Source organism: Onychostoma macrolepis, chromosome 02 (genome assembly GCF_012432095.1).
Source record: "Onychostoma macrolepis isolate SWU-2019 chromosome 02, ASM1243209v1, whole genome shotgun sequence".
NCBI classification, from domain to species: Eukaryota; Metazoa; Chordata; class Actinopteri; order Cypriniformes; family Cyprinidae; genus Onychostoma; species Onychostoma macrolepis.
In genome coordinates, this window is record NC_081156.1 from 10,248,225 (window position 1) to 10,389,065 (window position 140,841).

Genomic DNA, 140,841 nt, shown 5'->3' on the forward strand with positions numbered 1-140,841 from the left:
GATGAGTTAATATTGTGCCCCCCCAAGTAAAGTCATGACATTATGATACATTAACAAGTCATGAGTTCATGTTAGTTAGTCTATGAGTTGTTAATGATTTATTAATAATGTGTACAGTCAAGTAAAGTCCAGCGTGGTCTCATGATAATTCATATGTATTTTACGTAAAATGTGGTTCTATAAAACATACATTTACTTACGTTTTTACAGGCACTAAAACGTACAATACTAACGTATTTTCAGTATCTAAATGTACAAATACTTACATATTGACAAAAATGAATCCTTATGAATACTGAAATCGCGGAATTAATTTTATTATTAGTTGTCATATCAATTACCTTGTTTTCAATTGCATCATTAAATTGTTTACTCGTTTACTTAATATGAAATGATAACATTTCGTTTTATTGTGTGATTTCTGCTGCCGGCTCGTTTCCAATAATAGGCCTACAAGTTAAACAAGACTTAACTTTAAACCTTAAAATAAATAACATTTGAAATCGTTTAACCTTTACTTGTCATGAAATGTTTACTTTGTTTGCCATGGGCCACAAAAGGTGTAATCTCCGACATGCTGTGACTGACAATAGAACTATAAAAAAAACCACCAAAACCGCAACATAATTACGAAATGAAACTATTTTATTCATGCGCTGTAATCCAGATCTTCAGAATCCACAGGACTGCGAGGAACAGACCCAAATCCAAGCCTTTATTCGACGATCTTCATCTCCATCCCAAGCAGCGAGTCCAGCGACCGTAAACAGCAAAGCCCGCGCTGACTGATGCGTTCGTTACAAATTCAAATGTTACAGCTTCAAACGACAGGTTTTACGGCAGGATAATCGAACGCTCATTGGCTCTCGCCTGCCTTCCCTGCCTCCCTTCATTTGAAAGCCATGTTTCTAGCATCTGTAAAACTGCGTTTTTCCATCTCAAAAACATATCTAAATTGCGACCTATGCTCTCAACGTCAAATGCAGAAATGCTAATTCATGCGTTTATGACCTCAAGGTTAGACTATTGTAAATAAATGATTGTAATTGCATTCATCTGTCTGTCATGTTTTTCTTCTACTGTACAGAAATAGCTATGTTTAGGTGTAGATGTAAAAAGTGAAAGTGAAGTGACATACGGCCAAGTATGGTGACCCATACTCAGAATTTGTGCTCTGCATTTAACCCATCCAATGTGCACACACACAGCAGTGAACACACACACACCGTGAACACACACCCGGAGCAGTGGGCAGCCCGGGGAGCAGTTAGGGGTTCGGTGCCTTGCTCAAGGGCACCTCAGTCATGGTATTGAGGGTGGAGAGAGCGCTGGACATTCACTCCCCCCACCTACAATTCCTGCCAGCCCGAGACTCGAACTCGCAACCTTTGGATTATGAGTCCGACTCTCTAACCATTAGGCCACAATTTCCCCATAGGAGTGGGATTAGCGATTATAAAAACTTTTTTAATGCTATATTGTTACTAAAATGGTTATTTTCTTGCATGTTTATAAAATGGGTAGGTTTAGGTTTGGAGGTAGGTTAAGAGGTCTAAATGTCTAAATCACTTATTGATAAAATGATAAAAAATGCATTGATAAGAATATCTTAATGATATAAAAGATACATAATTATTTTAAGTTTTGTCATGACATGGGGGCACAATATTACTAACTCATCATTAACTTAACATTAATTCATGACTTGTTAATGTATCATAATGTCATGACTTTACTTGGGGGGGCACAATATCATTAACTCATCATTAATTACTTATAAATTAACATGAATTCATGAGTTGTCAATGTATCATGTCATGACTTGTCTTGGAGGGGCACATCTTTAAAAAGTTATCAATTACACGTTTTATACATATTCAGCTCATCTAAATCAGATATTTGGTGTTTTTTGGTGGTTTGTAAGAAAGTGGAAGAGCAGAGGTCCTGTGGCTGCATTTGGATGGAGAAGGAACTGAACGGTAGGAGGAAGGTTAACATTTTGAAGGGGCAATAGTGGCCCAAAAGAAGAGCAAGAACACAAGACAAACGTCTGATTTCAGTGCATTATTATGATATAAAGACAGTAAACCAATCCATAACATAACCATCATCATCTATGTTAACACTGATTTTAATTTGGAAAATTGCATCTGCTTAATGAATACGTTATTGTAGGAGGGCAGCAGTGAAATCACTCCAAACAGGATGAGATGAAGTTGTTTTTGATTATGAATGCATCATTGTGCGTTGGATGAGTTAGGTTAAACGTAAATATTGCAAGAAATCCACTGTCATTCGCTGATGTTTGTGACATAGCTGCAGGTGGAGAATTTATAAACAATTTTGCAGTGTGCCATTTTCATGAATCTTTCTTCTGAATCTAGAGCATGTTTGATTTAGTTTACCCCAAAGTGTTAATTAATACATTAACTAACATGCAGGAACTAACATGTAATTAAGGTGGTGTTATTCATGCGGTAATTCATATGACTCATGTCGTAGTTAAGTTAGTTCTTCATTAGTTCTTGATTAATACATGTCTTAACTCTTCATTAGTTCATAGTCAAGTAATTATTAATTAAGGTATTAGTACATTATAATTCATTTACTGTTATTGTAAAGTGTTACCATGTACACAAATACCTAGTTACTTAATTAAGCCCAGCAAGTGGTTCTCTATTTTTGTTTTGTTTGTGAATGCATACCTTGACTCTAGGGGTCAAACAAATAAAAATCAAGTCAGAAATCTTGGGGTGTTTCTGGAGACAGACCTTAGTTTTAGTAGTCATGTCAAAGCAGTAACTAAATCAGCATACTATCATCTCAAAAACATTGCAAGAATTAGATGTTTTGTGTCCAGTCAAGACTTGTTCATGCCTTTATCACCAGCAGGGTGGATTATTGTAATGGTCTCCTCACCGGCCTTCCCAAGAAGACCATTACTACGGATCACGTGATTGGGACAGGAAAAATGTCAGCGGGAGTGGGCGGGACCAGGAATAGTAATGATACCCAACTTTATACACAAATATACCTTTTATATAAATAAACTATAAACTGTATATTTTAATTCTGAACTCAATTCTAGTTGCCCTGTCTCTTTATGCTCTCCTGTTTGCTTTGGTGTGGCTGGTCAAGTGAATGAGGTACACAGTCCGTGACGGACAGATTGTTAACGTCTGGTCTATGTGATAATACACTCAGGCAGGACATCCAAATGCTCACCTATCATTCATTGGCCTCAAATATGGCTTTTCATCTGAAAGATGTATGTAGTAGCAACTTTACATGGCCATTTAATATGATGTTAACCTAGAGAAATAGCGCTATTGAAGTGTTTGTGTGGAGAGTGGAAGCTGAACAGCGCGCTCGCTGCAGGACAGGCACCGGTGCGCTCACTTGCTCTTAAAATACTCCGTAATTTTTGGTCATACAGATAAAAGTAGCCGAATACATATTTCGAATCTGTAAAGACTCTACATTTATTTGTGTACACTCATAATAACAACGAAAAGTTGCACTTCTGTAAAGTAATTAAAGCAAACAGGATGCACTTTCTGCCATAAGTGAGGGCTGCCCGTGCAGGGCCAGTGCTAAAGGGACATCGTTTTGCCAAAGAGCAAAGTCTCAGAGGCCCTGCGCTGGTAGCCTGGGGCCTTATTATGCAGTTTTTAAGGCTGTTGTCCTGCTTCTTCGTAACTTGTGTTCTTTGAGTGTTTGTGTGAGACTGACACCTAGTAGACGTTTCATCATCAGGATTCCCCATTCCTAGTCCAGGAGAGTCACTTTCCCACAGAGTTAAGTTTGATCTCTAATTAAACACACCTATATCAACTAATCAAGGTCTTTGTGTTTACTTTAATAAAAGTCAGGCGTGTCGAAACCAAACTCAGGAATGAGGAACCTGTTTTACAGACTCGCAGACACACCTGTTTTACACACGTCACTCAATCACAGAACCAGAAAACACTGAGTTCAGGGAAAGAGAGACTGAAGTGTAGCTGAGCTGTTGTGTGTTTGTGTCTCTGTATTAGTGCAGTAAAATGGCAGAAGCCAGATTTTCTCAGGATGAGTTCTTGTGTCCGGTGTGTCTGGATCTCCTGAAGGATCCAGTGGCCATTCCCTGTGGACACAGTTACTGTGAGAGCTGTATTACAGACTGCTGGGATCAGGAGGATGAGAAGAGAGTCTACAGCTGCCCTCAGTGCAGACAGACCTTCAGGCCAAGACCTGTTTTAGGTAAAAACACCATCTTGGCTGAAATGGTGGAGAAACTGAAGAAAACTAATCTTCAAAGTGCGGTTCCTGCTGGAGCTGGAGATGTTCATTGTGACGTCTGTACTGGAAGAAAACACAAAGCTGTCAAGTCCTGTCTGGTGTGTCTGAACTCTTACTGTCAGAATCACCTCGAACAACATGAGAGTTTGTTTAAAGGAAAGAGACACAATCTGACTGAAGCCACTGGACGACTGCAGGAGATGATCTGCCAGAAACATGAGAAGCTCCTCGAGGTTTTCTGTCGCACTGATCAGAAATGTATATGTATGCTGTGTACGATGGATGAACATAAAAACCACGACACTGTATCAGCTGCAGCACAGAGGACAGAGAAACAGGTATTTAACACTAGACACTGATGAAATATTGCTGACACTCGTTTCATATGTGTTTATATCAGCACCATATTAACAGCTGACAGCATTCACACTGCACACGACAGCAGAAATGAACAGCAGCTGCAAGAAGAGTTTCACTGTTGAAAATACACCGTAAACCTTTAACAACACAATATTTCGTAAAATAGACATTGATTAACAAACAAAATAATGGAATGAAATATTCACCTGTTCTTTGACAAAATATATAATTCTATCAGTCAAAGTACAAGTTAACTCCAATGATAGACGACTCTCCATTTCAGTAAATCACATTCGACATTACGTCGACACTGACGTTAGGGGTCTCACTTGGAAGTCCCAATCACCTCTGAGCCTTACAAGAAAAGGCCAATGAAAATTAGCGAGTGGAATTCGCATGCCAAGCCACTCCCCATACATATGGGTATGCTGTATAAGATGGCGGCATGCATCCACTCATTAAGTTTTTAGCTTTTGCTTCGTGAGGGCTTCTCAAGAAAAAAGCAGCCACTTGGAGGAACCGTCCATGCCTCCCGACAAAGCTCTGTAAGCTGTCGTCAGCCCTGGCTACATCAGGCTAAGGCACTCAAAAAGCTGCATGAGGGTAGTTCTGACCTGGGGTTATTGCAGGAACTGTGCACGGAGCCTGAGTTTGCTCTTTGAGCAACGAAGGTCACGGGGCGGTCCCTCTGGCAGGTGATGTCCACCATGGTGGTCCAGGAGCACCATCTCTGGCTGAACCTCGACGCCTCCATCTCCCAGGCCGGCCTCTTAGCCAACACTGTCGAGGATTACGCCCAGCTGTTCTTGGCAGTCCAGAAGCAGACGGAGCCCATAAAACACATCTTGCTCATCATAAAACGGGACACTCTGATCACCAAGTCGCCAGTCTTCGTTTGCCTGTCACCGAGGGCGCCCCCTCTGCAGCTTCAACACCTGCTCTGCCACATCTGGAATTGAAGGAGGAAACCCCTCAGCAAGGGTGTTGAGCTTCCCGCAAGAAGGGCTTAACAGGGCGCCATGAAGTCTTCCCGGAAGACTACGAAGCGTCCCTGAGACAGGATACCCGGAGATGGAAGGGATTGCTCTTCGGGGGCCATCGGCATCTGGGCCCCCATCCCGTTGCTTCCTCATAGTCAGTCTCAGCACAGGATTTCGCCACACAAGAGGATGCAGGACGCTTTGCTTCCTCATGCTCCACTTGCTATTTCTCCACGTGATCGGGAGGATGAGGTGCCAGGGTTAAGTGCCTCACCGCAGGTATGTCCGGTAATCGTTCAGTTGATACCGCTTGCTTGGAGGTTGGGAGCTTATTTAGCTCTGCCCAACCCATCTCGCTGTGTCTTCTGGACAATCTGACTCGGCTTTGCTATTCAATTCGCCAGGCGCCCTCCCAGGTTCAGGGCCATCCTCTTAACATCTGTTCCAGACAAGGATGTCTTCCTGCGTTTTTACGCATTTTTACAAAACTCTCCCCTTGATTCGGTCAACATGACAGCACGTCTCATAAAACATTCCTCTGGTGAGGATACATGTGCTTATTTCTCTAGTAAGTTCTGCGTTGGTGAACCCTGGAGTCCTCCAGTGCCCTGCAGCCTTAGACTTGGTGGAGAAGTCTTGTAGCTGCGTCTGGTTTGGAGTTATACCATCAAGTCACCCCTTGGACGGACTTGGCACTTTGGTACCTCAGATATCTTATATTTCCACAGTATTATCAGTTTATTACCGTGTCTCCCTTAGACAGCTCACTTCTGTTATTCCTGTCATATTTGTTATCAAGTTCTCTCTCATATTAGTCAATGTGCCTCCAACGGTTGCTGGAAGCAGAGTATTTGAGAATGCGGAAATTTTCTTTTGGCTTCCCTGCTAGGCCTGCTTTATCTGGATTATATGACATTGAGAAGGTTACGGATTTAGATGCATCTGTTCTGACATGCTTGCTTGTCAGCACCTGCATTTTCAGTTTACGTAACGCAATTCGGGTTGTGGTGCTTTCCATAGGGAGCCCTAACGTCAGTGTCGAAGTATCGTCAAACGTGACTGACTGAAAGGGAGCGTCTTGGTTACATATGTAACCCTAGTTCCATGAAGGAGGGAACGGACATGTTACGTCCCTCATGCCACAACCTTGAACTGTGCTGAATGCCACTTTATGCTGCTCCTCAGCATAAATCTGAATGAGTGGATGCATGCCTCCATCTTATATACCCGTATCTACGTGGAGTGGCTTGGCATGCAAATTCCACTCACCAATTGTCATTGGCCTTTTCTTGTAATGCTCAGAGGTGTTTGGTGCTCCCAAGTGAGACCCCTAACGTCAGTGTCGACATAAAGTCTCCGTTCCCTCCTTCAGGGAACGAGGGTTACATATGCAACTGAGACGTTCTGTTCAGTAAATCTGATTCCAAATAATTTCAGTCAGTCATTTATAGCTTCACTTTGGGGATGGTTCACACTGTCTACATGAAACAATCAAATATAACAATGGATGTTTTGTCTTTGATTGAAATGGTGTGGATAAATGACATTGAAGCTAACCAGAGGGAAGAAAAATCTCAAATATTTCTCAGAGACAGAAATTAGGTTAATTTAAGACTTTTGCTTGAGTCTCCTCAAACTTGTCTCCTGCTGGCCAAATGGCCAAATGCCCTAATAATTATATTGTTGTGTCCCTCCCCCAAATTTTATAGCGATATGCTAATGTTTCATGTTGACGTAAACATGAAACGGCTTGGGATTCGTTTTAAAAATGACTCGTTTCAATGATTCAGAGTCGACTCTTTCTTTTGAGAGACAGTAACTTTATACACGGTGCTCTTTCAGATTTAAAACTTTGCAGGATGTTTTCATTCACTTAGAGCTGTTACACACTGCATGAAAGATCATCTTCAGAAATCCATAATAAGTATATAACTATAACTACAATAATATATAACTATATATTACAAAATACACAGAATAATATATTATGTAAATATATTACAACATTTTGAATAATTTCAAATTTAATGATTTAGCAGACACTTTTATCCAAAGTGCCTTACTGAGGAGAATAATAGAAGCAATCAAACCAACAAGAGAGCAACAGTATACAAGTGCTGTGACAAGTCTCATTTAGTCTAGCAGAGTACATATAGCAAGATTTTTTTATTAAATAAAGTAGAAACAATGAATAGAATAGAATAGAATAGGTAAGTCCTAGTATTGATTGGTCAGGTGCTGACCAAAAACATGTGTCTTTAGACGTTTTTTTGAAAATAGCTAAAGAGTTGAATAAAGCTGCTGGAACTGAGATAAACAGGTCATTATCCACCAGCTGGGAACAGTCCAGGAGAAGGTCTTATCAGAGTGATTTTGTGCCTCTTTGGGATCACGGCACCATGAGACGTTGTTCACGTGCAGAACGCAGGCTTCTGGAGGGCGCATAGGTCTGAACTAGCGAGTTTAGGTCTATTGGTGCAGCGCCTGTGGTTGTCTTGTAGGCAAGCATCAGTACCTTGAATGTGATGCGAGCGACTATTGGCAGCCAGTGCAAGCTGATGAAGAGAGGTGTGACATGGGCTTTCTTCAGCTCACTGAAGACCACTTACGCTGAATAATACAAGCAATTGCTGCTTTTCATACAATATATTTACTTATATATCACAATGTATTTAATGTTATATTCAATAATTCATTTTATAATGTATAGATGTACATATGATAAGATATGCTACTTTATATAAATATTGTTACGGGGCTGGCGAGACGTGAGACGTGTGGATCCATATGCAAGCTTTTATTGAAGAGAGACGTGGTCATAACAGGCAGGGTCAAACAATGGCAGACAGGTATATCAGAGGTCATGCAAAGAGTAATCCAAAACGGGCGTGGGTCATACGACAGCGAACAGTATCAAAAGGGGCTAGACAAGAGAGGTAATCCAAACGTAAGCAAGAGTCCAGGCAGGGGAAAATACAATCCGAAACAGGCAAGACGAGGCAAGACTAGGGAACTAACAGGGCTCTGTAGGGCAGCGATAATGCATACAATACAATTGACTTGGCTTGACTCATGAAGATCAGCTTTGACTTGGCTTGATTCGTGACGATCAACGGTGGCTTGACTTAGCTCATGAAGATCAGCTTTGACTTGGCTTGATTCGTGACGATCAACGGTGACTTGACTTAGCTCATGAAGATCAGCGGTGACTTGAAGATCAGCTGTGACTTGGCTTGACTCGTGAAGATCAGCGGTGACTTGGCTTGATTCGTGAAGATCAGCGGTGACTTGGCTTGATTCGTGGAGATCAGTGGTGACTTGACTGGGTTCACGATGATCAACTGTGACTTCATTCAGCTCGTGAAGATCAGCTGTGACTGGACTGGACTCTGCTGTGACATAGACCGAGGCAGGGAACACAGGAAGTTCATAATTAGTAGCTGTGACAGGACAGAACGAGAGTTCATTGACGGCCTCCATAGCCGTGACAGGACAGGATGAGAGTTTGCTGATGGCCTCCATAGCCGTGACAGGGCAGAACAAGAGTTCATTGACGGCCTCTATAGCCGTGACAGGACAGAACGAGAGTTCATTGATGGCCCCCATAGCCGTGACAGGACAGGATGAGAGTTTGCTGACGGCCTCCATAGCCGTGACAGGACAGGGCGAGAGTTCACAGACGGATACCGCTGACACCTCTGAAGGTTCTGCAGCAGTTGCCGCCACCTCTGGAGGTTCTACAGCAGTAAACTCAGGACACAGGGAGAGTTTAGTAGCGGTCTCTGCGACCGCAACACAACAGGTTGAGAGTACATTACTGGGCGCCACCACCATACAAGGGGCTGAGGTAAGCCCTGCTGCATCTGAAGGTTCTGCAGCGTGTGCCACCACCTCTGGAGAAGCTGTGGCAGCTGCCGCCACCTCAGACAGTTCTGCGGTGGTGTACGCAGCCCAAACACAACATAAAGCGATTCCCATCAGGGGAAGCGTTTCGGACAGGGGAATAGGAACAGGAACAGGAGTGTTACAGTGAGCTGGTTTAGGGACACCAGTCGTGCGTGCAGACACCAGCGGTACATCCCTCACACTAGACATCAAACTGGGATAATGGGCGACTGACCTTGATGATCTGGGTGTGTCAGCAGAGATATGACGTGACTCTGGCAGGTCAGCGGAGACGTGACGTGACTCTGGAGGGTCAGCGGAGACGTGACGTGACTCTGGACGGTCAGCGGAGACGTGCTGTGACTCTGGACGAACAGCCGTGACGTGCTGTGACTCTAGACGAACAGCGTAGACGTGACTTGACTTTGGGAGATCAGCTGAGACGTGAAGTGACTCTGGACGAACAGCTGTGATGTGCTGTGACTCTGGACGAACGGCCGTGACGTGCTGTGACTCTGGACGAACGGCGTAGATGTGACTTGACTCTGGACGAACGGCCGTGACGTGCTGTGACTCTGGGAGATCAGCGTAGACGTGCTGTGACTCTGGGAGATCTGCGTAGACGTGAAGTGACTCTGGGAGATCAGCGTAGACGTGAAGTGACTCTGGGAGATCAGCTGAGATGTGAAGTGACTCTGGGAAATGAGCTGAGACGGAGCAAGACTGTGACTTGACTTGGTTCTTTAAGATCAACTGTGACTTGACTTGACTCTCTGACATCACCTGTGACTTGACTTGGTTCTTTAAGATCAGTGGTGACTTGAAGATCAGCTGTGACTTGGCTTGATTCGTGAAGATCAGCGGTGACTTGGCTTGATTCGTGGAGATCAGTGGTGACTTGACTGGGTTCACGATGATCAACTGTGACTTCATTCAGCTCGTGAAGATCAGCTGTGACTGGACTGTACTCTGCTGTGACATAACGGGGCGCTGTTGTGTCCGCCATTTTGTGAGCGTCTAGTGCGGCCGTCATGTCACGAATGAGTGCGGCGTTGCGTTCCTCTTTCGCGACACCCACAGTAAACAAAGAGCCAACAGACAGTAAAGCAAAGTCCATAAAATCACTTAAAGATGAACGGGGACCCTCACGAATTAGTCGCGATCTGAGCGGCTGGTTAATGCCCTCGCAAAAGATGTCTATGAGTACACAGTCCGGCAGATCAGAAAAATAGGCTAGATCTAAATACTCCTGTATATAATCCTCGAGCGATCGCACTCCATGCTCGAGGGTTAATAACAGTCTTGCAGTGTCCATACCTGGCCAATATCCACATGAAAAGCCGCTGGATCCTTGTGCGGCCGAGTATTCTGTTACAGGGCTGACGAGACGTGAGACGTGTGGATCCATATGCAAGCTTTTATTGAAGAGAGACGTGGTCATAACAGGCAGGGTCAAACAATGGCAGACAGGTATATCAGAGGTCATGCAAAGAGTAATCCAAAACGGGCGTGGGTCATACGACAGCGAACAGTATCAAAAGGGGCTAGACAAGAGAGGTAATCCAAACGTAAGCAAGAGTCCAGGCAGGGGAAAATACAATCCGAAACAGGCAAGACGAGGCAAGACTAGGGAACTAACAGGGCTCTATAGGGCAGCGATAATGCATACAATACTTGGCAGTGATGGGAGGAAAGTCCAGGGTTAAAATAAGGCATGTGATCAGTGCAATGTGTGATCTGTGACAGCCGTGTGTGATCAGTGCCATGAGCTGTGTGCGCGTGTCGTCAGTGCAATGAATGATGGGAATTGTAGTCTGGTGAAATGCAACGGTAGTGTAGTGCAGTGCAAGACTCCATGTGATGAGCGGGTGACCTCTGGTGGGGAGTGAACAGAAGTGCATGGACAGGATTCGTGATATATATATTAAACACATATTTACTCATGCAGTATATACACACATGTTTCTAATGTTTAACAATCATTCACAATATGTGTTTCATATTTTTAATATTGCTAGTTTACAATAGCATAAGGACACCTGCTCATACTAAAGCACTTAGTGCCAGTAGTTTTCTGTGAGATTCACTATCATGTGTTTGTCCTGCAGAAGCAGCTGAAGGAGACGCAGAAGACGTTCCAGCAGAGAATCCAGCAGAGAGAGAAAGATCTCCAGCAGCTGAGAGAGGCTGTGGAGTCTCAGAAGGTGAGTCTGGAGAAGAAGAGAAGTTTGTCTCAGTCTCAGTTCAGACTCACTGAAGCCTGAATCACTGTGTGTCCTAACAGCGCTCTGCACAGACAGCAGTGGAGGACAGTGAGAGGATCTTTACTGAGCTCATCCGCTCCATTGAGAGAAGCCGCTCTGAGCTGATACGGCTGATCAGAGATCAGGAAAAGCAAGCAGTGAGTCGAGCTGAAGGACGACTGGAGCGACTGGAGCAGGAGATCAATGATCTGAGGAGGAGAGACGCTGAGCTGGAGCAGCTTTCACACACACAGGATCACATCCAGTTCCTGCAGGTAACACACATCTAGAAGAACAGGGTCATAGTGGACTTGAGAAGATCCTGCTGTGACACCAGACTCACAGAGAAACATTTCATGAGTGTCTTATTATATAATCATCAGTCAGACTCTCATCTGATCGTCTTCTGAAAGAAAGAAATTAATGGCTTTCGGCTCAAATGGGTCTCATATCAGAACTGTTCTTTCACTTGTATAAGCGGTGTCCCCGTGTGAAGCTGATGAGTTTGATTTGTGTTTTCTGTAGAGTTTTCAGTCTCTCTCAGCTCCTCCTGAATCTACAGACGTAAATGATGATCTCTTCAGTTCTCTCGTCTCTTTTGGTGATCTGAGAGAATATGTCCATCAGCTGAGAGACAAACTGGAGGATTTCTGCAAAGAGGAGCTCAAGAAGATCTCAGACAGAGGTAAAGTCCTGTAGATTCATCTGCTCTCAGAAACCAGTCCATCATCATCTCATATCATGGAGAACATCGTATTAGAAATGTGTTAGGAATGGATGCAGGATGATGAGAATCACACTGTTCATGTCTGTTGATTTCCACAGTCACATTCACCAACATTGTTCCCAGGACCAGGAACCACTTCCTACAATGTAAGTCAGTAAGAGAACCAGCAGAAAACCTCACTGAGTGTGTTCATGTTCTTCTGTAGAAGCTGAAAGAAGAGTTTTATAATTGATGATGTAAATGATGATTAGCACAGATATCTGGTGATCTGTACTGAGACACTGATGATACACTGAACATGAAGAGTTCAGATACACGAAAAGATCAAACAGATTCATAATTCCTGATTCTGATGTGTTTTATCTCCATCAGATTCCCATCAGTTCACTCTGGATCTGAACACAGCATATAAATACCTCCATCTGTCTGAGAGAAACAGAGTGATTACTAACACTAACACAGATCAGTCATATCCTGATCATCCAGACAGATTTGATTATTATCGTCAGGTGTTGTGTAGAGAGAGTGTGCGTGGACGCCGTTACTGGGAGCTGGAGTGGAGTGGAGATGGTGGTGTGTTTATATCAGTGTCATATAAGAGCATCAGCAGGAAGGGACGGGGTGATGAGTGTTTGTTTGGATATAATGATCAGTCCTGGAGCTTGATCTGCTCTTCCTCCAGATACTCATTCTATCACAATAACATACAGACTGATCTCTCTGTGAAGCCCATCATCAGTAGAATAGGAGTGTTTGTGGATCACAGAGCAGGAACTCTGTCCTTCTACAGCGTCTCTGACACAATGATCCTCATCCTCACAGTCCAGACCACATTCACTCAACCGCTCTTTCCTGGGTTTGCTTTTGGTTCTGGATCATCAGTGAAACTGTGTTGATGAATCAGAATAGACTGACGATAGATTCTACCCATAATTCTTTGAGCTGCATGATAAATCAGTAACAGTGAGATGTTATTGAGTCTCTTCTTTTCTCTTTGTGACATTAATACTGCAGCTGAACTTCTGTCAGTGAAATAACATGAATCAGAACTAAGTTTGTTGAGACCAGAAAGCTTTAAACCTACATGTGAATTTATAGTAAAATATTCACATTTTTTTTAGGCCACCATTATTTTAGAATGTCTCGTCTTATTGTTTCTATGGAGTTGCGTCATGCTTGTCACATGACACACCGCTGTAGCACTGTATGACAGATGTATCGCTGTTATTTAGTTTTTCCCTTTTTTATTATGTGTGCACTATATTATGAAACATCTGATATTCTGATTCTCAAATATACGGTGCTATATTGCCAAAAGTATTGGAACTGAACTTCTAATGAACAGGTTTGACTGCTTTAGTAATTTCCATGAGTACAAATATTAATGTTAAGATCAATCTGAAGATCTGTGCTGAGTTTGGTGAATGTAGAGTTAAAGCTCTAGGAGGAGAGTCAGAAAATGTAGTCTCAGAAGAAGAATAGGTAACACTTTATTTCGATAGTCCACTTTAGAAATTCTACTAACAGTAAATAACGTTGCAACTACAAGTCAACTAGCAGTCATTAGAGTATTAGTAGACTGTCTGTTTAATATCTTCTAACACTTTATTTTGATGGGTCCACAACATACAACATACTGACTATGAGAATCTTTAATATGTCAACTTATTCTACTAACCCTAAACCTACCCTACTGAGAGTTAGTAGACATGTAGTTACAAATGAATGAGAATTAGTTACAGAGTTACTTATAGTTAGTAGAATGTCTAAAGTGGACTATCGAAATAAAGTGTATCCGAAGAATAACCATAAGTTTAAACAGAATTTCAGTGAGTTGGTTAATGCAGATTCACAGACACACATATGCTGTTTACTCTGTTTGTGTGGAGAAATAAGACCTTTGTGACGTCTCTGTGAAATAAGACCTTTGTTCACACTCATTGTTTAATCAGATCTTTCAGACCACAAAAGAAAAAAAAAAAAGAAAATAAAAATAAAATGGTTTGTTAAAACAAATCTGAATTTTTGTTCTGGTTTTGGTTTAATATTAATTTAGTGTCTTCAATGTGCATGTATTAATATGATATGCATTAAACATTAAGACAATCAGAATAAATGAGTTTAAATCATATTGTGTTGTGATTAATCATGTTACCTTTGTCAAACATTTCTGTTTTCAAAGGGCAATAAATACTTGAAAATTAAATCTTCGTGTCATAATTCAGGAAGGATCTCATTCTTCAGGCGGTTTTTCAGTGTCTGTCTGTGTGTTAATGAAGATGTATGGCACACTTTAATCTATTCTTACAGTTTAAGTTACAGATGCATGACTGGATCTGTATTCTTAAAGATGTTTGTCTCATCACTCACTGTTCACTTCAGGCTTTTGACTTCAAACCAATTCAACTTGCTAAGAGTATATTTTACTAGAGAACGAGAGAAACCTTTCTATAACGATGTGACTTTTTGTTGTTGTTTTGTCATCAGTGGCGGCGCTAGGGTGAGGCTATAGCCCCGTCAGAAACTTGCTTAGCCCCGGCACAGGCCCTCCAAGGATTTCCAAATGATTTTCCTGTTTTTTAACTCTCGCTGTCACTCTCATTAACATTGAAAAATAAACAATAAAAAACCTTTAAAAAAAGGCCTATAAACAATTGATATCATGGGGGAGGGGTCAAGCAACACAAGCAAGCAACGCGCAAACTTTGAGCAAGAAGATCACTATAGAAAAAGTGAAAGTACAAAAAGTGAGAAGAAACATTAAACAGGTTGTTTTTGAAAATTGGTGCATGAAATAAAGCTGCTCTGAATTTTCATTGATGACTGCAGTGTTAATAATAATTATTATAGGTCTATAATTCATTATAAATTAATAGACCTGTTTAAAAAAAAAAAAAAAAAAAACCTTTTTAAAAACATTTGAGTTGGGGGGGTTTGGGGGTAGTGTCAGAGAGTCACAGTCACCGTCAGCAACAGCAACAGCAATCACAAGATCACAGTCACCTGAGTTCTAATCACCTGCACCTGCTCACCCTCATCAGCACTCCCATAAAGCACTCACGATCTCTGACATTCATCGTCCGGTCTACGGTTCACCAGCAGAACAGTAACCTGACTCTCCGCATACATACCTGTGTTTAAACTTACCTGTTGTCTTGCAGACTCTCTTCCCAGACACTCCTACGATTCCCTGCGACGGATTCCCAAGCTTCCTGGTTCCCGTTCTGCGATCACCCTGCAAACAGAGGATTCAGTCACTCCCCGCAAAAGCCCCATTGGACTATCTTATTCACCAAGTTACTCACCTCAGACTCACGTCATATTCCATCTCCAGTTCCAGTCAATAAATATCATTGTCTTTCACTTACCCTTGGTTCACGTCTCTGTTTGTGACAGAAGACCGGACCAACACCGTCACCAGCATGGATCCCCAGCCTTCATCACCCTCGGAGATCCTGTAGGAGCTTGTCAACACTCTTCGGGCTTCACTTCATCCACCACCACCTCCCCAATCTGCCTCTGCCAGTCCCATGGCACTGCTGGCTGCCTATGCGGGTGATTTGGCTGAGTGTGGCGGCTTCCTACCTCAGGTGGCGCTGTACCTCGAGATGCAACCGCAAAAATTTCCCACCGAGCGCTCCAAGGTAGCCTTCTTAATTACCCTTCTCTCCGGTCGAGCATTGATATGGGCTAGAGCCATATGGGACGCCAATACTGCCATAATTAACTCATATGAAGCGTTTACTCGTCATTTCAAGGAGGTGTTTGGATCCTCTACCGGAGCACTCTCGGTGTCGGATCAACTACTGCGCCTGCGTCAGGGTACTTCCTCTACTCAGGAGTACACGCTGCAGTTCCGCACTCTGGCGGCTTCTAGTGGGTGGAACGAGACTGCACTCATCAGCGCTTACCGACAAGGGTTGGAATCCACTATTCGTAAGCAGATGGCGATGTACGATGGTTCTCTGGGGTTAGAAGGTTTTATGCAACGAGCCAACCGATTCTCCCAACGCCTATCAGCCTGCAACACTCCCGAAGCTGCTCACCAGCCGGTCTCACCCGCCACCACTCCTCCAGTACCAGAACCCATGCAAGTAGACACAGCCCGTCTCACCAGTCAAGAACGTGTACGCCGATTAACATCAGGCCTGTGTCTCTACTGTGCTTCCGCCGATCACTTCATGAAGTCCTGCCCCATCAGACCCCCACGTCCTGCGGTGTGTACACTTCAAGTAGAATAGCTCGGGAGCTCCGAGTCGAAACCATCAATGGAAAGCCGCTAGGATGTGGGCATTTGAGGTTTGAAGCTCCTCCAATGAGGCTCAAGATCGGAAATCTACATGAGGAGGAGATCAGATTTCTGGTACTGGAGGATTCAACAGTGGATATCATCCTGGGACGCCCCTGGCTTATACTCCACTCTCCAGAAATCAGATGGGAGTCGAGTGAGAATTCGCTGGAGCGAATGGTGTCAACAACACTGTCTCAAGGAAATTCCACGACCTCTTCTCAAGTCATCCGATGTTCGGGTCGCCTTGTATTGATCATCGTGTCCTGAATTCTCAAACAGTCAAGCTCCCCTATCCACTTCCCGTGGTCCCGGCCGCTTTTGAGGAACTCCGTGGGGCCTGCATCTTCTCTAAACTGGACCTGCGCAGCGCATATAATCTCGTTCGGATCCGGGAAGGTGACGAGTGGAAGACTGCCTTCATTTCTCCCTCCGGTCACTACGATTATCTTGTGATGCCGTATGGCCTTGCTAACGCCCCATCAGTATTCCAAGAATTCATGAACGAGGTGTTCTGGGAGTTTCTGAATCATTTTGTTATTGTCTACATCGATGACATCCTGATATACTCCCGGAACCTGGCCGACCATCGCCTTCATGTTGCGCAGGTCCTCCAGAAACTCAGGCAACATCATCTGTACCTCAAGCTAGAGAAATGCGAGTTCCATCGCCCCACGGTACAGTTCCTCGGTTACATCATCGGTGAGGAGGGAATCCAGATGGACCAGGGGAAGGTAACAGCAGTTTCCGAATGGCCAACCCCTCAACGGTGAAGGAACTCCAAAGATTCCTTGGATTTGCCAATTTCTATCGCCGATTCATTAAGAACTTCAGTCTGCTCACAGCCCCACTCACCACCACCCTCATTTCACATTGAACCTCCAAATTAATGTAACAACATATATATAGTATATTTTAAATATGTTTTTAATGGCATCTTTTTACTAAGTAGCCTATTATTAATGAAGTATTGATACCAATTCTGCTACTGGTGTCTCTATTAAATGCATTTTCCCTTAATTTTACCTATTAATTATAGCCATTCAACATTACAGTATAACCGAAAGCCATAATTTTTACATTTAATAAGCTCTGAAATATTAAGTGATTTTAAAACAATCTTCACATAAACTATAAATTGTATATGTATAAACTATACAGATTAATCTTTATTAATCAGCGACTAGAGCAGTCCAGTGATTTCTTTTTTTTCTTTTGTTCTTTGAGTTACATCAATGTGTCACGAATCCGGTCTATGAACTTCCGTTCACCCTCCACCAGAGGTCACTCGCTCACCACATTGACTCTCACAACACCCATCACACTGGACTCCATTTCCCATCATTCATTGCACTGATTGCACACACGGCTGATTGCACTAATCACACGCACACCTGATCCTACACACACACTGATTACATGCCTTTTATAAACCCTGGACTTTCTTTCCCTCACTGCCGAGTATTGTATGCAATTATCCCTCTCCTAGCGATAGCTACTCTACGGAGCCCTTGTTAGTTATCCTAGTCTTGCCTTGCCTGTGTTCCTGTGTTCGTTTTCTAGCCCGTATTTCCTGGATTAACCCTTTCCGTGCCATTCCGTGTTTCTGTTCAGTTCCTGTATTGTCCTGCGTTTTTCACTCCCCTAGTGTTAGCTGCTTTATGGAACGTTTGTTGTTTTCTAGTCTGTGTTCCCAGTATTTACCCCTGTCTCACTGTTCGGACTCTGTTTGTTCCCTTGCCTGGATTATAGCCCGTGTACCTGGATTATCTCTCTACCTTGCCCTATTGGATACTGTTCGCCCATTGTCGACCTTCGCTTGCCCTAGGATTACTCTTTGTCTTGTCCCTGCCATACCTGTTTGCCATTGTTTCGACCCTGCCTGTATATACAGTATGACCATGCCTGTAAATAAAAGCTTGCACTTGGATCCGCACGTCTCACGTCTCGTCAACCACGTTACACAATGACAGACTTCAGCAGGTTTCACTTTAAAAGCAGCGCTGTCTCTTTAAAACCTGATGCACACGACGCAGATCTGACACATATCCTATTTTCTCCAAACTCTTTACCATCATTTAAGACTTTATTATTCATTTAATACTACGTTTACGATGTAACTCGCCAAAACCGCGTATTTTGACATAATTGTGTGTGTTTTCGTCTGGTGCACCGTCTAAGCAGCTCGGTGTATGTGTTCAGCTGAACGAGCAACCTTTCAAACGTCACTGCACCGTTTAGGCAGCGTAAGCCCAGGTATGTGTCGCCACATTCTCGGGTTATGAAGAATGAAGAAGGGAAAAGGTAATCTTCCGAAATGAAGCAGCAATATCTTCTCAGGTAAATGTTATTAGAACCGTGTCTAGGGACAAGCTGGCCATCACACTGCTCTGACCTTATCAGTCCGTTTGTATCCTATTATTTGATTTGCTTAAGTCAGAAACAGCGAATCCCTTTTAAAACTGTCTGTTGTTTTCACTACATTGCATTGTTATATTTCGGAAAAGTTTTACCGGCCAACTGGTGACTGACACTGTTACATTTACTCACCAACTCCGATTTTTATACGCATTTGGCGCTTGGCGAGTGTTAATTTTAGGCCCTGGTACTGATCCATCCTTGAGTTTTAACTTTTTAACAAAACCTGCCTCATTCAGAAAGCAGTCTGGAGTAAAATGATTTGCGCAGCCAGACATAAACGAATTTAGTGAAAGTGAAATGACGTGTGGCCAGATATGGTGACCCATACTTGGAATTTGTGCTCTGTATTTAACCCATCCAAGTGCACACACACAGTAGTGAGTGTCGGCCCAGATCCGCATGGATTTCACACGGGCCAGATGCGGGCTGGATCTGGGCCAAAACTATGTTGCTGTCTGGGACACCCGGAGCAGTGGGCAGCCATTTATGTTTCGGCGCCCGGGGAGGAGTTGGGGGTTCTGTGCCTTGCTCGAGGGTCTCACCTCAGTCTTGGTATTGAAGGTGGAAGAGAGTGCTGGTATGCACTCCAAAATCAAAATGGCTTGATAATTGAGACTTGTTTAGGTTTTCGGGGATTAAAAAAAGGAGGGTGGTTGTGTCCACACACTGCTAAGATACATTTATATGCAAATAAAGATATTTTGCATCCAATGTCTCCTATAATATTAAAATATTATAATCTTAATTCAAGTGATGAAGGATTTCGAAAGTCTGTCAGTAATCAGTTTTGAGTACTACTGTAAGGTTAACCCTGTCTGCTTTACATATTTGAAAATGATTAACAGTTGAAAACATTAGAAAAGTCATCAAAAAGTAATCAAGTGTAATCAGTTACATTACTTTAATAAAGTAATTGAAATGTTTGCACTACTTATTACATTTTAAGTAGTGTAACTTGTAATCTGTAACCTATTACATTTCCAAAGTAACCTTCCCAACACTCCACATCATCGAGTCACTTGTGCACATCATAAAAAGTTTCTCATTCTTTTGAACAAGTTGCAATTGCTTTGGTACATTCATGCAACTGATTATGTACATTTGTCTGCGGTTTCCTACATTATCAGTTACTATTGTGATGTTTCTCAAGATGTAGCCTATTATATAGTCCTCTGTGCTATAGTCTCACCCCTCAAAACATCTGGTCATTAGTTCATTGTATAAGTCATTAAATGCAAAATGGTTGATCTAGTTGTCATAAACTGTCAAGCATATTTTCTACACATTTCTATTGTTAAGGAAAATGAGCAATTGTCCTATTGCAAGTTTGCCTTTTTATTTCTTTAATACCTTTTTATTGTAACTACAAGTTATTATATGTATTGGTTTATTAAGAAAGACACCACACATGTTATTGTATCCATTTTATTGAAAGTGGTTTATTAAGAAATACACAACACATGTTATTGTATTAATTTTATTGAAAGTAGTTTATTAAGAAAGACACAACACATGGTATTGTATTAAGCATTTATTAAGAAAGTGTTATAGCATATATCAATAGGAAGATAGTAAGGAAAGAAATATGTATTAGCCAGAGCTTTAAGGAAAGGAATGTTACCGTTGATTGATATGTTGCGGACGCAGCGAAGGAGACATCTTAGAAGAAAGTCCCGGAGAAGAAAGATGAGAAAATGGAGGACTTTATATAGGAGTCTTCTGAGGGAAATTCAGGGAAATTCCAAGACCTCATGACATCAAGACATTGGAATCCACCTGCTGTCTATAAAGGACTGAAGTACGACAAAGCGAATCAGATGCTGGTTCTGCGTGACAGCTCTCCGGTGCCAGTGGCCTTGCCAGAGAGATGCCAAGACGTCCGAGCTTGCAAACCTTAGTTTTTGTTTTTATATTTTATTTGAAATGTATTTAGCCTATATTCAATAAAATTATATTTAATAATAACTAAGAAGCTCGCCTGCCTGAATAGTCTGATTTATAGACTTGAGCAAGAACAGACCACGGAGAAGTCTTCTGAGACCTATTTTGTGAGTATGAAAATTTAAATGCTTATAGGATAGGACAGATTCGACTTTCTTTACCTTAACTGAGAATAAATAAAATAAGGTAGAAGGTGTATGGAATTTAGCACCGCAAAACACTATTAGGCTTTTTTATAAATTTGGCATGAATTGTGCAAGTGAATCTTGACTTTCACTAATGAAGAGAATATAGATCAACCAATGATAAACCAGTTCTCTGAAAGAGCTCAAAGGTGCATCTCATGAATCTTCAATTGGAAAACACATATATACACAGAAGACAACACAAGAGTTACAAATTCTGACAGTGGACTTTCTCATTTTTATTTTTGCCTTTGTGCACATATTTCTTTTATATTTCACAGTGACATTGTAATGTGAAAAATTTGTTTTTTTTTGGTCAGACCACTAGTAAAAGTGTAACTGTGAATCATATCCAGTCTTTTTCAATCAATATCCCACATACAGTAATGTGTACATCTGTACTTTTGAAATGGATATACGGCATACATAAGAAGTGCAGCCTTCTGATTTCAGTACAGTAACTGTCATCCAAACTGTTGTCATAGTTTACAGCAGGTAATACTAACAGAGCGCAGTGTTATATTGACAACATGACTAAGCATTTTGTTTGTGAACAATGACACAAGGACATCAGGCATGTGAGAGGATTTCACCCCCGCTGTCTGACCAGGGTCAGTATAGCCTGTGATGCTGAAGAGGTTCTCTGCCCTGTTCCAGACCAAAGACGGGATGCTGGGGCAGAATAATCATTTTTGTTGTTGTTTGCTGTATTGTACTGTACTATACAGTACATTAAATTGAGGAATAAAACATTTGGGAAGTACCACACTTATTACCGGTTTTTGTAGTATTGTTTTGAATTGATCTCATCAGTGTGTAAGACCGTGTTGTAGTGTGTGTGTTTTAGAGTGTTTGTGTGTCATGTCTAAGAGCAAAGTTTGTTTTTTTCAGCAAGATTGAGTTGTTTTGAGTGGAGAGCTTCATTTTGACCTGAATATAGAAAGTTTGGGGAATTGAGTTAGAAGTTATGGATTCATGTTTAGAGTCGCAAAAAAAGAGGCATAATTTCAGGAAATGTGTTTAAGCAATCAAGAAAAACTGTAAAGCTTATTGCTGAATTTCACTGTATCTGCAGCGCTCTGTTTATGCTGCAGACTGTAACAGTTATTGCAGGATTCCTGTTTCCCAAAAGCAGGTTTTTGTGACAGTGTTATGAATTGATCTCACTAGTGTTCTCTGGTCAGGAAAATAGTCTGTGTATTTGACAGCTTTGTGTGTCGTCTGAGGACAAAGATTAGATTCTGACAAAAGAGAATATGTTTTTGACTAAAATGTTTGACTTTGACCTGAAAGTCTGAAGTTTGCACAAATCGGTGTGTAGTTTTGAGATTGTGTTTATAGTTGTGAGAAAATGGTGAATTGTTTCATGAATTGTGTGTTAGCAATCCAGAAAAACTGTATCCTCACAGCGCATTGTGCGGGGCAATAATTTCATGTAACTTAATAATAAAAGTAATCTAATAATAATAATAATAGGCCTAATAATGAGAAGAATGTAACAGGCCTACATTAATTGTAAATGCTAAATCCTCTTAAGATTGCCAATTTTTGAGGCTTTTGACAATATCTCTGGCTATCGTCGATGATACTTGATACGTGAGCACAGGGAGGTTATCACCCGTAGTGTGTGCCCGTGTGGAAATAGTTTTATGAATTGTCGGCACTATCTATCGTAAATGGTTAGAATTTACCTTGTTTTCCTAACAGTTGGAATTGAGTGACTGACACTTGATGGTCAGACAACTATTACTAGATATGTGTAAAAATAAATAAATTAAAAAAAACGTATAAATAAAAGAAAACAATGAAAAAAGAAAACAATCCCAACTTTCTTTCTATATTCATTCATAAATTATATCACGTTGTAAGTGTCATATTCGGCAGTTGGCATTAGAGGTTATATTACTAATAACAGTGAGAAGTTTAATACCACAGAAAAAAGTTAAATATGCCTTTTTCGAAGCTGCTGTATATAAAACATTGATAGCTAAAGTTAGGCGTTCATTACTTTCTCTCAATTTAATTTGTTTTTAGCACCCCCTCTGAACTGTTAAGCCCCCAAATCCTGGAGCCGCCACTGTTTGTCATTATTGGTAGTTATTTCTTTTGTTGTGATGTAAAAAGCTCATCTTTTTACATGTGTTGATTGTCACTGTTCTTGAGGTTTGTATGGCCTACAGTTTGTTCCACCATTTAAAACTATATCCTGGATTTCTTTGTTTTGTAGGATGATTGTTGTTTTACAAACAGATAGTTCACTTACATATATCACAACATATTATAAGACTAGATGTGCAGGTATAGTGAACAAACTAATTCAATCTGACAAAACAAAGTAGTGTTGCTTTGTAAAAATATTAAGACAATAGTTAAGATAAACATCTGAACGCATGAAGCTGCATCGGATTTTGAACTTTTTTGAAGAATTTATTGTTTCTAATGTAGTGAAAATGTCTGTCGGGTTCCAAAATAAATGATAAGAAAGTATTTTGAAGTAAGTTTTGCATTTCAGGTCCCTCTTCACACATTCAGAAGACTTGAAATACAGCACACATCACATGGACTAGTGCTGTGATTCTCTCATGATCTCTGCTGTGTTTGTCCTTTCTGGAGGACAGCAGTCACTGAACTCTCACTGCATGGAAAGATCCACTCATTTTACATGACACTTCCACAGAAAAACAAAGCATAGGGTTTGGTGAAGTATTGTTTAAAATCTGTTACACACGTGTCGTATGTGAACATTGACCCGTCCGTCAGGACCGCTGTCAGTCGGTCGTGTGTTTGTGTTTGTGCTGAAGCTCTCGAGGGAATCACTAATCTTCAGCTGTTCGGAGGAAACAGCACAAATGATTTAGAGTAAAGCTCAGGTTATTTTTAGCCTGTTTAAGCTCTTCAGTGTGTCAGTGTTTACTGCGGATAGCAAACATTACTGTCAAATAAAGCAGCAGAAACACATCCACATGAACTCATGTGAACTCAAGAACAGCAGCACACCACACGGAGGATCACATTCTCATGATAGCATTTCAGCTGTTCAGCTTTCCCACTCTTAGCGTCGGCTTTGTGTGTTTGTTCAAAGATTTTTCTCATTTATTGGACCTTCTTTATATCAATGTCTTGTGTTTTTATGTTTTGCATTTATAAAATATCTGCAATTAATTACATAATTAAAAACACATGCTATGAATTGGCATAACATACTAGCTTAATAAAGACAAATACCATCTTCAAAAAAAAAAAAAAAATGCATTTTGTTTAATGAAAATGTTTACCAATAAAGCAAGAGTAAACCCAGAGCTGAGGACACAAAACCTCAAACCACACTGTAAAAAAACATTTACGGTAAAAAACCAGCAGCTGTGATTGCCAGAATTCTAACATTTTACGGTTTTACGGTTTTAACTTAAATTTACAGTTAAATACCGTAATTTCATTAACTGATATAATGTTAATATACCAACCTATTGAAGTACTGAAATCTGTTTTGTACCTTTGTATTACACTGTTAACCACCAAATGCAGGTGCTGATGAGAAAGTCATGAACCAAAGCCCATCACAAGCAGCTTTTAAATAATAACATATATAGAATGTGCACGGTGTCATTCACACAAACACTAAACATCATCATGGTGAGACTCATTAAACTGAAATATGCAATAAACATTAATTTAACAACATTAGATGTAACATACAACCCTAATAAACATAACTGATAAGAAAAAACTAAGAAGAAACCTAGTTATTTCAAAGAAAAAACATCAAATTCAAACAAAATTTGAAATGCAATGCAGGGAATTCTAGGAACGTCAATTTACGGTTTTTCCTTGTAAATTGTACATTCTTTTTCACTTCCAAAAGCGGTATTTCACCGTAAAATTGTCTGAAATGTCTATTACAGTTTTTCACCATATATATTAGGGGAACTTACCGTTAACCATTTAACAGGTTTTTACCATTAAAATCACGGTCATTTTTAGTTAACTAAACTAACCAACCAACTAACAAACCAATAAACAAAAAACAAATAAACAAACCAAATGGTAACACTTTACAATAAGGTGTCATTTGTTAACATTAGTTAATGTATTAACTAACATGAACAAACAATAAACAATGCATTTATTACACTATTTATTAATCTTTGTTAATGAAAATACAGTTACTCATTGTTTATTCATGTTAGTTCACAGTGCATTAACTAATGTTAACAAACACAACTTGTGATTTTAATAATGCATTAGTAAATCCTGAAATGAACATTAACTAAGATTAATAAATGTTGTAGAAGTATTGTTCATTCTTAGTTCATGTTTACTAATGTTGTTAACTAATGTTAACTAATGAACCTTATAGTAAAGTGTTACCAACTAAATAAATAAATAAATGAAAATTTTAAAGTAATTATAAATAATTATAAATTATATGGTTCTAACATACACTGTCTAGTGCTACTTGGACACGTCATCAGTGAAGAACCCGAGGTCAACAGGTGTTTCGGGTCTTTAATCAACAGACACCCTCGCCCGGGCGACCCTACCGGGGGTGATCAGTCCCCAGCCTGTGTCCAAGTGGCATGCTACTCCACGGTTCACCCCTCCGGATCCACAGCCATCGTGAGGCTTTTTCGGCAGCCTGAGAGATGTTCTTTATGGCTCGTCTGCACAGCTGACCTTTAACTCCAAGGAGTTTGAGTGTTCGGAGCAACGACTGTCCAGCAAAGCCCCGGCAACCGACCTCCACTGGCTCACTGCGTGCTTTCCAGCCGCCGCTCCTGCACTCCTCCACCAACTCCGCATACTTGGCTCTCTTACGCTCATTTGCCTCCTCCAATCTGTCTTCTCAGGGGACAGTAAGCTCCACTATGACAACCTGCCTGGTCGACTCAGATGTTATCACCATATCTGGGCGGAGTGAAGTGGCCGTGATGTAATTCGGGAACTTGAGCTGCCTTCCCAGGTCCACTTGAAGGTGCCAGTCTCTTGCATTGGCGAGGAGCCCACCTGGGGAGCGTGGCTGCTGTTGTGCCTTCTCCCCAGCTCTGACAAAGGAGATGGTATGCTTGGAGGGATGCTGACTCTTACTGCTCTGAATCGCTGCGGTGATTGTATCTGCCAAAGCCCTGAGGACCTGATCATGGCGCCAGCGGTACCGCCCATCTCCCAAAGCCTTTGGACAGCAGCTGAGGATATGCTCCAGTGTGCCACTCCTTTGGCACAGTTGACATGCTGGTGAGTCTACCAAGCCCCATCGATGTAAGTTGGATGGACTGGGTAGAAGGTCATACACCGAACTGATGAGGAACTTGATGCGCAATGGTTCAGAGCTCCACAAATCTGCCCAGGTGATCTTGCGCTGCTCAACGTTCTCCCACCTTGTCCAGGCGCCTTGCTGTCGCATACCGACCATCTTGGTCAGGCGCTCTTCCTCCACCTCTGCCCGCACCTCATTCTGCACCAACTGACGCTTCTCCCTCCCTCTTGCTTTGTCGTAGCGTGGCTTGGAAAAACTGCCCAGGCTTGCACGTCCCACCGCCACGTTGCCAACCAAGACACCATGCTTCAGCCGCACCTCCGCTCTGCCCACCGCTTTTTGTGCTTGCCACTTCCTTCCCGTCTTAACGCTGATTCCAGCTGAGGAGACTTTGGCATCTGAGGAATCTCGATACATCAAGACCTCCCGGGCACGCGTGACCTTGAACTCCTCGGACAAGCTGCTGATGGGAAGCTGCAGCTTGGTGGACTGACCATAGAGGGCGATATTACTTAGGGACCGTGGGAGCCCTAACCACCTCCTGAGGAACTGGCTGATGGTTCTCTCCAGTGCTTCTACCGTTGTCATGGGTACCTCGTATACGAGAAGGGGCCAAAGAAGCCTCGGCAGGATTCCGTGCTGGTACATCCAGGTTTTATACTTTCCTGGAAGCCCTGACTTGTCGACTGCCGTGAGCCAGCTCGCCACGTCGTTCCTGGTTTGTTGGAGAGCGGCTGAGGCCTTCAGGGAGCTGTCAAAGATCTTCCCCAAGCTCTTGACTGGTCTTTCTGTTACTGATGGAATTTGTGACCCCTCCAGGGTAAAACGAAACCGGTCGACCACTTTGCCTTTCTTTAAGACCAGGGACCTGGATTTGACTGGCTTAAAACTCATCCTTGCCCATAGGATGAGACGTTGGAGCCCCTGAAGAAGCCATCTGCACCCTGGAACTGAAGCTGTTGTCACAGTTAGGTCATCCATAAAGGCTCTTATAGGTGGCTGCCGAGTACCAGATTTAGACATGGGGCCTCTACATTCCACCTCTGCTGATTTGACGATCATGTTCATGGCTAGAGCAAAGAGTGGTACCGAGATTGTGCAGCCGGTAATGATGCCCTTCTCTAGTCGTTGCCAGGCGGATGTTACCGTTCCTGATGAAACTCTCAATCTGAAACTATTGTAGTAGTCCAGAATGAGGTTGCGGATTGCCTCTGGCACATGATGTCTTGCCAAAGCTTCTTTGACCAGCTTGTGGGGAATAGACCCATAGGCATTAGTAAGATCCAGCCAGAGTACAGCAAGGTCTCCTCTGTTCTCCTTTGCCTCCCGGATCAACTGGCTCACCACTCCTGTGTGTACTGGCTCACTGCGTGCTTTCCAGCCGCTCTTGCATTTATAAATTATAATTATAAATTATAATTATAAATTATATGGTTCTAACATACACTGTCTAGTGCTACTTGGACACGTCATCAGTGAAGAACCCGAGGTCAACAGGTGTTTCGGTCTTTAATCAACAGACACCGCCGGGCGACCCTACCGGGGTGATCAGTCCCCAGCCTGTGTCCAAGTGGCATGCTACTCCACGGTTCACCCTCCGGATCCACAGCCATCGTGAGGCTTTTTCGGCAGCCTGAGAGATGTTCTTTATGGCTCGTCTGCACAGCTGACCTTTAACTCCAAGGAGTTTGAGTGTTCGAGCAACGACTGTCCAGCAAAGCCCGGCAACCGACCTCCACTGGCTCACTGCGTGCTTTCCAGCCGCCGCTCCTGCACTCCTCCACCAACTCCGCATACTTGGCTCTCTTACGCTCATTTGCCTCCTCCAATCTGTCTTCCCAGGGGACAGTAAGCTCCACTATGACCACCTGCCTGGTCGACTCAGATGTTATCACCATGTCTGGGCGGAGTGAAGTGGCCGTGATGTAATTCGGGAACTTGAGCTGCCTTCCCAGGTCCACTTGAAGGTGCCAGTCTCTTGCATTGGCGAGAGCCCACCTGGGGAGCGTGGCTGCTGTTGTGCCTTCTCCCAGCTCTGACAAAGGAGATGGTATGCTTGGAGGATGCTGACTCTTACTGCTCTGAATCGCTGCGGTGATTGTATCTGCCAAAGCCCTGAGGACCTGATCATGGCGCCAGCGGTACCGCCCATCTCCCAAAGCCTTTGGACAGCAGCTGAGGATATGCTCCAGTGTGCCACTCCTTTGGCACAGTTGACATGCTGGTGAGTCTACCAAGCCCCATCGATGTAAGTTGGATGGACTGGGTAGAAGGTCATACACCGAACTGATGAGGAACTTGATGCGCAATGGTTCAGAGCTCCACAAATCTGCCCAGGTGATCTTGCGCTGCTCAACGTTCTCCCACCTTGTCCAGGCGCCTTGCTGTCGCATACCGACCATCTTGGTCAGGCGCTCTTCCTCCACCTCTGCCCGCACCTCATTCTGCACCAACTGACGCTTCTCCTCCCTCTTGCTTTGTCATAGCGTGGCTTGGAAAAACTGCCCAGGCCTGCACGTCCCACCGCCACGTTGCCAACCAAGACACCATGCTTCAGCCGCACCTCCGCTCTGTCCACCGCTTTTTGTGCTTGCCACTTCCTTCCCGTCTTAACGCTGATTCCAGCTGAGGAGACTTTGGCATCTGAGGAATCTCGATACATCAAGACCTCCCGGGCACGCGTGACCTTGAACTCCTCGGACAAGCTGCTGATGGGAAGCTGCAGCTTGGTGGACTGACCATAGAGGGCGATATTACTTAGGGACCGTGGGAGCCCTAACCACCTCCTGAGGAACTGGCTGATGGTTCTCTCCAGTGCTTCTACCGTTGTCATGGGTACCTCGTATACGAGAAGGGGCCAAAGAAGCCTCGGCAGGATTCCGTGCTGGTACATCCAGGTTTTATACTTTCCTGGAAGCCCTGACTTGTCGACTGCCGTGAGCCAGCTCGCCACGTCGCCACGTCGTTCCTGGTTTGTTGGAGAGCGGCTGAGGCCTTCAGGGAGCTGTCAAAGATCTTCCCCAAGCTCTTGACTGGTCTTTCTGTTACTGATGGAATTTGTGACCCCTCCAGGGTAAAACGAAACCGGTCAACCACTTTGCCTTTCTTTAAGACCAGGGACCTGGATTTGACTGGCTTAAAACTCATCCTTGCCCATAGGATGAGACGTTGGAGCCCCTGAAGAAGCCATCTGCACCCTGGAACTGAAGCTGTTGTCACAGTTAGGTCATCCATAAAGGCTCTTATAGGTGGCTGCCGAGTACCAGATTTAGACATGGGGCCTCTACATTCCACCTCTGCTGATTTGACGATCATGTTCATGGCTAGAGCAAAGAGTGGTACCGAGATTGTGCAGCCGGTAATGATGCCCTTCTCTAGTCGTTGCCAGGCGGATGTTACCGTTCCTGATGAAACTCTCAATCTGAAACTATTGTAGTAGTCCAGAATGAGGTTGCGGATTGCCTCTGGCACATGATGTCTTGCCAAAGCTTCTTTGACCAGCTTGTGGGGAATAGACCCATAGGCATTAGTAAGATCCAGCCAGAGTACAGCAAGGTCTCCTCTGTTCTCCTTTGCCTCCCGGATCAACTGGCTCACCACTCCTGTGTGTACTGGCTCACTGCGTGCTTTCCAGCCGCCGCTCTTGCATTTATAAATTATAATTATAAATTATAAATAAGATACTGTAAAATAATTTTTTTTAAAAACACACATTTTATTTCAAGTAGTTACCAACGCGACATTTCTCATTTTTATTTAGTTTAACATGATGTTCTAAAATAACTAAAATTGAAATTAAAATTAAAAACTATATATACATTTAAAAATAAGAGGTCTTATCACAGATAGTTCCGGCTGAGAAACAAAAATCACAACAAGAACAACAACAAACAACGACTCCCTGAACATGACTGAAACACACAGGCTTATATACACAGAGAACACAGGATAATTAATTACAGGTGTGTCTAATCACGGTAACCATAGTAACTAACAAGACAAGGAGAGACAGAAAACAAACACAGGAAGGAAGCATGAACCAAAAAGAACACAAAACAAACAAACTAAGAATACATTTCAACATTAAATTCCTTACAAAACACAAGACACAGAACAGGCATCATGAAACAAAAACGTATAAAAATAAGCATCCAGACAGGTTTGAATATACTGTAATGAAAATGAAAGTCCATCAGATTGCACCAAATGACTGTGATCCTCCTGACGTCTTTTTCTTTTACTCCTGTTTTATTATGTATAGACTAATAACTTTGAAATAATCATACAAACATGTGAGATGGTTAGATGTGTTAATAGCGTATATGCAGTCTTGTGTTGATGATGGGTTCATGTATATCTGCCTCCACTGTAAAAATCATCAGGAGCTTAAAGCATCAAAAATACTGAACTGATTTATATGAATGTATTAAAAATAACTTAAAGTCTATCTAATTTAGCATGATCAGGATATATAGCACATATGAGAACTCTAGCAGTGTTTGTGTCTGTGTGCAGCTCAGGGAAGAGCGTCTCTATGATTTACAGCAGAACCTCATCCCACCGACACCTGCTCTCTATCGCTCCTCAAACTCATCTCAGCATCTGGTAGAGGCATCACACCAGCTCTGAAATCACTGACATTCTTATTCATCAAGCTATCTTCATTACATAACATGCTGTAAAACACAGCCTTCAACTACGAATGTTTGTTCCGGGGACTCTTACAGTTTATTTCAGTTGCTAACGAGCATTGTTCAATACTGAAGCCCCTTTTTCAAAACCGTTCACACATTCAACGATACAGAAGTCTGTGTGGACCAAACTGTGAAACATTGTTCATTGCTTTCAGACAAAATGCATGCAATGACCACATTTTTCAAAATCCACAAACACTTTTGTTATTCATACTCCACAACCTGCAAAACACTATACATTTTCAGCACATTTTTCAAATGCTAACAAACTGCTTTCAAAACTGATAGAAGCACATTCAAATCAGAACGATGGCAAAAACAAAAATCTTAGTAGAATATTTATTATGAAATTGATTAATAATTATTCCAAACACAACTAAATGCAATTTCAACTGAAAGGCAAGCCAGATGTCCTATTGTTAGTACTTTCTTCTTCTTCTTCTTCTTTCTTTCTTTCTTTCTTTTTTTGGTTATCTTTTGATAAAAGGATGACTTCGGAATGATTTTGTTTGGAAACATGGATCAAGGAAGACACATCGGTGGGGAAGAAGAGTGTCAGAGAGACGGAGGACTAGAAGCCTCACAGTACTGAACATCCATCCATCTACTCCACACATCTTCCCAGCGCTTGTCCTATGAAGGGTCAGGAGGCTGGACGACCCCCTGGACAGATGGCCAGTCCATCACACACATTCATCTTCACACTCACTACAGTTTCCAGGTCACCTGTCCTGTGTGTCTCTGGATTGTGGGAGAAACCCAGAGGAAACCAGCATCAACACAGAGAGAGAGAACATACACACTCCTGCAGCAGCTGGACTCAATACTGCACACACACCTTGTTACACTAGACTGAAGATGGCTTTTTGTAATTATTACTTCAGAATTAATTTTTATTATTATTATTTTATATGAATATTTTTCTCAACTTTTTATATTTATTTTATGTGGTTTTATTTTTCACAAATAAATCTTGATGGGTTTTGTTTTTGGTATGTGAAGATACAGTAAAGGGGGGGAATGCTGTTTTCTCCTTCATTCTTTGTGCTGTAATACAGTCAGTAAAATGAAACAATGTTATTCTTATCCTATGAAGAAATACTTATGTGACAAATCATTCAAACTTCAAAGATATAAGTTGATAGTTTATGTAATGCTCCCTGTTGTTAGTGTTTTTTACATCAGTGTGTTATGAATGAAATGTTTTCTGAATGAGAATCGTTCACAGTGTTATGATGAAACAAGCTTATTTTGAGACATATATGAAGTGTTTTGTTGGTCTGAGTGAGTTTTGGAGGCGAGATCAACTGTTTGGTCAAGATTCGTGTTTGTAATGCAGACTGTGAACAGTTTTGAAAATGTGGCTTCAGTATTGAACAATGCTTATTAGCAACTGAAAAAACAAACCAACAACAACACAAAAAACTGTAAGAGTTGGTTAGATTGATGATTGATAGAAGAAAACAAAGCAACTAAATCCAAAAAGCAAACAGCTCAAGGTGTATTATACAACCAACAAAAGAAAAGTGACAAAGTGACACCATATATACAGTATACAATATACGCAATTTTGTGTGTGTGCATGTTTGTCTGTAATGTCCAATATACAAATGTGTGAAAGCCTTTATGTGTGTGTGTGTGTGTGCGCGTATGTGTGCGTGCGTGCGTGTGTGTGTGTGTGCGCGTATGCGTGTGTGTGTGCGTGTGTGTGTGTGTGTGTGTGCGTGTGTGTGTGTGTGCGTGCGTGCGTGCGTGTGTGTGTGTGCGCGTATGCGTGTGTGTGCGTGCGTGCGTGTGTGTGCGTGCGTGTGTGCGTGTGTGTGTGTGCGTGTGTGTGTGTGCGTGTGTGTGCGTGTGTGCGTGCGTGCGTGTGTGTGTGTGTGCGTGCGTGTGTGTGCGCGTGCGTGCGTGTGTGTGTGTGTGTGCGTGTGTGTGTGTGTGTGTGTGTGTGTGTGAGATTGGTCACACGCGATATCATCACAAGAGTCTGTGAGCTCGAAGGAACAGCGCTGTCTGTGAATCCTCAAGAATCCTCAAGAAAATCTAATCTATAATATTTTGTATTTTTAAATAATTTTACTTATTCATAATTAAATTTGACTTATGCATTCTTTTTTTTTTTCTTTTTCTTTTTGGAAGGTGCAGTAGAAGGTATTTTGAAGGATGTTTCAAAACATCTCTTATGTTCTGCAGAAAGTCATCCAGGTTTGAAGTGAAATGATGACTGATGATCATTTTTGGCTGATTAACCCTTTAGGATGTCTGGCGTGGTTTATATCTCTGCGATGGACAGAAAGTCACACGTTCACCTTCATCTCAGGCTCATATATGTGAACTCATCAGCTGATCTTTACACACTACAGTTGCATGTTATTTCATTTTTTCCTAAGTGGATAATGATACATTGTCATGAAATGTATGAACCATGTGAAAACACACACACACACGCACACAGAAATCACTGCACTCACACTCACAAATCATAGTTTACAGTTTAAACCTGTGGTTTAGTTTGGCTAAAAGCAAATAACACTCACATAGAAAAAGAAAGAAAGAAAGAAAAGTAACAATTATGTTGTTTAAATAGTGTTTTACTGAATTTACACAAATTATTGTGGGATTATTTATTTAATAATAATAACAATAATGACCTACATTTGTTATGTTTTTTATAATAAATACTTTATATTAATATGTCTTATCTATGGAAAAATAAATATATTAAACCAACATTTTAATTTAATTTAAATAAGATTAAAGTTAAACTAAACCATAAATATGACTTCAGAATTCAGTTCAGCTCTGTTTCATTCAGCTGATATAGTCTGAACCGTTGCTTTCACACCTGTCAGATTTTACTCAAGAAGAATAAGGTGAACATCCAAACTAATGAACGCCACGAAACATCAGACGCGTACTGAACACTGATGAATCTTCTTTTATTATCTTGTGTTTCCTGAATGATGTACAGTGTTAATTACTCCTTATTTATTTATTTATTTATTGTTTGTTAAATTATGGGGCATGCGTCTATACTTCAGATTTTTATGATTTGCAGTATAAGTGAGCACTAATGAAGATCAGCAGAATGAACACACACACACACTCATGCTTTGATTTCGTGTCATGTTTTCTGCATCAGCTGTCCTCAGATACTCAGATCAACATGGTATTGCTCTTGGTGTCTCTGTCCAATGAAAGCCACTGACTGACATGGCAAAAAATGAAAATATAAATAAAATATTTTCTATTTACCTTCAAATACATTGCAAAATGTACTTGAAGGGGCAAAAAAGTGAAAACAAACAAACAAACAAACACTTCCGGTATAAAAATACTTTTCTGTTGGGTTTATATTGCAGATCATTCTGCAGCCTCTGTTTAGCAACAGAAATCATTCATATGCAACAGAGGGAATAAAACAGACTCGTCTGCGTTCATGTCACGTGTTTCACACTGCTGCAGTGACAGCTCTATTTATAGCATCTCTTAAGTGCATCACTTGAACCTGTTGATCTGATTTTTCAGGAGAGACGAGGCAGGTGTAAGAACAGGTAACAATCGCAGTCTGACACAGACACAGTGTGCTCATACACCTGAACACATATCAGTATCATATCAGCGACTGAGCTTCATGAGTGAGCGATGAAGCCTCTGGATCATCAGTGCAGAAATACCTGCTGAAAGCTTCTGCTTGAACACTGGGTTTGTAGACAAATAGTGAGGATTTCAGCACAAAACTGACTTTTGGTTTTAATGAACCCACTGTTGCTGCTGCAGAGCTTCATCTTGTGTGATTTTCACATGACTGCACTATTATTACAACACATGGAAAGAGTCTTAATGCACAATCAGTGCAAACGTTTAACAGGTGTAGTCTCATCATGGTTTAATAACAAAACAGATTATTACATGTTGAGAAATATATAACAGGTAACACTTTATTTTAAAGCTACGTAGTTACACGTTACATGAACTTTAATGACAATAAATGATGCATAATCACAGGCAACTAATCCTAAACCAACCAAAGTCTATTAATCACATGTAGTTCATCAGAATTGCTTTAACAAATGTCACCTTAAAATGAAGTGTAACCTGTGCTGATATAGATGCTATATTATAAATCATCAAATTACCATTTATCTGATCTGAAGTCATGGTGAATTAAACAACATACTGTGACACTAAATTATTAATTTATTTTCACATATTTGTGACCCTGCAGCACAAAAGCAGTCATAAGCAGCACAGCTATATTTGTAGCAATAGCCAACAATACATTATATGGGTCAAAATTATACATTTTTCTTTTATGCCAAAAATCATTAGCATATTAAGTAAAGAGTTGATTTTTTTTTTGTTTTGTTTTGTTTTGGGTTTTTTTTGCATACTCAGATTCCAGATTTTCAAATAGTTGTATCTCCGCCAAATGTTGTCCTATCATAACAAGCTTATTGATTCAGCTTTCAGATGATGCATAAATCTCAATTTCGAAAAATGTACCCTTATGACTGGTTCTGTGGTCCAGGGTTACATTTATTGATTTATTTTTGGTAACACCTTGTTTTACTTGCACTTTAAATGTAATAATAAAAATGTTAAATCTTGATTTATTGTCATTGGGTCAAGGATGGAGACGATGAAACTGAAATCATGTAGGTCATCAATTCTGAATGATCGCTAGTGCAAACATATCCTAATGCATTTCTTTTCCGAATGGCATGCAGTGATTTACATTCTTCACGTGTCAGTTTTGCAGAAGCTCAGCGCGTCAGACGCGCGCTCCTCGGAGATCAGCAGAATTATCGCGGCGCGCAGCGCGCAGGCGTGATCCAGTCTGAGCCGCACGAGCTGGAGGCCAGTCGCTCGTGCAGCTCGTCTCTTCCGTCTCCTGAGCTCCACCTCTCCCGCCGGACATGCCCTCCGGACCCCGGCGACCCTCCGCGCCTCTGCCCGGCGCGTGAATGGCCCTCCCGCCATGGACGAAACGCCGTTCCAGAAAGTCAAGACGCGGCGCAGGAGGAGCCACTGCCCGCCAGGGGTCATCGCCTGCGAGGACGAGTTCGACTGCAAGGAGCTCGAGTCGCTCTTCCACAGCTACAGCCTGAAGCTGGAGCAGACGCGCACGCTGGCGGCGCTGACGGTGCTCGTGCTGCTGGCGTCCAGCCTCAGCCTGCTGGAGCTGCTGCTGTCCGGCTCAAGCCTCACCGTCGCCAAGGGCTCGTACCCGGTGCACTCCGTCGTCTTCGTCTTGCTCTTCATCGTCACCAATGTCAAGTACCTGCGTGCGATCCAGCTGCAGCAGATCGCTCACCTGAGCCTGCTCTTCTGCTTCAGCTTCTCGCTGCTGTGCTGCCCGTTCCCGCACGCGTCCGCGACTCCGGAGCACGGCGTGTGGCAGCTGCTGCTGCTGACGTTCGTGGCGTACGCGCTGCTGCCGGTGCGCACGCTGCTCGCGCTGCTGTTCGGTGTGCTGGTGTCCGTGGCGCACGCTATCGTCACGGCGACGTCGGTGACGGCGAAGACGCAGCGGCTGTGGAGAGCGGTGAGTTCAGCACTGGACGAGCAGTCACACAGAGAGCGAGCAGACTCACACATGTGTCCCTGGAGCACAGAAGCAGTCATAAGCAGCACAGGTATATTTGTAGCAATAGCCAACAATACATTGTATGGGTCAAAATTATACATTTTTATTTTATAAAAAATCATTAGGATATTAAATAAAGACCATGTTCCATGAATATATTTTGTAAATTTCCTACTGTAAATATATCAAAACTTCATTTTTGATTAGTAATATGCATTGCTAAGAACTTCATTTGGACAACTTTAAAGGTGATTTTCTCAATATTTAGATTTTTTTGCACCCTCAGATTCCAGATTTTCAAATAGTTGTATCTCAGACAAATATTGTCTGATCCTAACAAACCATACATCAATGGAAAGATTATTTATTCATTCTCTTATGTATAAATCTGTTTCTAAAAACTGACCCTTATGACTGGTTTTGTGCTCCAGGGTCACATTTACACACACCTAACCCTCATAATTCATTAAAAACTGTGTACTATTTTCAGCACTGGACAGCGATCAGTCACACAGAGAGTGTTCAGACTCATATATAAAGTTGAAGTCAAAAGTTTACATACACCTTGCAGAATCTGCAAAAGGTTAATTATTTTACCAAAATAAGAGGGATCATGCAAAATGCATGTTATTGTTTATTTAGTACTGACCTGAATAAGATATTTCACATAAAAGATGTTTACATATAGTCCACAAGAGAAAATAATAGTTGAATTTATAAAAATGACCACATCTGCTGTTCTTCAGAAAAATCCTTCAGCTCCCACAAATTCTTTGGTTTTCAAGCATTTGTTGTGTATTTGAACCCTTTCCAACAATGTTGATGGTTTTGTGATCCATCTTTTCATTCTGAGGGACTCATATGCAACTATTACAGAAGGTTCAAACGCTCACTGATGCTCCAGAAGGAAAAAACATGTATTAAGAAGGGGGTGGCATGACTGTTCAACAGAATGAAGATGTGTACATTTTTCTTATTTTGCCTAAATATCATGTTGTTTTAATTTAGTACTGTCCTTCAGAAGCTACAGAAGATACTTGCATGTTTCCCAGAAGACAAAATAAGTTAAATTTACCTTGATCTTCAAAAGTTTTCACCCCGGCTCTTAATGCATCGTTTTTTTAACCTAATCCTCACAATGCATTCAAAACTATGTTTGAATTCTTACTTACTATAAAACAGTCATGGCATAATATTTTTCAACTAAAAGCACATACATTTTTATTATTAATTAAAAAACTGAGAAATTCTTTGAAATTTCAGATTACACATGAATCCCCCCCCCCACCACCACCACCACACACACAAAGGCACACACTGGACATTCCATAGACGTAATGGTTTTAATTAACTTTTTTTTTTTTTTTCTCCAAACAACAAAAATATTACTCTGAAAAGTTTTCAAACAAAAGAAATTCATTTTAATTGCATACAATTTCACTTTCAGACAAGGAGTGGTAAGTTTTTCATGCTGCTGTGCTGCAGGCGACATATTCACGTTGATAAACACAATTTAGTCCCAAGTGTGTGTGAGATATGGGGAAAAGGGTAAACATATATATTACAAAAGATTTTTTGACACTAGTATTACTTCATAGATAATTTTACAAACAAGTATTTTTGACACCTAATGGTGCTCCATACATAACCGGGTCAAAATGACCCAAACGTGACACGTGTAACATGTTTTTTAAATGGTTATTTAAAAAAAAAAAAGTGTATTTTGAGTGTTTTAAAGCATTTGCAAAGGTTCATTCACTTACTTAAAACTATGTTTTTTGTTTTTTTAATATAATTTTTTATGTATGTCTTCCAGGTCAAAATGTACTTGAACGCATGATGAGGGTTAAGAGCAGAGATGTGCTGGAATAGTTTCTACCTCATGTCACACACAAAATGACTGTTAACTTGAGCAGATGTTACTGAATTATAATTCAGATTAATCAGTGGAATAATTACTAAAAATAATAAAATAGGTGCCGAAGCTATCTGAACAACAGAAAAAAAGAAAAAAAGAATATCTAAAGAATAGGGCATTACATCATTAATGCTTTCTAGAAACTTTACAAATCATCCAAAACGTATGTTGTTCATTTAGCGTGTTCTCTTTTCTAAAACACATCCATTTGATCCAATGATGAACCTCAGGTTAACAAACACTTAAAAATGCATTTTGAAGTTGTAAATGAAACAAAGATTATCGGAGGACATTTTACAAGAAAATGCTATTTCAGTCTTTATACTGCGATTCAAAAATTGATTCAAAGTAAATCCTACACCAGGATTTTTCAGTGTACCTCACATTGTGAGAAGAGGTTAGGAACAAGATATTTCTGCATCAATCTGTTTAAAACAGGAGGCGAATCACTCCATGCAGTTAATCTGTATGAGTAACATCTTCTCTATTTCACATTAAGCAGAAAATCTAAACCTATATTAATTAATCTCAGAGTATAATAACTACATAATTACCTCATGTTTTGCTGTTTGTTTGTTTGGTCGTAATCAGACGGATTTTAAACAGAAATATGGTTACTATCAATCTCCTTTCAGAAAGGTTAATCTGTAATAATATCTGTTGAGTGTGTTTGATTAGGGTGCAGGGCAGAATGGAACAGGTCAGTTTAACACGAGCATTAAAGTTGAGCCGTAGAGCTGATTCAGCTCAAATACAGTTTATGACAATAAGAATGCAGCTATAGTGATTGTACCCTTTACTATCAAGTACCTCAAGACATCGAGAGATTCTTTGAATTACAAACTGTAGGAAGACACACAGAACACATGCAAGAGGAGTAAGCTTGCTGCATGTTCATATGTCAAATATTAGTTATGGATGATGTTCTGACAGACAGACGGTCGTCACACACTGTCCTGCACCGTCCAGAGTGTGTTTGGGGTCCAGAGACCAGAGACCAGCTGCAGAGCGGCTCTATGTAGGACGCCTCTGAACAGAGACCAGACACACTTCTGAAGCTATTTTAGCTATTTTAGCACAGAAACGAAGAAGACACTCCGTACAGATGATCCGGACAGGAGTCTCAGACTGTGTTAGGTGTGGAGTTAGAGTTAGAGACCAGCATCTATCTATATATATAAAAATATATATGGGTCACGCCAATTTATAAAAAGAAAAAATAGTGTCGCTCTTAAAAAAGTTTGAAAACCACTGATTTATTTCACACTCAGTTTCACTCTGAAACGTTTAAGAGCACAGTTTATGAAAGATAAACAAACATAAACGTAATGTGTGTTAAGTTGTGGTCAGCAAAATGCATTAATTGCACTATTCACGGTAACACTTTAGTTTAGGGACCAACTCTCACTATTAACTAGTTGCTTTTTAGCATGCATATTAACAGCATCTTGGCTGTTTATTAGTATGTATAAAGCATATATATTCCATTCACACAGAACACATTTTGCTTTGAAAAATCTGAAAAAGATGTGAGATGTGAGTGCAACGGTCAGAGATGTTCATCTAGCACAGGGGTGTCAAACTCAGTTCCTGGAGGGCCGCAGCCCTGCAGAGTTTAACACACTCACCATGTAGTTTTCAACTGAGCCTGAAGGATGTGATTAGCTGGATCAGGTGTGTTTAATTAGGGTTGGAGCTAAACTCTGCAGGGCTGTGGCCCTCCAGGAATTGAGTTTGAGACCCCTGATCTAGCACAAGTTTACATAGGAAAAAAATGGAAAAGAATGGATGAACATGTTCCATGTGAAGTCAGAAGACACTTCTCTCTCCTCTAATCACTTCAGTTCTGTTGGTCCATTTGTATGTAAATCAGTGAGTTTTCAGCATGTGAGAAAGAGAGAGACTGTAAGGCTGGCTAAATAAAGGCTCTGCATGTGCGCGTGTCCTCTGACGAATCTAATCCAATAAAGAACAGATATACTCATGTCCCTGAACCCAAACCAGCTCTGTCCTCGCTGAAGAGGACAAACACATGTCAGAAGAGGGACTAGACAAACTACAGCACTCCTACTGTGTTCACATCGAGCTCCGCTGACACTAGCACACAAACTTCATAAAACTGGACTAGTGTCAGAACGGCTGTGATGGAAATGAAAGTCCAGCTGCAATGTAAAAACTCTTTCTAGTGGAAAGTCATGTATGCTGTAAACACAATTAAACTACATCCATCAGTCATATTCTACACTCTAAAAATGCTGGGTTAAAAACAACCCAAGTTGGGTTAAATATAGACAAACCCAGTGACTGGGTTGTTTACCCCAATGTTTAACCCAACCTGCTGGATGGTTTTATTTAACTCGACTTTGTTTTAAAATTACTATATTTCTTGCTTAAAATGAACCCAAAATAGGTTGGAAATTAACATATATTAATATGTTTTATAAATGAACATTTATTACTAAGTTTTAATAAATAATAATTAATTAATAAATATTTATTAACCCCTTAAAGGGTTATTTCACCCAAAAATGGAAATTAGCCCATGTTTTACCTTCAAAGCATCCTAAGTGTATATGACTTTCTTCTTTCAGATGAATCCAATCGGAGTTATATAATTAGTTTTTTTTTCTCCCTTGCTCTTCCAAGCCTTAGAATGGGAGTAGGTGGGTGTTTCTGTTCAACAGTCCAAAAGTAATCAAATAAAGCGCATCCATAATAAAACGTGCCTCACATGGCTCCAGGGGTGAATAAAAGCCTTCTGTAGTGAATCCATGCGTTTTTGTAAGAAAAATATCCATATTTAAAACATTATAAACACTTTTTTCTCACTTCATTAAACATATTAATATAACTTCGAGTGGATTCATCTGAAAGAAAAAAGTTATATACACATAGGATTCTTTGAGGGTAAGTAAAACATGGGCAAATTTAAATTTTTGGGTGAACTAAATTGCTTGTTAAGAAATATTCACTTTTTGATTATTACAAATGCCTCTAGTAGTTAACTGTCTGATTTTTAATTTCCATCCTTTGGGTTAATTTTGAACCAGCCATATACTACTTTTTAATCAATAGTTGAGTTAAATAAACAAACATTTAACCCAACCAATAGCTGGGTTTGTTTTTAACCCAGCATTTTTTAGAGTGTGCTATAGCCGTACAGACAGTAGCGATCAATGGTCATCATTTATATTATCCTGTGAGCATGTATTGTCGTTCAGTATGTGGTTTCAGCTGTAGTGTTTGTGTTTTCCAGCTGGTTGCGAACACGCTGCTCTTCACCGGAGTGAATCTGTCGGGTCTGTTCGTTCGGATCCTGACGGAGAGAGTGCAGCGCAAAGCCTTCCTGCAGGCCCGAAACTGCATCGAGGAGAGACTGCGCATGGAGGACGAGAACGAGAAACAGGTCACGGTCATAAGATATACAATAAACACAATCAAAACCTCACTGTAAAGAAATAGAACTGCACTTTAAAAACACTGTTTCAAAAAAACCCCCAAAAAAAACATGCAACAGTTTGCATCAATCTTTTTGAGTTATAACAACTAATGAAATATTCCAACCAAGTTAGTATAACTTAATTTATAATATATATATATATATATATATATACATTTTTTTTTTTTTTTTTCAGTTCATTACTCATAAGAGCTATGTTGATCTAACCGAGTGATGCCATTGGAACCAATTAATCTGGTTCTGGTAGTTCCGGTAAACTGCCAAACATAGCAGCATTGAATAGCAGGTCATTCACTTCACTAACAATGCATCCATTTCAATATTTATTCTCCTTATCCAGTCCTAATGCAAAGCATGCTTGGAACTTGAAATCCACTGGCCACTTTACAAAGCTATCAAGACAATTTAATTAAGTTACTAACTTATTTATTTAAAAACCAATCAACAAAGTAGTTTAAGTTTGAATTACAGACAATACTAAGTTAATGTAATGATCAACAATATTATTTCAACAGAACTGTTTTCAGCTTATAATGTTTAATTAAATCAGTAAATTAGAATTTGTAAACTTGCAAACATGCAATGATTTAATTTTTGGTAACAGGTCCCATGAATATCATTGTAGAGTGTAAAATATGAATTTAATTTCTTGAGAAAGGTTTGTTTTGATGCTCTTGCTGTCTCATGTGTCTCTGATGATGGTGGGGATGATGATGATTGCACATGTGCAGGAGCGTCTGCTGATGAGTCTGCTGCCCAGAAACGTGGCCATGGAGATGAAGGAGGACTTCCTGAAACCTCCAGAGAGGATCTTCCACAAGATTTACATCCAACGGCACGACAACGTCAGGTAACACCGACTGATACGCTCCATTTCTACTGTCTGTGTAAATGCAATGGTTTTCTGTGAGTAAAGGAAATGCTTCAGCGGCTGTAATGATCACAGATGCTGTCTGAGAGAGAATCTTGATCAGGAGTGATTTTTAATTTCATTCATCAGTACACAGTCAAACAAGTCTAATCAAACGAATCTAATGGAAAATCATGGTTTCCTGTTTAAACCTGTTTTGTTCAGTTTGGCCAAAAAACAACAACAATAACACTCACATAGAAACAAAAAACAGTTTTGTTCACAGCTTCACAGAAATAAACAGGAAAATAACAGAATCAGAAAATAAAAGCAAAATTAGTGTGTTAACACGGGTATTTAATTGTTCCAGTTTAACGGCGTTAAAAATATTGAACACAGTTAACACAGGGACGGGGCTAGTTAGCCACCCCACTCACAACTGCTGCTTCTGTCTCTTTTTTCTTGGCAGTAATTGTGTTTATTTAGACGCAGAACATCTTTATGGCCACATCAAACAGGAGACTTTCAGATGCGAGTCGAACGAGCACGGAAAATGCACAGGTGACGAGGAGCTTCAGTAGAACAACAGTGAACTGCGGTCAGATGAGATGTGGTCAGGACATATGTCAGTAAAAAACAATTGTCCTGTCCTGTCAGCGGTTATATACTGTGCTCGTAGCACGTGCTCTTCAGTCGCACGCACAAATAGCCGTATCATTTCATATTAAAGCGTGGATGAAACTATGAGCATGCGTGTCAGATCTGCGTCACGTTCAGCAGTGGCAGCTCTTAAAGTAATAGCAGCCAAATAACCTAATAACCAGCTGCTGTGATGTCTGTTCATCAAAGAACAAAATAAAAAAGAGGAAATCAATGACTTTTAACTTTAAGGATTCATCAACATTTAATTTAGAATTTAGTGTGTGATAATTTTATTCAATTTCTGTATATTTCCTATTTGCTGAAGGGCACAGGTAGCCAGATATGACATTTATTATAATGGGTTTATGTGAAGATTATTTTAAATTCACTTAAATCAGAAGCTGTTATTTTTTAAAGTCTACTAAATGTTAAAATCGATAGCTCTAAATTATACTGTAACGTTGAATGGCTATGGTCAGTGGTTAAATATTAGGAAAAAAAGAATTTCCTAGAGACATCCATAGTATTGGTAGCAGTGATACTGGCCTTCAGTCAAAAAAAATATACTGAATTTATGTTGTTTCTACATTAATTTGAAGATTGAATGTGAAATCATTGCAATATAAAAGTATATTTAAAAACTTTCATGTTAGGTGGGATTAATCACGATTTATTTCAGAAAAATATTGTAAATATTCAGAAAAAGATTAATTAGTTTTTTTAATTGATTGACAGCACTAAACAGAACAGAAGATGCTTATTTAAAAAGACATCACGATAAACATTAAAGTCTTTCAAAAGTTGCCTTTAATTAGTAAGAGAACTAAAAGAAACAAAATGTTTTACTTTTATCTTAACTGAGAATTCTACTTTAATTTTATAGCTAATGTTGTTCATGGTTAGGTTGTAAAAAAAAAAAAAATATATATATATATATATATATATATCTGGTCTGATGTCTGGTCTGGTGTTTTATACTCATCGGCTCTAGAATGTTTGTAACTGTCCTCTTTGTTTCTCAATGTCTCTTTAGTGTTTTCTAGTTGATTCAGTGAGTTTATTGCCTGTGTTCTTTGGATGATCATGTCTGGTCTTGTTCTGGATAGCATTATTACACTCAGTGCTTGAGTCTTAGACCTAGAGTTGAGTTTGGTCTGGTTTAATCTGCATGTTACTGGATACTATATTTATGAATAACCCTGGATCATAGGAGTATTGAGTAGACATGTAATAGTGAATGTCACTGCAGAACTTATGAGACTAAACCCAGCAGCACTGATGTCAACTCAAACACGAGGTGACACTTTGACCGGTTCACTGGCCTGATATGAGTTTGTTTGGACCTTAGCCAACATGAAATCAGCACAGACTCTATTAACTGGAAGCTGATTGATATATCTTTTCACTGCGCTTAATTCATAATTTAATTTCCTTGGCTTTCTTGCACATCATAATTTTAATTTGGCAGTAAAATAAACATAATTACAAATTTCTGCATGTCAGTAGTGAAGCATCTATTTTTATTTGCTTTATTTAATAATTGAAAAAGCATTCTCATGGTTAAGATATTATTGGGTCATTCTGTGTCAGCTCAACCAGAGGTCCCCGGCTCAAATTTTAGATTTTGCTAATATTTTTTTTCTGAAGAAAGATAGACATGTATAGTGATGACAGCCAAAATATTAAATGTCATGGATGAATATTTACTGAGTAATCCACTATTTTGTAGAGGGGGGTCAAAATGGCAATTTTCACCTGAGATTCAGAGCCAAATTACAGGAGGGTAAAACTGACTTCAGAAAGATGGCAGCATCATAATGTTATTTTTACACACAGATTGGTAGATATGTTAGTAAGATCTGTTGAATTTAGCAATCTTTGTTGCATTATGTGCCAGTGGTGACCATTCAAAAATGGGGTAAAAGCACTTTTCAAGTTTTTTCTCCAAAGCTGGCATGCTTGTAACTCAAGAAGTTTTAAAGATATCTTAATGCCCTTTTAGATGTTGGGTCTTAACAAACTTTACTTTTAGCATTATAATTTCTAAGGCCCCATATGGGTTGGTCCCAGAGATATTGAAATTTCAATATGGCTCCAGGAGTAAATCGATAAAATGTACACTTTTTCAGGGGTCAAAAACAAATCTGTGTCACTTTGCAAAAATATGATACTTCTTTTCTTTTAAAGTGGAATGTCTGAAGAACAAATAATGTTGAAACTAGAAATGTATCTCGTTTCCTTATTACTTATTGTATTTATAAAAACCATTACGCCTATGAAGAGGCCCCGTAAACCATATATACCAACGTGTGTGTGTGTGTGTGTGTGTGTGTGTGTGAGAGTGCGTGTGTGTGTGTGCACGCATGTGTTTGTGTGTGTGTGTGTGTGTGTGTGTGTGAGTGTGTGTGTGTGTGCGTGTGTGTGAGTGTGCGTGTGTGTGTGTGTGTGTGTGTGTGTGTGTGTGTGTGTGTGTGTGAGTGCGTGTGTGTGTGTGTGTGTTGAGACATTACTGAGATGCCGTTGGCCTTCACCGGTTCTCAGATTAAACCTCAGCAGGGATTTACTGCTATGGACACTAAAGAGTGTTGCGTAATGCTCGCGCTGAGAGATATTTCTGGAGCAGATCAGAGACGCTCCTGCTGGAATATAAGACGGGTGCTCTCCATCAGGTTCTGGACCTGTTTCAGAGCCCACTGATTCCACTGAAAAACTACCACCTAATATTTCTCAGCATTTTTGACAGTGTTATGTACAGTATATATAATAATTGTGCATCGCACTCCTTTATGGTAAGGAACTACAGACATCAGGTGTGATTTTAATATCTTCATCATGACTCTTTATTTGATCAGACTGATAACAAACCTTTAGACAATATTGAACTTTTACACTAACTGATCAGATGCACTCATAACACCCTAGCAACCGCATAGCAACAGGTTAACAATCACTCAAACACCTTAGTGATCACATGATCTGTCACCCAGCATCTTGATTGACTGAAGGATTCTGCTCATCCTCGGCATGATCTCTGTCACAGATGGAGCCGCATTCAAACATTCACAGCAAACTCAATTTATGGCAGCGTGGTTGTATTGACATCTGCGCTATGACAGCATCTCAGTGTTCACACGCGCCCACACACACACACACACACACATGCCTCGCTCTCAGCCCGTGTGTTTCACAGCTCAGATGTAGCTGGACGTCAGTGTCCATGTGTGTGTGTGTGTGTGTGTGTGTGTGTGTGTGTGTGTGATCATGACAAAACCTCATCAGACCTGCTTCATATGTGGCTTTATTCTAACACTGCAGTGAGGCTTGAGCTTGATCTGAGTGACTGTAGTGTGTTCTTATCTGAACACACTTCTGCAAAACATGAGGCTCTTACTCTGTGTTTTGTCTTATTTTCAGATACAAATATATCCAACCTGGTCTCATAAAAATACGTACCTCTGCGCATTTTTTGTGTGACACAGTTTTTACGAACCTTACAGCACGTTTCGCTGCAGTTTCAAATAGAAATGTCCACTGAGTGGCGCTAAAACACAGGTTCAATATGTGAACCCTGGCACGTTTTTATTACGTACACTGTAAAAAGTTAAAGTTGACAACTTAAAAAAATTGAGGAAACCCATTGCCTTAAAATTATTAAGTACATAATAATAATAAAAAAAAAAAATTAAGTGAACTTGACAATTCAATTAACTTATTTTTTTAATTATCATTTACTTGAAAATTTTAAGGCAACGGGTTTCCTCAATTCTTTAAAGTTAAGTCAACTTATCACTTTTTACAGTGTAGATATTGGTACGTATTGCTGTTTTTTTTTTATTACATTGCTTCAGATACGTATTGCGGCGGTTCAGAATTCAAATATCCGGGGACTGTCGCTAAAAATTAATGCTCTATCGCATATTCTCCTAAGTCCGAGCTACCGAACAAACCTACCGTCTATGAAAACCCATAGATATGAAGCTGGATGTGTGCGATGATAATGTTCAAAAGCATCAGTTTTCAAATCTCCCAGCATATTAATATTGTTTTGAAGTCATAGCATGATATTCTTCAAGTAATTGTGCGAAAGTTACATTTTATTCATTGAAACTCTGTAAATTTGTGCACCCAGGTACGTAACTGCCATGCATGAGATCAGGTAGCATATATCAACATTATTAAATCAAGATATATTTGCTTGAGAAACAAAAGCCTGGTTTCACAAACAGGGCTTAGACAAGCCAGGATCAGACCATAGTTCAATTAGGACATTTAAGTAATTTTTATAAACGTACCTTAGATAAAAACATCACTGACAACATCTTCAGACAAAACAAAGGCACTGAAATATTTTAAGATCAGTGAGAGCAAGTTTCTTTCACTTGAAACAGCTCAGACTTACATTTAGGCTCAAGCCTTGTCTGTGAAACCGGGGGTAAGTTACTTAAGTCTTGCTTAAATCTGTTCATATTTTGTTTTCTGAAAATAAATAAATAAATAAGTGAATTCATATTTAAAACATGAATGTGTTGTATAAGGCCATAATTTATGAATTTTTCAACATCTACTCTGATATTGAACTGAATTGAATCAACACTGAGCTGACTGGATCTGAATAATGACTCTTGTCTTCTGTAGAGCTGCTTTACAGTTGAAATTGAATTTGCTTCATATTTGATGAAGTTTACATCATTTATACTTTTATTTGACTATTATTTATTATTATGAAGCTTCTTTGAAACAATCTGTATTGTATAAAAGGCTTTAGAAATAAATGTGACACACACAGGGTTTGTTCTGATGGGTGTAATCTCTCCGTCACCTACACCTTCAGCTCTCGCTCACCTGTGAAGATCATGCTGTTTATGGAAGGACTGATATAACTGCTGTGTGCTGCATCAGAAAAACAGCTCTGTCTGCCAAATAACAATATTAATCACAGCACTGAAACTGCTCGAGAACTTTAGATGAGCAAACGTCAGGCGCATAAACAAATCAAACACATTTAGATGTTTATAGCAGAAGATCAAAGAAAGAATTACAATGGCTCATTGTGCAAGAAATGAACAGCAACACCAAAATATACAGAATAAAATGTCTTTGATTTAAATTATTATGCTCATAGATGATATATTTAGGAATAGTGCTTGCAGAAATGGAAAAAGAAAGTAAGTAATTAATAAAATATTGATAAAAACTATAACAGTATCTCAGTGATACTAAAATAACACTGATTTGAGCACAAACAGCAGTTTATACAGTTTGATTTTTCTATAAATTTTAAGTCTCACTCACCAGATTTCATTTAAAGATTTAAAGCAAAAATGTAAGCTAATAATGAATATTAAGGTTTATATTTTTCTTTCTTCACAAAGATAATTGCGGCTTCATTCCCTCCGTTTTGTTTCCGTTTTACCCAGTGTTTTTCTTTCCGTTGTGCATCTATGGATCCCTATGTTCGGCCCGAATTCCTCCTCCTCCTGCTGGAGCAGGGGAACGATCTCGAGGACCACACCAGACTATTCCTGATGATAGCTAATGACACCAGCTACCCGGACGGCACGCTCTGCTCATTCTACAACGCAAGTCTGAACACCGCGTGCAGAGCGCTGTCGTCCGAGGATGGTCCTCGAGAGGATTTCGCCGCCTGTGGAGTGGATTCTGGTGAGAAACGGATCACCCTCACCGTCTCTTCCGAGGATGATCTCGCCAGATCCACTCCAGACCCAGAGCCCAGCCCACCAACTCCCAGCGGTACGGAGCATCAGCCCGAGCCCACCGATGACGGAGAGCCATTCCCGCCGCGATCTACGAGCCAGCGCGGCCGAGCGACTGAGCGGAAGATCGCCCGGAAGTTGAGCCCAACACGTCAGATCAGGTGCGAGCGGCGGCGGTGCCCATCGCGAGGAGCCAACCGTGGGCGGTGTGAGCGCGGAGTGGAGCTCCGCCCCTGCATCACGGCTGAGGATGAGCTGATCATCTATCTGGGGCTGCTGGACATGGAGGAGGATTTACTGGACTGGGAAAGCGGATCTGGAGGTCAACGTTTCCCTTCACCAGCCGCCGTTCGCGGTCCAGGAAAACCCGCCGGCAGAGAGTATGGCAAGCCCGCCGGCAGAGAGTATGGCAAGCCCGCCGGCAGAGAGTATGGCAAGCCCGCCGGCAGAGAGTATGGCAAGCCCGCCGGCAGAGAGTATGGCAAGCCCGCCGGCAGAGAGTATGGCAAGCCCGCCGGCAGAGAGTATGGCAAGCCCGCCGGCAGAGAGTATGGCAAGCCCGCCGGCAGAGAGTATGGCAAGCCCGCCGGCAGAGAGTATGGCAAGCCCGCCGGCAGAGAGTATGGCAAGCCCACCAGAGCCGGCCCCTCGCAAGAGCCCTCTAGAGTCTCCGCTGGTTCCGTCCAGCACAGCGCTTCCCGAGCGCCCCCCAGTGCCTGCGCCAAGAAGGCGCTCCCAAGAGTCTCCGCTGGTTCCGTCCAGCACAGCGCTTTCCGAGCGCCCCCCAGTGCCTGCGCCAAGAAGGCGCTCCCAAGAGTCTCCGCTGGTTCCGCCCAGCACAGCGCCCAGAGCGCCCCCAGTGCCTGCGCCAAGAAGGCGCTCCCAAGAGTCTCCGCTGGTTCCGTCCAGCACAGCGCTTTCCGAGCGCCCCCCAGTGCCTGCGCCAAGAAGGCGCTCCCAAGAGTCTCCGCTGGTTCCGTCCAGCACAGCGCTTCAGAGCGCCCCAGTGCCTGCGCCAAGAAGGCGCTCCCAAGAGTCTCCGCTGGTTCCGTCCAGCACAGCGCTTCAGCGCCCCCAGTGCCTGCGCCACGAAGGCGCTCCCAAGAGTCTCCGCTGGTTCCATCCAGCACAGCGCTTCCCGAGCGCCCCCCAGTGCCTGCGCCAAGAAGGCGCTCCCAAGAGTCTCCGCTGGTTCCGTCCAGCACAGCGCTTCCCGAGCGCCCCAGTGCCTACACCAAAAGGCGCCTCCCTGTCTCCGCTGCAAGAGCGCCTCCTGTCTCCGCGCTGCAAGAGCGTCTCCCTGTCTCCGCGCTGCCAGAGCGCCCCAGTGCCGGCCCCTCGCAGTGCCCGCCAGTGCCGGCCCCTCGCAGTGCCCCCAGGGCCTGCGCCACGGCGCTTCAAGAGTCCCCGCTGGTTCCGTCCAGCACAGCGCTTCGAGCGCCCCCAGTGCCTGCGCCAAGAAGGCGCTCCCAAGAGTCTCCGCTGGTTCCGTCCAGCACAGCGCTTCGAGCGCCCCAGTGCCTGCGCCAAGAAGGCGCTCCCAAGAGTCTCCGCTGGTTCCGTCCAGCACAGCGCCCAGAGCGCCCCCAGTGCCTGCGCCAAGAAGGCGCTCCCAAGAGTCTCCGCTGGTTCCGTCCAGCACAGCGCTTCCCGAGCGCCCCCCAGTGCCTGCGCCACGAAGGCGCTCCCAAGAGTCTCCGCTGGTTCCGTCCAGCACAGCGCTTCCCGAGCGCCCCCCAGTGCCTGCGCCAAGAAGGCGCTCCCAAGAGTCTCCGCTGGTTCCGTCCAGCACAGCGCTTCAGCGCCCCAGTGCCTACACCAAGAGAGCGCCTCCCTGTCTCCGCGCTGCAAGAGCGTCTCCCTGTCTCCGCGCTGCCAGAGCGCCCCCAAGTGTCCGCGCTTCAAGAGCGCCCCCCAGTGCCGGCCCCTCGCAAGTGCCCGCCAGTGCCGGCCCCTCGCAAGTGCCCCCCAGGGCCTGCGCCACGAAGGCGCTTCCAAGAGTCCCCGCTGGTTCCGTCCAGCACAGCGCTTCCCGAGCGCCCCCCAGTGCCTGCGCCAAGAAGGCGCTCCCAAGAGTCTCCGCTGGTTCCGCCCAGCACAGCGCTCGAGCGCCCCAGTGCCTGCGCCAAGAAGGCGCTCCCAAGAGTCTCCGCTGGTTCCGTCCAGCACAGCGCTTCCAGAGCGCCCCCCAGTGCCTGCGCCAAGAAGGCGCTCCCAAGAGTCTCCGCTGGTTCCGTCCAGCACAGCGCTTCCCGAGCGCCCCCCAGTGCCTGCGCCACGAAGGCGCTCCCAAGAGTCTCCGCTGGTTCCGTCCAGCACAGCGCTTCCCGAGCGCCCCCCAGTGCCTGCGCCAAGAAGGCGCTCCCAAGAGTCTCCGCTGGTTCCGTCCAGCACAGCGCTTCCCGAGCGCCCCCCAGTGCCTACACCAAGAGAGCGCCTCCCTGTCTCCGCGCTGCAAGAGCGTCTCCCTGTCTCCGCGCTGCCAGAGCGCCCCCAAGTGTCCGCGCTTCAAGAGCGCCCCCCAGTGCCGGCCCCTCGCAAATGCCCACCCTCCCACCCGCTCCTGCCTCCTCCACCGCTGTCGTCTGGCAGCCCCTCTGCTCGCCCTCAGCCCACCATCAATACGGTGCGAGCCCCACAGGACTGCCATCCTCCAGCATCGCTGGGCTGGAGTATCCTCACCTCCGCCTCCAACCTCCTCGGCCCGGACTCTGCCTCGGCCCGTTGACCCAGCGGCTCCACCTCGGCTCCTAGCTCCCTCGCCTCCACCGTCACCCGTCGATCCTCCAGCTCCACCAGGCTCCTCGTCCCTCCGGCTCCGCCTTGGTCGGGCGTCGACCCGCCATCGCCTCAGGACTCCGCTCCTCCGGCTGCACCTCGTCGCTCCGTCCCACCGGCTCAGTTGGGCTCCTTCCTCCCGCCAGCTCCACCTTGGTCCTCAGTCGCTCCGGCTCCGCCGCGGATCTCCGGAGCTCCGCCTTCGCCTCGGTCGCCAGAGCACTCTGCTCCACCTTGGCCCCCCGGATCCTCGGCATTCCCCTGGCTCGTCGGCTCTCCGTCTCCGCCTCGGGCTCCTCCACCACCTGCTCCGCCGCCGTTGGTCGGCCCCCTGGAGTCGGAGGCCATTCCTCCTCCATGGCTCCTCCCTCCGTCGGCTCCACCGTGGGCCATCATCATGGCTGTGGCCTGGGTCCGGCCAGGCTCCTCCTGCTCCGGGTCCCTCCTGTCTCTTCCCTGGCTCCTCCCTCCTTCGTTGCCTCCCTGGTCTCTGTCTGCCGACCTCCTCCCGGTGGTCCGTCCTCCTCCTGAGCCTCCGCCATGGTTCCCACCCGTTTCCCCCCCCCTCTGTTGTTCCACGGTGCGAGGACGCACCTTCCGGGAGGGGGGAGTAATGTCACGTCCCTGGACTGTCTTGTGTGTGTTTTGCTCCCCATGTGTGCCCTGTGACCTAGTTTCTGTCTCCCCTTGATTGTTTAATTTGATTCCAGGTGTGTCTCCTTAGTTCATTGATTGTCTTGTCTTTATAAACCCCAGTCCTTTCAGTTAGTGTTGGTCGGTCTTTGTACGTCAACCTAAGTGTCTACGTAAGTGTCTACCCTACCTGTGATCTGTGTTCCTGTCTATATATTAAACTCCCGTGTTGCTAATTCCTCGTCTTCTCGTTCCTGGTTCCCGTGCTCCCCTGTGAGATGTGACAGCGGCGGTTCAGAATTCAAATATCCGGGGACTGTCGCTAAAAATTAATGCTCTATCGCATATTCTCCTAAGTCCGAGCTACCGAACAAACCTACCGTCTATGAAAACCCATAGATATGAAGCTGGATGTGTGCGATGATAATGTTCAAAAGCATCAGTTTTCAAATCTCCCAGCATATTAATATTGTTTTGAAGTCATAGCATGATATTCTTCAAGTAATTGTGCGAAAGTTACATTTTATTCATTGAAACTCTGTAAATTTGTGCACCCAGGTACGTAACTGCCATGCATGAGATCAGGTAGCATATATCAACATTATTAAATCAAGATATATTTGCTTGAGAAACAAAAGCCTGGTTTCACAAACAGGGCTTAGACAAGCCAGGATCAGACCATAGTTCAATTAGGACATTTAAGTAATTTTTATAAACGTACCTTAGATAAAAACATCACTGACAACATCTTCAGACAAAACAAAGGCACTGAAATATTTTAAGATCAGTGAGAGCAAGTTTCTTTCACTTGAAACAGCTCAGACTTACATTTAGGCTCAAGCCTTGTCTGTGAAACCGGGGGTAAGTTACTTAAGTCTTGCTTAAATCTGTTCATATTTTGTTTTCTGAAAATAAATAAATAAATAAGTGAATTCATATTTAAAACATGAATGTGTTGTATAAGGCCATAATTTATGAATTTTTCAACATCTACTCTGATATTGAACTGAATTGAATCAACACTGAGCTGACTGGATCTGAATAATGACTCTTGTCTTCTGTAGAGCTGCTTTACAGTTGAAATTGAATTTGCTTCATATTTGATGAAGTTTACATCATTTATACTTTTATTTGACTATTATTTATTATTATGAAGCTTCTTTGAAACAATCTGTATTGTATAAAAGGCTTTAGAAATAAATGTGACACACACAGGGTTTGTTCTGATGGGTGTAATCTCTCCGTCACCTACACCTTCAGCTCTCGCTCACCTGTGAAGATCATGCTGTTTATGGAAGGACTGATATAACTGCTGTGTGCTGCATCAGAAAAACAGCTCTGTCTGCCAAATAACAATATTAATCACAGCACTGAAACTGCTCGAGAACTTTAGATGAGCAAACGTCAGGCGCATAAACAAATCAAACACATTTAGATGTTTATAGCAGAAGATCAAAGAAAGAATTACAATGGCTCATTGTGCAAGAAATGAACAGCAACACCAAAATATACAGAATAAAATGTCTTTGATTTAAATTATTATGCTCATAGATGATATATTTAGGAATAGTGCTTGCAGAAATGGAAAAAAGAAAGTAAGTAATTAATAAAATATTGATAAAAACTATAACAGTATCTCAGTGATACTAAAATAACACTGATTTGAGCACAAACAGCAGTTTATACAGTTTGATTTTTCTATAAATTTTAAGTCTCACTCACCAGATTTCATTTAAAGATTTAAAGCAAAAATGTAAGCTAATAATGAATATTAAGGTTTATATTTTTTCTTTCTTCACAAAGATAATTGCGGCTTCATTCTGTTCTGATTCACTGACCCGTCTCTGTCGCTTCATTATTAAATCACGGTGGATGGACAGATACGGGACAGACCCTCTGTGACTGAACCTTCACACAGACCTGAGCTGATGTTTTCTGACATTAAATAATTCACTGAAATCTCAATCAGGTGGAGCAATCAATAAAACTCTGACTCCCAGATTCAAATAAAGCAGCACATATAGAGTATACAGTATACATCTCTTTTAGTCTGAGCTCCTGATGGACAAACAGCAGATTCTGAGAGTAAACGTCTCCTCAAGAGAGCAAACGCATGTCTTTGTTTTTCCTCCTGTGAAGTGTTAGGAAGCGTCTAATGATTTTCTGTGTGTTTTTTCCTGCAGTATCCTGTTTGCGGATATCGTGGGCTTCACGTGTCTGGCGTCGCAGTGCACGGCGCAGGAACTCGTTAAACTCCTCAACGAGCTCTTCGGCAAGTTTGACGAGCTCGCCACGGTGAGTTGCTCTCATTGGTTCACGCCTGTTGCTATGGTGACTTCACACCCCGGCAACAGCAACAGGAGGACAGGTGTGAGCGCAGGGGAAGTTATGCATAATCAGAGAGTTATATGTGATAAAGATGAAACGATGACAGCGGTGGGATCATGTTAGACTGATCCCTCAGGAGTTCCATCAAACCTCAGAGTTATATGTGTGAAAGAGCTTCACAAACATCTTGTCAAACACACAGTATCTTTATTTGTATCTAAATTCACAGTAGTACTAGCATGAAAGTAATCTATATCGAGCACCGACATCTACAACAGATACAACAAACAGATGAAATCACCTTTCCAAAGTAATTAGACGCTTCATTGATTATATTAGAGACATCGATATTTCACACATTCTCACAGATTTTAGGAAACATCTTCACTTTGAGAGGCTTTTCTGGCTTTCAAAAAAAAAAAAAAAAAAAAAAAATGGGGGGGGGGGGAGTTATTTGTCAATATAATATGAATATTATCATGTAACTTGCTTCCTGGTTTGGCATTAAAGCACTGAGGAAGGTCATACTTTCAGTAAACTTTTTTGTTTTTGACCCAATAGAATGTGGATTTCTTTTGGAATAGGCCTATATACAGTTCATTATAAAAGTACTGAAACAGCAGAGGTTGTTTTATTTTAAATACATAAAAGAATGTCAGATCTTTTATGACTTGGTGATGTTTTTTTCTGAATATTATTTAGTGATGTTTTAGGTTAATATCAGGGTGATTCACTGCGTGAGTATTTTCAGCTTGCTGTTGGAAAAGTTCAGTCAGAGTCGTTTTCAGTCTCTTGCACGCTCACACCGGTTAAATCTCTCCTGTCTGTCTTCGTTAGGGTTTGTGAAGGTGAAGGTGCTTTAATGTGAAGACGTGTGCCTGTTCAAGTAAACATGTAGATGCATCTCGATGTAATCTAGACATTAGAATAGCTTACATTCACATGTGCCTATGAAATCCTTTAATCCATGGATTACACAGACATGTTTCTGTCAGCGTCAGAAGGTCTTTCAGCAGGCCTGCGCTCAGTGTTTCAGTGTGATTGTCGGTCTGTGGTGTGAGCTTGTTTCGTTGCAGGGTCAGTTTGTTCACACGTTTCGTTTGGTCCACTCATACTCCTTCTGTTTGGACTGTCTGCTGAATCTCACACATACTCGTCCATATAATCACTCTAGACTCTGCCTCCGTTCTTATGCTGTGTTTGAAGTATGTGTACTAGGTTTGTTGTTAAATCGTTTTGCATTATCTTTGTACACATTCACTGATATCTGTGTGATCCTTTAGGGGTACAGTATATATATATATATAAACGTGTGATATTTGCAGTAAACTGTGTAAAGACTTTATATTTGTCTAAAGGGGCATTCAGTGTCAATGCAACCAGAGGTCCACAGCTAAATTTTGAACTTGAAAAATACTTGTTTCCCATGTTTCAACTTTCACCATTGTCATGTGATGCAACGAAGATTGCTAAAGTCAACAGATTTAACTAACAGAAGTACAAAACTCTGTGTGAAAATGACATAATTATGCTGCCATATTTCTAAAGTCATTTTTACCCTCCTGTAATTTGGCTCTGAATCTCAGATGAAAATGGTCATTTTGACCATCCTTTACAGTATAGTGGATTACTCAGTAAATACACATCCGAGATATTTAACATTTTAACTTTCATCAAGTCTTTATGTTTGTCCTCCTTCAGAAAAAAATAAAATAAAATTGTTGACAAAATCAAACATTTTAGTCAGGGAAGTTTCTGAAATGGGGTTGAGTTGACATGAAATAACCCTATAGCACTGTCTGTTTCTTTAAGTGTACAACTTTTTTGAATGAAGAAAAATGTACTAAATGCACCTTAAAATATGCTTTTATCCAAATTGACAAAACAAACACACTTATGAATGAGGAAAAACAGAGGTAATTTATCCTAGAGATGTCAACAGTATTAACAGAACCCTATTATTGTAGTTCTAAGACAAACCAGCACTAGTGCAGAAGTGAATAGAACAGGAAGTACATAGCAGGTTGCTTTGGAAATATAAAACATGAGCAGTGCCTGTATTTTTGGTGGTTGTGGGTGAATTAAGTGAAGAGGAGTATCTTCAGCTGGCTCGTGAGAGCTGTGATGTTCTCAGCAGATCTGGCAGAGTTCTGCAGGAACAGAAAGTGTTAATGTTGTAGTAGGTGTCGTTTTGACCTGCTTATAATGGTTATATGAGGTGAGCTCATTCACTCAGTCCTAGATGCCTGAAGGTCACTTAGATGAGACGATGAGGTCACCAGGCAGAAAGAGCTGAGCTGCGTATCATCTGTAAGATGGGGTTGTGTATTTGGACAATTGGAGGGGACCAAACACTGAACCCTGTGGCACCCCAGTGTTTATCCTCTGCCTCAACAAACCCTCAAAGGCTCTGCTTGTGTCAATGAACTACAGATCCTATGATAGCAAGAAGCATCTGATGATTCCCTCTGTTGAATGCAGTGGACAGGTCGAGTGTGATGATTTCGAGTGAACTTATGCCAGCTGCAGTGTTTCATCCTCTCCGGAATGTCTTATAAAAGAAAAGAGAGAGAGCTGGCTGAACACAGTTTTGACAGAAGAGGGATCGGTCTGTAGGGTTATTGAATCACTGTAGGATTAAGTATTGTTTTGTTTTTTTCGAGTCGTTAGGTTAACCAATGGTGGGAAAGATGCCAGTAATAAGACATGTAAGAGGATTGTGGAGTGGAACGCTCTTCATTGGGCAAAACCACTTCAGGAGGTTCAGTTTGATCCAATTAAGTGTTTATATGGTGTGACGTGCAGACTCACTGACTTGGCATTGTGGGGAAGCAGTTGTGATTGTAGCTGACCGTGGACCAGTTATGGATCAGGATTAGAGCGAGGATGTGTTTCATGAGACCAGTTTAGTAAGCATACACAAGACCTGTGATTAATTATAGATTCTGTTTTTCTGTTTGGCTGATATATTTAAGGTGGGATATTTATTTGGACAGCACTGAGAACGCCAGCGCCTGAGCACACTGCACATAATCTTCATATTATCCTGCATTTATTTGCAGATCTTTTGTGAGCTATTAAGTGCATGAAAGATGTAACCAGTTTGAAGTAGTGCGTCATCCCTGTCAAAAATCACTTTTGCCTTATTGATGTCGCAATCATATCAGTCATGGTGCATATTGCAGTCATGCCATATTAGTGTTGCATTACACTGGTTTTGCCATGGTTAAGTGTGTTTTAGGGTGCTTTCACACTTGGTTTGATTGCCTGGTCCGGACCACGCACCCCCCACCCCCCTTCCACTGCCCCCGCTGGTTTGTGTTTATACTGTGTTTTTTGGTTCCGAACCATGGTACGTTTGTGTCTTTAGAGTGATAGCAGTTTACCCCTGTTACTAGGTAACGAGGATGCGAAAGACAGCTAAATTAATGGATGCTTGCTTGCTTCATTTTTGTACTTCAGATTTTGAAAATTTTTATTCATTTCCAAAGAGCCAACACAGCGCTTATGCGCTTATTTGTCATGACTGTAATGCAGAGATTCAAAAGAATGCTGGAGGCAATTTCTGCAAGCAGAAATAAGATGCATTCTCTCATCTGCGTCAATCACGCTTATCAGGAAAGTGAGTGGGTAAACGCATATATACACAGTTTGACCAATTCATACATCATCAACTGATTTAGTATGATTGCATTCACATCAAAAGCAGAGTTTGCAAGAACCACACCACAGACCACTCTTTTTAGGCTTTTTTTGCTTTGGGAATTACCCATGTGTTTCTAGAACTGTTCTCTGATTCATGAGTCAAGTAAGGTCTGAGGTGAACATTACTTGCAGAGACTGTCATGTTTTGTTCTACAACATCAGTTACACTAAGTCAAACTTCAAATGTGACACTTGAAGCTGCCATGTTTACAGTGTGAGTCCCTAATGAGCTGCTGTATGATGATGATGATGATAATAATGAGAGCACTTGTCTGATTCATCCAGTTCATAAATGTCTGTCTGCTGTTTAGCAACTTACTGTATTTTTTCATACTGTAGGTTTGACCAGGTGTAACAGTATAGAGACATCAAGGGCAAAACATGAAATTAACTAAATAGCTTATTTTACTCCTAAAAAGAAACCTTCCATTGTGAAACCCTTGGACGTTTGTCTGGGTCTTCTGGATTTAGGCTTATAGTATATTCTGAGCAGCTCTGTTCATATTCACTGCCTCAGATGGCTTACTGCTTTATTTTGCCCTCATTTCTCCTCATTTAGATTTAAATTAAGAGGCTAAATTGGCACAGATTTGTCAGTGTGAGATCTAATAATCTTTCGTTCCTGAAGAGTGAAGAACAGACGTTGTGGCTCCTGAAGGGCTCTTGGCTTAATGATGCAAATGTATGCAGTGTTTGTGATGATGCTGATATACTTTAATCTTTCTGTGCTTTTTATGCTCCTCTGTTTCCATGGCAGACACACACACACACACACACACTTGTGCTTCAACGGCACACTTAAACACTCACAAGCTTCAGTGTTTGACTCTGAGATGACTGAATCCTGACTGTGAAAGAGCAACACTCCAGATTTTGTTTTCTTGGTAACGCCTTCTTTCAATAGTCCACTTTAGACATTCCACTTATTATCAGTAACTTTGCAGCTACATGTCTGCTAACTCTCATTAGACTGTTAGGTTAGCAGACATTAAGCAGACAGTCTAATAATACTCTCTTTATATATACCTCATATAGTCATACATCTCATACAGAGCAGATCTTTAGTAGAGAGGTTAGTTTGGTAAATTTATATATTAATTAGACACATTTTTGCTCTGATTTTTCTTTAGTCTTTGAATTCATTACCCAGATTATTTTTGAGAAATGTGACAAGCCTTTGGCAGCAGGAGCGCTGTTTCTGTCATCCAAACAGAAAGCACCTCAAATAGCCACAAGGTAATCATTTCTGTGACCTATTTTGTGCATTTTTGAAAGCTTGAGCACTTGTGAGGAAGGTCTGAAATCTGTGAGCAGAAATACAGTATGCATTTTGTCCATGAAGAACAAAGCATGTTTATTTGACAGTAACTGAATGAAAACTGAATGAGATCATTTGAAGGTCTCTGTCTCAGACTAAGAGGACTCAGAAAATAATGGGGGATTGTGTAAAAAAAAAAAAAGGTCACCAAAATGAATACAAATGCCTACAAAATTGAGTCCATAGTGACATATGTTAAAAGTTATTAAGCAATATAACAAGAGCAAGCTGTTTTCATGAATATGAGCACAATTGCAAACGTTGTATTTATTTAAAACGTTCATTAAACAATAAGTTAGTAGCTAGTGACATATTTTAGACTCAATTTTAAACACAAGTTTTTGCTCTTTTTCACAAAAGTAATTAAAACTATTGTGTGTGACACAGTGGTATTTCATTACTGAACAAGTGATTTGATGCCACTTACTGCCAGTTTTAATTTCATATTTAAAAGTATCAGTATATTTTCCCAACATATTTCTATATAAAAATTTTATATTTACATTTTTGATCTCATAACATTATTTATGCAGTTGTAATTGTACTGTAAAAGTCTATTATTTTACCAAGATGTTTCTCAGGCTCTAAATGTGAATCTTTCAGATGAATTTGAGGAGTGCTGGTCTGTTGGTGTTGGTCTTGTCTTAGTCTCGACACTCTCTGGTCTTGGTCTGGTTTTAGGTGGTCTTGACTCTGTGACACTAGTGTGATTAGAGGAGCTGTAGGTCAGGAGTCAGAAATGCTCAGGGTTTGACAGACGCACATGATGAACATCCGTATGTAGCACAGACAGAGCGGCTCGAGGAAATCAGTAAATCTAGTAAGCCAGCCTCATCCGTTACACCTGACACGGATCGATCCGTAGCTTTGCATTTATATGCTGTGTTACTGTACACTGGAGATGAGAAGAGAGAAAAACACATGTGAGCGTGTGACAGAGTACGGGATCATGAAGTCTTGTGTCATTCATCATGTGCACCTCATTAGCATTTATTACTAAATATGTTTTTGCTTCACCAGTAAGCTTAACACCACTTTATGCATAAACTAAAATTTTAGAGACACCTCTGACCAGGAGTAATGGTTGGGGAAAACAGCGAATTGATTAAATTGCATCAGTAAGCTCTTGTTTCATCTGACAGAATGCCGTCCTCTGGACATGTAGGATGATGTTTACATTTTCACTCATTTCCCTTTTAAGAGACTTGTTGGCTCATCAACACAAACCTGATACAATACTTGTGCACAATAAGATCAACAGTATGCATTTAGAAAAGGAGATAAATGGTGAATTTTCATTTATTGCTGACTTAAACACTTGCTTTACAAATTTACAGGTTTGGACAGTATTCTTAACAAACTATCATTTGCCTCTGATTTTAGAGTTAGGTGAGAGTTTGTAGCTGCACAACTAATCAATATAACTGAGCAGGAAAATAATTGACAATACATTTCATTATTGATGAAAACATCCATCACTCATATCACTTTACAGTAGTGTAGAGAGCTGCTGCAGGACAGCGCATGACCCAAAGCATCCTAAACATGAGAATTCTTTATATGGAACTCCTCAAACAAATGCAAAAGCATGTAGTTTAGCTTGTTCCTGCCCTGTGAACACCTCTGACAGATGCGTATTAATGCATTTTAGACATGTTTTCCCAAGTGCACAACTCGCATTTTATAAAAGTGTAAGTCAGGCATTTATTTCCATTTTGCAAGTGAGTCTCTGTTAAACTTGACAGACGGCAATGAAGAAGCATTGATGTGCACAAATGTGTCAGACAGGCAGAGCACTATAATTATGACTAAATATTCATTTTCTTCAGTTATTTATTCAATGTAAAATTTAGCTTTAAATTTCAACATATGAAACAAATATCTGTATGTAAGAAGAAACTGTAAAGAGATTGCAACATGCAATGGGATATAATGTAAGACATCCCTGACATTTGACCTCCCTGACTCGTACATCATCCTCATCCTCACAGAAGAAGAATAAGAGATCATAAAGGTTTGATATGTTTTCTACTGTAAAGCATGTGCATTTTCCTGGGGTAATGAAGTAACGTTGATCCAGGACTAAGGATCCACTTTCTGAAAAGTGAAGAAAGACACTCACTCACACACACACACACACACACACACACACACGGTAATGAGCTCAACACAGCACAACACCAGATGTCTATCAAATCAAAATGTGTTGTTGTTGAGGAGAGTGTGCTGCTGGACCATGAAACAGCTGAAAAATCACACATCTACAGACCAGAAGATCAGAGAGAATCTTTTCACACCAAACAGAAAGAAAACACCTAGAAAAACCCTAGCAACCGCATAGCAATGCCCCAGATTCCAGCTCATGTGTGCTGTGACCAGGGGCGTAAATTTAATCTAACAGTAGGGGGGGACAATACACATAACATTTCTGAAGAGCAATTTTTGAAGGGGACACAAATAATACAGCCAAAATTGTACTTGTAAGGATAGATATGCGTACACAGCATGGACCATGTTTAAATATGAGTTCAGTTCACCACGCAGTCATATTATAATTATTATTTTGCGTCATCTATAGTATTTTAGGTTTTGTCTGAAACCTAGTAACTTACTTCTCTTTCGCATTAATTCAACCGCATTAAACCCACTGATCTGCCACTTAACATCATATTGAACGAAACCCAACACATAGGTCTACAATATTAGCCTAATATCAGTTCACACACAGGCTTGTCGCCATGTTAGTTGTAGTGGGTGACAAGCTACGGTATTAAGCTTGTTAACCTTATAATTGCTCATAGAAAAAACATCAAGGATATCATAAAATTGTCATGACTAATTTATTAATGATCCAGCATCATCTGTATTAAAGAGAAAGAACCATTTCACCCGATGTTTAAAGATAATAAAATAGCCTTGACAGCCTACTTACACATAACTAACTTGCTCTCTCTCACCGGACTCGTGTGTGTATCGGTAAAGAAGGAAAGCAGGCAGTGGACCAAACCACTATGAGGAAAGGGAGGGGGGAATCAAAACATTTCTGAACTTAAAACGTTTTTTTGCATTTATTTTGTTTTACTAATCACACAATTATTTTAAGTATATGTCCATTATATTATTTTCAATACACAGAGTCGCTTGTAATGATATTTTTAGGGGGGACAAGCCTCAGATAGGGGGGTCCTGTCCCCCCCGGGATTTACGCCTATGGCTGTGACTGATGTGATATCGGCTATGGCAGACACACACATCTCTGAGGACACAGACCTACATCTGCTGCTCAACTACAGACACACACACACACATACACACACACACACACACACACATGTCTGGTTGCTATCCTTGTGGGGACTCTCCATAGGCGTAATGGTTTTTATACTGTACAAACTGTATGTGTTATTGTCCTACACCAACCCTACACTTAAACCTACCCCTTACAGGAGACTTTGTACATTTTTAGATTTTCAAAAAAACACCGTTTAGTATGTTTTTTAAGCCTTTTGAATTACGGGGACATACTGTAGGCAGTGTCCTCAGAAACCACCTTCAAATTGTAATACCTCTGTCATACCCATGTTATTATACAAATTTTGTCTCCGTAAACCACAAAAACCAGTACACACACACACACACACACACACAGTGTTTGCAGAGACGTGTGGTTTGTCTCATGTGTGTTATTGAGTCTCGTGTGAGTGTGTGTGTGTGTGTGTGTGATTGCACTCATATAAAGTGGTTTATGTGCATTTGATTGACATTTACAGTTTTTCTGGATTGCTAATACACTGTAACTGATTCATTTGGCACAATTTTCCAAACCATTCATACAGTTCTTGAAACAAAGACACGTTTCTCAAAACTTTTAACACATTTGACCTGTTTTGAGACATGCTCCAATTTGCTCAGTGTTTTCTGCAAAACTCTACACAAGAACAGCATCATTTTGCACAGATTTAACCATGTTCTCATTCTGAAAACACAAACACACAACATAACTACCTCAAGAATCACAAAATGAACACAAATAGCACACATTTACCCCTGTGTGAACTTTCAGTAGCAGAACTGATGACAGCAGTCAGAATCTCAGGATGATATGAACAAGAGCTGATTATGTGTTTTGGAAAATGAATCCTGGTCGCGGGAGACAAAGAGGAATAGGAGGAGAAAAGAAAAATGAAGGGGACGAGGTCAAAGGTCATTTGTTGCGCTATAGTTGAGCATGTTCTTGTGCTGGAATGATCATAAGGAAAGCTGCCTGCAGGATCATCTACTTACATTACAATTACAGTACTTCAGATGAGAGGACTTGTACTGTAAATACTGTAGCACACAGCCTCAAACTCATAACTGTTGAACTGATTTGTAGCCGAGTACTTCTCACATGTATTTGTGCAGAACTGAGTCTGTCGAGGGACGCAGAGAAAGTCTTTTCTCAGAAGACTAAGAAACTGTTATAGTATAACAAATAAGGATATCACCAATACTGTAATGCAGCTTGGCAGAGGATGCTGAATTTATTTATTTACAATTTTTCTCGATTGCTTAAACACATTTCTTGAAACTAAGCCTTGTATTCTCAAAACAGTAAACACGAATCCATAACTTCTAACTCAATTCCCCAAACTTTCTATATTCAGGTCAAAATGAAGCTCTCCACTCAAAACAACTCAATCTTGCTGAAAAACCAAACTTTGCTCTTAGACATGACACACAAACACTCTAAAACACACACACTACAACACGGTCTCACACACTGATGAGATCAATTCAAAACAATACTACAAAAACCGGTAATAAATGTGGTACTCCCCAAATGTTTTATTCCTCAATTTAATGTACTGTATAGTACAGTACAATACAGCAAACATCAACAAAAATGATTATTCTGCCCCAGCATCCCGTCTTTGGTCTGGAACAGGGCAGAGAACCTCTTCAGCATCACAGGCTATACTGACCCTGGTCAGACAGCGGGGGTAAAATCCTCTCGCATGCCTGATGTCCTTGTGTCATTGTTCACAAACAAGATGAATGCTTAGTCATGTTGTCAATAAAACACTGCGCTCTGTTAGTATTACCTGCTGTAAACTATGACAACAGTTTGGATGACAGTTACTGTACTGAAATCAGAAGGCTGCACTTCTTATGTATGCCGTATATCCATTTCAAAAGTACAGATGTACACATTACTGTATGTGGGATATTGATTGAAAAAGACTGGATATGATTCACAGTTACACTTTTACTAGTGGTATTTGACATTTGAACATTTTTTAAAAGTAGCGCAATAGTTACTTTCCCTGGTAATTAGTTACTTTTATAATGATGTAACTCAGTTACTTACTCAGTTACTATTTGTGAGAAGTAACTAGTAACTATAACTAATTACTTTTTTAAAGTAACGTGCCCAACACTGTTCATAGCAAATTTCTAAAAAAGTCTAATAGAAATATGTAGAAAATATGCTTGACAGTTTATGACAACTAGATCAACCATTTTGCATTTAATGACTTATACGATGAACTAATGACCAGATGTTTTGAGGGGTGAGACTATAGCACAGAGGACTATATAATAGGCTACATCTTGAGCAACATGACAATAGTAACTGATAATGTAGGAAACCACAGACAAATGTACATAATCAGTTGCATGAATGTACCAAAGCAATTGCAACTTGTTCAAAAGAACGAGAAACTTTTTATGATGTGCACAAGTGACTTGATGATGAGGAGGTTGAATAAGTAGTTTTGAGAAGTTCATTTCTGATCTGAGAAATGCACCAAAGCCACTGAGAAAAATTGTAAGCTGACTTTGGCTCTTTATCCATCGAAGGCTCTGATTGATGTGTGATAAGTTTTGACTCCTAGTGTTTCCACTTGGGTAATTGTGTGCTAACTGATCTCAAACTGTGCAGACTTGAGTGAACAATATTGAATGCTATTGCTTTCTTAAATGATCACACGGTGTAAGAACTGAGAAATGTAGGGATTTGTGTCATTTTACAGTAACAGTTCACCAAATCTGACTCATGTGTTAAAGCAGGGAATAGTGTTTATAGTTTAGCGAAATGGGTGTGCTTTTTGAAAAATGGCGTTATGGCTTTGAAATTTTAGTTCAAAAGCCTGGTTATAGTGTTTTAGCAATTGAGAAAAACTGTATTTATTTATTTATGTACAGTAACTGACAGTATATTCCAATGTGTGTTTACTGTATGTTCAGTTGTTTGGTCTTTGTTCTCTTCTAGTGATTTTCATCTACTGTAGGATCACTTTACAGTAGTGTAATGAAAGTAAACTTTTCTTACAGTTTATTGCTGAATTTCACTGTATCTGTATCGCTCTATTTATGAATAAATTTCCTTACACTATACTGCAGACTGTAACAGTCTTTGAATAGCCAGATGTCTCCTGTTTCCCAAAAGCAGGTTTTTGTGACAGTGTTATGAATTGATCTCACTAGTGTTCTCTGGTCAGGAAAATAGTCTGTGTATTTGACAGCTTTGTGTGTCGTCTGAGGACAAAGATTAGATTCTGACAAAAGAGAATATGTTTTTGACTAAAATGTTTGACTTTGACCTGAAAGTCTGAAGTTTGCACAAATTGGTGTGTAGTTTTGAGATTGTGTTTATAGTTGTGAGAAAATGGTGAATTGTTTCATGAATTGTGTGTTAGCAATCCAGAAAAACTGTAATATTGTTATTATTGTTATTTAAATTAGCACTGAAACAAAATTTGCTTCAATATCCAATAACTGAGTAATAACTGAATAACTGTTAACTCCGCAAACAGTTTGTTGTTACTCTGCATTTCTTCTCCTCTCAAGCTTGCTTTCTAATCTAGTTGTCTAAAAATAATGTATTACGATTATTGTTGACTATTTGATGAATTGCTTTGTTCCTCTTTTGTGAGTCACTTTGGATAAAAGCATTTGCTAATTGTATAAATGTAAACTTCATAAAGAATTGTATTTTAATGTGAATATGGCCAATGAAGTGCTACTAATGTAAGCCAGTGAAACTACAGACTCTACATGCTCAACACATCAAACCAGTCTCAGATATAAAGAGAAAGCCCTGGAGAAAAGCAGGACAACAGATCTGTCTGTAGCAATTTCAGTAATGACAACCATCCTGATGAGTCTGACAATTAAAACTTCAGCTGCAGAAATCAAGTGAAAAGCACTGGGTTGGTTTTGGACTGGATTGTAATGCAGATTGTGTAACACGTAATAAACACTTCAAGAGAAAGAACAGAGCTAGAGCTCTTCCGTTACAATCAAGCAGCCCCAGACATGGTGTGAATGAGAGATTTACTGATTTACATGTGTGCAGAAGCCTTGACAAAAATATTGATATTTAGATACAAATCAATACTGATATATTTGAAACAGTTCAATACCGCTTTCCCACATTATCGATGCACTGATACCAGCTGTGTTTCCTCTCTCTGACAGCACTTTATTTTCACATTCACATAATATTCAATAGATGATTTATAATGAGAAGTGTCTATATTCCTGTTGTCACATAAGCTTAAATTATTCCCTGCAGGTTTCTGCCAAAATTAAAAGGATTTAACTCTTGCAAATAAAGAAATTAAGACATAAGTATTGTAATTTTTCTACTGTAAATTAAAATAATGATATATTATTTTTAATTTTTAAATTAAGTTGTATTATAAAATATTTTGTCTTAGAGATAATAATAGTAATAACAAAAATACAATATTATTTATTAACGTTTATTACTATATTTATTATTATATTTAAATTATTTGGCTTCCTAAAATCACTAATGTGAATGTGATGTGGACTGAAAGACTAAGATCACATCACATTGCTCCAGGTCGGCCTGCATTTAACTTTAAAATGTACAAAAATGTCTTGTTACGAGGCAAACGAGACGTGAGATGTGCGGATCCATTTGCAAGGCTTTTATTCAGAGACGAGGTCATTAAACAGGCAAGATTCAGATAATGGCAAACAGGTAAACCACAGGCAAGGCAAAGAGTAATCCTAGGACAAGCGTGGGTCTTTGATCAGCAAACGATATCCAAAGTGCTAGACAAGAGGGGTAATCCGTAAACTCAAACAACAGTCCAGACAGGGGCAAACAGAATCCAAACGGCAAGGCAAAGGGTTAATTCAAGATACACAGACGAGAATCGGGTAACAGGCGAACACAAGACTAGAAACTATGACCGGATAAACTAGACTGGCTCCGTAATGTAGCTATCACTAGGAGAGTGACATGTGCTAAACAGTACTCGGCAGTGAGAAAGAGGAAGTCCATGGCTTATGTAGCATGTCTGACTGAATTCAGCTGTGTGTGTGTGTGTGTGTGTGTGTAATCAGTGCAATGGATGATGGGAACTGTAGTCCGGGGTGAAGTGTAAGTCTGTGTAGTGTGAGAGTCCATAGTAGTAAACGGGTGATCTCTGGTGGCGAGCGAACGGAAGTGCATGAACAGGCTTCGTGATACTTACAGTATCTCACAAAAGTGAGTACACCCCTCACATTTCGGCAACCATTTTAGTATATCTTCTCAAGGGACAATTCTAAAGAAATGAAACTTAGATATATTTTAGAGTAGTCAATGTGCAACTTGTATAGCAGTAAAGATTTACTGTCCTCTGAAAATAACTCAACACACAGCCATTATTGTCAAAAAAGCTAGCAACAAAAGTGAGTACACCCTAAGTGATAACAGCTCTACGTCGTTTAACCATGCAAAGTCACGTCCTATTCATCATGTCAATGTTTTTGTCTGCTTGACAGGACTATACAAATTTGTGTATCTTATATTATAGCAGTTAAAATTTGGTGCTTTGAGTACAATTCTCTCATACTGACCACTGGATGTTCAACATGGCACCTCATGACAAAGAACTCTCTGAGGATTTGAGAATTAGAATTGTTGCTCTCCACAAAGATGGCCGAGGCTAAAAGAAGATCAGTAACACCCTGAAACTGAGTTACAGTACAGTGGCCAGTGACATACAGAGGTTTTCCAAGACGGGTTTCACTCGGAACAGGCCTCACAAGGGTCGATCAAAGAAGTTAGGTCCTTGTGCTGTGCTTTAGGTTCTGGCTTCGATAAACAGACGTATGAGTGCTGCCAGCATTGCTTTAGAGGTTGCAGAAGATTCTGCAAGGTCAGCTTGTAAGTGCTCAGACCATACGCCGCACACTGCAACAAGTCGGCTTGCATGGCCGTCATCCCAGAAGGAAGCCTCTTCTGAAGCTGGCTCACAAAAAAGCCTGCAAACAGTTTGCTGAAGACAACTTGTCCAAGAGCATTAATTACTGGAACCATGTCCTGTGGTCTGATGAGACAAAGATGGATGAGGCTGATCTGATGAGGCTCAGATGGTGTCCAGCATGTGTGGCGATGCCCTGGTGAGGAGTACCAAGAAAACTGTGTCTTGCCTACAGTCAAGCATGGTGGAGGTAGCTTCATGGTCTGGTGCTGCATTAGTGCTGCTGGTACTGAGGAGCTGAGGTTCATTGAGGGAAACATGGATTCCAACATACTGAAGCAAAATATGATGCCCTCCCTTCAGAAACTGGGCCGAATGGCAATTTTCCAGCATAATAACGACCCCAAACACACCGCCAAGATGACAACTGCTTTGCTGATGAAGCTGAAGGTGAAGGTGATGGAGTGGCCAAGTATGTCTCCAGACCTGAACTCTATGGAGCACATGTGGGGCATTCACCATGTGTCTAACATCCAGCAGCTCCATGATGTTATTATGGAAGAGGATCCCAGCAACAACCTGCACAGCTCTGGTGAACTCCGAGCCCAGGAGGATTAAAGCAGTGCTGGATAACAATGGTGCCCCTACAAAATATTGACACTTTGGACACAGTTTTAACATGTTCACTTAGAGTGTACTCATTTTTGTTGCCAGTTATTTAGACAATAATGGCTATATGCTGAGTTATATTTAGAGGACAGTAAATTTGTACTTCTATACAAGCTGCACATTGACTACTCTAAAATATATATAAGTTTCATTTGCGTAGTATTGTCCCTTGAGAAGATATACTAAAATTGTTGCTGAAATGTGAGGGGTGTACTCACTTTTGTGAGATACTGTATACTGTTCAGATTTTATACCCTTAATGTTATAGCAGCTTTTCACCACGGTATCAAAAATGGTATTGAATATTGATATTTTACAATGTATCATATCAAAGATATAAATTCCAGCACGAGACTGTGTTAAAGTCATGCTGCAGGACTCAAACCAATCTACGCTCAAATGAACCCTGTACAAGAAACCCAAGACTTAACTGTCAATAATCCAGAGGCTCGAAAAGCACAGATATATGCAGAGTGAATGTATATTTGTGACCCTGGACCACAAAACCAGTCATAAAGGTCTTCTTTTTTTTTTAAATTGAGATTTATACATCAATAAATAAATAAATGAGCTTTCCGTTGATGTATGGTTTGTTAGGATCGGACAATATTTGGCTGAGATACAACTATTTGAAAATCTGGAATCTGAGGGTGCAAAAAAATCTAAATATTGAGAAAATCACCTTTAAAGTTGTCCAAATGAAGTTCTTAGCAATGCGTATTACTAATCAAAAATTAAGTTTTGATATATTTATGGTAGGAAATTTACCAAATATTTTCATGGAACATGATCTTTACTTAATATCCTAATGATTTTTGGCATAAAAGAAAAATGTATAATTTTGACGCATACAATGTATTGTTGGCTATTGCTACAAATATAGCTGTGCTGCTTATGACTGCTTTAGTGCTCCAGGGTCACATTTATACTCAAATCACTGTGTTGTCAGAAAGTCACATCAAATGAGCCGTGACAGTCCCTATATTTTCTGACGCTGATGGTGTGAAACAGTTGCTGCTGTAAAGCTTTTCCTCCTGCTGTGCTCATCTGCAGGAGAATCACTGCCGGCGGATCAAGATTCTGGGCGACTGCTACTACTGTGTGTCTGGCCTGACGCAGCCCAAGACGGATCACGCTCACTGCTGCGTGGAGATGGGTCTGGACATGATCGACACCATCACGTGAGTGTGGACTCTTCTTAAGGGTTTCCTCCGGAAATCTAGTGTTCAATCACACACGCTTCACTCTAGTGTGTACTATATCCAGCCTACTTAAAATTTAATTTAATTTAATTTTTATGTATTTATTTATTTGTTGCTTTTAACTTCTTAAAGTGTTAGTACACCCAAAAATGATCATTCTGTCATCATTCACTCTCCCTCATGTGTTGTATGATGTGTTGTATAATAAACAGTGCAACAAAATGAGGGCAAGCAAATTATTTTGGGTGAACTATCCCTGATGAAGATTATTTTAGCCACAATACATCTGTATGCTGATTTGATTTCTACTTCAAATCACTACAGTCATGATTTAAAAGAGCAGTGTCACTTTATCCTCCAGGAACTCTGCATATCTTATTCATTACTATTTTGAAATACTTCAGAGTTCTTCTCTAACCCAACAACAAAAAGGTGAAACTGCAACTTCTGGAATATCACTCAAAATTGTATATGTGTATATGTGCTATTGTACTCATCTGCTGACAGCACCACCTGCTGGTTACAGTTAGACATAAACATATTACAATATACAACACTGATCAAAAATATGGAATAATTAAGGTTTCATGTTTCTGAAAGAAGTCTCTTCCACTTGTTAAGGCTGCATTTATTTGATTATAAATACAGTAAAAATAGAAATATTGTGAAATATTATTCAAATAGATGTTTTCTCTGTGGATATCTGTTAAAGTGTAATTTATTTCTGTGATCAAAGTTGGATTACTCCAGTCACATGATCCTTCAGAAATCATTCTAATATGCTGATTTTCTGATTTTAAATTGTAATAATATTTTGCAGTATTAATGTTTCCATTGTATCTTTGATCAAATAAATGCAGCCTTGGTGAGCAGAAGAGACTTCTTTTAAAAACATGTTTAAAAAATCTGAATTATTCCAGACTTTTGACAGCTGGTGTAAACAGTTTGACTTATGGCTTTTGATGTAAATCTTGATGCATTGATTATGGGTGAGCTGCTGAGCGTGACTGTGTTCTTCAGGTCGGTGGCTGAAGCTACAGAGGTGGATCTGAACATGCGTGTGGGTCTGCACACGGGAAGGGTGCTCTGTGGCGTGTTGGGCCTCAGAAAGTGGCAGTATGACGTGTGGTCCAACGACGTGACACTGGCCAACGTGATGGAGGCTGGAGGTCTGCCGGGGTGAGGAGCTCAAGCCATCAGCATCACGCTCCTCTCCACACTCTAAACCAGGGATCCTCAAATCTGGCCCACGAGATCCACTTTCCTGCAGAGTTTAGCTCTAACCCTAATCAAACACACCTGAGCATGCTAATCAGTGTCTTCAAGATCATTAGAAAATCACAGGTAGGTGAGTTTGATCAGGGTTGGAGCTAAACTCTGCAGCAGATTGGCCCTTCAGGGAAAGATTTGAGGAACCCTGCTCTAAACGATAAACAGTTGAGAAAACGTAAAAAATAAGGCAACTTGATGCAATAAGACTTTTGAGTTCTCTCAACAATAGTTTTTTAGTTCTGCTCAGTAAAGATACTTTGTTGAGCCAATGTAAATTAGTTTGTTCATGCAATGCTGATTGTCTTATTTTGCTAATACAAAAATTCTCGTCACAGCAAATGAAACAACAATTAATGTCATTGAGGTATTTATTTTTTATTTTTTCCTGGAAGAAAAAAGAATGTGTAAAAAAAAAAAGTCACCATATTATCAAATTTATGTTTGTTTGCGAATTACACAAGTTAATGGATAACTTAGTCTAATATGTAGATAACATTGTCTTTGTTTGTAAAAACAATTTATAAGACAGATATCCAGGAGACAGATATAAACAGTTGAACATACTCTAGGCCTCAAAACTAGACACACAAACCTCAAGAACACTGGCAATCAACAAATGTTAAAAAGATGAGCTCTTTACATCGCAGTACAACAAATAACTAACAATAATGATAAAACAACAACAAAAGAGTTTAAATTAAGTCAGCAAACAGCAAAACAACAATCCTATAACAGTAATTTATTCATGCTGCAATGAATGCAGGGAACTTACAAAGCCTTCAAATTTTGACAATATGAAATTCTTTGTTCAGACAACTGTGTTTGGCTAGTTGAGACAACATTTGGGGTAGTTTTGTTGGTCTGACAAGGGTTTTTATGTAGTTTCAAGAAAATATATTTTTTTTAGTATTTGAGACTCAAAAGGTTTGGTAAACTGGAAAATGTGCAGTTGCATTTTTTACAGTGCAGAACCCTGAGCCGTTTGAGAGCAGTTTCTCCTCTCGTCTGGTTGTTCTACAGGAAGGTGCACATCACGCGTGCCACGCTGGATTGTCTGAATGGAGATTACGAGGTGGAGCCGGGAAACGGCCGCGAGAGACACTCGTTCCTGCTCAAACACGACATCGAGACCTTCTTCATAGTGCCATCTCACCGCAGGAAGGTGTGTGTGCCGATAACACCGAACGTTCCCACAGCTTCCACTAACATATTTAAAGAGATCACAACAAATTTGAACATTTTAGTAATGTTTTAACACTTTATATTAAGGACCAATTCTCACTATTAATTAGCATGCATATTACTAGCATTTTGGCTGCTTATTAGTACTTATAAAACACATATTAATGTCTTATTTTGCATGAGCATATTTTAGATCCCTTTATGCTTAAAAACCTTCCCACAAACAACTACCATACTAACTATTAATAAGCAGCAAATTAGGATTTTATTGAGGCAAAAGTCGTAGTCAATAGTGAGATTTGGAGCATAAACTAAAGTGTGATTGTAGTTTTTAAAAACAATGTTCACAATGTTTTTATAACCTAAATTTGTCACTTGGGTGCGTTTATTCATGCCATAGTATAGTATCAACAAATCATCAGAAAAACTACACAAATAACAATGGCCAACTATACATCAACTACAAAAATGACAAAGAATTATGTACAGTAGATGTACAGTAGTACATTTGTGACCATGAACCACAAAACATAAGTCATAAGGGCCTTTTTTTTTTTTAATTGAGATTTATACATCATCTGAAAGCTGGAAAAATACATAAGATACAACTATTTGAAAATCTGGAATCCGAGGGTGCAAAAAGTCTAAATATTGAGAAAATCGCCTTTAAAGTTCTTAGCAATGCATATTACTAATCAAAAATTAAGTTTTGATATATTTACGTTAGGAAATTTACAAAATATCTTCATGGAACATGATCTTTACTTAATATCCTAATGATTTTTGGCATAAAAGAAAAATGTATTCATACAATGTATTGTTGGCTATTGCTACAAATATACCTGTGCTGCTTATGACTGCTTTTGTGCTGCAGGGTCACATTTATTATAAATTCTCCCCAAAAAGTAACTTAGTGTCATTTCAGATTATAGCATTAATTCACAAATGATGGCAGTGCTTTACAGTCTGTTTTTATTGTGAATATATGCCATTGACTTGCCACTGACATGATTTGAGTGGTTTGTGTGTGTTTTTCCAGATTTTTCCTGGTCTGATCCTGTCAGACATTAAACCTGCCAAAAAGATGAAGTTTAAGACGGTGTGTTACCTGCTGGTGCAGCTCATGCACTGCCGCAAGATGTTCAAGGCTGAGATTCCCTTCTCCAGCGTCATGAACTGTGAGGACGGGGACAAGGTATGATGAGACACTGAAAAAGAATAACCATGATTTTAACGGTAAAAGACTGTACAAATGCTACTTTTAAAACCTGTTAATTGGTTAACGGTAAGTTCCCCTACTATATATGGTGAAAAACTGTATTGGACATTACATGTAATTTTACAGTAGTATAGCGTTTTAGAAAGTGGAAAAAGAACATATAATTTACAGTGAATAACCGTAAATTGGCATTCCCAGAATTCCCTGAATTACATTTCACATTTGATTTAATTTTTTCTTTGAAAAGAAAATGATTGCCATCATACTCCCTACCTCGCTTAAATTAGATATTTACAAATTACAATTAGAAGTCAACTGGAACAAAAGCACATTTTTCAAAGCACACACAATCACAGAGGAACCCAAATCAAAGCAAAACAAATGACACACATTCGGCCTTCTAGAATGTTTGGGGAGGTCCTTTTCACTGGAACCCGGAACCAGACCAATTAGGAGGAGGCCAATCAGGATCTCTGCTGGCTTGAATGCAAACCACACCTTCTCCTGCACAGACACACTCAGAAATACATACACATACTTCAGCAGACCGGAGATGTAACAATCTAATGTTGTTAAATGAATGTTTCTTGCATTATTTTCAGTTTTTCAGTTACTGATTGTGTTTAGTGTTTGTGTGAATGACACTGTGCACCTTCTATATATGTTAGTATTTAAAAGCTGCTTGTGATGGGCTTCAGTTCATCATGTGACTCTCATCATCATCTGCTTTCAGTAGTTATCAGTGTATTACAAAGGTACAAAACAGATTTCAGAGCTTCAATATGTTGCTATATTAACATTATATCAGTTGATGAAATTACGGTATTTAAATGTAAATTTAAGTTAAATCCATAAAACCTAAAATGTTGCCACCACATTTTTTACGGTAAAATTCTGGCAACCACAGCTGCCGGTTTTTACCGTAAATGTTACAGTATTTTTTTTTTTACAGTACATAATGCTGAATGAATCCATAGCGGTTTTCCTGTGTCTGCTGATACTGATGTGTCTAAGATCTGCTGTTCAGCTCATGCTGTCCCTCTCACAGCCTCATCATGTGGTCATGTGATCGTGTCTGTGATTGGCAGAGGAGGGTGCTGTGCTCGGCCCCGGAGAAGCTGAGGAACCGTACCACCGCAGCGGCTAACGCGACCCAGAGCAACCCGGGGACACGGGTCAACCGCTACATCAGCCGTCTGATCGAGGCCCGGCAGACGGAGTCCGACACGGCCGACCTGCACTACCTCACGCTCAGCTACAGAGACTCGGAGCGAGAGCGCAGGGTGAGAGTCCTGTGCTGAGCTTAACCTGTGTTACTGTGGTGAACAGGACTGGTTTGACCCCGGTGTATGACGCAGTGCTGGTTTCTGTGGGCACTGTAAGCAAGACCCTGTTACACTGTGTCCTAACCAGAATTAGATGCAGTAAGCTTTTAGTGACAAGCAATTTATCATTCCTCACCAGACATGACAAAACCAATCAAGGATCAGAGCCAATCAGAATAGTGTGTGGGCAGAGTCTCTCTGCAAGTGTACTGCACTCACAACAAAATGGAAGTACGCTCTTAAAAATAAAGGTGCTTAAAAGGTTCTTCACAGCGATGCCATAAAAGAACCATTTTTGGTTGGTTCCACAAAGAACCATTCAGTCAAATGTGCTTTTAAAGAACCATCTTTTTCTTACCTTTTTATAATCTGAAGAAACTTCTTTCACCACAAAGAACCTTTTGTGAAACAGAAAGGTTCTTCAGATCTTAAAGGTTCTTTATGGAACAATTTAGACAAAAAGGTTCTTCTATGTCATCGTGAAGCTCCTTTATTTTTAAGAGTGTACATCATTGAATTCTTATTCATTAAACCATTTTAACATGATTAACTAATGATTGATACAATAGGTGTCGCTGAATACGCTTATTTGTTTACACTGAGACATAATCATTACTTGAGATTATTATTAACATGTTGTTGTTCCAGCTGCAATGTCACAGAAATAAAAACAAGGTTTTAAAGTAGAATCCGCTGTTGCTCGTCACGTATCGCCACTGTGGCTGGTTAGGACAAAATCTCTGATTAATATGGAAAACATTTTATCACATGTCATGGCGTCACTGTTAGAAGCCTTGCTTTGATGTAGTTTTCCTCAGTTTGTTGATCATGTTATTCAGTTCACCTGTGTTCAGTTAAGTCATTAGTTCCCTCGTTTAGTTTCTGTATAATGCTGGGATCAAGTCCTCCTGGGACATTCGTACTTACTAGTTGACAAATCATAATTACGACATCAGGTACGTTCAAATCACTTTGGTCTGTAAAAGATGCCGATTTAACTTTTATACATTAATTTCAATGATTTTTAAACTCTACATCATAGGTCACTAACAGGCGGACCGCGGTCCGGGTCCGGGTCCGGACCCAGAAGCCGTCCCATCTGGACCCGGACCTACATATCTAGCTTCTATTTCAACTGGCGCAGCTTTTGTAGTCTTTATGATAGCGGACTCCGGTCCAAATCCATGAAGGCTTTTGACATAATGAAATAAATACCAAACGCTAATTTCTAGTTCATCAAATTTATGTCTAGCAGATCAAGGTCAGCTCTAGAGCCGTTTGGGTGCAGTCGTGCGTGCAGTGATGAGAGCAGAGAGCTGCCCGCTGCACGCAGACAGATGAAACTTTCAGTGGGTGAAAAGCAATGGCATTTTCAAAAATTAGGAAAGTTGACGGGTCCTTAAAAATCTTAAATGTTACAAGAAAGTCTTAATTATGATTTCAGGAGGTGTTAAATGTGGGGACTGAAAGACAAGAATTGCGCTATTCTTTGAATAAATATGAGCGCTGCAGGTTTCAAAGTCATCTGCTTCGCTGCTTTGTGGAGTCTGTCTCTTGGGCTTTGCCGTTCCCAAAGCGCCACCTGCTGGAAGAGAATGATTTTCCATTTTCAATCAGCCCGTACAGTCTGTTGTTGTCAAAGGTCAATGTGAAAATCAATCCATGTTTTTAAGCAAACACGCAGAGTTGTAAATGTGAACTGGTGGATCAACAAGAAGATGTGTTATAAAATGTAAACAATTAAGGCAGTAAAATATATTTGTTATTTAATTAATATAATACTTGATTGATTTTGTGAAAACCTGCATCTGAACAGTAAATTGTGCTTTTTACAGTCATTTAATTTTTTATTTATTTATTTATTTTTTGTGCAGGTCTTAAAAAAAAAAAAAAGGTCTTTTAAAAGTCTTGAATTTAAGCTTAAATATCCTGCAGATACCCTGGCCTGGCAAAAACCATCAATTGTTTTTTATATATAATTGTTCGGACCTCGGCTGGTGGGGAGGGTTCATTACTGGACCTCGAGCCGTTTTAGTTGAAGATCCCAGCTCTACATCTACAAAATGATGAATAAAGAATGTGCATCATGTTTTTGCTTTTTTCTGTTTTTATTCAATTTATGAAGATGATGTAAACTGAATCCTTATATATTCTATGGTATACAATATAATATTTTGTATATGTAACATATAGTTTTATTGTACATTACAAAAAATTATCATTTTATTAATTTCAACAAATTTACCATCAATACAGACGCTGCGTATCTTTAGTCTTTGGCTGGTCCATTGCATCCAACGTTTTTTTCACTGACACGCCCCCAACTCAGAAACTCTGGGCTTAAAGAAAATTGAGTTTTACACACGTAATAAGGACTTTGTGGTGGTGTTCATGTGCGTTCAAATTGTAAACACGATCTATCCGACATGACATGAACGCACCACAAGTACTGTTTGGTTCAGTTCCTTTGCCGGTTATTGATGACGATGAGGTGTGTTTGTCTCTACGTGTTGTGCTACCCTAGCTCCTGGATTCCTTGTGTTCATTTTGGATTCATTATTAAAAGACTATTCTGTGGATTACTCCTGCATCATGCGCCTTATATTAGCACTTCTCATAACAATCATGTCATGTTTGATTAGGACACGGTGTAACCCTCAGTCATCATTTGGTCAGAACACAATATTTGCTGGGATGAGCGTGTGGATTTCAGCTGAATGATGTGTAAGAGGTCAGAGTTGTTCAGCATGTGTAAGCTGTGGATGTGAGAGTGTTTGATTGTGATGTGTGCTGTGTGTCTCCAGTATCATCAGCTGAATGACGAGTACTTCACCGGCGCTGTGCTTCTGTCTCTGGTCCTCACGGCTCTGATCGGAATCCTCTACCTGCTCATCATGCCACAGTACGTACAGCCGAGCGTCGCTCCATCACACCGGATCCTGATCCAGCACACAAATACACAGCATGGTCAAGAGTCTGTGGAACACTCCCTTCTATTGTTTACAGGCTTGGTTATTCCAGTTAAAGGAAATCTCAACAAATGACAAATGAGAATTCAGGTGTATAGTGACAGGGAAAACAAAACCAAAACAGAACATACTGTACATGACACACATGCAGAGGGTCACATTTATTTATTTACTTATTTATTTATTCCTTCCTTCTCAGAAACAAACTTCAGTACCTTATGCCCAGCACTCTGAAGTCAAAAAATGTTAAATAGTGTAGTGGATAGTCAGAACTAAAGAACTTCTCCTCATCTATTTCACACATGTTGACATGTGAAAGCAGCTGCTGAGCTCAGATTTTGACTGAAATGTTGAGTCAGAGCTGTGTGTGTGTTATTTTTCTTGTGTTGTTGTTCTCAGGGGGATGGTCGTGTTGGTGTTGCTGGTCTTCTGCATTTGTTTTCTGGTCGTGTGTATCATGTACCTGCACATCACTAGAGTTCAGGTAAAAACACCACCTTCACCAGTCCAGCTGAACCATAATGTGTCATCTTCAGTTTCAACTCATTTTTAACGATTTATGAGCCAGTTTTACTAAAAAGAGCAAACAAGTGTGAGAGTGCTATAATAACATAACACACAGATGAGAGTGGAAAGTTCTGCTGATCTACTGACAATGAGAAAATTAAATAACACAGATGCAGATCATTTCCATAATGACCAACACAATCTATCAAGAGCGGCGCAAATTAGCTTCGCAAACAAACAGAGCCGATAATAATCAAGTGTGTGATCGACTAACAAAGCCACAGAATGAGTGAAAAATTGCTTTACCAGGTGTTGAATAATGACACAGATACCAATAAATTGACTAGAAAAAAACTTAGTAAATCACGCTGCATGATTGATTTACAGTAAATCCTCACCTCTCATTAATGTTGGCTCTGAAAGGGAAACTCCTACAAACGCATATGCAATAATATCAGCCACAAAAATAACTGTTCACATCTCTTCATCACTAATGTGTCTTTAGTCAATCCTGACAGTAGAATTTGCTGGAGCAAGCTGTTAGTAAATCTGGCCATAAATATTTTAATATGTGCAAATATTAAGATTTTCTTTGCATGTACTGCGGTAAGAGTTTTAATTTTTATTTCATTTTTAATTTTTTCAGAAGCTGTCTAATCCATATCCATAAACTGATCTTCTACCGTGCGAGTCTTCATTAATCTCTGTCCCTCTGTGTCTCAGTGTTTTCCAGGATGCCTCACCATACAGATCCGGACCGTCCTGTGTGTGTTCATTGTGCTCTTAATATACGCCGTGGCCCAGGCCTGTGTGGTAAATCACTCTAACATCACTTTACAGATGCTGAACCTGCTGCTCATCTCACATTAGTGCTCAGGTTCAGTCAATACAGACTGATAAATCACAGAGATTCATAACACATGTACATGAAATATCTTGACGAGTGCAGTTTTCTTTTGTTCTTAGTGTATTACATTTAATCCCACCCGTCACAATAGTGACCATAAAAAAGGTTTTCATTTATAAAGCACTAAAAAACTTACTGACTGATGTTTTAGTGAATTTCCTGCAAATATGGAAGAAGAAGAAAAAAAAGAGTCTCAATTAAATATGTGCAGTATATGTGTCACATGGTTACTGCAAATTGTCACATGACCAAAGCAGTTTATTTACTGTTTGCACCTTGAGAAGATGATGACTGCATCAAACCTCCAAAACAAAAACCTAGTAAAGTGTGTTAACATAAAGGGTAACACTTTACAATAAGGTGTCATTTGTTAACATTAGTTAATGTATTAACTAACATGAACAAGCAATGAACAATACATTTATTACACTATTTATTAAACTTTGTTAATGTTAGTTAATGAAAACACAGTTGTTCATTGTTTATTCATGTTAGTTCACAGTGCATTAACTAATGTTAACAAACACAACTTGTGATTTTAATAATGCATTAGTAAATGCTGAAATTAACATTAACTAAGATTAATAAATGCTGTAGAAGTATTGTTCATTCTTAGTTCATGTTTACTAATGTTGTTAACTAATGAACCTTATTGTAAAGTGTTACCACATAAAGATATGACAAAGATTTTGGTATGCATTATATTTAAGGTGTCTAGTATTAATTCACATATATTCAGTTTTGCTGAGTGTTGTAATAGAATGAATAAACATGTTGATGGTGACCGCTGGGATAACGGTGAATTTAGGTATACGTATAAATCCAATTGCAGTTGTTAGTGAAAATTACACTAAAATGTTGCAATGAAAAAATATTGCACTAAATTAAAAGTTCAAATGTTACAAATAAGTTACAATATTGATTTTATAGCACTAATATAAAATGTTTTATGATGTATGTTACAAAAGAGTAACAATTTTGAAATATGTCGATGGTTGTATTTTTTCTCTTTTTTTATCTCAGTATTGCTAGTAGTGTTGTATAATGGTTTTTATGCATAATAAGTAACATTAGAATGTAATCAAACAGTTTAAAATAACTGGGCTAAGATATATAATAATTTTGATGACTGCAGAGCAGCGTTGTGTAAGTTACTCTAAAAACATAATTAATTACTAATTACATCTGCAACAGTGTAATTAGATTACTGTACAAATTACTCTCTCCAAAAACTATTTAATTACTTATTACTAATTACTTTCTAAATCCTATATCAACCTCCACAAGTTAATGATATGAGGATAGACATGAAACGGTTCTTTTAATTCTTCAAGTAACTACTTAAATTATTCTGCTCACAATTTAGATTAGAGTCCAATTTTCACTATTAACTATGACTTTTGCCTCAATATATGCCTAATTACTGCTTATTAATACTTAATAAAGTAGTTGTGTAACGGGGCGAATGAGACGTGAGACGTGCGGATCCATTTGCAGGCTTTTATTAGACAGAGATGTGGTTATAACAGGCATTGTTAAATTTAAGAATTGGGTAGGATTAAGAATTTAGAATAAGGTCTCGCAGAATAAGACATTAATATGTGCTTTTTAAGTAATAATAAACAACCAATATCCCAGTAATATTCATGCTAATAACCAACAAGTTAATAGTGAGAATTGGACACTAAAGTGTTACCAATATTCTTATTAACTCACCAAAGTATTTAAATTGAGAAGGGTACATAAAAACATGCATTTTAAGGTGAGACTTAGATTAGAATTTTGATGTTAAATCCACTATAAATGTTCTACAGTCTATACACAGTATTGCGTTCAATTACATAAGAAGTAACTGTAATTACATTACAGAAAAAAGAAAAAAAATTACATTACAGAATAAAATAAGAGTAATCCCTTACTTTAATTGAATTACTTTCCCCTTACTTAGTAATTAGTTACACCCAACACTGCTGCAGAAATATGTTAATTCAGTACACACATTGTAGCACCGCTCACAATTATGACTGACCATAGAACACAATCCCCCCCCCCCCCCATGAAAAAAATGGGATTAAATGTGTTAAACCCCTTCTTCTGTGTGTGTGTGTGTGTCAGGTGGGCTGCATGCCGTGGCTCTGGCCGGCTAACTCCACACGCTCCATCGTGATCATCGACGCGTCCGCAGGGCTGAACCGCACCATGGCCGAGCTGCCGTGTGAAGGAGCGCAGTATGCCTTGCTGTGCTGCATGCTGGGAACTCTGAGCGTGGCATTGTTCCTGCGAGTGTCCTGGCTGTCCAAACTCCTGCTGCTGCTGCTGCTGCTGCTGCTGTACATCAGCGTGCTGGAGCTCAGCGGATTCAGACGCTCCTCGGGGTGAGAGATGCTTACACACCATCACCACTACTGATCAACCAAAGCTAAGCTCAGAATCTGCTCTACCAGTCAAAAGTTTCTAAATAGTGAGATTAATGTTTTTTAAAGGAGTTTCTTCTGCTCACCAAACCTGCATATTATTTGATCCAAACTACAGAAAAAGCAGTAATATTGTGAAATATTTTTACTATTTAAAATAACTGCTTTCTATTAGAATATATGTTAAAAAGTAATTTATTCCTGTGACTTCAAAGCTGAATATTCAGCAGCATTACGCCAGTCTTCAGTGTCACATGATCCTTCAGAAATCATTATTATTATTATTATTATTATTATTATTATGTTGAAAACAGCTGAGTAGAATTTTTTTCTTTGATGAATAGAAAGTTCAGAAGAACAGCATTTATCTGAAATAGAATTTTTTTGTAACAATATAAATGTCTATATCATCAATTTAGAGTATCCTTGTTAAATAAAAGTATTAATTGCTATAATTCCGCCCCTCCAAAAAAAAAAAAAAAAAATATATATATATATATAATGATTATAATGATAATAATAATAAAAATATTTCTTGAGCAGCAAATCAGCATATTAGAATGATTTCTGAAGGATCATGTGACACTGAAGACTGGAGTAATGATGCTGAAAATACAGCTTTGAACACAGGAATACATTATATTTCAATATATATATATATATATATATATATATATAGCAGTTATTTAAAATAGTAAAAAAAAAAGTACAATATTACTGCCTTTGCTGTAGTTTGGAGCAAATAAATGCAGGCTTGGTGAGCAGAAGAGAATTCTTTTTAAAAAAAACATTAAAAATCTTACTGTTGAAAAGTGTAGAACCTGACTCTCTGCAGCGTGTGTCCATTAAAAGCGTGTGTTCTGCTGAGCTGAATCTCTGTGATTGTGTGCAGGACGGTGTTGTTGAGCGCTCGTGGTCTGGAGCCCATCCTCTCTCTGCTGCTGTTCTTCACCGCTCTCGCCCTTCACTCCAGACAGATGGAGCTCAAGCTGCGCCTGGACTTCCTCTGGGCCACTCAGGTACAGCAGAGCATCACAGACTGGGGTCAGACCTCCTCATACTCCTCCCACCGCTGCCATCCATTCATTCCCAGCACCGCTCATCTCCTGTAGGGGCGCTGGGACGTTAAACTGTTTGAGTGTTTTTGAATGAAGTCTCTTCTGCTTATCAAGGATGCATTTATCTGATCAAAATGCAGTAAAAACCAGGGTATTATAGTTCAAACTAAAAATGAAACTAAAATAAACCATTAAAAAAACAATTTTGTTACTTGAAAAACAAATGTTAACTGAAATTAAATATTTAAAACCTTTTTATTTCAGCTAGTTTCCAAGGCAATATTTCTCATTTTAATTTCACTTAAAATAGCTAAAACTAAAACTGAAATAAAAATGAATAAAACTAAAACGTAAAAAATAAAAACTGCTAATCTGACAAAAACACACGACTTTAAAGTTAAAATGAAAACAGAATATACAGTATATAAATAAAAACTGGTTTAAAATATAAATTTTAGTGCTGTTAAATATTATTAAAGTTGTTTTCTATGTGAATATCTGTTGAAATGTAATTGATTGCTGTGATCAGAGCTGAATTTTCAGCAACATTACTCCAGTCTTCAGTGTCACATGATCTTCAGAAATTATCTGCATACAGTATTAGATTAAAACACTTTATTAATCCCTGTAAAGGGAAACTCATTTGCCATCATTACACAATACAAACAACATACAAGATTTACACAACTCCATTAAAAAACCTAACAGCAGCAGGAATAAAAGACCTTCTAAAACGCTGTGTAGAGCACCGAGGCATCACTAATCTTCCACTAAATGAACTTTTAAGTCCACTAAAAATACAGTGTAGTGGATGACCTTTGTAAGACAAAAACATTTTTACTTTTGTCCCTGTTCTCTTCTCCACAATTACCTCAAGTCAATCAGGATTGAGGCCAATAACCGATCCAGCCTTTCTAATCGATTTATTAATCCTATTTTTATCATCGACTGTGACACTACATCCCCAGCAGAGCACTGCATTAAACAAAACACTGGCCATGATTCCCTGATAGAAAACATAAAGAAGCTTCCTACTGATGCCAATGTAACTCAGGAAGAATAATCTTGATTGTGCCTTCTTAAAAACAGCCTCACTGTTCTTCTTCCAATTTAATTTACTGTCCAGATGTACACCAAGATATTTATAAGACTGAACAATCTCTGCTTTCTGACCTTTAATTGTCACTGGTACTATCACTTCTTTATTTCTTCTAAAATCGATTATCAACTCCTTAGTCTTCTCCACATTCAGTTTTAGGAAATTTTCATCACACCGTGTAACAAATAACTCTACCTCTCTTCTATAGTCCACATCAATACCCTAATTAATTAAACCCACAAGGGCATCATCATCTGAAAACGTTTGTATACAACAAGATGTCTGAGTGTGCCTATAGTCAGCGGTATACAGTGAAAACAGAAAAGGTGATAAAACTGTACCTTGTGGGACTCCTGTTTTAGTCAAAATAATATCAGACATTTTATCACCCAGCCTAACTAACTGAGGTTGACCTAAAAGATAGTCCAGTACCCACATAATAGTTGTAGTATGTAGGCTAAAACACGGCAATTTATCAGCCAAAACATGTGGTTGTATTGTATTAAAAGCACTAGAAAAATCAAAAAACAAAATCAAAATCAAAAAATCCTAATAGAAATAGCAGTTGTTTCCAAATGACTATAAATATTGTGCAACATAAGAAGTATGGCATCATCAACTCCCACACCTTTCCTGTATGCGAATTGTAAAGGATCTTGAAAAACTGACGAAGAAAAAAAAAGTGAATGAAGAACAGAACACAACTGATCAGCACAGACTTTCAAAGTACGTGGGTGAATACCATCTGGGCCTGCTGCTTTGTTGGTCTTGAGGCACTTTAACTGCTGACGAACCTCATGAGAAGCAGAAAAAGCCAACGCATCAAACCTTGCAAAAAATTTATTTACCTCATTCACATTCAATCCAGACCAACAAATACTGTTATTTTTAGTTTAATAACCAGCAAGAGATTTCAAACCATTCCATGGGCCCCATGTGTTACAATTAAACATTTGTTCTTCCACTCTTTCTCTTTCACTCTTTTTAGCTCCTTCTGAGCAGTCTTAATTTGATTCCTGTCACCACTGAAAAAAGCAGCCTTTTTCCTATTAATGGCTGCTTTAACCTCCCTGGTCACCCACGGTTTATTATTAGGGAACATTGTAATTTTTTTACGTGGAATGACTGACTCAACACAATAATTTATATAACCAGTGACTTTGTCAGAAATGCTATCCAAGTCATCATCATCAAAAAACACTGACCAGTCCGTGCAATCAAAACATCCTTTTAACCTTTCACAGGCGTCCTCTGACCACACACACACAGTCTTAGAGCCAATTGGCTGATTTCGAATTACAGGAGAGTATCTAGATACCAAAGAAATTAAATTATGGTCCGATTGCCCCAATGGTGGAAGCCTCTTTGCAGTATAGCTGTCTTTAACATTCGTATTAGGACATATTACCATTTGCTTGAAAGTGGGTAAGTTAGCCGAGAGCGAACTATGATTAAAATCCCCATTAATTATAACCAATGCATCCAGGGAAGATTGTTGCATATCATAGGTGACTCTTGAAATTATTTCCGTGGCCAACCTTCCATTTCCAGATGGAGGAATATAGACCATTTGAACAATAACATGGGAAAACTCTCTGGGCAAATAATACAGTCGGCAAGCAGTTTGATGTTCTGATCACAAATTGTCTCTTTCACCGTAACATGATCAGGATGACACCACCGATCGTTCACAAAAAGGCACAAACCTCCTCCCAATTTTTTACTAGTCCTCTCTGAATCTCTGTCCAGTCTGCAAAGTGAGAAACGTTCCATTTTCACATGAGAGTCTGGTATTCTGTCAGACAGCCAAGTCTCTGTAAAACACAGTAGGCTGCTCTGTCGAAAAAGGCGATCATGCCGCACAAAAGCAGACAGTTCATCCACTTTATTAACCAAGGAGCGGACGTTTCCCATTATCACTGCAGGTAACACAGGTTTATACCTCCGCCGACTGTTCCTGACCCAAACTCCTCCTCTGCGACCCTTCTTCCTGATCTTAAAATTGATTTCCGACAGATTAACGTCAGGAACAAATCCACCCAAAGCAGAATGCCACAACTCCAAGAGCTCCAGACGGCTGTAGGTGATGAAGGGTGGGCATGGCCTCGGTTGACTTCCGTCCTGCAGGCCCAGTGTCTGAGTAACTCTCCCCAGAGCCAAAAAAGGCAAACCAACGTACGAATGTTAAATACCGTCATATCGACATCGTCAGGATTCAGTCCAATTTAAAAATTATGCATCCAATAATTAAAAAATTATTTTAATGCACATGAAACACAAGAAAAAAACGACACACACACATGCTCTTCATACAGGTGGCCGAGTCGCCAGCAAAGGGGCGGCGCCTGCGAATGACTTTAATACATCCATGTGTTCACACACAGCGCCGGGATGAAAAAATTACATGATGATGTAAAATTAGGTGATGAACCAGTTTTTGGTGATTAAACCAATTGACTGAAAATAACTTTCTGAAAGAACTTTGATCATTATTAATCTGCAATACAAGGTGTTTTAAGCAGGCTCTCATTCAGCCTGTGTTTTCTGGCTTTGACTGGAGTCTTTGGGTCTTACATTCATCTTTCAAAAGCCATTTATAACAGTCAGTAACACATTTGAGTCACAATATGGAAGCGGTTACTTATTCTAAGTTCCAGTTGGAAAAGGGAGAGAAAGAGCGATACGAGAGCATGAAATGATCATTGATGCTAACAATGGCTCATTTTAGACTTTATCTGATACCTTATATAAAAATATCTGCAAAATGCTGCAAATAACAATAATCAAGTATTCCAGAGGACAGTGTGATAAAGTGTATGTATCCTGCTGTACTGTGACAGTATGCCTGTGTGTGTGTGTTCAGGCGGAGGAGGAGAGAGACGGCATGGAGAAAGTCAAACTGGACAACAAGAGGATCCTGTTCAACCTGCTGCCGGTTCATGTGGCTCAGCACTTTCTGCTGTCCAACCCCAGAAACATGGTGAGAGCTCGCCGTAGCGCTGTGTGACGGTGGTGTTGTGTCATAAACACCGAGCTGACTATGTGCTTCTGCTGTGACAGGATCTGTATTACCAGTCCTATGCTCAGGTCGCGGTTCTGTTCGCTTCCATTCCCAACTTTAATGACTTCTACATCGAGCTGGACGGAAACAACATGGGCGTGGAGTGTCTGCGGCTGCTCAACGAGATCATCGCCGACTTCGACGAGGTCTGTGGGTTTAGTATCCAGATGCTTTATTCGTTTATTTTCCATTTTCATTTTATTTAAAGTTTTAGTAATTTTGTTGTGTTTTTGTTGTTTTTTGTAGGTTTTCAATTAAGTTTTAGTTATTTTAGAACAATAAGTTAAACTAAATAAAAATGAGAAATGTTGCTTTGGCCACTATATTTAGTTTTATTTCAGTTCAGTTCCCTTACTTGAAATAAAATAAATGTTAACTGAAATAGAATATATATATAAAAAATAAAAAATTAATTATTTTATTACAGCTAGTTAACAAGGCAACATTTCTCAATTTAATTTCGTTCAAAAGGGTTATAACATGAGAAATCAAATTTGCCTTGATCCTTGGGCAAGAGGTCTTTGTACCATTAAAACATCCTGCAAGTTTCATAGCTGAAACTGTCCTCCTCTTTAGCATTTAATTAAGCATTTAAGCTCTAAAGCATTTATTTAATCAATGAAGCTCCAAACACGGCTCGTTTGGATCTGAGGTGCAAAATGACGTCACCTGGGCACAAACATTTGCATAAACACGCCTCCAGAGCAACACATCAATGAATAGTCTTCTTCTCACCATAGGCCCCGCCCACTGGTGTTCAGTCTCTAACGGCTGACACTTGATTGCGCTGAATGTGAGCGTCGCGTTATGTCAAAAGCAAATAGAAATGACAATCGCTGCCGCAATCTTGTCTATACTGGATACAGTATACAGATGTGTGTTTGCTTTCTGACATTCGCTTTGACGCATTTTGTTTAAACAGCTCGTTCACGTCTTTGTTCAGATATCAGAAGGATCCCATAAGGAACAAGAGGATAGTTTATTTTTAATGGCCTCCCATATCATGTCTAAGGATTTTGTTTTATAAACGAGGCACAGAGTCATGGAGAGTCACAAAGAAACATTTGTTGAAAGATGAAGCGGAACTAGATCTGACTGCAGCTGCAGCACAAACCATAAGGAAATGATTTCATAATGCTTTGCCTGGAAATTACTGTTTTATTTTGATTACGTTGTCAAAACTTGCATGCAATAGTGAGGGGGCGTTGATACTGTTTCCTATGCAGTGATGTTAGCAATCATAACAGTGGCCAAATACTGACAAGCCTGACAGGACCCGTCCCTTAAAAACAGCCTGTTTCTGAGAGTTCAGAATGGGGGTTGAAAATAATCATTTTCCACATACTGTATGTATGTGTTTTTTGTTGTGCAAAAAAGTACATTATAAGTAAACCTAAAGGAATATATTAAAATAATAATAATTTAAAAAAATGTGTAATAAAACCGGAATAAAAATGAAAACAAAATAAAATCTAATAAAAATGACAAAATAAAAAACACAATTACTCAAACTTAAAGTTAACTTAAAATTCAACTTTAAATAAAAGCAGACGATATAAAAATACAATCCAATTCAAAATATTAACCAAAACTATAGGAGTATCTCAAAGATACTAAAATAACATTTATCTCAAGCAGTAGGTTTAGTTTCAGTTTGTTAGATGTAGTAAATTTTAATAACCCTACTCTGAATCCAATCCATCCCGTATTTCCACCGTGTTGCAGCTCATGGACAAAGAGTGTTATAAAGACATTGAGAAGATCAAGACCATCGGCAGCACGTATATGGCCGCGGTGGGTTTGGTACCCACCATCGGAACCAAGGTCACTAAACCAGCTACACAGGACATAATGCAGAGTAATACTTACAGAGCATTTGTGAACAGCATTCGTTTACTCTTTTACAGGCAAAGAAATCCACAGCAGAGCACCTGAGCACCATAGCAGACTTCGCCATCGAGATGTTTGATGTTCTGGATGAAATCAACTATCAGTCATATAATGATTTTGTCTTGAGAGTGGGTAAGTGTGCTAGACTCCAATCCTTTAGCAAATCTGCAATTTTTCTACCATTTGTAAAACATTTTAGAACGTTTGAGAAAGGTTTTCACAAACCTGTTTCTAGTGATGTATTCTCACATCCTCATTCTCAGTGAACGCAGAAGGGGTTGTGGATGTTTTCTGATGGTTTATTTGTGAATGTTCAGGCATTAATGTGGGTCCGGTGGTGGCTGGGGTCATCGGGGCCCGCCGGCCACAGTATGATATCTGGGGAAACACGGTGAACGTGGCCAGCCGCATGGACAGCACCGGAGTGCCTGGGAAGATACAGGTACATTCACGCTAAAGATAATTCTGTGACTGTGTAAATATCACAATAATGCATACATTCTCTAAATATCATGCAAGTAATTGTTTGAGCTGGACATACCAAAAAAAAAAAAAATCCCTTTTCTAAAATTTACACCTTTTTTTTGGTTACACTTTATTTTGATAGTATAGTCCACTAGACATTCTACTAACTATAAGTAACTTTGTAACTACATATCAACTACATATCAACTAATTCTCATTAATTTGTAACTACATGTCTACTAACTCTCAGTAGGGTAGGTTTAGGGTTAGTAGAATAAGTTGACATATACTTGCAAAGTTTCTCATAGTCAGTATGTTGTATGTTGTGGACTCATCAAAATAAAGTGTTAGAAGATATTAAGCAGACAGTCTACTAATACTCTAATGACTGCTAGTTGGCATGTAGTTGCAAAGTTACTTACTGTTAGTAGAATGTCTAAAGTGGACTATCGAAATAAAGTGTTACCTTTTTTTTTTACTGAAATAAATTAGTATATTTCTAACAAATAAAATTTTTAAGAAAAACGTCATATTTTTGCTATATTTCAATCAAAATATTTAAGAAATTGTACTGATCAGAACTATAATTATTACTTATTCCATATCAATATTCTATAGGTTTAACCCTAATCCTAACTAAGAAATTAAGTTAACTATCGTAAGCAAAGAGAGGGAAATTTGATTTCCCAGCATGCTTTGATGTAGACTCTATAAAGAGACTAAATGTTGAAATGAAGTCTTATTTTGTGTGTTTCTGCACAAAATGAATATTGCAGATATGTTAATGTTTAATGTTAATAATTACCTGCTATTTTTAGCAAATTCAAATTAAATATCAAGTTAATTTATAAAGATTGTTTTTAAATTGGCTAACTCAAATACAGTATCTGAGTTAGCGTAACGTGTTGGGTCTGCTCAGTTTTATTTGTCATAATGGCAAATGTAGTTATTCAGATTTACTTTAATTTTTTACTTGCATTTACTCAATTTACAGTATATGGTATATTTCATTGCTTTCACAGCTTCAAAATTTACTCAGTATTTTAAGAGTAAAAATGTTTCACCCACAAACTAAGTACATAGTTTATATTTTTAGAGTGTGTATGATATACGATACATGTCTGTATGGGTGAATTTCACAAAAACACATGCCCATGCCATGTGTCAAAACCAAAAGAAAAAAATACATTTTGCATTAAGAATGTAAAGCTTGTTTTTAGGCATATTTACTTTTTTATAGTGTGATGTTGTTTTCATAGCAATTAAGTAATTTCCCCTAAAATGATAATTGTTGTAATGCAAAAAAAAAAAAAAAATTTCAATTAAATGTAGCATTTGTTGTACCTTCTTTCATTTGTGATGATTTAGCTAATGATAATAATAGGAATACTCACAGAAGTGAGTACACCCCTCACATTTTTTTGTAAATATTTTATTATATCTTTTCATGTGACAACACTGAAGAAATGACACTTTTCTACAATGTAAAGTAGTGAGTGTACAGCTTGTATAACAGTGTAAATTTGCTGTCCCCTCAAAATAACTCAACACACAGCCATTAATGTCTAAACTGCTGGCCACAAAAGTGAGTACACCCCTAAGTGAAAATGTCCAAATTGGGCCCAATTAGCCATTTTCTCTCCCCGGTGTCATGTGACTCGTTAGTGTTACAAGGTCTCAGGTGTGAATGGGGAGCAGGTGTGTTAAATTTGGTGTTATCGCTCTCACTCTCTCATACTGGTCACTGGAAGTTCAACATGGCATCTCATGGCAAAGAACTCTCTGAGGTTCTGAAAAAAAGAATTGTTGCTCTACATAAAGATGGTGTAGGCTATAAGAAGATTGCCAAGACCCTGAAACTGAGCTGCGGCACGGTGGCCAAGACCATACAGCGGTTTAACAGGACAGGTTCCACTCAGAACAGGCCTCGCCATGGTCGACCAAAGAAGTTGAGTGCACGTGCTCAGCGTCATATCCAGAGGTTGTGTTTGGGAAATATACGTATGAGTGCTGCCAGCATTGCTGCAGAGGTTGAAGGGGTGGGGGGTCAGCCTGTCAGTGCTCAGACCGTACGCCGCACACTGCATTAAATTGGTCTGCATGGCTGTCATCCCAGATGGAAGCCTCTTCTAAAGATGATGCACAAGAAAGCCCGCAAACAGTTTGCTGAAGACAAGCAGACTAAGGACATGGTTTACTGGAACCATGTCCTGTGGTCTGATGAGACCAAGATAAACTTATTTGGTTCAGATGGTGTCAAGCGTGTGTGGCGGCAACCAGGTGAGAAGTACAAAGACAAGTGTGTCTTGCCTACAGTCAAGCATGGTGGTGGGAGTGTCATGGTCTGGGGCTGCATGAGTGCTGTCGGCACTGGGGAGCTACAGTTCATTGAGGGAACCATGAATGCCAACATGTACTGTGACATACTGAAGCAGAGCATGATCCCCTCCCTTCGGAGACTGGGCCGCAGGGCAGTATTGCAACATGATAACAACCACTGCCTTGCTAAAAAAGCTGAGGGTAAAGGTGATGGACTGGCATCCTCAAACGGAAGGTGGAGGAATGCAAGGTCTCTAACATCCACCAGCTCCGTGATGTCGTCATGGAGGAGTGGAAGAGGACTCCAGTGGCAACCTGTGAAGCTCTGGTGAACTCCATGCCCAAGAGGGTTAAGGCAGTGCTGGAAAATAATGTTGGCCACACAAAATATTGACACTTTTTGGACCCAATTTGGACATTTTCACTTAGGGGTGTACTCACTTTTGTGGCCAGCTGTTTAGACATTAATGACTGTGTGTTGAGTTATTTTGAGGGGACAGCAAATTTACACTGTTATAAAAGCTGTACACTCACTACTTTACATTGTAGAAAAGTGTCATTTCTTCAGTGTTGTCACATGAAAAGGTATAATAAAATATTTACAAAAATGTGAGACTTCTGTGAGATACTGTATATACATTGACATTACAGTAGTGAGAATTTGGGCTCATGATAAAACATCCTCATGGTTCTGAACTGGCTTTATTTCTTTATGCTAAATAACTGTGTATAACCCACAGTGCATGTTATGGACCAGGGATATGCCTACCTACATAATTACACGCATGCACAAATAAATGTGTATGTAGAGTATATTGATTTGAGCATGGCTGATCTTCCAGGTGACGGAGGAAGTGAATCGTCTGCTTCAGAGCGACTATGATCTGGTGTGCCGTGGCAATGTCAGCGTGAAGGGCAAAGGTCAGATGGTGACGTATTTCCTGGAGGGTAAAGCGCAGGACCCGGGGAACCGAGCACCGCATCACACCGGCGGCCTGGAGCGCAGGGTTCACGCCATCGCCCGCTCCAGCAGCACACACACCAAAGCCGGCAGCACCGCGTCCATGGCCTCGGGGTTCGCCGCCCGGATCGGCGTGAGCAGCAGCGCTCAGGGCTCGCGAAGCGCTGCCGCTAACGTGCCTACGCTAGGAGAAGAGCAGGAGGTCAAAGGGGGGGAGATGTAGGACCTGCAGGAGGAAAGAATGAGCCGTCTTCCCTTTATTCACCTTCTCCAAACATATCCCTGCCCCAGCTGTGAACCGATCTTCACTGCACGCTCCTTTAAAGACTGTCTTTGCCACTATTTACCATCACATCAGTTCCTCCCGGATAAATTCAGGTCCTGTCCTGCATTTCTTTCCCTCCTGAATTATGAAAATAGTGGGACAGTGAAAGCCGTTTCAAGTTGATCCATGGATTCACAAAGAAACACAAAGGATTCTGTTTCGATGCAGGAACACCCAGCTTAAAGAAAAAGTACACTTCCATAACGTACTTAAAGTGCTCTATTTTCGCACACTAATTTTGTACTTAATATGCAAAAAAATTATTCTTTAGTACTTTTTAAGATAAACTTAATATCATCTAAGTGTACTCAACTGTGCTATTTTGGGACACCATGAAAATGAACTAAAATGCACTTTTAACATATTATCTCTGTATTTAAAAAATGTATTTAGTCACCACTTGTAGTACAATTGAACTATCATTCACACACTAGTACACTCAAGTGTACAACAAGTGGTGACTAAATACATTTTATAATATGTTAAAAGCGCATTTTAGTTTATATTCATGGTGTCCCAAAATAGCACAGATGACTACACTTAGATGATCTTAAGTTTATCTTAAAAAGTACTAAGGAATCATTTTTAGTATATTAAGTACAAAATGAGTGTGAGAAAATAGAGAACTTTAAGGACATTATGGAAGTACTTTTTTTTTTTTTAAACCTGAGCAATCAGAGCCTTGAATGATCTTCTGCAATGCGTCATTTCTCAATTTTTATGCCAACTTCTTATATGAGCTGTACATAGTAGATGTTCTTACAATCAGAGTTTGTGTATTTTTTGTATTAAACTCTCCAGTGCATTTGAATGAATGTGACACATTTATAATATATAGAGCAGCAATAGAAGCAGGACATGCTCTGCATCAGTGCATTAGATAGTGATTTCTGATTCTCACACACTCCTTCATCTTCATCACGTGAGAGCGTCCCACTCACATAACTAATGGTTGAGACTGGAGAAATCAAAGATCTCCAATGTTTCTATCTTGATGACACATTTACAGCTGCAAACAGTAATAATATCATAAAAATCAAGTTATATGACACTTCCAAAGCCTTACATCAGGACAGAATGATTATATATCAGTACATGCTGTTTCTAGCAGCATGTGTGTATATAGAACAAGAGAAATCAGGGAGTTTGATAACAGATTCATCCTCATCATCATCATCCTCGGCTGCAGTCACACTGAAAGACTGTTCTGACACTATAAACTACAATCTGATGTTTATATTCATACATACAGTGGAGCCCAAAACATCTGACACTGCACTGCAAAAGCTTCAGTTTATCATTCTCATGATTGAACTTATTTTTTTATTACAAATTCCATTAGTAGAATCAAATAGAGTGAGGTGTAGTTACTGGAGCGAATTTAAAAAAAAAATGAATGTGAAAGTGTCACACTCATTTACTTACGGTAACAGAATATTTGCAATTGCAAATTGCTAATTATGACTGTTGTTTATTATAGTAGTTATCTGGTGTTTATTAATGCTCTCAAAATGATAGCACAAAAAACATTATACAGTGTATACACTGTATAATGTTTTTTGTGCTAACATTTTCAGAGCATATATATATATATATATGTATATATATATATATATATATATATATATATATCAATGTTTTAAAACATTAAAAAATGTAAAGAAACATTAAAAACAACTTTGAACATTCATAGAACATTCAGAAATATTGTTTTCATAATTTAATGGGTATGTTAGCAAAACATTTGCAGAGCATATTTTTGTCAGCTTGCTATTTATTAAATGTCATAACTTAGTTTAAATGATGTTTCTTTCCAGATTCAAACTATATTTTGTATCTTAGATTGTCAGTGTGGTGTCAGACGTTTGGACCCCACTGTATGTGTATGTTGTGATAAAGTGTGTGATTAGCAGGGACAAACCTCTACATGCTGAATATGTGCCAATTATATGAAATCTCAATCTGAAGTGTAATGATTGGACTCGATTCTGTCATCAGCATTCACTGTAATAATATCAGCATGGCATTCACATGATTGAAACTCAAATACTCTATGTTTTACACAGTAAGAGAACTATGTGCAAAAGAGGTTTTCACTCTTGAATGTGTGACATGCTACTGAAGCTTTTACCTTAGCGAGGCGGATGGTTTGATGTTAAAGAGGTCAGTTATGTGTAGTCTATGTGGGCACAAGGGTACAGTGACCATCTACTGACACAGAGGTCAACAACCTGTCCATGAGGAATACACACACGCACACGCACACACACACACACACACGCACACACACACACACACACACACAGTGTATAGATCTCTGTAGACTGGTGCATGTTTACAAGCACAAAACTCATTCTCTGATTCTGTACATTTTTGAGACTGTTTGTGAGGAGAAACAATGACTCTTTCTATATTTCTATGGCAAATGTTTATTTTCATGCTGATGTTTTGAATCATGACGCTTTTCTTCTTCAGGGTACGAATTGATCTCTCAGTCGCTCTCTGTACTGTCGATACAGTATTCTTGCCTTATTTGACATGCTTGCGGTGGTTGAAGTCATTTGCCTTTTAGCTCTTTGATATACAGAAGTGTATTTTGTAAATACAGCGATGTATGATATACTGTCCTTTGTAAAGCGTAAACATGAGCAATACAAGATTTTGTAATAAAGAGAGTATTGAAGTACAACTGTTCTCAACGGTTGACTATTGTTTTGATTTTTGGAGTGCTGCCTCAAAGACTCAACTCTCTGAATTATTTTTTTATTTTATTTTTGTCGGGGGTGGCTTTATGGATCTGTGAAGATCTATGAAGATCCCACTGGACTGTGTTTAGCTGAGTCTGGAGGAGTTTATTTCACAGATCCTACGGACAGTTCCTATGGTCCCAGCGCTTCCAAGTCCACTGGTCCTAAATCCGCTAGTCCCAAGTCTGATGGTCCCAAGATCTTAGTGTTCAAGTTTGGTGATCCGAAGTTTTGTGGTCCCTGTGCTCTCTAGTCCAGTTATCCTAAATCCAAGTCCAGTGGCCCTAACACTGCCTACTACGGTGGTCCCACATTTGGTAATCCCAGAGTTCCCTAGTCTGGTGGTTATGAGTCTGTTGGTCTCAGATCTCGTTGTCCCAGCACTCCCTAGTCCAGTGGTCCCCAGTTCTGTTGTTCCAGTGCTTTTAAGTCCAGTGTTCCTGGAGTTTCCTGGGTCTACAGTAGTCCCGGAGGTTCTTCCCCTATCTTTTGTGCTTCTGGTAATGTCTGCCACCATCCTGTATGTCTGGCCATGCACACTAACTCCATCGGTCATCTCTAGCACTGAGGTGGCAGTGTCTGCTTGAGCTCCATCTGGGGCATCAGTGTCGCCTCCCAAACTACCTGTCAGGCCATCCCTGTCTGGTCTATCCCTCGCACAAAGGCTGTCTCGACGTTCCCTGTATTCCCTACCTGTACTGTAAAGGCCAAGAGTGCTGTCTCCGAATTCTCCATGTTTCCTGCCAGAGGTCTCCCACTCTGTTGGCTCTCCCGAATTCCCCTAGTCACCTGTTCTGCCCTGGTCCTTTCTTCCCCTGGATCCGTCTTGATCTTCTCCTCCATTTGGTCATTTGGTCTGCTGGCTTCCCAGAGATGTTTTGCTCTGCTGGCTCCACCATGGTCTCCAGCGCTCCCTGATGACCTCCATCTCCGCCGGCGCCCCCTTGGAGTTCTTCCTTTTCACAGTCCTGGCCTTCTGGTTCTTCCCTTCACCACCTTCCAGTTGAATTTTATTTATTCTGTGTATATTTTTCTGGGGGGCTATATCATGTATTTTCTGTTTGTGTTCCATGTGCATTTGTTTTGTAGCCTTTAGTTTGTAGTTTTGATTTGTTCCTGTTTCCGCCTCGATTGTTTGCTAGTGTATCAGTTCTGTTTTTCCTCCTAGTTCCTGTGTTTTATATCAGATGGTGATGATGATGATGTTGATGACATTTATTGTTGAAATGTATATCTGCATTTGGATCCTCTCTTGTTGTCTGAGTTCACCCCAGCATTACAGCTTTACACACTGCTGTCATATTAATTCATACTCAATGGCTTAATGTCATATTAATGTCAGTGATTCTTCTGCTAGACGACTCAAGTCATTGGATACCATCCTTCCACATTCATAATGAGAACATGATCACACTAAATCAGTGGTTTTTAATCGTGGTCCTGGGGAACCCTGAACTGCACATTTCTATAGCTGGGTTTCCATCAACCTGTGTTAATGCGCATTTTGAAGTATCGCATGAGAAACGAGTGATGGAAACGCCAAATTTAGAATAAAAATCCCTTAATTCACAGAAAAGTTTTCATGCTAGCTTGAGGTGGTTTTTGACTTGTTTCCGCTGATGGTGTCTTTCCAGTTCCTCCATAACAACATGGCAGCCAGCAGCAACAGGTGCATCTGGACAGATGAGAAAACCAAAATATTCCTTGGCCTTATTTTCAAAAAAAAATATATAACAGCCATTTTAGATGGTAAACAGCAATGGAATGCCACAATCTACCAGGAACTGCGAGACGATATGCTAGCTAAAGGATCTGAGAAGCCCTGGAATGTTTTACGAAGCAAATGGAAAAGTTTAAAATAGCAGTGCATGGCCAAGAAGTGGCAGCTCTCCCGAAGCGGTTTTGGGGGGAGAAACACCAAATTAAATTTTTTTGATGAAATGAATAGGATTCTCGGCTACAGATCTATCGTTACTAGTCTGTCTATCGGGATGGTACAAAGTTATTCATTTAAATTACTAGTTAAGATTTAAAGGTAAATGTGGGGGATTTTTTAACCTTGTGTTGTCATTTTTGCATATAGTGATGAATGACGAGGACATCAAGAACGAGCATGAAAACACACAGAGTACCGCTGATTCAGAAGGTACCATGAAGCCCTAATTCATAGCATTTTGCATCACATTTTGTTACAGCTGTTGTATCTACATTTGTAACTTAAACTTCTGAAGCCTCTGTTTACTTTGGAACTACTACATTATTATAACAATTGCTGGTCTAGTCACACACAATATTTCCACATCAGTGCTAATACAACTATTAGGATGGGAAGAGAGGTTTGTAGGCTAATGATAACATTAACTTTTTCCTTTTAAATTTAACAGAGTCAACAGATATTTCTGACTCTGTGGGTTCAGAACCAGACGGTGACAAATCTTTACCAAATGAATCCCAGCTCGATGGTTCCACAACATCAAGACGCCAACATTTCCGGGCCCGTTCATCTAAAAGGCCTACTCCTAGAAGTGGGGAGCTGACATCCTGCTTCGAAGCCCTCTTGAAACAACAGCAGGAGCAAGCTGACAAGGACAAAGAGAGTATCTGTCCATTTCCACTGTTCTTGGTCGTGCAGTTCAGTGCTTCGAGCGCTGTGCACAAGCTGCAGAGAGACAAGCGTGTGCTTATGAGGCCTTGGCTTATTTGGGGCAACAAGGCCATTTCCCTACACCCTCACTTGTCCCACACAATGAGCAGTCTACCTCCTACAACCAACGACCATCAACATCTTACAACCAACAGTGGTCTACCTCCAACAGCCCCCACCAGTCTATCCCTCACAAACAACATCATCCAATCCCCTACAATCAACGTTCAAGTACCCCTGCTGACACAAATGATACCAACGTGTCATTCACATCATACTTAAACCTGTAGTAGGTAGTGTTGTCAAAAGTACTGACTGCGATATCATTCGGTACTGAAATTTTAAAAACGTCCATTTCCCACTAAGAGTTGAGTGCTGTTTAACGTTTTTAAAATGTCAGTACCGAATGGTATCGCGGTCAGTATTTTAGACAACACTAGTAGTAGGTAGTAGGCAACAGAAACTGTTCCTTTTACAATCATTTTGTAACACACTACTGCCTTATTATATTTGTTTAAGGCCAATTGTTCTACTTGTAGTACCTGATGACCTCAGCTATGTTTTTGATCTTATTTTCAACTAAGGGAAAGAGTTATCTGTGTTAACAGATTGCACTATGCAAGACCATTGGAATAGTAGTGTGTATTTTCAGTTATGTCAGATTGGTACTTGATTTTGATTTTTGATTTTTTTTTAAATTGGCCTATGTTTTAAAAAGAATGCACAGTTCTAAGAAGTTGTCAAATGCACTCATAAAGGTGTATTTTTTTTTGTTGAAAGAGTTGTCTGTTTATGACTGCATTATCCGAGGAAAGAGCAAAACTTGAGTTATATGTTGATTGCACTTGCTAAGAAATAGCAAAATGCTCAGTTGCAGTACTTTTTTTGATTTTGTAATGCTTTAGTTACATGTTACAGTTACAATGTTAATGGTACTGTTTGTGCCTAAGCAAAATATCTTGTTTATTGTGTGCTTTACATTTGAACAATATCATTAAAAGCCTCTTCCTCATGTGAAAGGTTTGTACTGGAGAACCCTTTCATAAGCCATGGGATTAATGGGTAAGCTGGGTCTCCAGCTATGAGTAGAGGCACCTGCATGCCCTCTACATCTACGCTGGCTTGGATGTGTCTCTTAGGAAATCTGTTGAAAGAGTTATTTGAGAGTTATTTGTCATATGCATAGGTACAACCTACAAATATTGGGTGCTGATGTGCTACAAAGGTAATAAACTACAAATACAAATTTCAGTTTCACAACATACAGAAGTAAAAACAAAATGTCTACAATAATAGCATAGCCTTAGATTTTTAAGTGTACTAGAGGTAACCAACTGGAATTGGAATTTGGAATCATAAGCTTACCGGTACAAGTTAGAGTTGCTGAAGACAGCAGCATCATGCGCACTGCCGGGTGATCCAACACAAATATCTCTGATTTGATACTGATCATCCACAAGCGGTCTATGGAGGGCCATCCTTTCTGGTTCACATAGTCCCGGTATCCATCTGATGGGGGAAGTATCAGGATATGGATCCCATTCGGTGCGCCGTACACCTGCGGTACAACCTGTGCAACTGCTCAAGTGCAACAACAATCTTAACTGAGACAAATTTGCCCAGTTTTAATGGCTCCTTTCTTTCAAATCGCTGTCAGTGCGCTATTGCCTGTGCCTCAGGCAAGTCGGGTAATTTGACGAATTGGTTTAACATCTTAAACCGTATAGGTGGTTTTACTCACGCCGAATGTCTCTCCGATAACTCTGTATTCAGCACAGCTGGCCAACTTGTACAATGGCAATTCGTTTTTTGTTGCAATCGGACGTCGTCCAGGGAATTCAGTTGGCGCAACGGATGGACCAATAATGTTGCACAACATTTCAAATGTGCCCCCTGACATTCTGAAATGTCGTAGCCACAGGTTGGGCGTAAAATGTCTGGTCACTACGACCTCCCAAAAATCCTGTGGACATTGTCTTTCCCATAAGTATGGGGCTCGACGTCGTCTTAATACCCTTGCTGCCAGGGCATTCATCAAAAATTCTGCATTTCTTCTTCTGTGCACAGCATTATTTTTAGCAATTGCAAGCTGCACTGCTAGGACATTTATACAGTGGGGGAAACAAATTATTTGATCCCCTGCTGATTTTGTATGTTTGCCCACTGACAAAGAAATGATCAGTCTATAAGTTTAATGGTAGTTTTATTTGAACAGTGAGAGACAGAATAACAACAAAAAAAATCCAGAAAAACGCATTTCAAAAAAGTTATAAATTGATTTGCATTTTAATGAGTCAAATAAGTATTTGATCCCCTATCAATCAGCAAGATTTCTGGCTCCCAGGTGTCTTTTATACAGGTAAAGAGCTGAGATTAGGAGCACTCTCTTAAAGGGAGTCTCAGCTTGTTGCCTGTATAAAAGACACCTGTCCACAGAAGCAATCAATCAATCAGATTCCAATCTCTCCACCATGGCCAAGACCAAAGAGCTGTCCAAGGATGTCAGGGACAAGATTGTAGACCTACACAAGGCTGGGATGGGCTACAAGACCATCGCCAAGCAGCTTGGTGAGAAGGTGACAACAGTTGTTGCAATTATTCGCAAATGGAAGAAACACAAAATAACTGTCAATCTCCCTCGGACTGGGGCTCCATGCAAGGTCTCACCTCGTGGAGTTTCAATGATCATGAGAATGGTGAGGAATCAGCCCAGAACTACACGGAGGATCTTGTCAATGATCTCAAGGCAGCTGGGACCATAGTCACCAAGAGAACAATTAGTAACACACTACGCTGTGAAGGACTGAAATCCTGCAGCGCCTGCAAGGACCCCCTGCTCAAGAAAGCACATGTACAGCCCGTCTGAAGTTTGCCAATGATTCAGAGGAGAACTGGGTGAAAGTGTTGTGGTCAGATGAGACCAAAATCGAACACTTTGCCATCAACTCAACTCGCCGTGTTTGGAGGAGGAGGAATGCTGCCTATGACCCCAAGAACACCATCCCCAACGTCAAACATGGAGGTGGAAACATTATGCTTTGGGGGTGTTTTTCTGCTAAGGGGACAGGACAACTGCACTGCATCAAAGGGACGATGGACAGGGCCGTGTACCGTCAGGGCCAGGGCATTGAAAATGGGTCGTGGATGGGTATTGCAGCATGACAATGACCCAAAACATACGGCCAAGGCAACAAAGGAGTGGCTCAAGAAGAAGCACATTAAGGTCCTGGAGTGGCCTAGCCTCGTCAGTGAACGTCAGCCTCGAAACCTTAATGACTTGGAGAGGATCTGCAAAGAGGAGTGGGACAAAATCCCTCCTGAGATGTGTGCAAACCTGGTGGCCAACTACAAAAAACGTCTGACCTCTGTGATTGCCAACAAGGGTTTTGCCACCAAGTACTAAGTCATGTTTTGCAAAGGTGTCAAATACTTATTTGACTCATTAAAATGCAAATCAATTTATAACTTTTTTGAAATGTGTTTTTCTGGATTGTTGTTGGTGTTGTTATTCTGTCTCTCACTGTTCAAATAAACCTACCACTAAAATTATAGACTGATAATTTCTTTGTCAGTGGGCAAACGTACAAAATGAGCAGGGGATCAAATATTTTTTCCCCCCACTGTAACTTGCCCAATCGTTACTAACTGCAGTCCTGTCTCCATTATGCTTGCCTTGTTTACTGTTGGTTACTAGGTCACCAATACTAAAGTCAGCCACTCTAACAACTTGATGGAAACACACCTAATTTGCATTTGGGAATTTTTTTTTTTTTTTTGTGAACTTTGAAATTATTCACTTCACGTTAGGATGGAAACCCGGCTTATGTCAAGTCAAGTCACCTTTATTATTATGTCTCCCTTATTTGACACACTCAGTTCAGTTCATGGAGTCTCTCCTAACGAGCTAATAATCTAAATCAGGTGTGTCATATAAGAGAGACATGCAAAATGTGCAGAGCAGTGGATCCCCAGGAACAGAGTTAAGAACCACTGCACTAAATGGATTCAGTAATGAATCATGTTGTGATGTTGCAGATATTTAATTAGATTCTACATGCATTATTAAATTGTAAATAAATGCTGAAGAAAAGGCTATTTGTAAATGTATATTGTATCAGTCGTCAAAAACATACACAATACTGACTCATCTGTGTGTTTTCATTCCTCCAGGCCAGTGGATGCAGTGTTTCTTCTTCTTCTTCTTCTTCTGGATCTGATGATGTTCACAGGTGACCACAATCATCGGGTGAGGTCAGGTGAAGTGTGTTTGTAGCAGGTGAGATGGGTAACCTACAGGACGTGTGATACAGTTAAACCGAGGGTCTGTGTGGGCTGTTGGAAAAGTATCTTGATTATCTCAAATGTTTCTTGACAGAAGCAAAATTAAACAAAGAGCAAACCAGTCAGTGACTTTTAAAAGCCTCCATGCTAAAGTTAAACAACAACCTTTCATATGCCAAGTTCTTAGAAATGCACTTTTTGTTGTCATGTGGTTTTGAAACGTTCTTATACAATCTTTAAGAGAATGTGCAACTGCTCAAGTGCAACAACAATCTTAACTGAGACAAATTTGCCCAGTTTTAATGGCTCCTTTCTTTCAAATCGCTGTTTGTGTATGCTTTGTCTTATGCATCTTTACGTAGTTGCAGCACATGACTTTGAGTCTGCAATTTTTTTTTTTTTGAAAATTAATAAGCAGTGAAGCAGTTTTGAAATTCATTTTTTTTTTTTTTTAAAGATTATGCCAACTTTTTTCTTTTCTTTATGATCTCAGGACAGTCACTTCACCCTGATGTTTTTGACTTCATCCATATGTTATTTTAGATCAAAGCATCTGTTCAGTGGCTAAAGGACGTTCTTCTTGAAGAACAGACTCCCTGCGTTCTTCATGAGTTCTTTACACACTATCTCAGAGCTCGCAGAGCCTGACGAATCTCTGGAGCTCGCGTCTGGAGCTCAGAGCATCCATCGGACCAGCAAAGACTGGGGTTTAACCCTCAAAGAGCACGGGGCACCTACTAGACACCGTGATAGACGGACAACTAAACGGACAAGCAAGTCACCGTCTCATAAGGTGCTAGAGTTTCCAACTAACCACGTTAGCATTCATATAGAAACACACTTAACCCAACGGGTCAACAGCATTCACCTCTCAGGGTTAAACTGCTAAGCTAATGTATAGACTGTACAGAAATATCTAGGGGAAGCTTCCCAGGTAAAAAAAAAAAAAAAAAAAGAAAGGTTATCCAATGTTTCTAAAACATTAAAATGTCCAGTTTTCTTGTTGTGATTTAAACACCATTTAAAGGTTACAAAAAACATTTCAAAAACAAATATTATTCTAATTTTTTTTTTTTTTAAACAAATTTACATGCATTTTACATCTAAATGCAAAAATAATGCAAAAAAAATAAGTTTAAACAAAAATGTAAATTAGAAATCAAAACATGTTTCAAAGGTTTTTTTTTTTTTCTCTGCTCTTGTGATTATTATGCCCTGGTTTGGGCATCACGGTTTAATCTGTGTTTCAGCAGGTGAATCTGCCGCGGTGGCTGGTGAATCTGATGCGAGACATCGAGGAGGCCACGACACATGAGCTGACCATTGAATGAAGATCCCTCAGACAGCAAGTTTTAACAGCCAACACATCTTCACCTCTCTTGACACCTGAGGCCATCATTTGTATTTATTATAATTTTTTTTTTTTTTTTTTTTAATATGTATTTGTTCTGAAGTTTAATTCTCCATCTCCAGTGCAGTGTTTTTGTTCTTCTTGCACAATCTATGGCTGAACTTGTGTGGGTGGGATGTAAATGATTTGCTTGTGGCGTGGAGGCACTGATGGACCTACAGCAATCCTGAAGAACATCAGATGTGTTTGTTTGAGCAGACAAACAAAGTTTGAACTCATAAGATGTGCTCACCATTAAAGCTTGATTCAATTATTAATGCTACTAGAATCACAAATCTGTGGTGTCTGATGTCTTCAAACTGACTTGAACTATTGGTTGACCTCATGCAAGAGATCGTAGTGTCCAAAGCTGGACTAATACTACACCAGGAACTCTTAATTACAGCGCAGGCACCTCATGACAAACATGTTATGATGGCTGAAGACCTCAGATTAACCCGTCCTGTTATTCAATGACCACATGACCTTGTTTTTGTGACCCAACTCAGTGTGGTCAAAAACACATTGAGATATGCTGGCATATCTCCTGTTGTGTGACAGGAAAATGTGTTTATATGCTACGTTATTGTTGTTCATGCTCAGAAATGAGACTACAAAAGCTGTCAATGGGATGGTAACTTTTCACTTTTCAAAAGATACACCTTACTTAGTACCTTATTTACCCCTAAAGGTGCGTATTACACTAGTCAACATTTGAAGTGGATCAAAACCTTTCATCAAAGTTGTCCTAAAACCAAAATGTGTTGTCTTCGTACAACTTTGATTTTTTTGTTTTTTTTAATCCACTTCAAATGTTGAGCACTGCAGTTACATTTTAATATGCAATTATGCATATTAGTACATTTTAAAGAGGTGCTGTCCCAGTGACCGCTTTTGTATGTTTTTTCTTTCTTTCTGAGAGTACAGATGATAAACAGCAGCATCATGAACCTGTTACTGGTGAAACGGGTCACAGATGTTGCGTCGTCCCATATTGCACACTTCGTCCTAGAGTAAATATTGACGTCTGCGCAACCAGAGCAAACCTGTGCACTGAAAACAGCATAATTAATACAGGCGAGCGGCGGGTCAATGATTAACTCCTCTGAGGTCATCATGTCACGGTATAAAAGCTTGGCAGACACGCACAGAGAGCAGATCTGACACACCGCAGCAGATATTGGCTCCAGCGCATCTCTTTCTGCTATGAGAAGGCCATGTGTGTTTGTGTTGTTGGTGAGCGTCCTCGTCTGTCCGGCGGATCTGTCTCCGGTGATCGGGCCTGAGCCCATCCGCTGCGCTCCATGCTCTCAGGAGCAGCTGGACTCCTGTGCCACCGTGTCCTCGGACTGTCCCGAGGTGCTGCGAGAGCCGGGCTGCGGATGCTGCATGTCCTGCGCGCTGAGGAAAGGAGAGTCCTGCGGCGTTTATACAGCTCACTGCGGCGCTGGCCTGCGCTGCGTCCCGAGACCCGGTGACCCACGGCCGCTGCACTCGCTGACCCGCGGACACGCCGTCTGCACTGAGGACCACCAGACACAAGATGCCTCTCTCACCAGTGAGAACAACAATATTCTGATTTTAACACGATTGAGACAATACTCTGATTAAGAATCTATCATGTAAACTGAGATTTTTGATTACCGTAATCTGGCTAAAGTCATACTCGAAGTAACCACAAATCGAGTTAAGACGTGGAGTATTCCTATTTCAGTCGCACTATTGAAGTGCAGTATAGACATGTACACACACTATTACCGTCGTGTAGGACTTCTCACCGCGTTTTGCGACAGGATACACACGTGGCAGTGGTCAACTGTTTGACGGCAAACAAAAGAGCATGGCTTCAACAACGGCGTCGTCTGTTTGCACGTATGTGACCCTGCAGCACAAAAGCAGTCATAAGCAGCACAGGTTTATTTGTAGCAATAGCCAACAATACATTGTATGGGTCAAAATTATACATTTTTCTTTTATGCCAAAAATCATTAGGATATTAAGTAAAGATTATGTTCAATCAAGATATTTTGTAAATTTCCTATCGCAAAGTTATCAAAACTTAATTTTTGATGAGTAATATGCATTGCTAAGAACTTCATTTGAACAACTTTAAAGGTGATTTTCTCAATATTTAGATTTTTTTGCACCCTCAGATTCCAGATTTTCAAATAGTTGTATCTCAGACAAATATTGTCCAACAAACCATACATCAATGGAAAGATTATTTATTTAGCTTTCAAATTATTCAAATCTCTAGTGTTGTGGTCCAGGGTCACAAATATATATTTTTGTGTTCCCATTTGCTCAAATAGCAAAAGAAAAACACTAGTGTTTTCACGACTTTCAAAGTTAAATTTTGAGAGAGACTGATAACAGCAGTCAGAAGAGAAAACGATGTTCAATTTACCGTCCCTCCCATAGACTCTGCATTAGAAACACCCTTGCATTAGCGTTAACTAGTTTTTTTTGTTTGTTTTTTTTATACAAATGTGATATAATACAAAGTATAAAGTTATAGTAAATGTACATACATTTAAAAAAAAAAAAAATTTATTTAAAAAATTGAGGATTTAAGATGCTGATGACTGTTAAAACAAAAAAAGGGGTCATTGGTCACAGGACTCATGTGTTGTTTGCAGATGAGCCGGACATCACGTCTGACCATGGCTCCTTGCAATATCTGCTGGGACTCAACCGGCCGCTGGACCCGCAGGACGCGGCGGAGGCTCAGGAGAGCATCAAGGCCAAAGTCAACGCCATCCGGAAGAAACTGATCCAACAGGTACTGAAACCTGCAGATCCACTAATGCTTCAGGAAAGAGCCTCACATTCTCTGACTAAAGCTGTTGAGTTTCTACTCTGTTAAAGCAGTTTGCTTTGTATTTTTAAAAGGAACAGTTCAACCACAATTTATCCCCTACACAACAAAAATTAGGCCTAAATTTAAGATTTATGTATTTGAATTGTATGTAATTAAATTACATACAATACAAAATAAAATATTACATACAAAATAAAATATGTTCCTCCATTTGAATCACACATTTTTAACATACACTAATAAACTTAAATGTTACATATTTGTCACAGGGTTATTACAGTTAACAAACTACAACTTATATATATATATATATATATATTTATATATTTTTTTTTTTTCTCTCTTTAAATAAAATGTTAACTGAAATGACATGTTTAAACTTAGGGCAACATTTCTCAGTAATTTAAGTTGATGTACTAAAATAAACTGAAACGGAAATAAAAATTAATAGAAAATATATAGACATTTAAAAAAAAAAAAGACAAAAACACACAACAATATTACTTTAAATTTAACATTAATTTATTTTTAAACATTATTTAAAAAAATAAAATCTAATTCAAAATATGTTTAAAAATATATCTCTATAGTTATATAATAACATAACACTGTTTTATTGTCAGTCATACAAAAAAAAAAGAGATGGCAAAGTTTTTTTAAATTATTTTTACCATATCATATTTTTAAAATTAATTAATTCATTTACTATTTTAAGAATCAACATAAATGTTCATTGTGAAGTCAAGAAGCTAAAATGTATGAGATGGAAACAAACTGGATTTATTGAGGATAAATACATACAAATGTATTTACGAAAATTCAGTTTATTAGTACTATTATAGAAATCAGTGCTGAATAAATAAATCTGTGTCCAAATGGATGGATGGATATGTAATTCAGATACACAGATCTTAAGTTTTGGTCTGATATTTTTTAAGTATATGTGCCATTTGTGTTCCGTCAGTTGTTGTTCCCAGGTGTGTATGTTTGGTTGACCCATGGTGTGTTTCTGATTTAGGGTCCGTGTCACTCTGAGCTGCACGCATCTCTGGACGTAATCACTGAATCGCAGCAGACGTTAGGAGAGAAGTTCACCAGCTTTTACCTGCCCAACTGTGACAAGCACGGATTCTACAAGGCCAAACAGGTGCGTGTCTGTCCCGACCGACCCATACCCGACCCGACCTGAAACAGCACACTAACTAACTCTTCTCTGTCTGTCAGTGTGAGACGTCTCTGGTGGGCCAGCCTCCACGCTGCTGGTGTGTGTCGTCCTGGAACGGGAAGAGGATCGCTGATGATCTGGCGTCTGATTCCCAGTGTCATCAGGAGCTCACGCACTGAACCCAAGCTGCTGCTCACTTCACTTATGTACCGTATTTATTCTTATGTATATGTCTCTTATTTGGTTAATATTTATGAACTGTTTTGTGACAAAATTCTACCAGAATGAATGAAACAAACACTAGAAAACATGCTGTTTTTCAAACTCCACCTCAGCGAGATCCAGATCTGGGTCTTCAAAAACTCAAAGATGAATCTTTACGCTCCACGATGACGTTCGTTGAAGAGTATGATATATTATGATGAGTCTCTGATTCTGCCTCGATCTTTGTTTGCTGTGGTTTTTCCTGACCACTTTAATTCAGTATAACCTTTTTTTGCACAGCAAATGTCCAAGGTGAACCTGCTGATATTATTCTGTGTAAACGGCTTGATTTGTTTGTTTTCTGTAAGCTCAGTTTTAATTGCTATATTATTTGACTATATGTATATATGCTGTATGTATTTAAACCCGATGTCTACCTCACTTTAGACATGACGTCTTTATGGACTCCCTGAATGCATTTAACATATTTAAGAGTGCTGCTCTATTTATTCTGAAACTATTTTATTGGATATAAATGTAATGTATATAATGAGTGTATTTCAATAAAGTGTGAGAGATTGTACGCATTGCACAGGATTTATTTATTTATATGTAGATTAAGCTGTTGAACAATTTTCATTCTGAAATTCATATTAGATGATCTATGTAGATATGCAGTGTTCATAACACGAACATGGACTATTGTACCACTGCAATTGTCATCAAAAGTTCTTGTCAGTACCATCAGATATTAATGAAAATACTGATGAAATCACTCTTCTCACCCGCTGTTAGTTCAGCAATCACAGTCGTTTCATAGTTTTCAATCATCATTTTTTGAACATAAGTCATTGTGCAGAATACCTCATAAGACAGAAAACACAAAGATCGCTGGATGAGGTGATATTACCTACAATCCTGGTGTGATCTTTAGTTATCTTGACCTCCCGAGGTAGAAACAGAAAAGCAAATGGAGAATAATTAGTGTAGCTGCTGCTTATATCATTTCAAGATAAACATAGTCGTGTGCATGCAGTGAGTTAATAAAACTAAAGATGACAGTAAATTTTGGTCATTGTGATGAACTCGCAGAGTTATGTTGTTATGACGCATATGCTCTGGTCTGGTTACGTTAGCTGGAAAAGCTCTCGAGCTGTAACAGCTGCTCAATGTGACCTCAGGTTTCTGGATGTTTTGATCTGCTGAAGTATGCATTAACAAGGCTTCTGTTAGCTAATCCTGAAGTTAATTTGGTCGGTATGCTAACCCTCACTCTCTCTCCACTCTGTTCCTCATAGTCACTCGTTATCATTATTACTCATTTCTGAAAGACGAAGAAGATGAAGAGGCATAATAGGTCAGTTTCTTTCTCATTATTTTTGCTGAGAAATGAATAGCAATAAAGGCAGATATTTGCCCAGCCTCTTTCGATCTCTCTCTCTCTCTCTCACACACACACACACACACACACACACTCACACACACACACACACACACACACACACACACACAGCAGTATAAGAGGCAGGCGTCTGCCGCTCATCTGCAGAAGGAGAGACTCCAGCAGACGAAGCATTGCCAGTCTGACAGAAAGAACGCAGAGGTCAGTGACTGGAACTTTATTCTGATGATTTTACACAACTGGTCTGTTCATACTTCTTTTGCTTTTGTAATAGACAAAGAAATAAAAGATTACATATCTAAAATACCTTACAAAGTAACAGCTAAAACATGCTTAATTCTATTCATTTCAGAGTAATTTGTTATTCAGTTCATGCTTCATGACTGTAATAAATAGAAAAGAAATGCATTATAATAGACCCTATTAAGTCAAGTCCAAATTTGCCTATACTTAAAGAAATCTTCACAAGTCTTTACCTTTGTGTGTTGTGGAAGTTTGGAGAACAGCATCAGCCTCTGCTTTTATCTTACGCTCAAATACTGAGAACAATGAAGTACCTAAATGAACTTTAATGAACAGAGTAGGCAACATGTTTTCAGTTATATTAAAATTAAATTCAACGTACAGTCAAAACTGCATGCATATATATTAAATGTTTGCACTACTCATCTAAATTAGCTGCAGTCGTATTATGTAGAAGCCTCAATAGGCTGAAGTGTTACTAGACAAACTGTCACATCGCATGATCCTCAGAAATGAGAAGAAATGTGGCTGTTAGTTTTTGTAGGAGTCTTGGACAGGCTTCAGACGGATGTAACATTATCCGATTGGGTATTTTCCACTGAGACCTCGCAGATTCTTCATCTAGCTCTCGACTACTGTTCTGAGTTGCTTTTTCCAATGCTTTGTCTTGGTTTGGAAGTCTGTTTGCATTCTAGTATTGTTGAATTTAACAAAAAGTGGCATTGCAAAACTTCTGAAAGTCTTGTGTTGTTTGGTAGAATCACAGTTTATTTTCCATCAGTGTTCTGTCAAATTCAACTAATGCAAACAAAGTCTGAAACGTCAATGTTTATGGTGAATTTTGTAAATGATTTGGTTCATATTCTTATAGTAGTCTTATAAGCCCAAACCTCCTTCATGTGCTGCAAATTAATGATTGTCCATAATGATTGTGTTACTAAAGCTTTCGAGACTCAAACTTTTCATGTCTGAGCAATATTCAAATAGTTCATGTACTATTCCTATAAACTAAGAAGCTTTTGATTTACTGCCCCAGGACAGAGAAATACATTACAGAAAATTTGACCTAACTTATTTTCTTTGACCCAAAATGGTAACAGAACACTTTCCTCACTCCTTCTGTTTTCTTGACATTGTGTAAGAACACACACTGCTGCCAAAGCAGTTTATATAATGGAAAATACTAAAGCAGCCAGTCCTGAACATTTTCACCAAACCACAGGAATAATGCAGCTCAGTGTTTGTAACATTGTGACTGAATCATCAATCATGCTAGTCCTGCGCTATTTAAAGCATCAGTTCTGCTCGTGTTAAACTACATCACCTTCTCCCTTTCTCATTTCTCTCAAAGGCTTCAGTGAACCTATGCTTTTTAAATGTATTTCTAAGTAAAGCTGCATTAAAGATGTTAAATCATTACTGACGTATCACTTATAAGTGAAGCAGCATTCAGCACTGAAACATTGCATATTACTTATGAACAATGAATCATTTGAATGACTCCAATCCATACTGTACGTACGCTGAAGGAGTCACTCAGTTTCTTATAGAGAAACCCAACCTTTCATGGTTGAGGGGCATAGAAGGGAAAAACTGGGCCACTAATGAGATGGAAAGCAAACTCACCTGACCCTGAGCTGTGAGGTAGAGTGTAGCATGACAGGTAAACAAACCACAGAATGTAGTCTGCAAAACTGTCTGGCACCAAAATCTACCCTCAAACTCAAATTAGTTAAAATAAACATTCTGTCATCATTTGAGCTTTGTTTGTCAGCCACACACATCATTTGAGCTTTGTTCTTTTGTGAAACACAAAAGAAGATGTTGTGCAAAGAAGTCTCTGTGTGTAAAACTAAAAATAACACCTTCCACCGCAGCTGTCAGATCTAATTTGTGCCTGAGCATATTCAAACTTACACTACTGCTAACAACGCTAAACACTGTTGCTTCTCATATCTGACAGACTGAATATTAAACAGCAACACTTATTTATAAAGCACATTTAAAAACAACATAAACTGATCCAAAGTAGACAATGTGGAACAGATAGATGTAAATGATTAGAAAATCTGAGCACTCTAGCCTACTCAACCCTGAATTTAAGCCAGTGGAGGAACACTAATATAAGGAAAGTATGGTCCCTGTTTTAAGACATTGTCAAAAGCCTTGTGGCTGCATTTTGAAGAACTCGTAAGCAAGATGATGTAGATTGGATTACAGTAATAGATGCCTAATGCATGGATGACTAATTCCAAATATTTGCTTGACAGAATATGCTTTTTAGTTTTGCAATCAAGTCATGTCAAAGATCACTCCAAGGTTTTTGTCAATTTAGAGTGGAACTAACTGGACTTTTAGGACAGGGAAAGAAGGGATGGGGCAACCTAAAATCAAACATTTGTTTTATCTTCATTAAGCTGACAAAAAATTGTTCACCATCCAACTCTTAATATCATTAATGCACTTGAACAGGCCTTACTGGAAGGTAAAACTGGGAATCGTTAGCATAACTGTGATAATCAATATTACATTCCCGAAGAATGTAGCCAAAAAGGAAGTATATAAAGGGGGAATAATAAAGGTCCCAAAACGGATCCCTGGGCCACGCTACACAATAAAGGATGATGAGGAAAAAATTGTCAAATTTACAAAAAATGTCCTGTTCTCAAGGTAAGAAGCAAACCCTGTGCAGTGCCCTAGATACCTAGCATATGACGTTAGTGAAGAATATAACGGTCAATGGTATCAAATGCCACGCTCAGATCCAACAAAACTAAAGCAGCACATGAGCCTGAATCCAGAGCAAGCAAAATATAATGTGTGATTATATATGGATCTAAACCAGACTGAAATAACCAAAATGTTAAAATAATTCAAAAAGGCAAAAATATTTTAAAAAATATTACTTTGTGCTTTTTTTTTTAGCAGAGTTTTCACAACTGCATGTTTAAATCTAGCTGGCACAAAACCTTTGGCTAGAGAACTTTCTTTACTACAGCTGTCACCATAGCACTAATAGTAGAATAAACATCTTTAATATCCAACAATAACAATATCTAACTTGGAGCCAGAACACTTAGATTGCAATAGCTAACTGGATTAAAGAGAGAGGTTGGAAATGAGACAGACAGCTAACAGGAGGAGATAGATGTTAAACATCTAATTCAGAATAGCACAAGACAAACACAAAAGCCTCGGAACTGGAGGATTAAGGGAGAGAAAGGGTGAGAGCACAACTGGATAGTGGTCAAATACATGGCTCAATAACCTCCAAATCTGAAATAAAAAACAAAAAAACAAAACAAAACACAAGATCTATTGTATGACCACAGTTGGACTGATGTTAAAATCCCTAAGAATCAATTGGCTGTTAGCACGAGTCACCATTTTTGAAGCTTGACAAAAGTGTTGTCATTGCATGGTAAACATAGCATGAATATTGTTCAAAACACTTAATTTTTGGAATTAAATGTATAATGATGAATCAATTGTAATTATTGTTGCTGTCCAACCCTGTTAAATCTAAGACAGATGTACAGCACCATAAGTACAGTCTATATGACTCTGTTGTTTTGTCTCAGGGTTCATGGGTCAGATCTCCTCTCTGCTGCTATGAGTCCTCATGCCTGGATCTTTTGCGCCCTTCTCTGCATCCTCACTTGTGAACGGAGCAAGAGTGCATACAAAGGGCCCGTCCTGAGCCGAAAGCGGAGACTGGTAGAGGACGTAGCCGATGGGGCCCCAAGAAAGTGCTCTTATACATTCTTGGTCCCAGAGCAGAAGATCACGGGGCCGATCTGTGCCAGCCAGGGCCCTTCTCTGCCAGATAAAGAGCGTGTGACGCAGTCAAATATAGCTGACGTCCGGGAGCTCTTGACCAAGCAGAGACGTGAAATGGACACACTCCGGATGATCGTGGACGTGGATGGAAACATGGTTAACGAAATGAAACTTTTACGCAAAGAGTCGCGCAACATGAACTCCCGCGTTACCCAGCTGTACATGCAGCTGCTGCATGAAATCATTCGCAAGCGTGATAATTCGCTGGAGCTGGCACAGCTGGAGGGACGGATCCTCAACAGCACGGCCGAGGCGCTGCGGCTGTCTGCCCTCTACAGGGAGCTGGAGGTGCGCTTCTCTGCGCTGGCCGTGCTGGTCAATAACCAGTCGCTGCTGATCGCGGCTTTGGAGGAGCGATGCCTGCAGGTGTACGGGAATCACAGACGAGAGCCGCTGCCTCCGCCACTCGTGCAGGTCGTGCCTGAGAACATCCCGGTGTATGTGCCTCGCTTCTCGAATGAGATCCAGAGGAGTCAAGGCTGGCCCGTTCCAGATGACAGGAGTTCCAGGACAGCTCCGGCACCCACAGGAAGTTCCCCTCAGGGGAACGTCAGTCTGGAGGGTAATGAATCCATTACACAGCAAAACACACAGCATCTGTGTTTGCCAACCAGCACTCTTGTCATTTCCATTAGTGTCACTACACTTCAACAAAATGTATCAGCATTTTCAACACTCAAAACTCACATGCACACCAAACACATCACATTTAAAGAATAAGTCACATTCGAGCAATAGAATCATCCTGAAATACCAGAGGCTGCTGTATCAGGACTGCATTTCTAGGACCCTAGTTTTTTGCAACCTGATCTCACAGAATTCCGTGTAATGTTCACGGACTTAATTAACCCCGAATCTGTGGTGGCATCACGGAATCGCCGACAATTCCGTGATGGGCTCACAGAAGGCATCAGCCGTGGTCCATGCACGGATTCACTGGTTCAACACCAGGGCTGCATCGGACCACGTAAAAAGAGTGACTCCGATGCAGTTATATTTTGTATATAAATTTATACTTTCACTGGAGTACCTGACCCCACCCCTACCCTAAACCTACCCAGTTCTGAACAATAATGATGACGATAAATTCCCCAGTATCGCGTCGGCATATTGATGCTAAGGGTTTCCGTGCGTGGAGCACGGCTGATGCCTGTCACTGACTTACATTGGTATCACTTCTGTGAGCCCATCACGGAATTTTTTCTGTGAGCCCATCACGGAATTTTCGGCGATTCCGTGATGCCACCACTGATTCGGAGGTTAATTAAGTCCATGAACATTACACCGAATTCTGTGAGATCATGTTGGACAGTGCCACCTAGTCAATTCTACTCCATCAGACCTGATTCTAACCTGAAATAAACAGGTGCAAAAACTAGACCCATTAGTATTATATTTTAAATAGTCTTTTCATCTTGTTTTTTGTTGTTGTTGTTGTTTGTTTGTTTTTATGAAAGAGCGGCACAGCCATATGTTACTTGAATGTGCAAGGATTTTGGTGTTTGTCGCTTCCAGTTATTTAAGCTGTACAAAACTCTGTTAAGATGCTTGATATTGCAAACTGGCATTAGTTATCAAATAATCTCATTTATAATTGCAATCATAAATACACTGGTCAGCAGTGCAAACCATTTATACTGTTTCAAGAAGGTTACCATCAGTTATATTTAGGGTCAAGGGTTTGTTAGAAGAATATATCAATGAATGTAAACAGATATAATTTGTAATGTAAAACATTAAATCATGCCTTAAATGCATGCATGCATGATATTGCTTGATGTTAGTAACTTTCCACAAGCTTACTTTTCTGAGACATGCAAAATAATCAGACAATAAAAAGTAATTGTGAACTTATGTACCTTAAAGAGTAGAGCATTGTGCTTGCAATGCCAAGTTCATCAGTTCAATACCCAGGGAAAGCAAGAACTAATAAAATGTATACTTTGAATGCATTGGATAAAAACATCTGCCACATGCATGAATGTAAATCAAAAGCATATCAGAAATGTACAATATGTAATGTACAATAGCCTAATAAGACCCAATATAACATTTAAACCATAGGCCTGTGCAGTATATTACTCAGTCAAGAAAACTAAGCTAGTTCTCTCTCTTGTTAGCAGCTAACCTTCTACACATTAACAGGTATCTGGTAATCTAATATGTCAGTATTGAAGAGCTTTATTGATGCTCGTTCCTCATCAGTGGTGTGCGTTCACTCATTTGTGTGTGCTGGTGTCTTGAGGTCCCTTTCGGGACTGTCTTCAGGCGATGCAGGCTGGACACTCCACCAGCGGGACGTATCTCCTCAAGCCAGACGGGACAGAGACACCTGTACAGGCCTGGTGTGAGCATGATGTGGACAGAGGCGGCTGGACGCTTATCCAGAGGAGGAAAGATGGATCCATCAACTTCTTCAGAAACTGGGACAGCTACAAGGTAGCGATGTTTGACTCACAATGAATCACTCTTTTGAACCAGTTGTTTTGAATGATTCAGTACCAGATGACTTTGTCATCAAAAACGACAATATTCCAATAAAAATGAGACAAAAACACATGTCGGAACAACAGTGCAATCTTTGGCGAATATTAAAAAGCAATAGAGTGCTCCAGTGGTGACGCATTTTTGTAAGCAAACCCATAGGTTTGCATCACTGGTTCCCTTGACAAAAATCCAGAAGGATTTTTCCTTTGGCTTTTGGATTATTGCAGAAAATATGCCCTGTGACCCAAAAAGGTTTATGATTGTTATGTGTTTTGTTCGCTATCCGGGCTCATTGGAAATGCATGCTTCTACCTACGTTTCTGCAAAACTCAAAATACTTACCTATACGTACAAATCACTGCAGTTTCCAGTCGAAATTAACACTAGAGGCAGTAAAACTCTGACAACTTTTATTCCTTTTCACACAAAGTATAATTTACAGGGCCAGACTTTTGATTAAGAAAGCCTAATTTTCACTCAATTCCATGCACACTAGTATGTTATGACCTCACAACAATCTTAACATGCTGCGAGATTTGAAAACAGGTACTTTTGAACATTAGCGTTGCATATCTAGCTTCACATGTATGGGTTTTCTAACGCAGTAGGTTTGCTTTGTAGTGTTGCACTTGTGAGATGAAGCACTCCGGAACAAATCCTGTGAAACTAAGGTTCAACAAAACAGCTCAAACCCGCATAGAAGCAAATTAAAATAGCACTGCTGCACCAGCGAATTCCTGTACTAATGTAACAAAAACATGGCCACGGTCACATATTGATTGCGTGTTTTAGCGCCACTTGTGGGATATTTGGCATGATGGTGTTCAATGTCCCGACAAAATCTGTGGACACTTTTCAAGACAAATAAAAGCTTAAAAAACACACACAAGCAGGTATCACTGATGTATTTTATGTCGTAGAATAAAACATGGAAATATCTTGATCTTGTGTTCAACACGGAGCTCATTTCAGACATTTAACCAAAAACCCATTCCAAAAACCCACTGGCTTCAGGACGATGGAACTGGAGGTGCTAAAATGCAACTGGTTTCCAGGTTTTGCCTACAAAAATACCTCATCCCTGCTCACCCCACTCTATACAGACAAATGATTATATGAGTTGGACCGTGTCTCTATGAGCTGCGATTTGCACATTTTCTTCAGCAAACGGACCTTCATGAGCCTCTGTCAGAGAATCAGACTCAGAGGAACACTAGTAATGAAGGTGGAGATGATGTAACTCCCAAACAGCTGGCTCTGGTTCTCAGGATCTGCGCCTCGCGTCCGTTTGTTTTGATTGCGCTCGTGCCTGTGTCAGTGTTTCTTTCATTCTGAGCCTCGCACACACACACACACACACACGTTCATTTTTGTGAATTGTGGGGACATTCCATAGGCGTAATGGTTTTTATAATGTACAAACTGTATTTTCTATCACCCTACACCTAAACCTACCCCTTACAGGAGACTTTCTGCATTTTTACTTTCTCAGAAAAACTCATTCTGTATGATTTATAAGCCTTTTGAAATATGGGGACATGGGGAAATATCCTCATAAATCACCTTCTCCTTGTAATACCTGTCATACCCATGCCATTATACAAATTTGTGTCCTCATATGTCACAAAAACACACACACATGCACACAGAGTGAAGCCTCCTAAACCTCAACATCACACACTTTCCAGCGAAGCCAAAGCATGTGATGAGTTGCTGCTGCAGGTGTGTTTGCACTGTAACTAAACGCACACATGCTTATTGCTGTAGTTTAATAATAACAATCGGCTGCAGTATGTGCTGAAATCAGCAGTGATGTCTTTAAAATCTCTCATCAGCCCAAAGCCCTGTTGTTCAAAGAAGCCTGAGGTTACTTTGCATTTCCAGTATTTCAAAGGTAAAATGCGGTGGTAATGATAACAGCGTCCAGTGACTGCCATAAAACGCTGCGTTCTGCTCTCTTTTTCTTGTCCTCCAGAAAGGCTTTGGTGACGTGGATGGTGAGCACTGGCTGGGTCTGGAAAACATCTATAACCTGGGCAAGCAGGAAGACTACAAGCTGCTGGTGGAGCTGGAGGACTGGATGGGGAAGAAGGTTTACGCGGCCTACAGCAGCTTCCACCTGGAGCCCGAGAGCCAGTCGTACCGTCTTCGTCTGGGAACCTACCAGGGCAACGCCGGAGATTCACTGACCAGCCACAACGGCAAACAGTTCACCACGCTGGACCACGACAACGACGCCTTCTCAGGTGATCCTTCACCCCACGTGATATTGTTTGTGGCGTGTCATTATAAACCCTGGGTCATTTAAACTGAGTTACATATGGTACATCATTCAGAATGACATGTTTACAAGGACAACAACAATACGCTGCAAAATAAGTCTTGTTTTCCAGTGCAAATATCTAAACATTCCTAAGTCAAGATGCACTACATTGCCAAAAGTATTGGGACACCCCCTTCTAATGAACAGGTTTGACTACTTTAGTCATTTCCATGAATTTCTAGTTTTGGAAGTGTCTAAAATGACCCAGTCATTGGTGTTTGGTCATGAGTTTTTGGCTCAAGGTCTGCATTTAAAGTCACACCAGATGTTTCTGCAGACCAGTCAAGTTCTTCCACACTGACTCAATTAATCATTGCTTTTTGAACCTTGCCTTATACACAGAGGCATTGTCATGTTAGAATAGAAAAGAGTCCTGTCCAAACTGTTGCTTTAAAATTAGAAGCACACAATTCCCTAGAATATCATTATATTCTTAAACATTAAGATTTGTACTCATGGAAATTACTAAAGCAGTTCAACCTGTTCATTAGAAGGGGGTGCCAATACTTTTGGCAATATAGTGTACATTAATTGTGAGGCAGAATGACTAAGACACTGATTTTTGATTGTCTTTCAGGTAACTGTGCTCATTTCCACAAGGGTGGCTGGTGGTACAGCGCCTGCGGTCAGGCCAATCTGAACGGCATATGGTACTCCGGCGGAGTCTATCGCAGCCGCTTTCAGGACGGCATATTCTGGGCTGATTATGGAGGGGGGTTTTACTCCATGAAGTCTGTGCGTATGATGATCAGACCCATTGACTGAAGCCGGACTGACTGACTTCAGCTTCTTCATGGTCCAGTGGGAAACACAGTTTGTATGAGTAATGTTTGGAGTTTGCTTGATTTACAAATGATGTGACAGAGAAATGAAAAGTGTACAGTTAAAGATGAAAGTATATCATCACCATTTTGTAATTAAAATTTATATCAGTTTTCTCAGTGTCATGCTTTGAGCACATTTTAGCAAACTGTGTCCACAACAAGATGTTTGATGGGGTTTTTCATGATTAGAAATAAGTCATAAAAGCATCTGCAATGACTTATATGGCAAAAAGTGGTACCTTAAAGACTGCAAAAAAACAAACAAAAAAAAAATCTTACTTAAAATTTTTTGTCTTGTTTCTAGTCAAAATATCTAAAAATTCTTAAATTAAGATGTATTTACCAAATAAGCAAAATGTCATAAGATGATTTGTTTCCAAGGAAAAAAAAAAAGAAAAAAAAAAAAAAACTAAATTAAGTGCATTTTGCTTAAAACAAATAAAATTGTCTTCTTTTAAGAATATTTTACTTACTCCACTGGCTGATTATTTTACTTGTAAGATAAGCCTTTTTTGCCGTGGAGCTATTTCTACATGGTTTAACCTGTAAAAATAAGTTTTGTTTGGTATAAATGAATGTATTTAGGTTAATTCAGTAATGTCTTTTTTTTTTTTTTTCTCGATGTAGCTGTCCAGTGAGAGCATAACGTAGCAAGATTTTAATTTTACATCGGAAGCTTTGCTTAAATATTTTAATTATTACAGTAGTTCATTCAACTCCAAATGCTGCCACTTTCTATCATTCTGTCATTTTGATCAAACACAGAGACTCTAGAAATATTCAAACATGTATTTAAAACACATTTAGGTGAAATACATCCGTCCATACGACACAGTTTCTCCCACCTCCCGTTTGTTTTGGTGGCTTTTTAGGCCTTGCAGGGGCAGAAGAACAGGGCACAGACAATGAGAAACATATTGCTGGGCTCCAGACGGCACTGCATGGGGAAAGTGGGTAAGAGGAACCGCTGGATGGAAACGGGCCAAATGTCTGTGGTTGTTGTGTGTTTTTCCTTCTCCTCCATCAGTCCAGCTACTGGCTAATGCACATGTTCTCTGTGCAGACGTTTAACTGACTTTAGCTTTGAATAAAAGCTTCTGCTTCATCAATGCATAGAACTGTAGATTTTTTGCTTTTGTAGTTGATTGGTTGCCTTCATTGCTGCTATAATAGTGTTAAAAAAGGCTTTTGATTGAAACTTGCCGTTCTTTTTCATTCATTTTTGATTAACTGACTTTCAAAAATGCAACTCTCGATAACTTCGCAGAAAACCTGAAGCAATGCAACGAAGGACCAGACTTGTGTTATTGTCAGTTTGTGGTCTGAAAAACGCTCCTCTAACATGAAGGAACAAGAATAACGTGTTTGTTTTATGGAAGGGTCACAGATTTTAAGTCCATCCATCAAAACCAATTTAAAGATTTCTTCCTAAAAGCACACAAAGAGTGGAAAAGTACAAATACACAGTTCAGCAACACAAAGAATCTTGAGCATTTTTTCCAGCTTCTTCTCAAACTGAAGATCAAAATGACAAAGAAACAGCCAAGAGCCAATAACACACCACCACTACAACTTTAATACGTCTTTATGGAGTGTTTATTGCCATATAAACGGAGGAAAAAATGAGGCAAAAGGGTTTATAGGTTCTGCTCTTTAATTTGTCTTTTTTTCCATCACAAAGTTTTTAAAGAATGACTAGAGGGAGCTCTAGGCACTTGTTATGTGTGTTTTTTTTTTTTTTTTTGTCATTCTGGGTGGTTTCTAAGTGTTTTCCTCTGGTCTGGCATGAAAAGAGTCACTCCTGGTCTTCTGGTCTGTAGATGTGACTTTGTTTTCTGGTCCAAGAGAAGAAATCAGTGCATCTGATCTGCAGTAGCAGAAATAAGAATCATGTATGCCTAGAGCACAAATGCTGCACTTGGTAAAATCATCATGTTAAATGCACACTTCACATACATTTTCATTTATTCACAGCAGTAATGTGTATTCTGTAGCACAGTGGTATGTTCTTGATGGTATGTTCCTCCTGTCTGTATTCAGCACATATTGTAGGTTACTCTCATAGCAGTATAGACACTCAGAGCATCCAGATGCATAAATGCAAACCTCAAATTAACATAAACGTGCTGGTTGCATCAGCACATCCCTGAAGCACACAGGGAGCCAGTGTGATCCCCAGCGTTTCCAGAAACTCCTCTGGTTTCTCGGGCTGAAGGAAAAGCCTTCTTTCAGCGCTGGCATAGCGTGAGCCGGGCCTGAGATCTGACTGTCGGTCGCACTGTTTGACCAGGTCTGGTGAAGCGTGACCCTGTCGATCGGTTCGTGACTGCTGGCTCTCAGGAGGTGCTTGTGGGTGAAGGTGACATCTTTGGCCCACATGCGGAGACCACACGGCTGTCCTGGACGTCTGAAGGGAGTCATTCTGAGAGCGTAGAGTGGAAAAGAACTCGACACGGAGAGCTGAGAGATGCTGTGAAAAACCTCACGTCAGAATTCCCACCGGTCTTTCTGGAATCTGCGGAAGCTGGAAAGTCCAACCATAGATTTTTTTACAGACATAAAAGACATATAACATACATAAATGAACAGACTTTATCATAAGGAATTAATTCAGTTCGGGATGCCAAGTGCACTTACTGGATAATGTTGGTAATTGTTAGTCTATGCTGTACTACAAAAATACCAAAAAATAAAAAAAGACTGGAAATAAAATAAGTGGGTGTTTCACACTAGAACGGACTGAAATATACACATGCTAATATAATGCAATGTCTGACTATTAGTTAACATGATTGCGCAGCCATGCACTTGTTTTCTACCTGAATGAATCAGTGTTTTTGAATGACTCATTAATTCTTCCCTACGAGTCCACTAATAAATTCCACTTGAAGGATCGATCTTTTCCATCAAACATGCGTTTTATTCGAAACATGGTTTTGTCAAAACATCCTAAATTTGTAATCTTTTTAGTTTAGAAGAGTCTTGTAGTTTTCATTCTTGCATTCATTATTTGAATGCTGGATATTTATGAGAAATATTTTACATGATAAAATGCAATAAACAGGAAGCTGCAGCAAAACATGTTTGAAAACCTCAGATTCAACCAGAATGATTATTTTATGCTCCGGCTTTTAACCCAGCATATGATGGTGACAAAAAGAACATTTCTTGTATTTTTAATAGCCTGTTTTGTGTCATTCACATTCAAATATAGTGAAACCTGAGTAAATGTGAAACACTCTTGAGTATTGACATTCACAGATGGCAGGTCATGGGCAGAACACTTGTTGAAACACAAAGATCTGTCATGAGACATAGAATAAAAATGTCGGCAAGGCATTACACAGTGTTTTACAGAGAATATGATGCTGTAAAAAAAAAAAGTTTATTATGTGATGAGATGTTTGTTGTTCATTTTACAAGCGCAGTAGTAACAGACTCCTGATAGTTCCATTTAAAAACCTTAAATTGTTCATTAATTGTGCATACACACTGTATATACAGTGTATTTTTGCACATGCATCTGTGTATGTGTGAGTGGAGTGACAAACTCCACTGCAGACTGAACAAGCACAAGGGAATATGCCACCGCCTTGTGAGGGAAATATAAGCACTTAACTAAGGAAGACTGAGGGAGTATCAGGATCTTGTTTTTAAAGTCATTTCACAATCACATGCAACACAAGCAGAATTATAATATACATGTTTCACATGGGAATTTACATGAAAATGTTCCAAAACACACACATTTCCCATGTGCAAAGCATACGCTTCACATGTGATTTTTACATGTTCATAAATCACATGTATATGTGGCCACGTGTTTTTGCACATGTGAAATTTATGTGGTTTTTCTGTAAAGGTTAGTCCTCCCATGCAATGCTTTAAAGGGATAGTTCACCCAAAATATGAAAATTCAGTCATTACTTACTCACACTCATGTCGTTCCAAACCCGAAAGACCTTCGTTCATCTTCGGAACACAAATTAAGATATTTTTGCTGAAACCCAAGAGCTTTCTGACCCTGCAAAGACCTGCAATGCAACTGACACGGTCAATGCCCAGAAAGGTAGTAAAGACATCGTTAAAATAGGCCATGTGGTTCAATCGTAATGTTATGGAGTGCAGGGCCCCCGTAAATTAAGTTTATATATATATATATATATATATATATATATATATATTTATATTTATATTTAAGTACAGTACAGCTTTTATGTAACTTTTAGGTACAACACATTTTAATTAAATCATTATTTAAGGTTTTTTTTTTTTTTTTTAAAGGTATTCCTGTATGTAAGCACAGTGTTCAGTGTTCAATGTTCAAACTGTGTATTTACATTGTTAAATTGTAAATGTACAAATATTGTACAAATATTTTCTGAGGTGGTGCCCAACCATTTGATCATGTCTGTTTGGATCATAACTATATGGTAACCTGTGTTAACTCAAAACAAAGCTTCATAACATATAATCACCCCCATGAAATTATTAACAACTATTAACCCAAATAGTATGAAATAAAGAATCCAAATTTATCAAAGCAGAATTGTGCAAGTTTGAAAGTTGATACATGCCACATAAAAGGTTGGTCTACAGGGGACAGATTTGGCATTCTGCAGGCATTTTACTCATCCCTAAATTTTGATCATTCATATGTACTTCTAATTTCGTTTACTTTGTATTGTAATAATAATAATTGTTTTTTCTATTAATGATCAGGCAAGTTTAATATATAATGGTGTAAAAAAATATGTTGAAAGTTAGTAAACTAAATATGTTTATTTAAATGTAGCTAAAATAAACCTTAAAAAAAAATGTAAATTCAATGAATAATTTTTTTCAGTGCAGCCTTATTTATTTGAACCAGAATACAGATGATGAACTATGAGTGATGGATGTTCTACATCATTTTTTTGTATGTTTCTTAACTGTTCTTTTTTTATATTGGATGTAAAGCACTTTGTGACACTTGCACTAGAAAGGTGCTATAGAAATAAAGTACGTACTTACTCCTCCTAAACAGAGTTTAAGAAAAGCACATAAACACATGGACACACACACTGTCTATATGAGGATTTATTAACACATTTATTCTGATGTTATTTCACTGACAGAAGTTTGGCTACAGTAATAATATTATGAGGAGAAAAGAAGAGATTCTGTAACATCTCACTGTTACTGATTTGTCATGAAGCTCAAAGCATTATGGGTAGAATCTCTCCTCAGTCTATTCTGATTCATCAACACAGTTTCACTAATGATCCATAAAAAACCCCAAACCCAGGATAGAGCGGCTGAGTGAATGTGGTCTGGACTGTGTGGATGAGGCTCATTGTGTCAGAGACGCTGTAGAAGGACAGAGTTCCTGCTCCGTGATCCACAAACACTCCTATTCTACTGATGATGGGCTTCACAGAGAGATCAGTCTCTATGTTACTGTGATAGAAAGAGTATCTGGAGGGACGGCAGATCAAACTCCAGGACTGATCATTAGATCCAAACCCACACTCTTTACCCGATCTCTTCCTGCTGATGCTCTTATATGACACTGATATAGACACACCACCATTTCCACTCCACTCCAGCTCCCAGTAACAGCGTCCACACACACTCTCTCTACACAACACCTGAGCATAACCATCAAATCTGTCTGGATGATCAGGATACGGCTGGACTGTGTCAGTGTCAGTAACCACTCTGTTTCTCTCAGACAGATGGAGGTATTTATATGCTGTGTTCAGATCCAGAGTGAGCTGATGGGAATCTGATGGAGATAAAACACATCAGAATCAGGAATTATGAATCTGTTTGATCTTTTCATGTATCTGAACTCTTCATGTTCAGTGTATCATCAGTGTCTCAGTACAGATGACCAGATATTAGGGGTGGCACGGTACAAAGATGTCACGGTTCAATACGATTTCGGTACAACAGGAAAACAAAAAAAAATAAATCTACTATGTATGAGGCGCCACGTAGGATTTAAATCAAACTTCGCTTATCAATACATACATAAAACACATGCATATACACCTATAAATTACTCGCATATACATGTATACTATTGGATGTTCAAAATATATATATGAAATACATGTGCACACTAATATGAAATCCATACCAATACATATAATGTTAGTAATGAATGCATATACACTTGTGAATAACTTGCGTATACATATAAACTTGACGCATGCATACATATAAACTTGATTCATGCATATACACCTATAAACACTCGCACATACATATAAACTCGATGCACGCACACACCCATAAACACTCGTGCAAACATACAGAATAAAATTCACAAACGTATACAATTCCGATAAGAAAGACGCATGCTTTAGTTGTGTATATATGTATATGCAAGTGATTTTATATGTGGATGTGCGTGAACTTTTCAGTGCAAACGGAAGGCATTTCAGTGTAAAAGGAAGCAGCGGCACTTCAGGCGGCATCTCCAGATGCCGGGACATTTGAAAATGCTTAACGTGGCTTAATGCATGTTTTTAAAAGAGATACTGATTTTTGACTTTCATGAGCTGTAAGCTCTAATCAACAAAATTAAAAGAAATAAACATTTGAAATATATCAGTCTGTGTGTAATGAATGAATAAAATATACAAGTTTCACTTTTTGAATGGAATTAGTGAAATAAATCAACTTTTTGATGATATTCCAATTATATGACCAGCACCTGTATATGCATGGATCAAGTTGATATGTATATGAGTATGTATAGGTGTGTGTGCATGCAGCGAGTTTATATATATGTGTGTGTGTTGTTGTGGGTGTATATGCATGGATCGAGTTTATATGTATAAGCGAGTGTTTATAGGTGTATGCATGCGTCAAGTTTATATGTATACGCAAGTTATTCACAAGTGTATATGCATTCATTACTAACATAATATGTATTGGTATGGATTTCATATTAGTGTGCACGTGTATTTCATATATACATTTTGAACATCCAATAGTATACATGTATATGCGAGTAATTTATAGGTGTATATGCACTTATGTATGTATTGATAAGCGAAGTTTGATTTAAATCCTACGTGGCGCCTCATAACTATGCTCAGTTTCTTTTCATTTATTTTAAACAGACAGTAGTGCAAATTAAAAAAAATTCCATCTAGACGTGAAAATACTAAATATTATTACGTTATATAAAATCTGTTTTGTTTTCATTGTGAGTGTTCACAAATAAAAGCAGACCTTTATACAGTGATTATTAATAAGACAATAAGTGTTTAAAGTTGATTCTAGTGTAAGGAAACAGTTGAAGTGATCGTGCCGGAGCGCGCACACACACACACACATCAGTTCCAGCATTGCTAACTTGACAGCACAGTTGGTACTTTAATCAAAATAAAATACAGTGAACCAAACATCAGCGCGCGCCTCTGCGTCACCGCTGGAACGCAACTGAAGTACAAAGCCTATCATTTACATAATAAATAATAGTTTAGCATTCAGATACGTTACAGGCAAATATGGAAATATTATGGAATATTTGGATTTGTGCCGAATGAGAGAGGCAGGATACTGGAGCACAAAGCTCCATTTCGCAAACAGTTGAGTGCACAAGCCTTTAAAGTATACTCCCTTGTCAGTCTATGTGTGAGACGCGTTCAGAATCAGCACATGGTCACTGTCTAGGGGGCTTTGTTTTCAAGCGCACAACTCATGGCATTCGCTGTTCTTCTGCTGGCGGTTATCAAACAGCGCTGCATTACTGCGGGCGCCCCCTTCTGGATTGGGGGTGATTTGCCTGTATTTGTCGTAAGGCCTCATGCACCGAACCGAGACGCCCGTACCGTGACGGTTTGGTACGAATACATGTACCGTGCCACCAGGGCTGGACTGGGACAAAACATTTTTTTTGGTCCTGGTGGCCCACCACCATATATATGATATAAACTACCATTCAAAAGTTTTTGAACAGTAAGATTTTTCATTATTTCTGTTTTGAAAGAAGTTTCTTCTGCTAACCAAGTCTGCATTTATTTGATCCAAAATGCAGCAAAAACAGTAATATTGTGAAATATTTTTACTATTTAAAATAACTGTTTTCTATTTGAATATATTTTCAAATGTAATTTATTCCTGTGATCAAAGCTGAATTTTCAGCATCATTACTCCAGTCACATGATCGTTCAGAAATCATTCAAATATTCTGATTTGCTGCTCAAAATACATTTATTATTATTATGTTGAAAACAGCCGAGTATATTTTTTTCAGGTTTCTTTGATTAATAGAAAGTTCAGAAGAACAGCATTTATCTGAAATAGAAATCTTTTGTAACATTATAAATGTCTTTAAAGCATCCTTGCTAAATAAAAGTATTAATTTCCATAATTTCTTTCCCAAAAAACAAAGCAAAAATTATACTGACTCCAGTATTTTGAATGGTGTATTGTATAATGTTACAAAAGCTTTTTTATTTCAGATAAATGCTGATCTTTCGATATTTCTATTCAAAGAATCCATTAATAATAATAAATATTTCTTGAGCAGCAAATCAGCATATTAGAATGATTTCTGAAGATCATGTGACACTGAAGACTGGAGTAATGATGCTGAAAATACAGCTTTTAAAAACACAGGAATAAATTATATTTTAAAACATATTCAAAAAGAAAGCAGTTATTTTAAATAGTACAAATGTTTCACAATATTACTGCTTTTGCTATATTTTGGATAAAATAAATGCAGGCTTGGTGAGCAGAAGAGAATTCTTTAAAAAAAAAAAAATTCAAAATCTTACTGTTCAATAACTTTTGACTGCTAGTGTAGATATGTATCATTGCATCTAGTTGTTCTGGATAATAAAAAAACGTCAGGTCTGACAATATAGTGTCTTTTCGAATTTAAATCTAGATTTATTCGCATTGGCCCATGGAAACCTCTATGAACACACTTGACATGACTTGGCCAAAAAAAAAAAAAAATCGCGGTGGACGAATTTATTAAGAAGTGTTTGCATATTCTGCACTAATGGTGCACGCACACAGGATAGATGCCTGCCTCCGGTGCGAGTCCGAATCGAGCACTTCACCGATTCAACTGTTCTCCTCTCCTCCTCCTGTCTGGCTCTTTACGCCGCATCACTCACCGCAGAGCAAGCCTGTTCTTGATGAAGCTGCTGTGAAAACGTGGGAAAAGCCGACGAGGAAGAAGTTGGGGTGAAGCATTCTTTATATAGGCGGAGCAAAACACTTCATCGCTCCGTCTATAGCACATTGTGATTGGGTGGTTTATGCTGTCAATACAGGAGACAAACCAATGGGCCACTGGCTGCTCGTAGTCCCCACGTGATGGTCTTTGGCCAAAAAAATAAAAAATAAATAATGTCGGCCCACCGGGAAAATGCCCGGTATGCCCGATTACTAGTCCAGCCCTGCGTGCCACTCCTACCAGATATCCAGTGCAAATCATCATTTACATCAATTATAAAACTCTTCTTTCAGCTTCTACAGAAGAACATGAACACACTCAGTGAGTTTTTCTGCTTGTTTTCTTACTGACTTACATTGTAGGAAGTGGTTCCTGGTCCTGGGAACAATGTTGGTGAATGTTTCTGTGGAAATCAACAGACATGAACAGTGTGATTCTCATGATCCTGCATCCATTCATAACACATTTCTAATATGATGTTCTCCATGATATGAGATGATGATGGACTGGTTTCTGAGAGCAGATGAATCTCCAGGACTTTACCTCTGTCTGAGATCTTCTTGAGCTCCTCTTTGCAGAAATCCTCCAGTTTGTCTCTCAGCTGATGAACAGATTCTCTCAGATCATCAGAAGAGACGAGAGAACTGAAGAGATCATCATTTACATCTGTAGATTCAGGAGGAGCTGAGAGAGACTGGAAACTCTACAGAAAACACAAATAAAACTCATCAGCTCCACACTTCACCCAAAAACCTGCTCCAACATCAGATTTGACTGATCTTTAGTAACTCAATCCAGCACTTTCACAGCATCAGCTTCATTCTTCTCATATTCATTATATCACATTAGAGCTACAGATTCTAGTATTTACCACTTACACCCTGTGACACGGTCACATAGGACACATTTTAACCTGCTCAGTATAGTATAATGATTTTATGTATATGTTGGATTACAAATTTGTAAAATGTTAAATCTAGGTTCCAATGTAACAGTATACAAACTGAAGAAGTTATATACATTGTATTTAGCATTTATGGTGAAGATGATGACATCAGATGAATGATTGTGATATACAAAGTTTGTAGCAAGAGGTTCCTGTCAGTTCCTGTTCTCTTATTGTAAGTCAAATGAGCCAGATGACGGAGACTTTCACCTTTTGTTTGTAAAGGCTCTTGGTGCCCCTGCCCCAATCTTTGGGCAGTTAGGCTGATTGGATTAGGAGTGGTTAAATGGGGCAGGTTGCTATACCTGAATACTTCATTTGCATGCTTTGTTTCCATTCCTAAGCACTGCCCCTTATATGTATATAAACTACAATGTATCACTGCTTTAGTGAGACTTGGATGACTACAGCGACGCACAGCGAGTTCTCAATAAAGAGTTACTTCTGTATGAAAGATATCCCAACGTCTCCTGGTCTCTGCTTCGATGAGGAAAAACGTTTCCAACATATATTTGATTTTAATAGGTTTTCATGTTGTCTTAGCCTTTTTATTCCTCTTAACCATTTTAATGTGTGTATGTCTTTAAATGAGTCTGGGTCTGCCTGTCATGTGACTGATCACATGACAGGAAATAGGAAATTGACAGCATAAAGGAGGCAGCATGTCAAACAATCATGGGGTGCTTCTCAATATCCCTCCTCGCTTCCTCGCTCCTCCTTACTCCATCCTATGACCCGGAAACCGATCGAGCTCAGCCATCTTGAAGGACATCTCAATTCTCTTACTGCACCGCGAGGAGTGAATAACGAGGAGTGAAGATCGAGCCTTCCAGAGGAGCTATGAGCGAGGATACAGAGGTGTATCCTATGCAGAAGTCTTTTTCATCGAAAAACCTGACGCACGTGTAAATTCTCCTCCCCCTTCTCATCTGTTGTAATGATTTTAATTTATATTTTACCTTTGCAATTTAAATAAACCATGCATGTCATATATTTCAACAGGGCATCTTGCTTTATTAATATTTATTTTGAATGTCTTAAAAAAAAAAACTTTAACAACATAAGGGCAGATCCATTTTGCGCAGCTGATGATGCTCTGAAGTGACGCTAAAGGGAGCGAGGATATATCATTTCACTTGATTCAATTCCTCCGTCCTCGCGTCTTTTCCGTGCATCCTTCCCTCGCATCCTGAAGGGGTGGAGCTAAGATGCGAGGAAAGGACACAAGGAAAGGAAACGAGGATGCACAATGGTTATTGCTTACGACCATTTGGGTGATCACCTGCATTCTGGAAGAGTGCAGTTACCTTTGTGGACTTTCCTTTCCAGCACTTTTGGATTATCACTTCTCTTTGGATTGTATATACACCAGTGGACACTTCTCACATTCACATTGGGACTTACAGCACGCTGGAATTCTTAAGGACTGTTAATGGTATAGAACTGAAAGACTCGCCTAGGGTTTCTAGTTATACTGTGTTGTTTTAGCTCCCTTGTGAATATTGTAAATACATATTTGACTTTCACTTTTAACATTGTTGTCTGTCTCATCTTTTTAAACACTCAAAGCTCTCACACAGTTTAATCTGACCCTATTTTTATCCATGTAATTTGGCCGATAAGGCCGATCGTTACAACTATGTGAACTTTCTAGGAAATAGTTTGGATGATAAAACATCTGCTAAGAACATAAATGTCCATCTAACAGCTCAAACACATCAGTGGAGTATCATTGTAGGGTTGAAATGTTTCTCTGTGAGTCTTGTGTCACAGCAGGATCTGCTCAAGTCCACTATAACCCTGTTCTTCTAGATGTGTGTTACCTGCAGGAACTGGATGTGATCCTGTGTGTGTGAAAGCTGCTCCAGCTCAGCGTCTCTCCTCCTCAGATCATTGATCTCCTGCTCCAGTCGCTCCAGTCGTCCTTCAGCTCGACTCACTGCTTGCTTTTCCCGATCTCTGATCAGCTGTATCAGCTCAGAGCGGCTTCTCTCAATGGAGCGGATGAGCTCAGTAAAGATCCTCTCACTGTCCTCCACTGCTGTCTGTGCAGAGCGCTGTTAGGACACACAGTGATTCAGGCTTCAGTGAGTCTGAACTGAGACTGAGACAAACTTCTCTTCTTCTCCAGACTCACCTTCTGAGACTCCACAGCCTCTCTCAGCTGCTGGAGATCTTTCTCTCTCTGCTGGATTCTCTGCTGGAACGTCTTCTGCGTCTCCTTCAAGTCTCTCTATTGAGGGAAAAAATGCTTAAAGGGGTGGTTTACTGCTTTTTTTCTTTGCTTGATTGTGTTTATGGGGTGCAATATGACATGTCTTCGTGTTTCGTTTGTTAAAAAAACGCCTTATTTTTCATATATTTCACCTTTATTGTAAGCCGCTTTCTCCTCCGTCATTTGAACGACCGGTTGACGTCCTGATTCTCTGAAACCACTCCCTCAGAAACAGGCAATGGGCTCAGATTGGTTAGTTGGGCAGGTGTTTTGTGATTGGCTAAACTGCGTACTGCACATTGTCCGGAAACTTCACGCCCATTACCTTCATGAGGCGACAATTGCATGTGCTGCGGTCAAATGTAAATAATGGTGTCAATATTGCCATATCAGTTTGAGCCAGAATCAGACACAGAAAGCGGTAATGAAGAGAGTCAAGCAGAACTTCCGCAAGCACGGCTCTTACAAAACGTTTCTGAATGGAAGTTTGTTGTTGTGATTACATATCATTTTTTGAAGTTCGTACACGTTTGTCTTATACACACAAAATAGCATCGAACTAACTGGCTACTATAACCAAACAGCGTTGGCTTGTGTTTCATTCTTGATCAAATCGAAAAATTACGTCATAAATTATACATGGAAAATACATTTACAAAATTAGTACATAATTACAAATCCAGGTCCAAAATGTTTGTACGCGTTTGTCATAGACACACGAAATAGCATTTAACTAACTGGCTACTAAAGCCAGAGTTGGCATTTGTTTACGTCCTTGATAAAACTAAAACATTACGTCTGAAATTATACATGCAAATACATTTCAAATTATGAAATCTTACTCACAGGTTGTAGCCCAACAACTGCTGCCTCTGGTTTTAAAGCTGGAACTGCTCCATGTTTTAGTAATAGTTTCTGTGTGAATCCGGCATTGAACTCGTGTAGATTCTGGAAGCTGTCTTCCATAAAATGCGCAGCACAGAGAGCTAAATTAGGATTGTAATTGTCAGGAACATAATCAAACATAAATTTTAACCATTGTTGACGAACTACATCATCCGTAGGAAGCCCGAACACAGAAGACCTGACAGCTGGGTGAAAATAACACCGTTTCGACGGCATGGCTACAACTCTCCACTATAACTCTTCCTCTTCGACAAAGCCGCAGAACATGGCCTTGTCCCCTTTTTTGCATGTTCCGGAGGGAGGGGTTGATGCAAATATATGGGTTTGTTACGTATGCAACCCGGGAAGTATCTCGTTGTAGTCCCATATGAGTCGTTTTTGTAGGCATTAAACTTCCTGATTTTTAAAAGACGATATCTCCGCTTACGTTGAACTTTCAGAGCAGCAACTTTGCAGATACTGTTCATTCACCAACAGCAACATTACACACTATTTAAAATGAAAAAAGTGAAATCGCAGTAAACCACCCCTTTAAAGTGTTACATTACATACAACATACCACAAACCAAAATCTGAACTGTGGCACAACTCTGATACCAGTCTTCTAAGACAAAACTGTAGAAAGGCAGAAAGCAAATAGAAGGACAGGCTACAAATCTCTCTTCAAATGTTTAAAGACTCTCTTACATCTTACCAAACTGCTGTTAAGTCTGCTAAAGCTGTATACTTTTCCAATCTAATTTAAACTAATCACTCTAAACCTAAGGTTTTGTTTTCAATTATTCAATCTGTTGCAAATCCTTCTGTTAAGTCCTTACCTGATGCCTCTGATGCTCTCTGTGAAAGCTTCTTGAGCTATTTCAGTGACAAAATTACTAACTTAAGACTTCGTGTCTGCCCCACTTTAACGGTTTCTCCTACCCGGTCATCTGCCTCTGCCTTTTGGGATGCTTTCGTACCTATCAATTTCCAGTCAATGAAGGATGTGATCGACAAGCTCAAACCCTCATTTTGTTCTAACGATATTATTCACCCAAGATTCCTAAAATTAATCATCAATTCAATTGGACCTAGTTTGGTGTCTCTTATCAATAAGTTTCTCCAAACTGGCTCTGTCCCTGCCAATCTTAAAGTGACTACGGTCACTCCTCAGCTCAAGATGCTTTCACTGGATTCTTCTGTTCTAAAAATTTTTAGGCCAATCTCTGTTTTACCTTTTATTTCTAAGGTTTTGGAGAAAATTGTGCTGGATCAACTTCAACATTTTCTGACAAGCAATTGTATTTATAAAGTTTTTCAATCTGGTTTTAAGTCTGCTCACACCACGGAGTCTGCCCTATTGAGAGTGTTAAACAATATTTATCTCTCCACTGACTCCGGAGACTCTCTGATTCTTATTATTTTAGATTTATCGGCCGCTTTTGATACCGTAGACCACTCCACACTATTATCCAGACTAGAGTCCTGGGTGGGTCTAAAAGCTACCATTCTAAATTGGTTTCAGTCATACCTGTCGGACAGAAAGTTTTTAGTGAAGCTGGGTAATTTTACCTCTTCCCCTGCACCTCTATCCTGTGGCCTTCCGCAAAGCTCTATCTTAACTCCTTCTCTATTTCTTCTCTACATGCTACCTCTGGGCTCTATTCTACGTAAACATGGTGTGTCATTTCATTTCTACGCAGATGATACTCAAATCTATCAATCAAAAGAAACAATTCCGCAGCGATTACCTCTCTTCTGCAATGCTTAGAGGTGGTTAAATCTTGGCTCGCCCAAAATTTCCTATTCCTAAATGAAGACAAGACCGAAGTTATTGTTTTTGGTTCTAATGATAATTTGCAGTATATATGCACCGATTTGGAAAGTTTATCTGTTTTTAGATCATCACAGGTGCGGAACCTATGTGTTCTTGTCGACCAGCATTTAAAATTCAATAAACATATCTCTTCCGTTATCAGTTCCAGTTTCTATCAACTTTGTCTACTGTCTAAACTCAGAGACTTTCTCACTCCCAAAACTCTAGAAATGGCTGTTAATGCATTTGTTACATCTTGGTTAGATCACTGCAATTCTTTATATTGCGGAATATCTAAATCTCAAATCGTGCGCCTTCAGCTAGTCCAAAATGCTGCAGCCAGACTTCTTCTGAAGTGTCGCAAACATGAACACATCACTCCTATTCTCAAAACCCTTTTTGTTTTCCTTAGTGTATTGATTACTGTTATACTGTAATTTTAAAATGGGTTGCTCTTTTTATCTGGTTTGTTTCTGTGTATGTTTTTATAATTTTCTCTCCTGTAAAGCACTTTGGTCAGCCGAGTGGCTGTTGTAAATGTGCTTTACAAATAAAATGAACTTGAACTTGACTGTGGAACATTTGTTTTTGAATTATAAACGATTGGAAGATCTTTTTAAAGTTTTGATGGAATGGTTTAAAACAGTTGTTCCCAAACCTGTCCTGGAGGCCACCCTGCCCTGCACCTTTTGTATATCTCCCTTATCGAACAAGCCTCAGCTCGTTAGTAGAGAATCAGCCCGTTAGTAGAGACTGCAAGAACTAAATTGGGTGTGTCTGATCAGGGAGACATACAAAAGGTGCAGGCCAGGGGTTCCTCCAGGACAGGTTTGGGAAGCACTGGTTTAGAGGTTTTGGTGAAACTTTTTGAGAATGTGTTTTATAGGGGGTGTAAAGTATAGAATGTCAAAAAATACCATTTTGGTCTCTTAAACTATGTTTTAGGTACAACAAAACTGTCAATTTGGAAGACTAGAAAAAATAAATTAATTAAAAATAAAAGTATAAATTAAATTAAGCATAAGTTCTCATCAGTCCTCACCTCATTCTCTGTCCTCTGTGCTGCAGCTGATACAGTGTCATAGTTTTTATGTTCATCCATACACAGCACACATATACATTTCTGATCAGTGCGACAGAAAACCTCAAGGAGCTTCTCATGTTTCTGGCAGATCATCTCCTGCAGTCGTCCAGTGGCTTCAGTCAGATTGTGTCTCTTTCCTTTAAACAAACTCTCATGTTGTTCGAGGTGATTCTGACAGTAAGAGTTCAGACACACCAGACAGGACTTGACAGCTTTGTGTTTTCTTCCAGTACAGACGTCACACTGAACATCTCCAGCTCCAGCAGGAACCACACTTTGAAGATTAGTCTTCTTCAGTTTCTCCACCATTCCAGCCAAGATGGTGTTTTTACCTAAAATAGGTCTTGGACTGAAGGTCTGTCTGCACTGAGGGCAGCTGTAGACTCTCATCTGATCCTCCTGATCCCAGCAGTCTGTAATACAGCTCTTACAGTAACTGTGTCCACACTGGATGGTCACTGGATCCTTCAGGAGATCCAGACACACCGGACACAAGAACTCATCCTGAGAAAATCTGGCTTCTGCCATTTTCCTGCACTAATACAGAGACACAACAGCACAACTACACTTCAGTGTCTCTTTTCCTGAACTCAGTGTTTTCTGGTTCTGTGTTTGAGTGACATGTGTAAAACAGGTGTGTCTCTGAGTCTGTCAAACAGGTTCCTCATTCCTGCTCCTGCTGAGTTTAGTTTCAACACACCTGACTGTTATTAAAGTAAATGCAAAGACCTTGATTAATTGATTCAGGTGCATTTAATTAGAGATCAAACTAAACTCTGTAGGAAAATGACTCTCCTGGTCTAGGAATGGGGAACCATGATGATAAAATATCTACTAGTTGTCAAGCAGGACAACGGCCTTAAAAACTGAAGTAGTACTGCATCCTAATTAGTCAAAGTCCGCCTGCTTTTTGGTACCTGGACAACCTTTTTTAGAAGCCACCACCTGAACCATCGGCTGATGAGCTGGTTTAAGTTAAGGAGCACAGGAAATACGTTTACGTTTACTTAATTTCAGAACATTCATTCACGGATTTGTGCTACACCACGACCTGCAGCGTCTTCACACACAGACCAAACTTACTAGAGAAGGGTGACATAATATACCTCTGTAAATAAATAAAATTTAAATTCACGTCTTGCACACTTTAATGCCCTTTAAATGGAACATAATACACTCGCTTCAAACCGGAATCATGGTGGAATATCCTGAGAAGTCCACTTTGCAGGGCACTTACGGTTGAATAGAACAAACGTCTGAAGACATAAGAGGACGCGAGGACTGAAATTGAAAACCACTGGTGTAGATGATTTTCATTCCTCTCCTGTGGAGAGAAGTTGAGCAGGTAATAGTCATCTATTTATCCCAAAATATCTTTGTTAATGTCTCAAGGAGCCCGACCCACTCTTGGGACTTTGCTCCTATAAGTGAAATCCCCACAGGACAAAAGATTCAGGTTTAATCGCTGAACATGATAAGGAATGGTTTTGAACATTCAGCAAAATCTTGAATTGATAATAGTCTCTCATCTTTTATTCTTTTATAGCATTAATATGGTATTTTTGTGCAAATTCATCTGACACTAGGCAACATGGATAGGCATTTAGAAAACTTGTTTGAATGAACTGACTCTTGAATCCTATTTTTTAAGCAGTAGTCTGATTTTATGGTTACTGGAAACATATGATTCCTTTTGTGACTCGTCTGATTGTTATGTCAACTGATTTTAGTGTGAGAGAAGAGGCTATAATGAGGTGTTTGATTTATCTTCTGGAGATCTGCACAGAGGAGGAATAAAACCCATCACCTTTGTTCGTCAAAATTAATTATGACAGTCAGAGAACAGAAATAACACAATGATAAAAATATAATTAAAAATAATGTATTAAAAATGAAAATGTTAACTATTAATCATTAATGATTAATTTAATTTAATTCCCATTTACGTTAACAATATCTTATTCAGGTCAGTACTAAATAATGACATGCATTTTGTAAGATCCCTCTTATTTTGTTCAAATATTTAACATTTTACAGATTCTGCAAGGGGGACGTAAACTTTGATCTCAACTGTAAGCGCAGTCAAGATGGACAGTTCTAACCTTTCGAAGTAGAACAGATACCTACGAGATCAAAGGCGGGTATTGCATTATTCACACTTATGCACTGTGTTTCTGATAAACATGATATAATTTCAGTTCTGTTGCTTGTATATGAAAATAAATATGATGAACAAGACATGCAAAGTACTTGCTATTTAAGTACATATGAAAGACATTTATCATCCATTTTTACTGTAATACAAACATGTATTTTTTAGAAATATGAGAACATCTCAAACAGAGATCAAACTGTCATAGTATTTGGGAATACTCACGCATAATTTAAACACATTCACATGATATCAGATATAAAAACTAAATATTTTAGAAGGATCATAATCAGAAATAATTTATTAATCCCTGAAGGGAAATTAGGTTTGTTACCGCAGCTCCAAATCACCAAAATACATACAAATAGAATTCTATATAAAAGAAATACAAATAAAACTTTTAAGATTTAAATAACTATGTGGCACAGTAATGTGCTCGAAGGAGAAGCGCATGACACAGGCGGTATCAAATACAAAGTCTTTAATTATAATGCACAAAGGAATCTTGGAGCAGGGTAGCACAAAACATTGACACCTGAACATAACAGTGAACGGACAAAGACTCAGGGAGAACTCAGGACTTATAAAGAACCAAACAAAGGGAACTAATGAGATGATTAATTAACACAGGTGGAGACTAGTGAACTAATCAGGGAACAACGGAAAACTGGGTCAAGGCTGGATGAACAGAAACGCAGGGAAATCTAAACCAGAACAGAACATAAACGTGGCATTATGTAAGTAAAGATATAATATTGCACAATAAATAGATTATTATACTAAGGAATTATAAAGTCTAATAGACACAGGTAGACACTGTGGAGCACCTAGGTTGAATGAGTCTTTGACTGAACGTACTCACAGGACATTATGGAGTGGGTGAGTGGTGTTGTCGAAGATGGCCAGTAACTTAGACAACATCCTTCTTTCTGACACTACAGTCAGAGAGTCCAGCTCCACCCCACAACAGAAGCAGCTTTACGGATAAGTTTGTTCAGTCTATTGGCATCAGCTACCTTTAGTCCGCTGCCCCAGCATACAACAGCAAAAAAGATAGCACTGGCTACCACAGACTCGTAGAACATCTTCAGCATCGTCCTACAGATGTTAAAGGACTTCAGTCTCCTCAGAAAACAGAGGCGACTCTGGCCCTTCTTGTAGATGGCTTTGCAGACTTCTTAGTCTAGTCAAGTTTATTGTTTATGTGGACTTTCAGGTATTTATAATCCACTACAATATCCACTGAGACCTAGTGAATAAAAACAGGGGTCATAGATGCTATAGTCCTCCACAGGTCGACCACCAGCTCCTTTGTTTTTGTCACATTGAACTGTAGATGGTTCCGCTCACACCATGTGACGGAATTATCCACTGTATTTCTGTACTCAGTCTCCTCACCACCGCTGATGCAACCAACTATAGAGTCATCCAAAAATTTCTGAAGATGACAGGACTCAGTACAGTACCTGAAATCTGCAGTATATAGGGTGAAGATAAAAGGAGACAGCACAGTCCCCTGTGGAGCTCCAGTGTTGCAAACCACTCTGTCCGACACACAATGCTGCAATCAAACATACTGTGGTCTTCCAGTTGGGTAGTTCACAATCCAGGACACAAGGGAAGCATCCACCTGAATCGCTGTCAGCTTCTCACCCAGTAGAGCCGGTGAGTATAAGCTTGATCCAGCATGTAGATGATAGCATCCTCAACTCCCAGGTGGGGCTGGTAGGCAATATTTCTTCATGTTTGCATACATTAACGGTGTACTCACACTAGGCGATCTGAACTGTGCCCGAGTGCGTTTGACCCCCAAAGCCCGGTTCATTTGACTAGTGTGATCGAGGTTCATTTAGCTGTCCCTGGCTCGGTTGGAAGAGGTGGACTTGGGCACGGTTCGGTTGGCTCGGGCGCGGCACGCATGTAGTGTGAGCACTAACCGT

General features: G+C 39.8%; 5 protein-coding genes and 2 pseudogenes across 11 annotated transcripts; 4 read left to right on the plus strand and 3 right to left on the minus strand.

Moving 5' to 3' along the window:
* The first annotated feature begins 4,039 nt into the window (after window positions 1-4,039).
* On the plus strand, window positions 4,040-14,606 carry LOC131525200 (tripartite motif-containing protein 16-like). Its single transcript, XM_058752569.1, has 6 exons — window positions 4,040-4,616; window positions 11,612-11,707; window positions 11,788-12,021; window positions 12,272-12,431; window positions 12,572-12,619; window positions 12,846-14,606. The coding sequence occupies exons 1-6, from the start codon at window positions 4,044-4,046 to the stop codon at window positions 13,367-13,369; spliced, it is 1,635 nt and encodes a 544-aa protein (XP_058608552.1). The 5' UTR covers window positions 4,040-4,043; the 3' UTR covers window positions 13,370-14,606.
* Window positions 14,607-25,858: 11,252 nt separating this feature from the next.
* LOC131522236 (uncharacterized) lies at window positions 25,859-28,035 on the minus strand (annotated as a pseudogene).
* Window positions 28,036-28,110: 75 nt separating this feature from the next.
* Window positions 28,111-31,213, minus strand: LOC131522243 (uncharacterized; annotated as a pseudogene).
* A 4,898-nt stretch (window positions 31,214-36,111) lies between these two features.
* Window positions 36,112-99,777, plus strand: adcy1b (adenylate cyclase 1b). Of its 3 annotated transcripts, XR_009273646.1 has the most exons (21): window positions 36,112-36,804; window positions 42,021-42,170; window positions 42,956-43,074; window positions 55,025-55,136; window positions 71,121-71,248; window positions 72,290-72,448; window positions 73,562-73,703; window positions 74,763-74,918; window positions 76,031-76,225; window positions 79,072-79,169; window positions 79,636-79,720; window positions 80,467-80,556; window positions 82,766-83,025; window positions 83,957-84,083; window positions 88,085-88,201; window positions 88,282-88,428; window positions 90,008-90,106; window positions 90,190-90,304; window positions 90,490-90,614; window positions 99,073-99,135; window positions 99,374-99,777. XR_009273646.1 is itself a non-coding variant. In XM_058793343.1 (20 exons), the coding sequence occupies exons 1-20, from the start codon at window positions 36,238-36,240 to the stop codon at window positions 94,138-94,140; spliced, it is 3,333 nt and encodes a 1,110-aa protein (XP_058649326.1). In that variant the 5' UTR covers window positions 36,112-36,237; the 3' UTR covers window positions 94,141-94,443. The 3 variants fall into 3 exon arrangements, 2 of the variants coding, with proteins under 2 accessions (XP_058649326.1, XP_058649336.1); XM_058793343.1 differs by lacking the exons at window positions 99,073-99,135; window positions 99,374-99,777 and adding an exon at window positions 93,799-94,443; XM_058793353.1 differs by lacking the exons at window positions 99,073-99,135; window positions 99,374-99,777 and adding an exon at window positions 93,799-94,443 and having other exon boundaries at window positions 88,297-88,428.
* Window positions 99,778-103,580: 3,803 nt separating this feature from the next.
* Window positions 103,581-110,077, plus strand: igfbp1b (insulin-like growth factor binding protein 1b). Of its 5 annotated transcripts, none has more exons than XM_058764534.1 (7): window positions 103,581-103,612; window positions 103,804-103,909; window positions 104,458-104,707; window positions 105,165-106,862; window positions 107,944-108,086; window positions 109,144-109,272; window positions 109,350-110,077. In XM_058764534.1, the coding sequence occupies exons 4-7, from the start codon at window positions 106,511-106,513 to the stop codon at window positions 109,467-109,469; spliced, it is 744 nt and encodes a 247-aa protein (XP_058620517.1). In that variant the 5' UTR covers window positions 103,581-103,612; window positions 103,804-103,909; window positions 104,458-104,707; window positions 105,165-106,510; the 3' UTR covers window positions 109,470-110,077. The 5 variants fall into 5 exon arrangements, with proteins under 5 accessions (XP_058620517.1, XP_058620512.1, XP_058620525.1 ...); XM_058764529.1 differs by having other exon boundaries at window positions 103,589-103,702; XM_058764542.1 differs by having other exon boundaries at window positions 103,589-103,702; window positions 105,168-106,862.
* Window positions 110,078-111,058: 981 nt separating this feature from the next.
* Window positions 111,059-120,724, plus strand: angptl1b (angiopoietin-like 1b). The gene is made up of 5 exons (XM_058746858.1): window positions 111,059-111,097; window positions 114,721-115,541; window positions 117,225-117,418; window positions 119,442-119,712; window positions 120,367-120,724. The coding sequence occupies exons 2-5, from the start codon at window positions 114,752-114,754 to the stop codon at window positions 120,552-120,554; spliced, it is 1,443 nt and encodes a 480-aa protein (XP_058602841.1). The 5' UTR covers window positions 111,059-111,097; window positions 114,721-114,751; the 3' UTR covers window positions 120,555-120,724.
* Window positions 120,725-125,683: 4,959 nt separating this feature from the next.
* LOC131521805 (tripartite motif-containing protein 16-like) lies at window positions 125,684-137,295 on the minus strand. The gene is made up of 6 exons (XM_058746885.1): window positions 136,708-137,295; window positions 132,887-132,982; window positions 132,573-132,806; window positions 130,347-130,506; window positions 130,159-130,206; window positions 125,684-126,380 (listed from the first exon to the last, which is right to left on the minus strand). Exons 1-6 carry the CDS (start codon window positions 137,275-137,277, stop codon window positions 125,857-125,859), a joined length of 1,632 nt encoding a protein of 543 aa, XP_058602868.1. The 5' UTR covers window positions 137,278-137,295; the 3' UTR covers window positions 125,684-125,856.
* Between the last annotated feature and the right edge of the window lie 3,546 nt (window positions 137,296-140,841).

Coding starts and splice junctions, on each gene's coding strand:
- LOC131525200 (XM_058752569.1), top strand. CDS start 4,044: ATGGCAGAAGCCAGATTTTCTCAGGATGAGTTCTTGTGTCCGGTGTGT. Junction 4,617..11,611: donor CACAGAGGACAGAGAAACAG/GTATTTAACACT, acceptor TTTGTCCTGCAG/AAGCAGCTGAAGGAGACGCA. Junction 12,620..12,845: donor CAGGAACCACTTCCTACAAT/GTAAGTCAGTAA, acceptor TATCTCCATCAG/ATTCCCATCAGTTCACTCTG.
- adcy1b (XM_058793343.1), top strand. CDS start 36,238: ATGGACGAAACGCCGTTCCAGAAAGTCAAGACGCGGCGCAGGAGGAGC. Junction 42,171..42,955: donor AGGACGAGAACGAGAAACAG/GTCACGGTCATA, acceptor GCACATGTGCAG/GAGCGTCTGCTGATGAGTCT. Junction 90,615..93,798: donor GAGTGCCTGGGAAGATACAG/GTACATTCACGC, acceptor CTGATCTTCCAG/GTGACGGAGGAAGTGAATCG.
- igfbp1b (XM_058764534.1), top strand. CDS start 106,511: ATGAGAAGGCCATGTGTGTTTGTGTTGTTGGTGAGCGTCCTCGTCTGT. Junction 106,863..107,943: donor ACAAGATGCCTCTCTCACCA/GTGAGAACAACA, acceptor TGTTGTTTGCAG/ATGAGCCGGACATCACGTCT. Junction 109,273..109,349: donor GATTCTACAAGGCCAAACAG/GTGCGTGTCTGT, acceptor TCTGTCTGTCAG/TGTGAGACGTCTCTGGTGGG.
- angptl1b (XM_058746858.1), top strand. CDS start 114,752: ATGAGTCCTCATGCCTGGATCTTTTGCGCCCTTCTCTGCATCCTCACT. Junction 117,419..119,441: donor GAAACTGGGACAGCTACAAG/GTAGCGATGTTT, acceptor CTTGTCCTCCAG/AAAGGCTTTGGTGACGTGGA. Junction 119,713..120,366: donor CGACAACGACGCCTTCTCAG/GTGATCCTTCAC, acceptor ATTGTCTTTCAG/GTAACTGTGCTCATTTCCAC.
- LOC131521805 (XM_058746885.1), bottom strand. CDS start 137,277: ATGGCAGAAGCCAGATTTTCTCAGGATGAGTTCTTGTGTCCGGTGTGT. Junction 130,207..130,346: donor CAAGAAGATCTCAGACAGAG/GTAAAGTCCTGG, acceptor TGATTTCCACAG/AAACATTCACCAACATTGTT. Junction 126,381..130,158: donor CAGGAACCACTTCCTACAAT/GTAAGTCAGTAA, acceptor TATCTCCATCAG/ATTCCCATCAGCTCACTCTG.